The sequence below is a fragment of the Homarus americanus genome, unplaced genomic scaffold, assembly GCF_018991925.1.
Source record: "Homarus americanus isolate GMGI-L3 unplaced genomic scaffold, GMGI_Hamer_2.0 scaffold60559, whole genome shotgun sequence".
Lineage (NCBI taxonomy): Eukaryota > Metazoa > Arthropoda > Malacostraca > Decapoda > Nephropidae > Homarus > Homarus americanus.
In genome coordinates this window covers 20,001-142,500 of record NW_024752976.1, presented here as the reverse complement: position 1 = coordinate 142,500, position 122,500 = coordinate 20,001, and the positions used below count along the sequence as shown (strand labels likewise).

General features: G+C 41.5%; 3 protein-coding genes across 3 annotated transcripts in view; all 3 read right to left on the bottom strand.

Moving 5' to 3' along the window:
• LOC121855235 (trypsin-1-like) overlaps window positions 1-3,513 on the bottom strand; it is a 27,114-nt gene extending 23,601 nt beyond the window's left edge. Inside the window, exon 1 of the mRNA XM_042350115.1 lies at window positions 3,360-3,513. Within this exon, the coding sequence (XP_042206049.1) occupies window positions 3,360-3,513 (154 nt within the window). The remainder of the gene's footprint in view (window positions 1-3,359) is intronic.
• A 28,618-nt stretch (window positions 3,514-32,131) lies between these two features.
• On the bottom strand, window positions 32,132-37,302 carry LOC121855234 (neural-cadherin-like). Its single transcript, XM_042350114.1, has 9 exons — window positions 36,880-37,302; window positions 36,420-36,671; window positions 35,962-36,309; window positions 35,534-35,864; window positions 35,151-35,340; window positions 34,799-35,031; window positions 34,300-34,506; window positions 33,845-34,099; window positions 32,132-33,326 (listed from the first exon to the last, which is right to left on the bottom strand). Exons 1-9 carry the CDS (start codon window positions 37,012-37,014, stop codon window positions 32,992-32,994), a joined length of 2,286 nt encoding a protein of 761 aa, XP_042206048.1. The 5' UTR covers window positions 37,015-37,302; the 3' UTR covers window positions 32,132-32,991.
• Window positions 37,303-38,142: 840 nt separating this feature from the next.
• LOC121855233 (putative neural-cadherin 2) lies at window positions 38,143-115,682 on the bottom strand. The gene is made up of 17 exons (XM_042350113.1): window positions 115,220-115,682; window positions 75,893-76,021; window positions 67,058-67,173; window positions 64,071-64,235; window positions 62,119-62,256; window positions 58,792-60,193; window positions 49,644-49,877; window positions 49,320-49,495; window positions 48,617-48,763; window positions 48,246-48,422; window positions 46,811-47,210; window positions 43,737-43,939; window positions 43,185-43,348; window positions 39,782-39,950; window positions 39,351-39,677; window positions 38,934-39,089; window positions 38,143-38,521 (listed from the first exon to the last, which is right to left on the bottom strand). Exons 1-17 carry the CDS (start codon window positions 115,266-115,268, stop codon window positions 38,378-38,380), a joined length of 4,296 nt encoding a protein of 1,431 aa, XP_042206047.1. The 5' UTR covers window positions 115,269-115,682; the 3' UTR covers window positions 38,143-38,377.
• Window positions 115,683-122,500: the final 6,818 nt, after the last annotated feature.

Below are 122,500 nucleotides of genomic sequence, written 5' to 3'. Positions count from 1 at the left end.
TATGCCACTTTGACCAGTAACCATTTCCTCTTGTCTATACCCGGCTGAGACACACACACACACACACACACACACACACACACACACACACACAGAAAGCATCATTATATTTCCCCGGTAGCGATAATCTGTACTTAAAGATTTATCAATATGACCCAGGCTGCTCCCTCACCCTCCCCTCCCCTCCCCCTCCCCTCACCCCTCCACACACCTTCCCCCCCCCCTCGGGTCTTTACAGGTAGAGTAAATAATTTGCTTTAAACTGTAGGAATATCTTACCTCTCCCTTGTGTTTCTCTGTCTGTCTGTCTGTGTCTGTCTGTCTGTCTGTCTGTGTATGTCTGTCTGTCTGGCTGTCTGTCTGTCTCTCTGTCTGCCCGTCTATCTGTCTGTATTTATGTCTATCTGTCTTAAAATAATGAATATTTACCTACGAGTGTTAATGTCATTGCCGTATAAATAAATAAATAATTCCATAATAAATGAATAATTCCCTAGAAAATTCTAATGCATCTGTTGTGTAAATAAACTAATTCTTCGTCGTCTAGAAACAGAGAGTGAAAAAATTATTAAATATAATCACCTTTAATAATTGGGACAAAAATACCTCACAATAATATAATTTATTAATTTATTTAGCTTGGAAATTTTAAACCTTAATATATAACTAATGATTTACGTTATGTATGAGTGTATGTATGAGTGTATGTATGAGTGTATGCATGAGTGTATGTATGAGTGTATGTCATGTATACTCGGATATTAGTATAGTTTTTAATAGAAAATTTATCTCACTGGTGTAATTCAGGGTTGTGTTATGAATAAATTACTCACAGGATTAGTTGGTGTAATTGAACATTAAAATAGTGTGGAAGTGTCAATGGGACTGGTATTGACTAGCTGGGTTAGGTTAGGTTAGTGTTAGGTCAAGTTAGGTTGGGTTAAGTTAGGTTCTTGACCATACCTGTACCATACCTGTGCCAATCACCGTTTGTTTCAGTACAAAATATATGTCAGGCTTCATTTAATATTCTTACGAGATTAAAAAAATAAACTTCTTTTTCCCCCTACGACCCATAATGACCCCCAACCAGGCCATTAACGAGAGATAATAATGATTACTTGGTCGTTCCTCACCCTCACTTGACCATCCCTGAAGTCTTCCTCATCACCATCACCACCATCATTCACCATCATTCACCAACACCACCATCATTCACCATCATTCACCATCACCACCATCACCACCACTACCACCACCATTACCACTATCACCATCATCATCATCATCATCATTACTACCACTTGACGTCATCATTATCTGCATCTTTGTTTTTGTCGTCATTATCGTCACCATTATTATTATTATTACCATACCACTAACTCCCTTTAACCTCTCACCCCTTCCCCCTTACCTCACCCCTCCCCTTACCTCACCCCTTCCCCCCTTACCTCCTCCCTCCCCCCTTCCCTCACCCCTCCCCTGCCTCACCCCCCTCCCCTTACCTCACCCCTTCCCCCTCCCACCTCACCCCCTCCCCTTACCTCACTCCCTCTCCCTCCCTCACCCCTCCCCCTTACCTCTACACACCCAGCCGTGTTGTCATCAGGTCCTCCTAATGGACCTTTAATGCTCACCTGTGTGTCATTCGGCTTTTACCTTTCAATCACTTACCGTGTTGATTGCTTCTGTCACCACCTGTTGACCTATAACCATCACTAACTACCGTGACCTTTTTTTTTATACGAGTGTTTCTGTGATTGTAGTTGTGATTATACTAGCGATTATACCGATGGTTATATCGATTATTATCCCCTTGACAACCCTCCCTCTCCTCCCTTACACCCTCCCTCTCCTCCCTTACACCTCCCCACTCCCCTCACCCCTGTCTCTCCCACTCTCACCCCTGCTCACCCCCAACTGCTCACCCATTCTCCCCACGCCTCACCTCTCTACACCACCTCTTCACACCCACCTCCTTCACACCTCACCTCCTCTACGCCCTCATTCTCTACACCCCCTCACCCTCCTCTACGCCCTCACCCTCCTCTGGCTTCCGGCACTCCTCTGGCTAGACCCGGGAATTCTCCATGACGCCCCTCAAATTGTTTGGCTGAATGTCATCATCGTCTGTGTATATTCACCCGGAACCACGAGAGAAAACTTTACTATTTTTACTCTTATTCTTTTTCAGGGTGTGTGTGTGTGTGTGTGTGTGTGTGTGTGTGTGTGTGTGTGTGTGTGTGTGTGTGTGTGTGTGTGTGTGTGTGTGTGTGTGTGGTGTGTGTGTGTGTGTGGTGTGTGTGTGTGTGGTGTGTGTGTGTATGTGTGTGTGTGTGTGTGTGTCGTCTCAGCTAACATGAATGACGTCACTAACTGGGTTCCACATTTAGTTAAGAAACCTAAAACAGTGATTCTAACCACCATTTAATCAGGGTTACATAAATAATAACTTATCTTCGTAAAACTCTTGAAATATTATACATTTTAACTAATATAAACAAACCAACATTAAATAATATATACCTATAATATTTCTTATATTTATACATCATATATCTTCTATACTTTTAAGCCTAACTAAAAAACTCATTGAATATAACCAGGTTTTAATTTACCTCGGAGCTAATTTTTTTAATATACAGGAAGCTTTAAACGCTAATCACCATTATGCAGGTTATGGCTTAATGAGATTTGAATTGAATTTATAGCGTGTGTGTGTGTGTGTGTGTGTGTGTGTGTGTGTGTGTGTGTGTACAAAAAGAGAGAGGTGTGCTGTAGACAAAATTACTTACGTGTTATTTTTCGGAGAGAGAGAGAGAGAGAGTAAGATAAAAGGAAAAAAAAAGTGTTTGATGTAGACAAATTATGACATAAATTCTTGTTTGCGGGAGAGGAAACAGACCCAGCGAGTGTGTGTGTTGTAGACAAATTTTATACAACTGTTGTAGCAGGTGTAGGGGGTTGTATCCAGGCTCCTAACTACAACCACCAACATCTTTTTCACTTTTACTTAAAATATGTACTGTATGTATGTATGTATGTATGTATGTATGTATGTATGTATGTATGTATGTATGTGTGTATATTTAGTTATATGACTGTGTATATGTAATTGTGTATATCGTTACTTATTATATGTATGTGTGTATTGTAAATGTGTATATCTATGTGTATATTTGTATGTCTGTATTTCCCCCGACACTGAGTAAGTCGGGTGGGTGGGTTCGGGTCTGTATGTGTCTCTGTCAATACCCCGACAGGCCGACCAATACCCGAGTCTTTATTGCTGCACAAAAACTTCTCCCGACAGCCTCACCCTTCTCTTTCTTCCTCCGTGGCTTTTAAGAGATTTCTACAATATAAGCCTCCAACAAGAGATGAGCCTCCAACAAGAGAAGAACCTCCAACAAGAGAAGAACCTCCAACAAGAGAAGAACCTCCAACAAGAGAAGAACCTCCAATAAGAGGCGACCCTCCAACAAGAGATGTTAGTTGAATATCCACAAACATTTTTCAGAATTACAGAATAAATTTTTTTTTATATATATATAAATAAAAACTCGAGGAAAAATATCACACCTTCCCCTGAAAAAAAAAAATATTCCTATAGAAAATATTAAAATAAAAATATTAATAAAAAAGCCCCCCCCCTTTTACCTTCCTCCTCCTCCCCCCCAAAAAAATTCCCGCCTTAAAAAATATTACAGTTCTCCATAAAAGAAAAAGGGAGGGAAAAAAATGCTCGTAGAGGGAAATACAAATGCTGACAGCGAGAACATTTTCCATCCCTACTCGAATTTCTCTCTTTTGTCAATTTTATTTTCAGCAACTTTCCCGCAAAATATTGAGAGGATCTTACAAACACACAGACGTCAAAACAAAGAATTTAATCTCAATAAAAACTACATAATCTAACTTAATTAATACGTACTTAAAAGACCTTAATTAAGAAAGTATAGCAACTCATTATTATAACATAACATACATCACTTCACGAGGGTCAAATGAGAATAAAATAAATGTTAGTTGCTTGAATACTAGGCAGAGATATGTGTGTGTGCCTGTTTGGATTTCTTTCCGGGTTGTGAAGGTGTGTCCAGGCTGCAGTCGCAAATATTAAACGCATATTTCAACTCGTTCCTCTGCTTCCTACCCCCTGTTGCTGGTGTGGCGGGAATATCTTGTTATTATTGTTATTTTTACTGTTATTCGTAGTGTTATTATCTTTGTTATTGTTATTTTTGTTTTTAGTATTGTTAGTTTTATTATTATTACAATTATTATTATTTGTTGTTGTTATTAAATTGATACTGTGAGCCTGAATTAAAAGTTTGTTGAGTAGTTATCGATATTGTAAGCCTGAAAGAAAGCTAGTGAAGTTTCTAACCCGTGGCTCAGGATTCGTCTTAGCTTTTGTCAGTCACTCTTAGTTAAAGTAATCATAGCATCAAGGCCTAAGCCAGGGACAGAAACCGAACACTCGTAAACAATAGAAAAGAAAATATAATCGAGAAATCGGATATAAATTGCGAATCTTTGTTGAATTATTGGCCATATAATTGGTGGATGTTTTCTCATATTATTGGTGAGTTTGCTGTTTAAATTACTGGCGAATATGTAGTTAGATAATTGGCGAATATGGGGTTAGATTATTGGCAAATCTTTGTTCATATCATTGGCGAAATTTTAACCTCAAGTAACTGGCGAATCTAATTGGCGAATCTATGCTCAAAATTATCTATCACTAGCAAGTCTACGGACATGGCGCACCCACATTCAATTACTCGCCCATCATTGCTTAGACAACTGGCGAATCTTAACTCAAATAACCCCTAAAGACAGGACGCAATTACACTGAGCTAACACTTACCATTTCCTCTTTCATTATATACAACTGATCTTCGCAATTTTTATCAGGACAAGGGACACGACATTGCATTTCTTATTTCCATTTATGTGCTCAAATAATTGTTTCATTTTCATCCTTTGTTAGATATGTATGTGTGTGTGTGTGTGTGTGTGTGTGTGTGTGTGTGTGTGTGTGTCCTGTTCTCTCTCTGTCGTTGTATTTCTCTTTTTTATTGGTATTTCTTTGTGTTTTTCTATTTCTCGGATTTTTTTTCTTCATTGTGTCTGTCTGTTTCTCTTGTTTATTTATTTATCTTTCTTTATGTTTCTGTCTCTCTCTCTTTCTTTAGCTACCTATCACGTTATATTTTATCTCGGGTTTGTTTATTTCCTCTTATGTATTTCTCTTGCTTTCGTTCATGTTCTCTCTTTAACCTACTTTCTCTCGTGTGTCTAATCAAGGAAACTCTGTTCTTTCCGCGTCCTCACAATCACAGTTTGATTTCACTTCGCTGGCAGATTCATCCCAAGTAAACGGAGGAAGATTCACTTTAGGTAAATACAGAAATTGGTTAATATTTACCTGTTTATCAAGGGAGGGAAGGGGGTGAAGTGAGGGAGGGAGGTGGGTGAGGGAGGGAAGGGGGTCAGGGAGGGAGGGAGTGAGGGAAGGGGTGAGGGATTGAAGGAGGAGGGTTGCATTTTCTGTTAAAGGTTAAAAACAAACACCTCCAGATGTCATTATTTTCTCCCCAGTCTCTGTATTAGCCTGAGAGAGAGAGAGAGAGAGAGAGAGAGAGAGAGAGAGAGAGAGAGAGAGAGTGAATGAAACAGCTTGGCCTATTCTTACGACTGAATATAATTGTTGTTTTTATTAGCGTATGTTGGGTTAGGTTAGTTTAGGTTAGTTTAGGTTAGGTTAGGGTAAGGTTAGTTTAGGTTAGGTTAGGTTAGGTTAGGAGTTGAGTGGTGGGGAGATGAATGAGTCGTCATCTGAGCCGTTTGTCTGTTTGATGGGAAAGTAATGATATGTTTTCTGAGTCTCCCAGACCACCGCCAGATGGTGTGTGTGTGTGTGTGTGTGTGTGTGTGTGTGTAACTTTTCTCTAAGCGATCACAAAAGCCTTCAACTTTTCCTTCAACAGATTGTGTTCTTTCATTCTTTTTACCGCTATCTTTATCTCCCTCTTTTATACTTTCTCTCTCTCTCTGTTTCCCATTGGCTCTGTTTCTTTCTCTCTTTTATTCTTTCTATCTCTATCTTTCTTTCTTTCTCTCGCTCTTACTCTTTTCCGTGGCAAAGCCTTTGGAGCTCTTACAAATATTATTCAGGTTAGGTTAGGCCTGGTTTGGTTAGGTTAGGCCTGGTCTGATTTGGTTAGGTTAGGTTAGGATGAAATAGGTTTACTTAAATTAGGCAAAAATAAGTTATCTTAGATTAAATTAACATTAGATTAGATTAGCATAATAGTGTTTTACCTTTTGATAATATAGGGGTGCCTAATCTTTACGTCCTCAGCTGTTGAGAATAAATAGTAATAGGAGTGAAAAGTAATCTGTATTGTATTGCTATATAAAGGTAAGTTATAATCAGGAAGTTACTATTCACACCTGTAATTAAAACTCAGACTTACCTGTATAAAACACAAAGTTAACACCTACAAAAACGTCCTTAATTATCTACTACATTCCACAAACATTCATTATAACATTCAGTACGTACAACATAAACTCATTCACAAAGTTACTAATAAACACAGGTTCATTATATCTCACAGTACATAAAATACGAACTTCTAAAAATCCCATTATAAACGTTTTACTGTGTTAAAATCTATCACAAACACCTATATATATATATTTTAAGGGTATTATATATATAAAACCCAGATTTAGTGGACATATATGTAGCCTAAGTAAATATATATTGGATACGTAAATAAAGACAAGTAACAAACAGCAGCAATATTGGAACAAACATAAACTTGCAACACACAAAAATAAGGACATAGCTCTTCTGTGTGTTGTAATTAAAATAGTTACATGAATACACTGGTTCTCTCTACAAAAATCCTTACGGTGGAGTAAAATATGTAGATTAATGGAGGGGTAAAGATGTGGAAAATGCGGGGAAAATGTGGAAGATGCTGGAAAATAGTGAAAAATGGTGAAAAATGTCGGAATGTGGTGATCAATGTCAAATGCAGACAGACAGACAGAGAGACAGACACACACACACGCACACACACAGACGGACACACACACACACAATCTTTCTCAGACTCGTTCTCTCTCACGGTATTTCTCTCCCTATCTCTTTCTATCTCTCTCACACACACAGAAGGCTTTTATCTCTCAGCCCACGTCTCACCCCCAGCCACTTGTCTCATGTTTCCTGCCTCCTGTCCTATCTCTCTCTGTCACAATTCTTTGATATATCCTCGAACAGAACAATAATGAACCACCTGAAGATTAGCCCCCCTCACACTGTGCTATTGTCAACTTGCTCTCTCCCTCACTCTCCCTCACGCTGCATAATCTCCCCCACACTCCCTCACACTCCCCCACACTCCCTCACACTCCCTCACACTTTACATCAACAAACATGGAATTTTACGTGAGGTATCGGGTTCTATATCAAGGTCATGTCAGGTCACCTTAGGGCTCACTTCCTTGAGCGTCAAGTGACCTAACAAGTCAGACAAACAGCCCGACATAATCACCTAATGGTCGGTTTCTTTTCCTTATGATAAAGATATACTAATGAAAACACTACTGTAGGTTTCTCCCATACTTCCCCAGTAGATAATAATATTTACGGTAGTTTGATACTTACTAAAGTTACTTAAAGATATAGGTAGGTGTTAAGGTGTGCTAAGGTGTGTTAAAGTGTGTTAAGGTGTGTTAAAGTGTGCTAAGGTGTTGTAAAGTGTGTTAAGGTGTAGTAAAGTGTGTTAAGGTGTTGCAGGTGTCGTAAGGTGAACCCTAACACACGAACGACACACATCACGAAATTTGTCACAGATACTAAAGAAAAGAGAATGTAAATTAAGTTGAATAATTCTCGTGTGTGTGTGTGTGTGTGTGTGTGTGTGTCTGCCAGTGGTGGTATGGTGGTGATGGTGTGGTGGCGGTGTGGTGATGGTGTAGTGGTCCTGTGGTGATGCTGTGGTGGCGGTGTGGTGATGGTGTAGTGGTGCTGTGGTGATGGTGTGGTGATAGTAGTCGTGGAGGCAGAGGTGTGATGGCTGCCTCAGGTGGTAAGACTCTTGCAGGCGTTAGAATTCGTCACCATCTTTTAACAGGTGAATATTTCCTTACCTCGAGTATACTGATAGTGACACTGACGCCAAGAAAGACACTGAGAAAGATACTGAGAAAGACACTGAGAAAGACACTGAGAAACACACTGAGAAACACACTGTTTTTAGGTTAATAGTTTCGACCTTCCAGTGAGATTGATGTAAATTGTAAATAAATAATACAATTATAAATCATTAATAAGTAAAAAAAAAAGAATAAAGTTACCTCACATGATCCAATAATAAGCGACAGGTGAGAGGTCTAATTAGCGTCTCTAGTCCTCAGGTAAAACACCTTAATACACATTCTTATAACAGCACCTGAGAGCACCTGATATATTTACATTATAACAAGGTAGGTAGAGTGTTGTTAAGAGTCAGGTGTATTATCCAGGTATGTAATCCAGGTGTCTAATCCAGGTGTCTAATCCAGGTTATCTAATCCAGGTTATCTAATCAAGGTAGCTAATCCATGTATCTTAACCAGTATTCCTCCTTCTACCTTTGGCAGGAGAGTAATGCAATGCTCGGAGATTGACAGGTGATGTATAATTTACCTGCCAGGTGAGTGTTGACAAATTTACCAAGATCGGCTCAGTTCTCACCTGGGCACAGATAAGAGAAGAGTTTAACAGTATATATGTGTGTGTGTGTGTGTGTGTGTGTGAAGGTATTCCTGGACGTGGAGTATAGCATTATCTTCACTACGTGTATACTGAGCAGGTTTGGGAATGTGGCCGCTGGCTTGTGGGTGAGCGGCTCTTGGTATTTGGGTTAGTGCAGCATTGTGGAAGGGTGGGGTGGGGTGGGGTGGGGTGGGGTGGGGTGGGGGTGGGGGTGAGGTTGGAATGGGAACGAGGCTATTATTATTATTATTATTATTACTATTATAATTATTGTTACTATTATTATTACCATTACTATTATTATTATTATCACCATCATTATCATTATCATCACCGGTAGAACAACAAGACACTAATTACTTGTTGGCGGCTAAGGAAGACTCGACGGTGCGGGACTAACACCTTTTGTCACACTGTATACACCCAGGGGCTCCGTGTGTTAGGCCAGGGCAGAAACAAAGGGTGAGGCAAGTAATGAGTGAAGCACAGACAGACACAGAGACGCACAGACAGACGCAGAGACACACAGACAGACAGACACACAGACAGACAGAGACGCACAGACAGACATAGAGACGCACAGACAGACGCAGAGACGCACAGACAGACGCAGAGACGCAGAGACAGACGCAGAGACGCACAGACAGACAGACACACAGACGAACCAGAGACGCACAGACAGACGCAAGACGCACAGACAGATGCAGAGAGACGCACAGACAGACAGACACACAGACAGACAGAGACGCACAGACAGATATAGAGACGCACAGACAGATGCAGAGACGCACAGACAGACATAGAGACGAACAGACAGACACAGAGACGCACAGACAGACGCAAGAGACGCACAGACGGAGCGCAAGAGACACACAGACAGACAGACACACAGACAGACAGAGACGCACAGACGAACGCACTTAGAGACGCACAGACGAACGCAGGAGCACAGACAGACGCAGAGACGCACAGACAGACACAGAGGCGCACAGACAGACAGACACACAGACAGACAGAATCACAGACAGACAGACACACACACCTAAATCTTTATCATAATTAAATAACTTTAAATATGACTTATAAAATGTTTTCTCTCTCTCTCTCTCTCTCTCTCTCTCTCTCTCTCTCTCTCTCTCTCTCTCTTGTGAGTATTATTCTGTACGTAGTTGGGATTGGGATTTAGATTGGGTTTGGTTGGAGTTTAGTTTGGTTAGGTTGGTTAGGTTGGGTTGGTTAGGTTAGGTTGGTTAGGTTGGTTGGAAGGTTAGGGTTGGTTAGGTTTGGTTGGTTAGGTTTTGGTTAGGTTGGTTAAGGTTTGGTTGTATTGGGTTTGATTTTAGTAAGACATATTACATCAAAATGTGAAATAATCTATACACGTCTTGTATTTCCCTGATGTATTTTAACCTTTAATGAACTTATAAGCAGACGTTACCAACACACATAGTTAACAAATTATATAATTAATCTTGCCAGCCGAGGGAGGAAGGAGATGGTGACGTATTTATCTTATTAGGAACAGTGTGTTAGATTTCTTGTTCTGACAGTGTAAATAAAAGTGTGTGTGTGTGTGTGTGTGTGTGTGTGTGTGTGTGTGTGTGTGTGTGTGAGGGCTCCAGTTTCCCTGTAATTATACCAATAAAAATGAAATGTGGCAGAAAGATGTCTTGACAATTTCACGCACACACACACACACACACACACACACACACACACACACACACGCACGACATAAATAATGCAACATTTCGTCATTTTCATTTAACACAACACAACACAACACAACACAACACGTCAAAACTCAAAACAATAATTGCAATATTTGGGATTTTTCGTCAGCCATTCCTTCATAACTTGTCCTAAACACACAAGACATTACATAAAGACACACTTATTTCATGACCCTGAAATATATACGTTTAGAATCCAGGTTATGGTGTTGATATTGGAAGAGTCGAGAGGAGGTAGAAGTAAATAAATAAATAAATTAATTAGAAAAAAATAAAAAAGTAAAAAAAAGTAAAAAAAAAAGTTAAAAAAGTATAAAATAAATAAAAACTTTATATGTTGAATAAGATGTTGTGTTAATATTCCTGATTACTTAGTATATTGTAAAATATGAAAAAGATACAGCCAACATAGTTTTCTTGTCTTTCCAGAGAGATGCTAACAATTGCTCTGACGAAGCCAAAGTTTTAAAAATGTTTACTAACTTTTATAAACTGTGTGAAGATAAACACTCATACAGCCAAAGTCTCGTAATTACACTTAATAGATCACCATTAAAAGTGATTAAAAAAAGTTATTCTATAAAAAAAAACGTGAAAACTCTGTGTGTGTGTGTGTGTGTGTGTGTGTGTGTGTGTGTGTGTGTGTGTGTGTGTGTGTCTGTTTCTGTATGTATGTAGGTATTTATGTATGTATAAAAACTACTACAGTACATCCATTCACAAATAAACATCTATATAATAAAAAATAAATCCATTTATCTCTAACATCAAAATACTATAAAAACAAAACCAATAAACAATATAAGGAGAAACCAAAAGCACATCGGTACTTTTATTGCACGGAAATTAGCGAAAAGTCGACGTAAATATTGCTAGTGCTGTACTGCATTGGGTAGGAAGGATAATGAGTTTAAGCGCTCAAATCTTGTTACCTTCATTTGTTTTAGCATCAGCCGAGTATAATGAGACAAAATGGGATATCATGTGCGGCTCTCGGCTACATTATGAAAGATATAATTTCATGTTATACGAGTTATATATATGAGTCATAATATAAAGAAAAAGTTAGATATATACAGATTATAAAATGAAGATATAGGTCGTTCATATTATAGGCTGTAATGTAAATAATTAATCGCTTATATACAAGTTGTAATGTAGAATTTTTTTTTATTTATAGGTTATATAGCAAAGAATTAACTCTTATATATAGAGGTTATATAGTAGAGAATTAAATCCTATATTTAGAGGTTATACAATACAGAATTTACTCATATTTACAGGTTATAATGTAAAATAATTACAGCGTTTCCCCACAATGAGTGACACGAGGTAAGGCCAAAAACAATTACATTCCAGACTGTTGTAATTACCGATGATATAAAAATATTCAGAAACGTGTTATTTTTCCTCATTTTTATTGTTATTTTGAGGATATACAAATATAAAGTTTATTTTATTGTGTTTGTATTGTTATTATGTTGTTGTTATTAATTATTTATTTGTCTAATTCTTGTTATTTGTCTTCTAGTTCTTCTTTCTCTTGTTGTTGTTATTTTTCTTTGCGTCTCTCTCTCTCTCTGTCTCCTCTTTTGTCTCTTCTCTCTCTTCTTCGTCTTTCTCTTCCTCATCTCTCTCTTTTTTTCGCCTCTCTCTTGGTCTGCTTCCTTATCTCTCTCTTCTTCTACTTCTCTCCTTTTCTTATTCTTTCTCTTATTTTTATCACCATTATTACTATTTTTATCTCTCTTACTCCCCGTCTACTCACCGGCTAACGTGGCTGTCCGACAACAGTTTACCAATTGAGAGAAGTTAGTTCAGTGTGTGTGGGAAGTTACCTGCTCCTACCACCTGCTGACTCCCTTCACTAAAATGTGTTAGTTGACCTCACTTCCTAGGTTGTGGTGAGGGTTGTGATGCCTTTGGGTTGTAACGAGGGTTGTTATGCCTTTTGAGGTTGTCACGAGGGTTGTTATGCCTTTTTGGGTTGTCACGAGGGTTGTTATGCCTTTTGAGGTTGTCACGAGGGTTGTTATGCCTTTTTGGGGGTTAAGGCGATGGTTTTTATGCCTTTGGGTTGTGACGAGGGTTGTGATGCCTTTGGGGTTAGCGATGGTTTTATGCCTTTGCCAGAGGGTTGTGATGCCTTCAGTCTCTTATAATTAACAGGTAATAAAGCCTCATCACCTACAGACTCCTCAGCCTGGTCCATCCTCAGACTCTCACTAACACCTGGTCCATCCTCAGACTCTCACTAACACCTGGTCCATGTGTTCAATTGACTTCCTTCATCTACGTTTATGTGAAGATAATTACCCCCCCACGATTATTTTGTTCATATCTGGTAAAATAACATAATTTTCCTACGGTAATTTATATATTGACTTAAACTTGACAAATATATTAGTAGAATTCTATAGTGATGTAGTATTTTGTGAGTATTTTTAGTATATCTTTTAGCTCTTGTGTATATTACTATTTTTATTGAGTTACATTGGTTTTGGGTCAACGTTGTGTATGTGTCTGCCAGAGGTCAGTGAATCCCTACAAACAATATATCCCAAAAGAGGATTGAGCTTCTGGCATCCCTATGAAACCCAGATAGATTTTTATTTTAATTGGAGGAAGCTACCGACCCTGGCCTGAGCTCTCGATATGTTATACCTGGGGAAAGAATCATACCTGTGTTGTGTGAGGTATAAACGGTTCAGGCAGGTATGGGGTCGATTTGTTCAGTGTGTACCTTTGTAGTGAACAATAGCGTGTGGTACAATACTATATATAAATTACTAGATACGATTCTTTTGTTTAATCTATAGTTACTTTACATAGAGACATTATACACCCGGTTCTTCAGGGGGAGGGTCGGTTACCACACAAAAACAACAACAAACTCCCGACGTTACGATCTTCAAACATTATTACCAACATCAATGACACAACATCTTATAACCTAACATAAAGTTTACAATATTATTCTGAGAGGACCAAGTCATCACGTCAACACCTGAATTGGTAATATTGACCGTCCAAGTTCAGATAACAGCTGGCGGCGTGAAAGGAGGTGGAAGGGGGAGGGTAGGAAGGGTAGGGATAGGGGGGGTGAGGAAGAGGAGGGGTAGTGGATAGGAGAGGGGTAAGAGGGGTGAGAAGGGAGAGGGTGAGGAGAGTTTAGCGACCAGAAGTTGTGTTGTGGTTGGAAGTGTTGAGGAGAACATCTGCATATGACCACTACTTCCCCCAACAGGCAGGTGGTCGCGTCCCAACGACATCAAATGATTTAAACGTAGATGCTGAAGTAAGTGATATGTAATGATGCTTGTTCTCTCCTTCTCTCTCTTTTCTCATTCTTTCCTCTTTTCTATCTCCCTGTTCTCTCCTTCTCTCTACCTCCCTGTTCTCTCCTTCTCTCTCTTTTCTATCTCCCTGTTCTCTCCTTCTCTCTATCTCCCTGTTCTCTCCTTCTCTCCATCTACCAAATACAACATAATACACACACTAAGTCACCCCTTCATTCTTCTTTACTGTATGACATCATTATTATACATCACTTTAGGTTTACATAAGGCAAAGTTATACACGACCTGAGGGTGAATTCCTACCTGGTGGATATACAAATTAATTAAAGCTTCAAGTATCAGAATTACACACACCCACACACACACACACACACACACACACACACACACACACACACACACACACACACACACACACACACATTACACCCTGGGCTAGAAAGATCATTTGCATAAGCCATCCAGTTACCAGCTCTCACAAGTGCAGCTGTTACATGGTGTTATGATGTTGTGGTGGTGGTGGTGTTAATGGTGGTGTTACTGTGGTGGTGTTATGGTGTTGGGGGTGGTCTTGTTTTGGTTGTGTTGGTCTTACTGTGGTTAGGTTAGGTTAAGTTAGGTTAGGTTAGGTAAAGTTAAGTTAGGTTAGGTTAGGATTCTAGTGGATGTGTCGGCGCCTTGCTCGAGTGCAGCTTAGATTATATTCCTTGTAATCTGACCGTAAGTGTGTGTGTGTGTGTGTGTGTGTGTGTGTGTGTGTGTGTGTGTGTGAGCAACCCTACAAAATCAATGTCAAAATTACCATGAAACTACGACATTATTTTATGACCCTAGAGAGAACACACACACACGCACACACACACACACACACGCGCGCGCACACACACACACACACACACACACACACAAGAAATTTAATATTCTCGTCTCGTAACCAAGGAGGAATTTATGAGTCCTTCCCTGGGTCACTTTCCTGTTGTCTCCTGTGAAATATGTCAACACGTGAGGGAGTGAGAGAGTGAGGTAATGTTTTAATCATTTACATAAAGTTTCTTGTGGTTTTTGAGGTAAAAATTATCTTTTGTTTAACATCTCTTTGGTAAGTTCTGTCTATTTACTCGGATTTCTCTATTTTCTGTCGTTTCTCTCCGTCTTTCTCTTCTTCTGTCTCCTTGTATGTTTCTCTCTCTCTCTCTCTCTCTCTCTCTCTCTCTCTCTCTCTCTCTCTCTCTCTCTCTTCATATATAAGGAGAGGCGGATAATGTCTAGGTAATGAATAAGAGGCTGTGGTAGATAGATATAACGAGATATAAAGAGATAAAGTGAAATATAACGAGATATAACGATATATAGTGAGATATAGCGAGATACCGTGATATATAGCGAGGTATAGCGAGAAACAGCGAGACACAACGAGAAACAGCGAGACACAACGAGATACAGCGAGACACAACGAGACCTCAGCAGGGAGATGTATCTGAGGAAGGAAGAAAATTTTGAAGAAACGCATAGATGGAACCGTGTCACCAGAGGCTTGGCGCTGAGAGTTGAACCCCTGCGTGTGTAGGATGATGGTGAGTGATGGTGAGGGCGTGTGGGGAGATGGTGAGGGTGTGTTGGGGAGATGGTGAGGGTGTGTGGGGGATGGTGAGGGCGTGTGGGGAGATGGTGAGGGTGTGTTGGGGAGATGGTGAGGGTGTGTGGGGGATGGTGAGGGCGTGTGGGGAGATGGTGAGGGTGTGTGGGGATGGTGAGGCGTGTGGGGGATGGTGAGGGCGTGTTGGGGGGATGGTGAGGGCGTGTGGGGAGATGGTGAGGGCGTGTTGGGGATGGTGAGGGTGTGTGGGGAGATGGTGAGGGGGTGTGTGGGGGTGGTGAGGGCGTGTTGGGGGATGGTGAGGGCGTGTTGGGGATGGTGAGGGCGTGTGGGAAGATGGTGAGGGCGTGTTGGGGGATGGTGAGGGCGTGTTGGGGGATGGTGAGAGCGTGTGGGAAGATGGTGAGGGTGTGATGGTGGAGGATGATAAGTGTGTGTGTGTGTGGGCAGACGACAGCGAAGATAATCCTAGATAAAAAATACTGAAGGATATCACATCGCCGCCATTTTGAGGGTAATTGTCAACTCGTTCTGAAATATTTAACTCCTAACAGAGAGTTTAAGGTTACCTGAGTATATACGTCATCAAGATAATAAGATCCTTCTCTCAGGTAACAGGTGAGAAGATGATGCAGTGCAGTGATACCAAGTAAAGAGTATATCTGGTACGAACGATAACACTCTCTCCATTGTACGACCTCATGTTTATGACGATACAAGAAACTGTCAACAAAGAGGAGGGGAAATGGCGGTATGAAGCATCTAGTGTGTTTCTTTGCTATTTATTATGCTATTATTATCTATAAATAAATACAATTCTAAGTTAATAACATCCACAAGAATCAATTTAATATTCTAAGATGTAATATTTATGTTTAATGCCTCCGGTTAGGTTTATTTTCTCCACTATTTCAGGGGTTTAACTAGAGGTCGAGTAACAGGAAGAAGGAAAACAGTCTTCTGACGCGAGTAATGACTGGCCTGACAGTGACTGATGATACCAAACTCCCCGACGACTAACTGGTGCTGACAAAACTATGCAAATGAGTCCTCTGGGTACGTTTACTGGCTCAGCTGATGATGTGTGTTGATGGTAATGTTATTTTACTTTCAATTTTCCCTCCCTTACTTACATACATATTAACAAGACATAGAGATAAACATACGTCTACATATACATATATTCATGTATATATTTACTCGTTAATACATATGCATATACAACTATATATACACGCATACACACACATATAAAAGTCCACATGCAACGCAAACACAAAATACATACTTGCATGCACTCATACACACATAAAAACACTCGTACACACACACACACACACACACACACACACACACACACACACACACACACACACCCTTCACACAAACAGGTAAGATACTTCTAAATGGAGACTCAACTCTGCCACGGAGGAAAAACTAGGGTAGAAAAAGAGCAATTTTTTCACAGGCAGCGATGATGACATAGTTAGGATAATGGCGCCAGGATGCTCACAGGTGAGGGGGATAAAACGATATTATCCCATTACCCTAAAAAATCCATTAACCCTTTGAGTACGAGGACTTGAAGGTCATTGTACTCAAGGGGTTAAGATAATTGTACTCAAGGGGTTAAGATAGTTGTACTTAAAGGGTTAGGATTGTCGTATTCAAGAGGTTAGGTAAGGTTAGGTTATGTTGGATTAGGTTAGATTAGGTTAAGTTAGGTAAGATCAGGTCAGTTTAGTTCAGGTCGGGTTACTATTGGTTAGATTAGGTTAAGTTAATGTTAGGTTAGGTTAGGGTTGATTAGGTTAAATTAGGTTTGATTTGGTAATAGTCAGATCAAGTTAAGTTAAATTAGGTTAGCTCAGGTAAGGTAAGGTCAGGTTAAGATATTTCTTTAACCACAACATAACCAAAAAAAAAGAATACCCATTTACTTACTACACACACACACACACACACACACACACACACACACACACACACACACACACACACACCAAAATATTTACGAGAAAAACACAACATCAAATCACCAGTGTTGTAATTCCCTTGACACGAGACACCTGACAAATACCTGAGACTTTTACCTTTTAGCAGACATGCATGACTTAGAGTTTACTAAATATAATAATTATGTTACACTAGAATACAGCACTGGGGGATTCTTGTGTTTTGTATTGAATTTACTGTAATATTGCGCGATTGGTTAGTAATTAATTTATGATCAGGAAAATAAGAGTGATTGAATGATAAGAAAGAAGTAATTATATAATGTTATTTCAAAGGTTTAAAAGTTTGGTTTATTATGAAAGGGGTGGATAGAGTGAGAATATAACATTAAAACAAGTTAAAACAATACGCGTAAGAATCGAGTACAGTGTGTGGGTTAACAAGTACAGTATGTGGGTTAACAAGTACAGTATGTGGGTTAACAAGTACAGTATGTGGGTTAACAAGTACAGTGTGTGGGTTAACAAGTACAGTGTTAACAAACAAGTACAGTATGTGGGCCAGTGTGTGGGTTAACAAATACAATGTGGGTTAACAAGTACAGTTAACAAATATGTGGGTTAACAAGTACAGTGTGTGGGTTAACAAGTACAGTATGTGGGTTAACAAGTACAGTATGTGGGTTAACAAGTACAGTACGTGGGTTAACAAGTACAGTGTGTGGGTTAACAAGTACAGCTGCCACATACCACCAAACATAGTTAACTAAACCAACTCTCCCTTCATCTCTCCTTCAACACAAACTAACAAAAGTGTCCAATAACCAACAAAACTTAAAACAACAACAACAATCACATCAATAACAAGACAATAACTCAAACATGATCACTGGCTGCATGAAATCACACTAAAAATCACACAGAAAAAAAACATTAATCAGTCAAGTCAGGTGTTTTGGGCGGAGATAAAACACCTGTAACTGTAACCATGGAGGCTGTGGAGTCGAGCGTAGGTTAGGTTAGGTTTAAGTTAGGTTTAAGTTAGGTTACGTTAGATATTTTGATCATGGAGGCAGGAAACACGTAGGAAGCAACACTAAGGAACAAAAATTCTAGATCAAAGTGTAGTCAGGCAGAGGTCGGCTCCCCACTGCCTGGCTTCGTGAATGGCCAATCAGGTCACAGGTCACAGGGGCAAAAATAACTACTGCTCCATGTTTCTCTTGTTACTAATTTGGAACTGTGTATCTTAGTGGCTAGACTCCTGACCTAACCTAACCTAACGTAACCTAACGTAACGTAACCTAACCTAAACCTAACCACAGACAAGAGCAACAGGACCTTGAGACAATATTTTTCCTGATATGTACGACTTTACTCTTAGGGGGCACCAGGTTAAATTGGATCGTGTGTGTGTGTGTGTGTGTGTGTGTGTGTGTGTGTGTGTGTGTAAAACAGTATACATATCAATACATTCACACACACACACACACACACACACAAAGCTTAAAATAACATCATTTAATATTAACTTTCTTAACACAAACATCACAAGGGGGTAATCCTCAACTAGGATGACCCACTAGCCAGCTCTCAACACTAAAGGCTGGTAGGAGGAAGGGGGAGGGGGAGGGAGAGAGAGAAAGGAGAGAGGAAGTAGGAAGGGGGAGAAGGAACGAGGAAGAGGGGGTCGAGAGAGGAAGGAGGGGGAGAGTAAAGAGTAAGGAGAATGACGTATGAGAAAATGGGAAGAGGGAGAGGAAGGAGAAGGTAAATATAGGTAGAAGAGAAGGGAAAGAAGAAGGAAGGAGAAAGAAGGAGAGAGAGAGAAGGAAGAAAGGAGAAGCATCTTGTACCTATCTCTCTCCTGTACACAACATAGGAGTCCTTTGATATGAAGCCCCGAGAGCTCTCATCCTCACAGAACTTTAAAGCGACGATATTATTTCTGTATGGCCTTGTGTGCGTGTGTGTGTGTGTGTGTGTGAGAGAGAGAGAGAGAGAGAGAGAGAGAAAGAGAGATAATTGTGGAGTGGGGAGATGGTTCTCACGTCTTCCTAAAGTGGAGGGAACAAGAGCTCACTCCAAGCCACTTTCGACCCCAGTACGACCCTCACGCTACCCTAATACGACTCCCCACTACCATACCAACTACCCTACCATACATTTAGACCAATACCAACCACCCTACCATACATTTAGACCAATACCAACCACCCTACCATACATTTAGACCAATACCAACCACCCTACCATACATTTAGACCAATACCAACTACCCTACCATACATTTAGACCAATACCAACCACCCTACCATACATTTAGACCAATACCAACCACCCTACCATACATTTAGACCAATACCAACCACCCTACCATACATTTAGACCAATACCAACCACCCTACCATACATTTAGACCAATACCAACCACCCTACCATACATTTAGACCAATACCAACCACCCTACCATACATTTAGACCAATACCAACCACCCTACCATACATTTAGACCAATACCAACCACCCTACCATACATTTAGACCAATACCAACCACCCTACCATACATTTAGACCAATACCAACCACCCTACCATACATTTAGACCAATACCAACCACCCTACCATACATTTAGACCAATACCAACCACCCTACCATACATTTCGACCAATACCGACCATACTACCATTCCCCACGACCATTTCCATCCCTCGAGACCTTAGGAAGTTACTTAACATATACAGTACATAATAGCCATTCACACAAAGCCTTTAACCTCTTGAGTACAATGTGGTTACCTTGAGTACAATGTTCCCGTACTCTAGGAGAAATAAGTCAACGTATTTAAAAGGTTATGATACTCAGTTAATTGACCGTATTCAGGGATAGGGCCGTACTGAAGGGGGTTGTTGTTGTTGTTGTTGTTGTTGTTATTAGTTTTGTTAGGAATGTTGTTATTATTGTTATTATTATTATTATTGTTGCTATTATTGTTGTATTATTAGTTTTATTATTATTGTTATTGTTATTGTTATCATTATTTTTAACGAACACCGTTGTTAATATAGTGTTATAGTTAGGCGACCATTACATGTGGACGTTCACTAACTCTTACTGAGTCTCTCTTGTTAAGGAGTTTACTCACGACTCACAAAACTTCTTGTTGTGGGCTGTTGTGTGTGTGTGTGTGTGTGTGTGTGTGTGTGTGTGTGTGTGTGTACAAATATCACTTTTTTTGAAAACCATTGTATGTGACCAATAGCAAGGTATATTTATGACAATACACATTTTGATTGGTCTGAATATAACCGAACAGCAACCTGAAATATACACTTTTTTTATATACTCGCTGCATTACAAAATCCAGAAGACGACCAATCAAAAAAGAGAATCATAAAATGCGTCTGATTATATTGGGCCATTAAACAAAGCCATCACGGTAATATTAAATTAACAGATAATTGAAGGAATGACTATCTGGCAACTGTGTACAAGAAAAACGAACTAAAACAAACAAAAACAATAACAATAACAATATTCCCTCCCCCCCCTTGTAGGACGGATATACAAAGAACAACTCTCACAATGTCTAACTAAACGGTTTCCCTTTTAAGTGGAACAGATTCTTGGTAAGTTTGAAACATTTTATTCTTGTAAAAGTTTGTATGTGTGTGTGTGTGTGTGTGTGTGTGTGTGGGTGGGAGGGGTGTAGGAGGGTAGGAGAGGTGTGGGGGAAAGGGGTGAGAAGTGTGGTGGGGGAGGATGTGAGGGGAAGGGGTGGGTTAAGAGGATGAAGGAATGGTGAGGAAAAGAGGGAGGGAAAGGATGGAAATAGAGGATGGAGAAGAGAATGAGGGAAGGAAGGAGAGAGGAAGAAAAAGGAGGAGGAAAATGGAAGGGGGAGGAAGGGGAAGGGGGAGGAAAGGGAAGGGGGGGGGGAGATACAACACACTCTGGTATCGCACTTTTAAATTTTCACCCCAAGACCCTTCCCTCAACGCACTCAAGTCCTGTTCAAGACTCAAGATAAAGGTCCATAGACTCACTCGATAACCCGGGATGGTTCATACAGTAAAACCCTCTCTTTAACGGACTATATGGAGAGGTAAGTCCGTTATGTGGAGGTTTCATGGTATATATGTTTAATTAACCTGAATGTACAGAAATGTTACTGTTAGCTCCAAGGGTTTTGTGTCCAAGTCAATGAGTGTTTGCTTTGTTTACAGTTCAGACGGTCATGGTAGTGTTCTCGAGTCAGTCAGTGCAGCGTCCTCGAGTCAGTCAGCGTCCTCGAGTCAATGCAGCGTTCTTGAGTCAGTCAGTGTAGCGTCCTCGAGTCAGTCAGTGCAGCGTCCTCGACCCAGTCAATACAGCGCCCTCGAGCCAATACAGCGTCCTCGATGGTAAGCAGAAGGTCAGGAGGTCGTCAGGAGGGACCGTAACACCATCAAGGATTTATGGCTGAGTTCTGGCGGTGGAGGCGACATTCCGCGGGTGGCAGTGTTACGTGTTTTATGGCGGTGTTTAGCGTCTGCCTGGCGTCTAAGAGCTCCCACTGTCCGAGAGTTGTGGCCATAATCAAGATATTATCCTCGGCGACCAAAGACTCCCAAAGTAAGGCTATCAGGAAATCATAAATGCCATAATAAGTCTTGGCTGCCATTTGAGTGACTTTCAAGAATGTTATGGTTGTATTTCAGCGTCCAGGGAATCATGGCAGCGTCCAGATTGTTATAGCGTTGTAGACGATCTCACAGCAGGCGTCCATAGTGTTAAGTGCTCGTAAATATATCCTAGTGATCACCTTAACCCTGGCCTAACCTAATCTAACCTAACCTAACCTAACCTAACCTAACCTAATCTAACCTATACATTGAAAATATGGACAGACAAACGTTTAATTTATCCTGTAAGTACTTAAAAGGTTCTACACACACACACACACACACACACACACACACACACACAGAGGACAGGTTTTTATCAGAGTTTGGTAGTGGGGTCACAGCCACCCTGGGACTCACATCAATATTAAACCCTTATATTTATTCGTCCTTCAGGAGGTGTAAATTTATCTCTCTTAGGACTTGATGCCATCCTGCCACGACACACACACAAACAGACACACACACAGACAGACACACACACATACAGACACACGCAAATACAGCCACAGACAGACACCCACACACAGTTGAACACACAAATAAACACACAGACACATACTAATAAGACACACACACACACACACAGACAGACACACACAGAGACAGACACACACACAGAGACAGACTGCACACACACACACACACACACACAAACAGACACACACACAGACAGACACACACACAGACAGACACACGCAAATACAGCCACAGACAGACACCCACACACAGTTGAACACACAGACATAAACACACAGACACATACTAATAAGACACACACACACACACACACACACAGATATACAAAGAGACAAACAAACACACACGAGGTCATAGTTTAAGTCAGGTTAACTTAATCCTCTATAAAACATAACACCCGTCGCCAGATTAAACACAATGTTGACTATGTTTATCTTACCTCCTCACAACATTGTTTACCTAACCTAACCTAACCAACATCGTTCACCTTTCTGACACTAATTAACGTACCTAATCACGGATCATCGTACGCCCGGGAGAGGAGGTAATATAACATATGTCGAAAACAACAAAAACAACAACAAAAACAACAACAACAACAACAAAAATAACAACAAAAACAACAACAAAAACAACAACAACAACAATAACAACAAAAACAACAACAACAAAAACAACAACAACAAAAACAACAAAAACAAAAACAACAACAACAACAACAACAATAGCAACAACAACAACAACAACAATAACAACAACAACTCGCGTACTTGTCTAGCTCGTTGCAAAATATTATGCAACTTAAAAGTGATGGGGAGATTGCACGTGACTGTGGTGGTTAGTAGTAGCTGTGGTTATTAGTTGCGTTTGTGGTTGATATAAGTAGTTGTGGTTGATAAATGTGGTTGTTACAAGTGGTTGCTGAGAATGTTGCAAGGATGTCACGGAAGTATCAACTGATCAACTGGCCTTAAAAGTTGCAAGAGTGGTACGGAAATTTCTCAAGGGAGTGTAGATATTGCAAGAGCCAGCACAGCATTGGAAGGCAGCGACTGAGTTATTTCCTCCAGAATCATAGCCATGGGGTAGTCGGTGTGGGGGACCTGGCAAACAAACTTTCTGACGGACTGAATATTGACTTCTTTACAGTTCCTTCGTCACTGAGTCCTTCCCTCCTTTAATCCTTCTTTCACCTTGGCTTGGCTTATATCCTTTACAATAGGATGGCGTAGGATGGCTTCGTTCTATCCTACGCTCTCTGTTTGTCTGTCTGTCTGTCTGTCTGTCTGTCTCCTCACTTCTTTTGTTTTATTCTTGTGTTTTGTTGTTTTCTTTCCTCCTACTTTTCTAATATTTTCTTCTGATCTGCGTCTATTCAACATTTATCTCTCTCTCTCTCTATCTCTCTCGTCTAATTTTTTCCTCTGTTATTTTCTTGTCTTGTGTTTCTCATCTTTTCTTTTTCTTCTTCTTCTCTTTCTACATCAAGGGGCTGCAAGATATTGTTTTGGGACTAATGTTTTTATGTATGTCCAGTAATGTGTTTGTATTTCATGTGTGTGTGTGTGTGTGTGTGTGTGTGTGTGTGTGTGTGTGTGTGTGTGTGTGTTTGTGTGTGTGTGTGTGTGTGTCTAAATGTTTCTTTTGATATAACAACACAAGTATAACTCTGACACACACACAACTTAACGCTTCAAGAAATAAGACAATAAGACCACATTACTGTTTGAGAATTTCCTGATAAAACTCCTTCAAAAAATACGTAAAAACAGCCTCCCACCAGTCTCTTTTTATTCTTTTTTCTTTTACTTTCTTTTTTCCTCTTGTTTTCTCACTCTCTTTCTTCCCCTTTTCTTGAGTTCTAACGTTTTGCTCTGTTATCGAGATTACATAATTCTTATTTAGTAATTTTGTTTTCATTTATGTTATTCATTTGTTTATTTCGCCTTAAATATAAACAATTCAATACCCTGTAGAGTCTTCAATCAGTAATATGTATATGGCTGATGAATTGAAATACACAAAGGTCTTCAATACTCTGCGGAAAGGATTCAATAAGCGATGATGTATAAGGGATCGTCTTTCTTTTGTTATTCACCGATGTTCATTTGTTTTCATGTAACATATAGCGTCTATGATATTTAATTCATGTTTACGTAAAATATATTATACCAGTAATTATATAACAGATAAATGATTTAGGGAGACGAATATTATTAATAAATCTTTCAGTGTAAAGACGGGAGGAGAAAGAGAGAAAAAGGCGAAGGAAGTGAAGGAGAGAGATAGAAAAAAGGAAAGAAAGAGTACACGAGGAGAAAATAATAAACAAAACCCACACATCAACCCACACCCACACCCTTAAACCCACACCCACCACCCACACCTACATCCCCACACAGAGACTCCCTAAAGATGTTTCTGCTCCGCCCCGGTACACAAGCTTCCCCTTCGTCGTATTAAAGTGGACTGATTTAAATTACTCTCGGCGTCGCTAATTTCAGGCCGGAGATCATAACCCCAGTGAGCGAATGATGACGTGAGAGGGAGGGGGGGGAGGGAAGGAGAAAGGTAGAGAGGAAGAAAGGAGGGAGGGAGGGAGAGAGGAAGGCAGGGAAGGAGGGAGGGAGAGGTTGAAAGAAAAGCCCCCTTAATGTCACCATTTTTGCAAGTTAAAAATTTACCATTTTTATCAGAATATGTAAATAACAATAAAGGTCTTTGTGTTTGAGCCAGACCTAACCTACCCTAACCTACCCTAACCTACCCAAATGAGATATCTTTTTTAATATAGGAGTTCAAATTCGGTTCCATATTCGGGTCTGGGATTTTAATTTACCCCTTGAAATAAAAATAAAATAAACAACTAAAAATTAAAAGTATGTGTTTACCCCTGCCACCTCCCCCCAAAAAACAAAAACAAACAAATACCACAAACAAAGAACAAACACAACACCAGTAACATTACCCTGACTAAGCCTTTCCAGAGCTCTAAGTATGTTACAAAATTAACGCTAAAACATATTCAGATCAGGAAATATAACTCAGGTAACAGCACTTACATAACGCTTAATAAATACAGAGTAGATTGCTAGGTCACTTTAAGGTATTATTTCAACGTATATTTCCTCGTTACATTATTGGTGAGGGATGGTTAGGTTAGGTTAGGTTAGGTTAGGTTAGGTTAGGTTAGGTTGTTCGGTGGTTAGAACATTCTACTCGTAACATCAAGTACAGGTTTCGTTACCGGGTGAGAGTTGGAGTGCGTTTTATTCCTTGTACTCTAGTAGGTCTTGTGTACTCAGTAGTAAATGAGTACAGTAATAGGTGTTTTTGTATTGATGATGGAACTAGTACTCGTCTACACCCCTTTAGTACCCACCCTACACCCACGTGCACCCTACACCCACGTACACCCCACCCTACCCTACCATGCACCCCTGCACCCTATATACTAGAAAAACACTTCAAAACAAGAAACACAAGAACGAGGAACGCCATCTTAAAAGTAACAGCAGCAACACATCGAAGTAACAGGAACACACCAAGGAAGCAACGGCAAGAACACACTTAAGTAACAACACCCACAGACTTAAGTAACAACACCCACACACCAAGGCAACAACAGCAGAAATATACAAAAGATAACAACAGGAAAGTAACATCAACACACCCAGGAACCACCACACAACACCGCTACAACAAACTATTAAGTCTCGATGCTGGACTGTGTGGTGGTGGGGGAAGGAAGGATTACGGATCTCTGGGCAGTATATAACTTCATTACAGACCAAGATAAACTACACTCTCTCAAGGTCTCCTCCTCTCCTACCCCTCCCCTTCCCCTCTCCCCCCTCCCTTCCCCTCCCCATCCCCTTCCCTCCTCCTCACTGTCCATACCTCGACCACTATGTTCTGTTTTTACTTGTTGTTGGAGTTATTTGTTGTTGTTATTGTTAGTGTTAGTGTTGTTAATAATAATAATAATAATAATAATAATAATATCAACATAATTAGCACCTAACCACACACAGGTGAAGAGTCTGGCCACATGAAGCTTAATTACAGACGATTACACCTGTTAATCACCCTTGACTGACAGATTAAGTTCATTTAAAGGTCAATAACGCATGAAATCACCCGATAATCATTTGTTTTTCGCTGCGGTTCTGATCTGCTTTTGTTTTTCACCTGATGCCACGAAGGTATAAATTATTTTAGTTGTTTGTATATCCGTATTGTCTATGTATATTGTATGTATACCTGTATTGTTCCTATACATGTTGAATCTTAAAGTTAACGTATATGTATGTGTGTCTCCTTGTAGAACGGTGTTAGAATGAACAACTGTGACGGCGTGGCGAGATATTTAGCTAGTAGCGTCTTGCCTCCCACCGACTCTCTTCAACGCGGCAGTAAACAGATTATAGACCTTTAAAAGAGACGGTTCTATCTTCTCAAATGAATCTTGTGAACCATTAAGGGCTCTTGGGATCGTTTATACGTCATTTGATCATTGCTTACTGGTGTTTGGTCAATATTGTGTGAGTAACCAGCACTACCACCCCCCCCCACCACTACCATCCCCCACCACCACTACCATCCCCCACCACCACTACCATCCCCACCACCACTACCATCCCCCACCACTACTACCATCCCCCACCACCACTACCATCCCCACCACCACTACCATCCCCCCCACCACTACCATCCCCACCACCACTACCATCCCCCACCACCACTACTGCATCCCCCACCACCACCTACCATCCCCCCACCACCACTACCATCCCACCACCACTACCATCCCCCACCACCACTACCATCTCCCCCACTACCATCACCCCTACCACTACCATCCCCACCACCACTACCATCCCCCACCACCACTACCATCCCACCACCACTACCATCCCCACCACCACTACCATCCCCCCCACCATACCATCCCCACCACCACTACCATCCCCCCACCACTACCATCCCCACCACTACCATTCCCCCACCACTATCCCCCCCACCACTGCCATCCCCACCACCACTCACCATCCCCCACACCACTACCATCCCCCACCACCATCACCCCCGACCACTACCATCCCCCACCACTACCATCCCCCCCACCACCACTACCATCCCCCACCACCACTACCATCCCCACCACCACTACCATCCCCACCACCACTACCATCCCCACCACCACTACCATCCCCCACCACCATCACCCCGACCACTACCATCCCCCCACCGCCACATCCCCCACCACCACTTTCTGTCCCCCACCACCACTACCATCCCCCCCACCACCACTACCATCCCCACCACCACTACCATCCCCACCACCACTACCATCCCCACCACCATCACTGACCACTACCATCCCCCCACCACTACCATCCCCACCACCACTGCAATCCCCGCCACCACTACCATCCCCCCCACCACCACTACCATCCCCCCACCACGCCACTACCATCCCCCCCCACCACTACCATCCCCCACCACCACTACCATCCCCCACCACCACTACCATCCCCACCACCACCATCCTTCTGACTATTTCCACCATCACCACCTTGTCCATCGCAGCCCGCCAGACCATTTGAGAGAGAGAGAGAGAGAGAGAGAGAGAGAGAGAGAGAGAGAGCAGGTCAGGCAGGATAGGTTGGTCAGTTAGAGCCATTGTTGTGGGTGACGTTATCATTCCTCTGCCTCTACTGCCTCTCACACTCCACCGTAACCTCTATCTCAATTCTCTAAAAGATCGTGTGAATTTTGTTCCTCCTTTACTGTAAATGTAACAAACGCGTCTCTCTGGATAACTTCAACTACGGTTCATTAACTTCAACTACGGTTCAGTAACAAAGTCGTAGTTACTCTGGTACTCTGATGTGTCTACAGTAGGTGTGTTTTTCTTTATTTAAACACACACACACACACACACACACACACAGGGGCACAAGAGATCCCATATACACTTACGTCACCACCCTTAAGGAGGGACCTAAGGGAGCTGAAACACCACCAGTATATCCTCTCCCTTCTCTCCTTTCCTCCCTTATTCTCCATTCGCCTCCTCTCCGATTCCTCTTCTCTCCTTTCCCCTATTCCTCCTCCTTTCCCATTCCCCCTCCCTCCTCTTCCTCAATGACGTCACGTTTTCTCTAGATGTAATGAAGTCTGGAGAGGCCGTTTCTCCCTCACTGCTCCAACACAAACACCATCAGCCAGCCGACGACGCCACTCAACAGAGGAAACATTCGAAGGTAGGGGAAGAGGGGGGAGGGTCGGGGAGGGGTCGGGGAGGGGGAGGGGTGGGAGTGAGGGGAGCGATAGGTCGACCCTTTAATCTCAAACCTCTTCGTTCAACCTTAACCCTTAGATTATAACCCTAACCCCTTAACCTTACAACCTCATACTCTCGACAACCCCTTAATCCAATCCCCTTAACGTCACCCTTTCCACAGCCTGATACTCTTCCATTCCTTATAGATCACTTTTCCACACACACACGTTTTTCACTTTACGTTTAATTCCTACTGGCGGAAACTAGGAGGAGGAGGAGGAGGAGGAGGAGGAGGAGGAATGATAACGAAAAAGGAGGGAGATAGAAGGAGGGAGGGAGGGAGAGGAAGGAAGAAGTGAGGGAAGGAGAAGGAAATAGAGGAATAGGAAGGGAGGGAAGGGGAGGAAGGAGAAAAAGTAAGGAGGAGGAAATGAAGGAAGGGAAGGGAAGGAGGAAAGTAAGGAGGAGGAAATGAAGGAAGGGAAGCGTGGAGGGAAGGATGTGTGTGTGTCCTCACCACTGTCACTGTCCTCGTCACTGTCGCTGTGCTTATTTCACCGCTGCTGTAATGTTGAAATAAATGACCTAATGCTGTTTTGTGGTACAGCTTGATCACCTCTAATGAACAGCAGTTGTTATATTATGCTGTGTGTGTGTGTGTGTGTGTGTGTGAAGGATTAATGGCGCTAATTACTTCGTATGCTCGCCAGACTAATTATGGTGTACATTATTCAACACTTTTCTTCCTACTAATACCACACGGGCAGTCAGCCACCCAGCCTGCCACCCAGCCAGTCAGCCACCCAGCCACCCAGCCTCCTACTCTAGCTCTGTGATGTACTGTAAGGTATAATGTTAATTAACCTCTTGAGTATGATGATAACCTCTTAAGCCATCAAAACCTCACTTAGGTTAGGTGAGGTAAGGTGAGGTGAGGTGAGGTGAGGTGAGGTAAGGTGAGGTAAGGTGAGGTGAGGTTCAGGGTTCGGGGCAGCTGTTGTGTGAAGGACTGGCAGTGTTGACGAGTTTTCTCCTAGCACCCAATTCCCTGCCACCCACTCCCTCACCACCCAGCTGTCCGCCACCCAGCTCCTCTCCACCCACTCCTCACCACCCAAATCCCAACCACTGCTCCCTCACTACTCGCCACCCTCCTTCACCACCCAGCACCTCGCCACCCCTCCCTCACCACCCAGCACCACACCAGCACCTCGCCACCCCTCCTCACCACCCAGCCTCGCCACCCCTCCCTCACCACCCAGCACCTCCACCCCTCCTTCACCACCCAGCACCTCGCCACCCCTCCTTCACCACCCAGTTCCGCCCCCCCCCATCTTCCTGACAAGTGAACAGATGACGCAATTTTAACACACAATGCAAATCACTCGTCAGTGTTTGCAGAATAATTCCCTGTGTTGTGAACGCGGGGTGCTTGTGTTAAGGTTTAGTTTAACAAAGACTATATATCTTTTTTACCTGAAGATTATACACCCCAGTTTATATCACCTGATGATTAATTACTACCCTAACATATGTGTGTGTGTGTGTGTGTGTGTGTGTGCATTTATGTGTGTGTACATGTGTGAGTGTATGTGTCTATATGTTACTGTGATGGAATTATTACTATAATTTCTTCCTCTCTGTACACTAACATTGTCTCTGAACAACACAAACAAGCACCAAGGCCACGAGTTAACAAATATCACCCTAACACAATACTCACATACGCCATTGTTGGAGTCCTTTAACTAAACGACACAACAGCATGGGAAGAAGATTCAGCCAATGGCAAATGAGCATCGGAATAGTCACCCAATCAGAATTCTCCTCCGGAAGAACAGGATCCACCACAATGTAAGTTTCCTAGTGCACTACAGACTTTCGTGATAGACCTTCCCGCGCCATCTGTTGACAGCTTAATGAACCATCCAGTCACTACTCGAAAATTATCAGCCAATCAGCGAGCTACACGGGCAGGTGGGTGAAACAAGCACAACAGTTCCGCTCTCTCAAGGAGTCATTTTTAAGAGCCAATAGAAAAGGTCCCTCTTATGTCTTACTGCCCAAACTTATTTCCCTATTGGCTGATTGAAAGCGATGTTGTCATTAAAGATTCACTCCATAACGAAAGTTTGTGTGTTTTCCCGTGCTGCTCTCTTATTGGCTAAACGTTACCTTGCTGGTTTCTTATTGGTCGATGGGATTAACCTTTTTCATACGTAGATAACAAGTCATATACCAGACCCGTATACCTATCTATCTATGTATTCATTGAGTACAATATCTTAAGTACGATATCTTAACCTCTTGAGTACGATATCTTAACCCATTGAGTACGATAACAACCTTTTGAGTCCTCAGGGGTGTAAGATCATTATTAATTAAAGGTGATCACATTTACGCTTAGCTGGTGTCAGGGTCGGCCATCCACAAGTGAGGGGACCAACCATTTTTTTATGTTATTACCTTACGCTGTCGAGGGTGGCAGGGCGTTGTTGTCAGGGTGTTATTGTTACGGTGTTAGGGTGTTGTTGTCACGGTGTTAGGGTGTTGTTCTCAGGGTGTTGTTGTCAGGGTGGCAGGGCGTTGAGACGTGTGGATGTGTTATTTTTAATTTCCCAGCGTTACTTTTTTTTACCAACTTCTCTCTCGTTTGTTTTGTCTCTTTATTTATCTTTATTTCTCTCTCTAAGGGGACTCTCTCTCTTGAGGTGAGAGGGGGTGGTGGAGGTGAGGAGTGGAGGAGGGGTGGAGGTGAGGAGGATGAGATGAGAGAACAGGGGGGGGGGTACAACATCATCATTCACTCACCACCTGTCAGCTTCTCCTCCTCCTCCTCCTCCTCTCCCTCTTCTTCTTCTTCTTCCCCTTCCTCCTCCTCCTCCCCTTCTTCCTCCTCCTCACCCAACTGGTCACCCGCGGTTGCTAGTAATAATTTTTGTCACCTGTGAGATTTATGGCCTTACTATATTTCATGTGTGTGTGTGTGTGTGTGTGTGTGTGTGTGTGTGTGTAAAGGCTTGTACACTATGCCATATATTTTCTAACACGTCATAATATTGATTTCATTCCTGTCACACAAAACTCCATCATAAACAATAACACAGTGACACGTTATATCACCTGAAGATCAAACACCCTAACACTACCTGAGGGTTAGATAAGGTTAGATAAGGTTAAATAAGGTTAGATAAGGTTAGATAAGGTTAGATAAGGTTAAATTAGGATTACACTATGTTCGGTTACGCTATGTTAATCCCAAGGTGAAATAAACCTTGGGTGTCTAATCTTCAGGTGATCTCTACCATTAAAGGATAATAATAAACACTTCACATGAGCATATAAGTATAATGGAGATATTCTATAAACGTATAAAATAGTCGGAGATACATTTCCTCTGTTGACAAAGGTAGAACGTGTACACAAAAACCAAAAGTTAAAACAGTAATTAGACACAAAACCATTTCACAGCCTCAGTTATCCCCTACACGACTATGTTAAAAATTGACTTTAGTTCGTCATTCTCAGATCTCTATAAAATGGTTCTCTTGTCACCCTTGAAGCCAGTCTGTCGTCACCACTGGAGCGAGGAGGGTGAGGGTCGCTCTAAGATACTTACTGTATAACCCTGTCTCTGTTGTCTAGGCAGTGTTTTAAAACGATTGTCAACTTGGTGTGAGACGACTATCGTTATGTTTAGGTACTGCGGGTAGTAAGAAGCAATTCAAGGCCTTATGGCAGGGAGTTTAAAAGGTGCAGTAATTAAGTGAGTGGGTTAATTGTCTTGCATTAACTCTCAGTGAATAGTGTGATGGCGCTTAATGATCAGTGATGGTAGTTTGATATCCAAGGAAGCAGTTATACATATTTTTTTAATTAGTGAATGTGATGAAGGACCAAATCACGACTCTTACAGGAAGGAAAACACTAATAAATAATTCTCTTACCAGTTTGATTTTGTAGTTAAACTGTTTCCCCAAGAGATGAGAATCGCGTAGATCAGCCCAGATCAATGCTTCCTGTACTTTGAAATTTAATACTCCAGACATATATTTACATCATGGTTACAAAATCAACCAAGTAAGAGTTTGAATCTTTATCGTGCTTCATTTGATTCTATTAAACATCATCAGTGTCTGTCTCTCTTGTCTGTCTGTCTGTCTGTCTGTCTGTCTGTCTGTCTGTCTGTCTGTCTCAACACACTGTTAACTGTTCCTCTTCACCACGAGTTTTTGAGATGCGTCCGGGGGAAGATTTGGGTGTCAGCGTCGTGTCTGGAGGAGATGAACTCAGAGCTTTACTCACTATGGAATAAATTTTGCCTTTCGTACACTGCGGACTTATACTCTGTGCCCGACTCTTAGCTGTTGGGGAGTCTTTAGTCCTCTTGAGGCTCTGATCATCTTGTTTCGTCAGTAGTAAAGGGGACGTCGTCGCCTCTGGTAGGTTCTTGAGTAAGTCCATCACCTCCAGGAACTCAGGAACTATTGGTTTTATGGTTCCTTCGTCAGATTGTTCCTCTCTCAGACCTGCCCGGGAGAAGCCATGGTGGAATATGAACAAAATAATGAAAAAAATATCAAACTAACTTTATGAATGACAAACAGACACGGTAGATAGATGACTATTATATAAACTATTCAATCCAGGTAAAATAATGAAAGTTTACAGATAATAGATGATAGAATAGAACATAAAAAAACCAATATAGTGATAATAACTAACATGATAGACTCCACAATAGGCTTAGTTTGAGCCAAGTGTGTTTACGAGTCACTGTTTGGGTCATTAACAAGATCTCTGATTGACTACCGACACCCACCATCGACATAAATGACCTATAATGACCTCACCTATTACCTTATACCTTACACTCTACAGAGGTGTTCCTAATTACCTTACACATCGTCCTCTGTGGATTATTATCAGTGATGGAGGTTGGATTACTCTCGTATCTCTCTACAAGGACTAAATTTGGCTGCTAATGACTCGCTAATAACTGGTACTTGAGGTTAATGGTTGTTTAAGTGTCTGTCTGGTTACTGACCTGATAAAGCAGACGAGAGAGAGCCGGCGGAGGAACCATCACCCTCATAAGCATAAGCCCTGAGGTCGTCCTTGGCTGGTAGAGGGTCAAGGCCAACCAAACTCACGCCTTTCATTACGCCAGTGGATTTTACCGGTACGCCCACGCCACCCGGTATACTCGAAGTTACCGGTACTACTGTGGCTTTCGGTACACTGGCACTGACTGGGAGACCGGTAGTGTAGGAACTGTCTTGACTGGCGGCAACTTTTTCTCCTAAAGTGAAGTAGAGCGTGAGGCGATGCTGACTGTGTGTGATGATTGCTGCGTTGGGTTAGGTTAGGCTACACATATGTTAGGCTAAGTTCAATTTGGTTACGTTAAGTTAAGTTTAATTTGGTTAGGTTACATTAGGTTATTGTCAAGAAACTAATATAACAACACACTAGAAACATCAACAAACCCAATTAGTTTACCTTTCCCAAGCGGTGAACACTGAGCTTGAGGGAGCTTAAGCTGTAAACACTCGAGAAAAGCTTTGTGTTGGGCATCTCCTTGGTCAGTGTCGTGTGTGGCGCCCTTCACCTCCACCACCGTCTCCTCCTGGCTGCTCTCACCTCCAGCAGCCTCCCGCAGGAACCAGTGTCGCCTCAGTCTCAGTGATATGACCAACCCCATCACCACTGTCAGTAGGATGAACACCACGGTGACTTATTAGGTGTTACCTCATTAGCTAGAGCGTCTGATGGTGTACTCATAGTTATGCTGAGTGTACATGGGTAAGTGTACAGGGGTAAGACGTGTACAATGAGGGAGGCAAGTGCACTATTCAACATTGTGTGTGTGTGTGTGTGTGTGTGTGTGTCTTTGATGGGACTTCTAATACATAATTGTTATTACGTGTTACAAATATCATCTACTGTAGTCAAGGTGCTTAAAGACTTTTAGACAAAGGCTGACTGTAAGATCACTGACCCAGGAGGAGGAGAGAGACGGCGGCAGTAGCGATGGCCACGGGGGCGGTAAGTGGGTGGCCCGCGGTGGCCAGGTTGGTCCACTGGCAGTGGTCACCAGCGTGGCCCGGGCCACACACACACTGGAACCCGGGCCGCAGGTTGTAGCAGGTGCCGCCGTGTAGACATGGCCGCCACACACACTCGTCTAGGTCCTGACAGCTGCGGCCCACCAGCTGTCTCCTTGAACCACAGCTGGAGAACAGTAGTGTTATTACCACACTTATACAGCTGGTGAACAGTAGTGTTATTACCACACTCATACACAGATGGTGTTCGTGTGAATGTTGTACACAGCTGGAGACAAGACCCACCTGCAGGTGGTGGCGCCCCAGGTGGAGACGCAGGAGAGGGGGGCGTCACAGGTGGTGTTGAGGCAGGCGTCCGGGGCATTACAGCCAGATTCTACATTCTGCCAGGTGGTCACCTGCCCCCAGCTGGTACCATTTACGGCAGGCGGCAGCGGCAGGTGGCGACCCGATACTCGCACGTCGTCAATACAACCTGACGCACGGCAGAGGGGGTCGGGGGGGGGGCACCATATTACAGGATATATTTGAGGTGTTTATCACAGTAATATAATATGAGTACAGTTTATAGCGCCTGAGTCTGAACACGTTATATTTATTAAGTGATAAAGAAGTGACAGCAGAATGACCCGACATGTTGTGTGAACACCAGCTGTAGCGCTACTTACTGCCCTTCAGGTCATCCAGCACGTTGACCACCGCCACGCCCACAACTTCCGGCATGCCGCCCACACTCACTCCTTCAGATAAGTCTACGTCAGGAGGTAAGTGTTTGTCCTCGTCACCCTCGTCTTCTTCGTCAGGTTGTTCCAAAGAGACGAGAGACTCGTTACGTCGCCAGCCATCACCGTCGTCCACGCTCACCACCAGGTTGTGTCCGTGACGTTCAGCCCTGACGGTGTGCCAGGCGCCGTCACCCACCGGCCGCCCCTCCACACAGGCCACCCGCGCCGCCCACCTCGCCCCTGACACTGTGGCACACATGACTCCTCCCCGCACCTGTAGAGTATAACACACACACTAATAATAGAGAACAGGATCTTGATATATGGAGCAACATGAGACACCTTGACACAGGTAACGGCGGCCAACATACGTATAGGGTGAAGGTGGAGGCGTCCTGTTGTGTGGCCAGGTGCAGCAGAAGGCCGTGACGGGTGCCGCGGGTCCTCACCCTCAGCTGTGCCGTCACCACCCGCGGCCCCGGCGTGAAGGACAGCGCCAACCTGACGTAGGACGACGACCCTAAAGTGGCGGGCACGGTGGGCGTGGCACAGGAGGGACCCGCCCACCCTGGCTCACACTCACACTCAGGGTGGCTCAGACCGCCCACACACTGGCCCTGGTGTCCACAACTGCCCCGAGTGTCCCGACAGGCCGCCTCCTGTGGCCGACAGCCGCCCTCACTGTTCCTGCTGTAGGCGGGCTCCCCCAGGTCCACCAGCTGCAATAAAGCTGCGTGAGAGTTAGCTGAGGCATCGTCTGCCTCCCCCGTCACCACCACCGCTGGTGTAAGAGTCACAGTGTGTCAAGCGTCATCGGTCATGACCTCACCTGACTGTTGACTGTGAGGTGTGAGACGCAGCCGTCTAGTGGGCGGGGTGTGGGCGCCTCACTCCATCCATGGTGGGCCGGGCTGGGGGCCGTGTGGGCCAGCCCACCGACTTGGAGGGGACCTGGCCCTACCCACGCCCCCACGCCCTCAGGGTTGGGCCAGGACGCCCGCGCCACACAGTCAGAGTCGTCGAGTGTGTCGTTGTCCCACCCGCGGCTGTGACCACACACGTTCACCATCACGGCCACACCCTGTACCAACACCACACCTGAGGCTCCTCTTATTGATGTAATTAATGTTATATCAACACTCTTAATGACTGAACAAATAATTAACTTAGTTTTAATGAAGACTTTCTAAAACAAGTAAACAAATCTGAGGATATAAATATTTCATACATAAACACGAGGGGGAGGGGAGGGGAAGGGGAGGGTGTGACAGTTACAACAGTTAACTCACGTGAGGGTGGAGGTGGAGGTGGATGGTGTGCCAGTCACCGTCGTTGACTGTGGTGTTAACCTCCAGCTTAACCGCCCCCGCGCCTCCCTCCAGCAGCAGCTGAGGCCGCCCACGCCACACTTGCAGAGCCAACATGGGCGTGGGCGGGAGGTTAGGGAGTGGTGGGGCGGGTGCCAGGGGGCCGGAGTAGAGGAGAAGGGCGTGTGGTCGGCGTGTGAGGAGCTTAAGAGATATAGTTGTGGGGAGGCAGGGAGGGAGAGGCCTCACCCACGCCCACCCCGCCCCAGAGAAGGTCCTGCCCAGCACCTTACACCGCGCCCCCCACGACCCCCCAGGACACACACACCTGCACACACACACATCTCCGTCAGGTACACATGTATGTATCCTTAACACATATTATACACAGCGTTAATACAAGTCCATGTTAGTATATCAACACCTGTCCCCACACACACACACAGACACACACACACACACACACACACACACACACACACACACACACACACACACACACACACACACACACACACACACACACACACACACACACACACACACACACACACACACACACACACACACACACACACACCACACACACACACACACACACACACACACACACACACACACACACACACACACACACACACACACACACACACACCCACACACACACACACACACCCACACACACACACACCCACACACACACACACACACACACACACACACCACACACACACACCCACACACACACACACACACACACACACACACACACACACACCCACACACACACACACACACACACACACACACACACCCACACACACCACACACACACACACACACACACACACACACACACACACCACACACACACACACACACACACACACACCACACACACACACACACCCACACACCACACACACACACACACACACACACACACACACACACACACACACACACACACCACCCACACACACACACACACACACACACACACACCCACACACCCACACACTTCCACCAAATGTACAGTTTGCCCTCTGTGTTAAGTGTGTGTTAAGTGTGTGTTAAGTGTGTGCGGTGTAAAGTGTGTTGTTTCTCTTGCTGGTTATTTGTTCTTCTATGTTTGTGTGTCTTCTTTCTTTCTTTCTTTTTTCTTCCTCTCTAACTGTCCGTTTCTTTACCTGTCTGTCTGATTGTATCTCTCTCTCTCTCTCTGTCAATTACTGTCTCTCTCGTTCTGTATCTGTCTCTTTTTCTGTCTCTGTGTGTGTTTCTCGGTCTGTCTCACAGTATCAGGTGGTGGTGGCGTATACAGTAACAACAGTGAAAGGTTAACGAGGAGAAGCCACAGGTAAAATTCCCTCGTTAGTTCCCGGGTTCATAACTTTATCTCCCGTAACTCTCCTGTAACCTAACCTAACCTAACCTGACCTGACTTAACCTAACCTAACACTTGAGTACTTGGGATACATCACCTGTTGCCGCTGGATGAAGGGAGGCAGCGCCCACCGTTGAGGCAGGAGATGGGCGTACACGTCTCAGGTTCGTGGGCGTGACAGTCGCTAGCCCGGGTGAGGAGGGGCGTGACCAGGGAAGTCGTGTTGGTGTCCACTACCTGTTGATGAGGTGAAGTGTGTTGATTACCTGTGTGTGTGTGTGTGTGTGTGTGTGTGTGTGTGTGTGTGTGTGTGTGTGTGTGTGTGTGTGTGTGTGTCATGTACGTGTCTTACATAAACTAGATAAACTTATAGAAACAATTTAAGTTAGTGTGAATCATCCCTATCCAACAGAGTGTCTCATATGATAGTTAACTCATGATCTTATCTTTAACAGAGTCGGCAAAAAAATGATCAAATCTTAATAAACAAAACATTAAACTAATCTTGGTTATTTTTTTTTTGCATCACTGTATATTTTCCCCTTAAAAGTCAATATTTTTAATTACCAACAAACTTTTTAATATTTGGTGATGTAATGTAGTGTTGCCGCCGTCATCTCTGAGTTATATATTTCTTTGTATATATTACCTGGAGAGGGAGGGTGGTGGAGGCACGGGAGGCGGCGGAGGAGGGGTCAGGAGGGCCGCCGTGGTGGAGGGAGGGATGTGGAGGGCCTCGTACCCCTCCATTAGACCCACTCGTCGGGGCCTCCACCACCACCGTCAGGTTGGTGGCTTCCTCCAGCTGTATACGGCAGGGAAAAGACAGACAGACAGACAGAGAGACAGTTTCAGATATAACATAACCAACAAACATAAATTCATATAACCATAGCAACAGCAACATAATCTTACATCATATACATTTAATTTATAGGATCTCTATTTAATCCTGTGACTGAGGAGACTAGACCTTCTACTGGAGCTTGTGATTATTACTTCAGGAGGGTTAAGAGAACTACTGAAGGAGGAGGAGGATAAAGACGATTGACTCTCTGTGCCTGACCTGCTGTGCGTGTAGTGCCAGAAGACCTTGTAGCTTGACGGGGTCCATAAAACCTGCTGGCGTCTCCCTCACGCTGACCCACACACAGGCTGAAGGGGCGTGCTGGGGGTCACTTAACCAACCTTCAGGAGTATCACGGGGAACTTGTGGGTGTTGTCTGGTGGGTGTCGTCGAGGCGGGGATATATGGGGGATGTTGTGGACGAGGGTGGTCTAGGTGGGCGGGATCTGGGTGGGTGTAGACACTGACCACTTCTACTGTATGGGCGGTCTCTCCCACCACCCTCAACACGCCCTGTATCACCCGTCCCAGGCCGCCCCCGCCGTGCTGCTCACCACCACAACAAACACAGAGCCACAGCGTAAGAGACAAATCATATAATCAACAACTTTCATTTAATTATCATAAGTAAACAAAGTCTTTACAATCACCTCTGGCGTCCATCCCCGGGTGAGGTGGGCGGGCGTAGTGGGCGTGAGAGTGACGGGGGAGGCGTGGGCTAGGGCGTCAGGAGTCAGCACCTTCACCGTTACCGTCACATTGGCTGCTACGTCTCGCTGCCCCCACAGATGGTCGCTCACCGTGAACTGAAGCTCATACCTGTAAGAGGGACACTCACCTGGCTTATGGGTCCTGACACACACACACACACACACACACACACACACACACACACACACACACACACACACACACACACACACACACACACACACACACACACACGGGAGAAAAATAATCACAATCCTCACCTTTAAAAACAAAAGAGCAACACAAGAAACTCTACGAAGATCTTTACTAATGCAGGTCAAAGGTCATCACATTTCGAGGGTCAGACGCATGAGAAGATTATGAGGTCATTGAGGAATTCCTGAATGGCATTATGAGAGCTGAGAGTGTGAGGGAGGTGATGATGGATGGTTCTGCTGAGGAGGAGGAGGAGGAGGAGGAGGAGGAGGAGGAGGAGGAGGAGAGGAGGAGTAGGAAGAAGAGGAAGAATAAGTTTGGTATGCACTCCTTATGTATCTCACCTCACCACATTAAGAAGACTGAACGAGATTCCTACAACCTAAAGAAATCGTTCGTTGTCACTGGCCGGGTCTTCATTACCATATATCTCGATAACATAAAAAAAATAACATCTCTCAAAATCTCTTCCCACAAACACCTCTACCACTATCTATCATCGCCTCATAACAACAACAATAATATAGTTACCAATATATATTTTCCTTATAAGTGTTAAATAACTATAATATAACACTAATTAATTATATATACGTGTGTGTTTAAGCCTTACTGAGCCCTGAAGTATTGTGTTGTTAAATAGGTATAATTTTTTGGGGGTTTGTGTTAAAATTCCTTCTAAGATTATGTAAATATGGTAGAGGTGATTTGAGTAAGACGTCCTGCACCTCCTCTAAGATAACCAAACTTTACCTTAATTAGATTTGGTAAAGTTCAGGTAAAGGAAGGACTCAGGTGTGTATGTGTCTGTGTGTGTGTGTGTGTGTGTGGTGTGTTTTAATCATTCTTTTTACTTGTCTATTCCACTATTTTATCTCTCTTCATCTAATTTCTACCTCCCCCCCCTCTCTCTCTCTCTCTCTCTCTCCCCAGCAGCGCCTCCTTCACGGTGTCACCTCAAGTCCCGTGATTAATGTACCAAGCCCTCATCACACACCCTCACCACACCTGTTCGTATCAAAAGATCTCGTTCGCTCAATTAATCACAGATCACTTAAATTTACCCTTCCTTCCATTAGCGAGGTCACTTTTTTTTCTTCTCGTTAAACTCGTAATGTTTCAGTTCGTTTTCCCCCTCGTTAAAGATAAGTGTGTGTGTGTGTGAGTGTGTCTGTCGTTAAGAGAGTGCGTTTGGTTATTAAGTGTGTGTGTGTGTGTGTGTGTGTGTGTGTGTGTGTGTGTCTCCTTTCTTCTATGTCATTACCAACACTACCACCATTACCAACATTACCAACACTACCAACATTACCAACACTACCAACACTACCAACACTACCACCATTACCACCACACCATAACGAGCCCCTCAGTAAGTAGTTCCGTCTAACACTGCCTTTAACCTACAGAAGATATGATATGGTTGACTCCTTGCTCAGTGTTGTTCTGAGTGTGTGGCGGGAGGAGGTGCGGGAGGAGGTACGGGGGGAGAGGCGGGAGGAGTAGAATCTAATATATGTGGGCAACACCAGCTGACTGACATAATACTTTAGATGGTAATAATTTGATTTTCAGGAGACGATAAATTTAGTTTAATAGATTACCCATGTCAGTGTGTGTGTGTGTGTGTGTGTGTGTGTGTGTGTGTGTGTACCACCTTCCTCCTACACCTGCCTGATTGACCTCCCGTATTGGTCAGGTCACAATAGATCACAGGTCACGAGTCATCACCACCAGGCAGATTTCTCAAGCATCAGGGGAAAGTTGGATCCTGATGTCTTGAGAAAATGAGGTTTGTTGATGATAACTTTCGCCTAATGAAAGGTTCTGAGAGAAAGTTAAACGAGGAAGGGGCGGAAAGTCATGGTGTAGAAAGTGAGGTTCATTACTTCAGGTGCGAATGTTATCAGGAGATATCTAATTAGAAAGGCTGTGTGAAGGTGAGGTATTTATCACTCTACCTGCAAGGGCCCGGGGAGGGAACTTCAGGTGTGTGTGTGTTATTACCAGGTATTTAATTATCAAGGTGTGTGCAACCAAGATACATATCACTCCAGGTGTAAAAGGGACACTGTATATAAATTAATATTGGCAACGATAATTAAATTAGCAAGTAAAATTGGTTAAATATATTAATTCTTGAAAGATTCTTGAATTAATTTGCGACACGAGAGATAAAATTTAATATTTTTTATCATATTCAGTTAAAAAATTTCGAATGTAAATATTATATATTAAAAAAACCCGCAAGGGTTCGGTTCTTGAAAGTATTCCTTCAAATTTAAGTACATACATACATACATACATACATACATACATACATATATAGAGCAATAATAACATACAATCTAAAACAGCAGAAACAATTACAAATGTCCAGCGGAAAATTACAACCAAACCCAAGATACAGATTTTCCGCGTTTGTGTGTGTGTGTGTGTGTGTGTGTGTCAGAGGGCGTGACAGGTCGTGGTGGTGAGTCTGTCAGTAGCTCTCCCGTGTCTCAGAGGTGATTAGTCAAAGCCCTTCTCAATCCTTAACAGCTCAGACGTTCATCGACAAGAAAGAGATCCGATCCTTTGTTTCAGATAGCCTTTTGTTTTATATCTTCTTCTTTCGTCTATGATCCGTGGGAGTAATACGATAGATAGTCTTTTGTTTTACTCTTATTTCGTTTATGATCCGCGGGAGTGATGCGATAGATATTCTTTTGTTTTACTCTTATTTCGTCTATGATCCGTGGGAGTAATATGAAAGATAGTCTTTTGTTTTACTTTTCTTTCGTCTATGATCCAAGAGAGTGATGTGATACAGATAGTCTTTTGTTTTATTCTTCTTTCGTCTGTGATCCGTGGGGCTCCAGACCTAAAAGGCTTAATTTTCTTCCACCTTAAAGCTAGGGATAATACCTATTAGGTTTAGTGCTCAATAAAACAGAGGTTCAAAGGGACTACAGACCATTCCGAAGCGGACAGTCATGTTTTATTCTGTTTATATAAGGAGACGAGAGCAGTGGCGGGGTAGAGGTGGAGGTGAGGGAGACCTGAGGGAGGGAGGGGTAGAGATGATGGTGGAGGATAGAGATGGGTGGAGGTGATGGTGGGGAGGGATGGAGGGAAAGGTGGAGATGAGGGAGGGTCGGGGAGACTTACCTGCCGGCTCTGACTTGGCTGGAGGCGAAGATGTCACCAGTACGAGTGTTGAGGGAGAAGAGCGGGTGAGGAGAACCTTGCCAGCGGAAGGTCTTGTCAGCCAGGTCCCAGTCGTCCGGGTCCTCCACGTACACCCGACCCAGGGGCGCCTCCGACCCCCCGCCCTGAGGCACACAACACCATTGGCTCATGTACTGTACCCTCTATACATAGCTCCAGTCGCCTACACTTACACCTGGTACAGTGGCTGGTGCGCTTTGTGAGATGTGGCAACTCTGTCATTGATTACATGGAACTAAAACTCCCAGAATACCCAAAGGAACCTCACAATATTACCTAGACTAAGATTGCTAGATAAACAAACACAGAGTTGCTACATCTCTCAAAAATGCATCAGATACTGTACCAGGTGTAAGTGCAGGCGACTGTACATATAAATATAGTTATATATAAAAGTAAAAATTCAAGTAAATATTGTGAGACCTTGGAACTAATAACATACCTGTGACACACCTGACTCCCTCCACCTGTTGGTAAAGTTAATTAACACACCTGAGTCTTCCAGAGGTAGACGGTCTTGGCCGCGGGCTTCATGGGGTTGTCGTTGATGTCGTCGACGATGATGGTGACGGTGTGGGTGGCGGCCATCCCCCCAGCGTCAGCCACCAACACCCCCACCAGCAGCTGACGGTGTTCCTCCCTGTCCACGGCGCCTACTGTCCACACCTCCGCCCCTCCCCGTCCACTGTCCAGGTCTGCCACATGACAAGTTAAGAGGTGAGGTTAGTTAATTAGAGAGAGAGAGAGAGAGAGAGAGAGAGAGAGAGAGAGAGAGAGAAACACCCACACACCACAAACAACCATTTAAGACCAACAAGAAAATTCTCATCTCAACCATCGTCTGAAATACCTCCAGAAATTACATGTAGAATATCATAGTCAAATTAAATACAAAAAAATACAACAAAAAACACCACCTTTACCACTCTTGGCTCCTCCCGTCTGCAGGAAGCCATGAACTTTTAACATTTACCAATATTACGAATCATTTTTTTTCTCCTGTCGAGGGAAGTGGGCGGAAACTAAAGGGATTGAATCACGAAAATATCCAATAAACACGAGAGATTCCTTTTATCACTCACCCCCCCCACAGGATGTAACACTCACCCCCCACAGGATGTAACACTCACCCCCACAGGATGTCACAGGATGTAACACACACCCCCCACAGATGTAACACTCACCCCCACAGGATGTAACACCACCCCCCCACAGGATGTAACCTCCACCCTCAGGATGGATGTAACACCACCCCTCAGGATGTACCACCCCCACAGGATGTAACACTCACCCCACAGGATGCACACACACCCCCACAGGATGTAACACTCACCCCCAGATGTAACACAGGATGTCACCCCACAGGATGTAACACACACCCCCACAGGATGTAACACTCACCCCCACAGGATGTAACACACACCCCCACAGGATGTACACACCACCCCACAGGATGTAACACCCCCACAGGATGTAACACTCACCCCTTATGTAACACACACTCTACCCCACAGGATGTAACACACACCCCTACAGGATGTAAATACACCCCACAGGATGTAACACTCACCCCACAGGATGTAACACTCACCCCTCACCCCCCTACAGGATGTAACACACACCATCACCAATACACCTAAAAGCGTCTGATAATTAAGACTGTGTTCATCATGTGTTTCATAACCTGGACTCGCGTGGTAAGAATGTGAGTCAATCTGTTTCATCATTGTAAGAGTATGTCAGGCTGCCAGGCTCTTGTGATGTGTGGTGTATATCTACCTGAACAGAATAACTATCAAAGGAATAGCTGTCTAGTGCTGTGAGTTGGGTATACATAACTGTCTAGTGCTGTGAGTTGGGTATACATAGCTGTCTAGTGATGTGAGTTGGGTATACATAGCTGTCTAGTGCTGTGAGTTGGGTATACATAGCTGTCTAGTGCTGTGAGTTGGGTATACATAACTGTCTAGTGCTGTGAGTTGGGTATACATAGCTGTCTAGTGATGTGAGTTGGGTATACATAACTGTCTAGTGCTGTGAGTTGGGTATACATAGCTGTCTAGTGATGTGAGTTGGGTATACATAGCTGTCTAGTGCTGTGAGTTGGGTATACATAGCTGTCTAGTGCCGGCGGTACTCACAAACCTCCTCAGTACTCGTTCTCTCACCCTAGTGCTGAGAGAACGTTTCTAGTATAACTTGTCTCTGTGTAGTTTGGGTATATTTTGTAGTTTTATATTATGTTAGCCAGTTTGGTTAGGTTAGGTTAGGTACTTTTTTATAGTCATGAGAAATTTTTAATGGTCGGACCTTTGAGACTATGGCCTCAGGCATTACTGGACGAATACTCCAGATATAGTGAAACCTCCCAATAACGGATTTCTAGCTATATATAATCCGTTAGATGGGGATTTCATATATAACGGACCTTCGATATTAACGGATTTCCATCTCTATATAATCCGTTAAATGGAGGTTTTTACATCTAACGGACCCTTGATATAGAGGTTTTACGGCAGCTAGCCATCATATGAGTTCTTTTAGGGGAAGGGAAGGGAAGGGGAGGGAGGGAAGGGAGGGGGGAAGGAGGGGAAAGGAAGGAGGAGGGAAAGGGAAGGGGAGGGAGGGAAGGGAAGGGAAGGGGAGGGAGGGAAAGGGAAGGAGAGGGAGGGAAGGGAAGGGAAGGGAAGGGTTTGGTAGGACTTCACTGAAGGACTCCACAGCATCCCCGCATCTCCTCCATTGATCGCAGTCCTTTGGTTAGCGGCAGAGCTGAGTCAAGCTTCCCGCCGGCTAGAGATCCGGGAGAAATGATGCGAGTGTGTTGTGAGGAAAAGTTATCGATGAAGTTTGAGTTAGTGAGAGTGTCGCGAGATGATGAACGTTGATGTTATTTAACTTATCTTTTTATTTTTAGTTATGAAGGAATTACTATTTGAATTGTTATTGTGTTTTATTACTTTTAGGAAATTGCCCTGATTTTAATTGAGCGAGGGTAGGGTAGGTTAGGGGAGGTTAAGTTAAGTTAGGGTAGGTTAGGGTAGGTTAGGGTAGGTTAGGGTAGGTTAAGTTAGGTTAGGGTAGGTTAGGGTAGGTTAAGTTAGGGTAGGTTAGGGTAGGTTAAGTTAGGGTAGGTTAGGGTAGGTTAAAACAAGTCCTACTTTGTCTACTTCTTATTGTTACAGCATTGGTACCAAGATTTTATTTAATTATTGTATTTATTTTGCTTCTGAAAACTGGATGAAATTTGTTGAAAGTCCGTCAGTCTTTATTTCTAATTACGTCAACAATTATCGTCAGTTTTTGTTGAATTATAGACAATTATCATTAGGTCTTATTGGCTCATTATATAATGTTTTGATAATATTTGTGCCTAGAAACTAAAATGTGAGCGGCAGGTGATGTGTGTGTGTGTGTGTGTGTGTGTGTGTGTGTGTGTGTGTGTGCGCGTGTGTGTGTGTGGCCAGAGGCTAGGGTGGAGCACTGTAAGAGGCGGCAGCAATATTAAGTTATGCTGTATAACAACAACAACGTGACAACATTAATAACAAACTTTATGTACTCACGAGGATCAAACTTGAGGTTGATGTGGGCGAGGACGTGGGCGGGGTTGGTGGGCGCCAGGGAGAGGTTGAAGGGCGGACCGTGGCCCAGCGCCCACACGTCGTGGTCGGTGGCGGTGAGGGAGCCGAGCAGTGTGGGGGCGGCGTCCTCCGTCACGTGGAACACTGTGGGCGGCAGGAGGACGGGCGGACTGTCGTTGACGTCGGTAACGGTGATGGTGAGGGTGGCGGTGGCAGAGAGGGGCGGCCGCCCACGGTCCACGCCCACGACCTTAGCCACACCTATGGCGCCGTCAGGAGCCTCACGGTCCAGCGCTCGACGCAGGCTGACTCCTCCCTCAGAGTCGACAGTGAGGGCGCCCCAGCCGCCCTCCACCCGGTACAGCACCTCCCCCACCCCGCCCTGGGCCGGGACACACACCATACTGGGTGTTAACTTGTGGTACACAGATGACAGGTCAACAGGTCACATACTGGTGTTTATTATAACTAGTGGTGGACAAGACGTCACTAACGGTACTGTGGGCAGCGCCTCGTGACGGGTGGGGGGGACAACCATGTCTCAGTCTGTGAGTCAGTGTCAGTACCTACCTGACGGAGGGAGCACAAGCTGTCTCCTGTACACACTATGCCCCAGTGACCGGTAAGTCTTATGGAGTTATGTCATCGTCTTCAAACAATTAATAACCCGCCAGAATAAACAACAGTAAATAAACAAACAAATAAACAAACACACACACACACACACAACAACAGGAGTGGATGAATGACCAGGAGTAACTAACACAGTCATGGCAGTGCTCTGGCTACGTCACCACAGGTAAAATTCTCTTGTGTTTCTTTTGGAGTGTGAAACAATTGGGAAATTTTCGTCGGCCATTGAGTTAAGCTTGTTAGCGAGGTCAGTTAGGTCTTACGGTGCTCTGTTAGGTATTGTGTGTGTGTGTGTGTGTGTGTGTGTGTGTGTGTGTGTGTAAAAAAGACTCTGCCATCATACGACTGTTCCCACGAGCTTTATTTAAGAACCTCCCAAAGAAGATTAACAATATATTAAAAAACAAATTAACCATAGAGGACAAATACCATCCCAACCATCGTCTCTAAATGCTTCGTATGTCATTCACTTCGTTCAGTATTCATTAATAATTTTTCCCTTCACTAGTTGAATAAAAGTGAATAGAATTGATCGTTACTGAGATTCATTCACTAATTCCACGTCAGAGTTGTAAACAAATATTACTTTTTATGGCATTTCGGATTTTTTTTTTTTACCTTTGCTTAATAAGTTGATGCTGTTGACAAAACTAATTTCAGTGATGAATGACGGGATGCTTAGGTGATGGCTGCCGTGTAGGGGATCAAAGTTGTGTGTGTGTGTGTGTGTGTGTGTGTGTCCGTGTAAGCCATGTCAAAGTTATGGGCGTGTGGGCGTACTCACCATATCAGGATCATGGGCGGGTAGGGCAGCCAGGAGGGTACCAGGGGCGGCGTCCTCCTTCACAGTAACGTGGGCGTGTGGGCGGTGGAATTTGGGTGGGTTGTCGTTGACGTCCCTCAGGCGGATGGACACCCAGGCGGCGTCCATGTGGCGAGCGTCCCTCCATCCCCCGCGACCCTGGAGAGGAGGAGGAGGGGGGAGGGAGAAACGGGGAGGGTTAGCTGAGAGTGAGGCCTTTTGTCTCACTCACTCACTCACTCACTCACACACAATTTAAGTCAAGATCGTTGGTTTTAGTGTGTGTGTGTGTGTGTGTGTGTGTGTGTGTGTGTGTGTGTGTGTGTGTGTGTGTGTGTGTGTGTAAGACTCACCCTGTCCGTCACTTGCACCATAAACTTGAAGCCTCGCCGGTGGGTGTCGTCCTCGTAGTCAAGTGTCTGGAGGGCGAACAGTTGACCCTCGGCTCCCACAGACCTGATGCCGAAGTGCTCCCAGCCCCACCCGCTGGCCTCCACCACCTGCAGCAGACACAACACCTGTAACACCTGCCTCAGCACCTGTAACGCCTGCCTCAACACCTGTAATACCTGTCCGACACATGTAACACCTGCCTTAACATCTGTAACACCTGCTTCAACATCTGTAACACCTGCCTCAACACCTGTAATATCTGTCTCCACCACAGCTTAGGTCATCGTACTCAAGGGGTAATAGGACCCCATTAAAAATAAGTCCCTCATTAAGCAGACAGTCGCCGCTGATTTAATTAAAGGTGTCTTTCTCTCACTAAAAGTTTCTCACTGATAGAAATGTCTTCCTCTGTAGTACGAGTGTCTCACTATGTAGAAGAACTCCTTACCCTGTAGAAGAACCCCTCACCCTGTAGAAGAACCCCCTGTAGAAGAAGTCCTCACCCTGTAGAAGAACCCCTCACCCTGTAGAAGAACCCCTCACCCTGTAGAAGAAGTCCTTACTCTGTAGAAGAAGTCCTCACCCTGTAGAAGAACCCCTCACCCTGTAGAAGAACCCCTCACCCTGTAGAAGAACCCCTCACCCTGCAGAAGAAGTCCTTACTCTGTAGAAGAAGTAGTTGGAGGTGTCGGCGTCGAGGGCGGTGATCTGAAGGAGGGTGGAGTCATCAGGAGGTCCAGGGCCCCAGGTCTCGTCTATCTCCACGTCCCACTGTGATTGTTCCAGGCGGGGCGAGTTGTCGTTCACATCCACCAGCCTCACCACCACCACGCCCGTGCCTGAGGTGAGACACGGACACTCAGACACACACACACATACATACATGGACGTACATAGAGACACACAGACACACATGGACACACAAACATTCATACGGACACACACACACACACACACAGAATGGACCATACCTCTCACAGTACTCACCTTGAAGACCTCCACCATCTGTGGCCACTACCTGGACCTCGTATTCAGGTGTTGTCTCTCGGTCCAGGCAACAGATGGAGGTACGGACGAGGCCGGTCTCGGGTTGGACGGAGAAGATGGCCTCCCCCGTCGGCTCGTACACCACGTTCTTCTGGATGGTGTAAGTTATCCTGGCGTTGGTGCCCTCTGAGACGTCATCGGCGTCCCAGGCGGCTATCACCACTACCGACAGATCTGACACACACACCAGGGTATAGTATTAATGTTGTTAGGATTACCACGGACAGTCTGACACACACCAGGGTATAGTATTAATGTTGTTAGAATTACCACGGACAGACTGACACACCACACACTAATAATAATAATAATAATAATAATAATAATAAATAATAATAATAATAATAATAATAATAATAATAATAATAATAATAATAATAATAATAATAACAATAACAATAACAACAACACTAAAACAGGCCATTAAATCACCACACAAAAACGAACCATCTTTTTGTTTTCATAATTACCACAATAATTGTATTTTGCTCTTCCCAGTATTAATATATTAGTCATTAGTTGGATGTGAGTGATATGTCATAAATGTAAAAAAAATAAAATAAAAATACATCCAAATTGAATGCAATGTTTTTTTTTTTTTTCAATTCGATTTTACGGATTTTTTTTACCAACATCAGCGAAAATAAATGATGTTTTTTTGGTCATGTGTTTTGATGTAAATTAGACAGGATTTTCCATGTCATTTTTTCTTCTTCTTGATTTGATAGATATGAGGTGAGGGTGAGTGTGTTAATGGGTAGGGGGTGTAATGGGTAAATGGGTAAGTGGATTAATGGGTAAAGGGGGCAATAGATTGACGGGGAAAATGGGTAAAGATTTAATGGGTAAATGAGGAAATATTTTAATGGTGAAATGACTTAATATACTAATGGGTAAAATGAGTAGATAACGTAATGGATTGATGGATAAAAAAAAGTAATGGGTGTATATTCGTTAATGGGGTAACTGGATTAATGGGTAATAGAATATATGCCTGAACTAATTAGACTTTTATTACATTTTATCTACATTATTATTATTATTATTATCATTATCATTATCATTATTATTATTATTATTATTATTATTATTATTATTATTATTATTATTATTACAAACACACCACCTCTAATATTGTCAATTCTTTACACTAAAACAATTAAACCCGTATTAAAAATTTATGGCACAATAAAAACCCCAAAAAATTCAATTCTATCTGGAAATTCTGTAATCATAAAACATAACTATTGAATGGACGAATAACGATTAAAGATTCAATAGGCAATTAACTATATATTGTCTAAGTTACGTTACTGGCTATATAGAGAGGGTAGGTCAGTGTGGGTTGTGGGTTGTGGGTTGTGGGGTTGTGTTAGTCAGTACTCGTGTTTATGTCGTGAATTAGACACACACACACACACATACATACATACATACATACATACATACATACATACATACATACATACATACATACATGCATACATACATAAGAGACAGACAAACAAAGAGATAAAGAGAGAGAAAGAGAAATGGAAGAGAAGATAAAGCTATGGACGCCACAACATGTTCCCTATCAGCCAGGACCTCTCGTGTACACATGAATCTCTCTCGTGTACACATGAATCTCTCTCGTGTACACATGAATCTCTCTCGTGTACACATGAATCTCTCTCGTGTACACATGAATCTCTCTCGTGTACACATGAATCTCTCTAGTGTACATATGAATCTCTCTCGTGTATACATGAATCTCTCTCGTGTATACATGAATCTCTCTCGTGTATACATGAATCTCTCTCGTGTACACATGAATCTCTCTTGTGTACACATGAATCTCTATCGTGTGCACATAAATCTCTCTCGTGTACACCTATTGCATTTTATGAGTATTTTTTTATATATTGATATGAGTGCGTGTGCGTGTGTGTGTGTGTGCGTGTGTGTGTGTGTGCGTGTGTGTGTGTGTGTATCCGTAACATACATCTCATCCCAGTAACTGTCTCACTTTACCAGTGGAATATTTTCTACTCTATATGTCGCCTCTGAAAGCTGTCTCCTCTTACCTCCATTTTATTGCTATATTTTTGAGTATTTTTAAGGTGTTTTTAAAGTGTGTTTTTAAGGTGTGTTTTTAAGGTGTGTTTGTAAAGGTGTGTTTGTAAAGTTAGAAGAAACGTAAGGAAAAAATAAATATGAAGAAAGATGAGAGAGAGAGAGAGAGAGAGAGAGAGAAATTAACAAAGAAAAAGAGAGAAAATCAAAGAAAATACGAGAAAAATTGAAAACAAAATATTGGTTGAAAGAGAAAATGAAGAAAGAACAAGAAAGAAAGAAGACAAATAAAAGAAAGGAAATAAAAGAGGTACTGAGAGAGAAAATGTAATTATACTTGTCAACTTTCTACTACCGGGAGAGAGAATTGAGGTGACAGAGAGAACGGGAGAAATGGCCTGAAGACAAGGGGAGAGAAGGGAGAAGGTGAGATTTAATTATTCTGGTCTACTTATCGATGAAGAGAGAGAGAGAGAGAGAGAGAGAGAGAGAGAGAGAGAGAGAGAGAGAGAGATTATTATATCATCAATAATTACATCTTTTAAAATCAGTTCCAATAATATATTTCTATATTTATTTTACTCTGAATTAAATAAATGTAACTTTGATGTTTACATTTTAATATTCTCGTTGACAATATTTTATTTATGTTTTTTTAATATTTTACGATAGATATATTTTGTTTCTTTGATAATTGCTTTTAAAATAATTCCCTTTCTGGTCTTTATCAATTATACGATTAGCTTCGATTTCTGTTCAGTTTACTTAGCTAATTAGTTGGCATTTTTTAATTACTGGCTTTAGTTATTTTGTTCTTTTGTTTTCGTTGGTGTTTCATTAGAATTATTTTTTTTTTTGGGGGGTACTATGTTACGTATGTTAAGAGGGAGGGAGAAGGGAGGGAGGGGGGAAAAGGAAGGGGAGGGAGGGGAGAAAAGGTGGGAGAGAGGAGAGGGAAACGGGAGACAGGGGAAGGTGGGGAGGAGAGGGAAGATTTTTCTTAAATTTACAACTACGGTTCAACATGTTAGTAGATAATAACTCTTAAGGGACCGTAAATATAGAAGCTAAGGGACCGTAAATATAGAAGCTAAGGGACCGTAAATATAAACAGCAAAGTGAAATAAAAATAATACCCCAGTAACTTATATTAATCTTAGTGTTATATTTCTTCTTTCTCGATACGTTTATTTATTTAAAACTTCTTAATTTAACTTCAAGATAAAACAGAGTTGGAACCTGGAGACTCTGCTGTGATGAAACGAGGCAACACCCCCCTTCCTCCCTCATATTCCCTGTTCCCCTTCCTCCTCATTCCCTCACCCCTTCCTCACCTCCCACTCCCCCTCACTCCTCTCCTCACCTCCTACCCCTCACACTCCCACCCATCCTCCCCCCAAACACCCAGCATCTTCTTTGTTTACATTCGCTTTTGTTCAACTTGTTTACACCTTTCACGGTCTTCACTCCAACTTTCCTCACCTCACCTTTACCCCGGAGGAAGAGTGTGTCAAACTACCGTCACACTTTTCTCAACGCTGTTACAACTTTTATTTTTCCTGTCGTGGAAATGTTGTCGTAGATATGTTTGTTATGTTTTCTTTACTAACATTTAACTGTCTTATGTTAGTATAAATATATTCTCATTTTTATTCAGTATTTAAGTAGATATTATCATTATTATTATTATTCTTACGTGAACGTTTTTTTTTTACGAGTTTCTTAATGTACTTTCAAAATATTTTCTTTAAGTTACAAAATTATGATATTAATAATGTTAATAGTTTGTTTTGTTTGAAGTTCATTTGATTTGTTGGTATTATAAGAAACAGGTGATAACAGGTGGTGTCAGGTGATAATTAAGTTAAAACAGATAATAACAGGTGAGAGCAATGTGAATCAGGTAACAAATTAATAACAGGTGTCGACAGGAGAGAAATCTATTAACAAATGATGACAGGTGAAGATAGATAATAAGCAAAAATGGATAATGAAATGAAGAGAAGATGGAGGGCAAGAGAAGGAAGAAGAAGGAAGAGGAGAAGAAAAAGATAATGAGGAAAGGCGGATTATGTAAATGACTTGGTGGTGGAAGAAGAGGAGGAGAGAAGATAAAAGAAGAGAAATACAAACAACACGAAAAGAAAAAAAATGTGAAATGAAAATAAACTTGTAGAAGATAAAGGCAATGTGGAGAGAGAGAGAGAGAGAGAGAGAGAGAGAGAGAGAGAGACTTTGAATATTGGAAGAAGGAATAAGCAAACATGTTAATAACAGTGGGAAGAGCAGAGAGGGAAACAAGTAGGAACATTAGCACGAAAAAAAACGAAAGAGGGAATTACATAGGATAAGAAGATAAGGAAACAAGTGAAGGGGAAATAACTGGAGAATTAATGAAGAGAAAGAAGAAGAGAAAGTGCAGTGAGAGAAGGAAACGAAGGAGAAGAAGATGGAGGAGGAGGAGGAGGAGAACAGCTGGGGACGAAAAATTATGTGGAGGGGAAAAAGGAAAGAAAGAAGAAGATTGACGGAGATTAGAGAGAGAGAGAGAGAGAGAGAGAGAGAGAGAGAGAGGAGAGAGAGAGAGAGAGAGATAGAGAGAGAGAGAGAGAGAGAGAGAGAGAGAGAGAGAGAGAGAGAGAGAAGCTGTTATATTATGTTATGTTATGTTGGGTTATGTTATGTTAGGTTAGGTCAGCACAGCATAGGTCAGATCAGGTCAGGTCAGGTCAGGTCAGATTAAGTTAGGAAAATTTCTCTTCAGCTTTCCATTAACAACATGCACCATCAGGCAACATAAACATACCAACATAACACACACATACAACTAGCCTTTCAACCTACACACACACTGGAGCGTTGAGAAGCATATAACGATGATAAGTCACACGTCATGAGATATGCTGCATGTAATTACTGGGTGTGTCTGGGAGCTCACATTATGACATGACAGAGAGGAACGATATGTCATGTTGGGAAACTTGGTGAATTAGTGAGAGAAAATGTAGGAGGGGAGGGATTGATAAATGAAAGGAGACAGGGGATAGGGTGGGTAGATAGATAGATAGATAGATAGATAGATAGATAGATAGATAGATAGAGAGAGAGAGAGATAGATAGATAGAGAGATAGATAGATAGCTGCTTTGGCGGTCTACTGTCGTCCACGCGGGTAACATGGCCAATCCAACGTAGTTGTTCTTGGATAATTGTAGCCTCGATGCTCCTACAGTTGGTGTCAGCGAGAATACTGGCATTTGTTCTCTTGTTTTCCCAGCGAATTCGGAGGATGGAGCAGAGAACGTTAGTGAAAGTTTTCAAGTGCCTTGAGGTGTCTCCTGTATGTGACCCATGTCTCGCTGCCATATAGCAGGGTGGGGAGGACCACTGCTCGATATACGTGTAATTTTGTAGATAATTTCAGTTCCCTACAGCTGAAGACACGGTTTCGGAGTCTGCCAAAGGCTTGAGATGCACATTTTATCCAATGCTGAATCTCCTAATCGATGTCCTTGGTGGTGGACAGGTGGGAGCCGAGATACCGAAAGTGGGTAACATTAGAGAGGGTAGTACCGTTAAGCTGGATGGATGATGGAGGTGTGTCTGAACCAGGGGCAGGCTGAAAAAGAATCTGAGTCTTACGTACAGTCACCTCAAGGCCGAAGTGTGCATACGCATCTGCGGAGGTGTTCAGGATCTCCTGTAGGTCGCGTTCAGTGTGAGCAACAAGGGTGAGGTCGTCTACATACTGAAGTTCAGTAATGGAAGCTGCTGACACCTTTGTTCTTGCCCGGAGTCGTCTATGTTGAAAAAGCCCTTCATCCGGTACTCGATGTCCACCCCGCTGGCTAAATTGGTAATGGCACGAGTAAGGAAGGCAGCCAAGAAATTGGAAAAGAGAGGTGGCGCCAGTACACACCCTCGTTTAACCCCCGTTTGGATGGGGAAGAACTCAGACTGGGTGCCATTGTGCAGGACACTGACGTTCATGCCTCACAATGGCGATGAATTTTGGTGGGCAGCCAAAACGGCTGAGGGTCCACCAGAGGGCTTCCCTGTTGACCGAGTCGAAGGCCTTGGTGAGGTCGATGAAATCCCAGATCCACACACACACACACACACACACACACACACACACACACACACACACACACACACACACCTTGATAGAGCCAGTTACCTCCTCACTGTGTTGCTATTCGTCTTCATCATTATTTCTCGTAGTCAACCTTACACCTTTACCTGTGATCATTAGAAGAGCCTTTTAACCTGTAGCTAATGTCACACACCTTGTGTCTACTACAGTTACTAATACTCTTAAATGTTCTCTGTCTATCTGTCTGTCTGTCTCATTGTCTGTCTGCCTTTCTGTTTTTCTTTTGCTCATTCTCTGTCTATCCGTTTGCTTACTATCTCACCGTTTCGCTCACCTTATCATCTTATACACCTTGATCCTTCCTCGCAGTTTTTACCCCTTCAAGTTTTTCCTCTGCAAGACCCAAGAGGCTATAACTTTCAATCCTCCCCTCCCCCACCCCCCACCCCGCATGACCCCTCTGCACCTTCCCACTCAGACCCCCCCACTCCTCCCTCACCCCTCTCACACTCCCAACACACCACCTTCCCCCACCCAACCCTCCCCAAACACTTCCAAGGACTCTCCCCACCATCCCTAATTACCTCCCACATCCCACTTGTACCATTACCGTTCACCAAATCTAAAAAATAAGGCCACCCATACATCTCTAGCACCACCAAGAGGGTCTGGGGAGCCATGGTGTCACTTTGACTTATTTTCCAATGAATTTTTACGCCCTTAATATTTTTTTCTCCATGTAATCTGTTGGAGGAGTGAGATATTTCCCTTATATATCGCTTACATACGTAATAAAACATTTCTTCAATTTATTTTCTTCATTTTTTCCATGACGTATGAATAATATGTATAATTTTGTAAGGTATATTTTATTGTTTATTACTAATGTTGTTAAAATGTATTGAGTTAATTTTTTTTCTCACGATTTCTTGATAACATAAACAGTAATTAGTCAAGCTTTTTCTTTATAAATATAATCGTTACACGCTGAAATAATTCCTATTCTTCGTATTTCTGCAACAACCACAAAATAATTAAAAAAATGTTTGAGGTGATATAATTACTTCTAAATCCCGCCTCTTCTCTACGTTAATTGGAATAGCGTTTTACTTAAAGAGTTTGTCGATAAATTCTAGCGCGAAAATTTCCCCCACACACCTGGTAGAAGACTCTGGCGTGCCCTGGTTTATTATGGTCTTTGTTAATCTTGTCTTTACTCGATGTATTGTTCCAACATTCTGTCATAGTTTTTTGTTTACTAAAATTTGTTAACGTAACTAAACTATTATTAAAGATCCCCTGAGCTTTATAATATCTGTTAATATCTAGTGATGAGGATAATGTTAACATACAGAATAACGTTTTAAAAATATATTCATCTTCGTTAGAAAATATTACCTTAAATAAACTTACTTTCATATCAGAGAAAATAATGAAATAAATCAATTTAAATTTGTGAAAAAAAATTAACAATATACTAATATTTTTAAAAGGTCTTGAATAAATTTGATTTTTTTATAGAATATTTCAGGTAATAATATTTTCTAATAGTTGAATAAATGTTAGATGTTTGTGTATAAAATATTAAAAAAAAGAATAAATCAACTAAAAATAAATAAACCAACGTGTAAAAGCATCACCCCAGACTACAAAACTCACTCAAAAGTACATAATTTATATAGCTGTCACTTTCCACCTAACTGTACCAACTGTACTTGCCTTACAGTGCGTGACCAGTGGCAGGATGACAGCAGAAGGTACAGTACATACACACATACATACACACATACATACATAAATACATACATAAATACATACAGCCAATACAAAAAAAACACAAGTTGATATTCCACAAGAGCCTCACAATTTCCTGTTCCAGCGCAAAACACACCATTTACGGAACATAACCCCGAGACATTAGGAGCGTATACCTGTCTCACGGTCTCAATGGTAAACTGACACCTATTGTTCCTTACGATAAGATCTAATATTATTGGGGGAAAGTTTGTTTTGTTTACTGTTTATTCTTTTTTGTTTATGATTATTATTGTATTTATTATTCAGTGTTGTTGTTTCCTTCCATGCGTTGGGATTTGTTTGTGTTCGTTTTGTAAATATTTGTAATTTTTTTTCGTTTTTGTTGTTGGTGTTTTTGTCGTATAGTTGAGAGATCTTACTTGTGTCTCGATACAGTAACAAGAAAAAAACAAAGGAAAATAAGTAAATTCAATAAACTTTGTCCCTAGGAAATACTCGGTTGAGAATTCTCACTTGTTACACGAAATCTAATCTGAAACTCGATCGACAGTCCCATAAAAGAGGGTGAATGACCTTTGACCTGTTAGTCTTGACCTTTACTGTGTCTCTACGGAATACAATAGGTGACTCAAGGTTTAATATTTCCGGGTAAAGTCTTGTGTTGAAAGGCGGAATGTAATTTAAAAATTGAAGTTAATATTTGAAGGGGCGGCGCCATTAAGTGCAGCATGAGTGACTTATTTTCTAAGTATTTATTATGTTTATATTATACTTAACGATATTCTCCCTTAGGCCGCCTCACTGCATCTTAAATCGTCATCTTGGACACTAACCGATCTCCAACCAATATGGCTGCCCGGGAGTGTGCTTCATGGTCTATACTTACTGACGATAATTAAAGGTGTTTAGGACGTAGAACGATACTATGAGGTCATCAACTATTAGCCTAATGACCAGGAATCACATTTTATATGAGTCTGTACTGACCCTTGACCCATTAATGTCATAAACGATGATTTGAATGTTTGGTGGCGATAGCTGTCAACGCTCACCAGTCTGAACACCACCAGACATGTAACAAACACAATGGCGAGTTCAAACACCAACACATTAGGTTATTATTGAGAAGAAAGGTTAAGGAATCTATCTACTACAACATGAGACAAGTCAGTGTACTCACCTATAGGGCCGTTCTCCTGCACCTCCCCGTACATGGTGGCGTTGGGGAAGACGGGAGGGTTATCGTTGATGTCCTTCACCAGCACCGTGACCACCGTCTCCGCCACGTGTACTCGCGACCCTCCCAGACCGTTTAAGCTGCCACCACCCAGGCGACGCCCCGCTGCCTGAGTCTTGTTGCCGCTCGCTGAGTCCTGACCCTCATCACAGCCGCTGTCAGTACTGAAGCTGCCCAGATGGTAGTGGTCCTCCTCCCCCGCTGCTCTCCTGCCTCTTGGGGTGACCAGGGAGGGTTGAGGACCTATAGATTCTGGTAAGGTCTTCCATCTGATCCCGGAGTCACGGGAACGTCCAGAATTACGAGATAAATTTTCTGGATGTGTGGTTTTACTGCCGCTGCCAGGGTTTATGGTTGGTTCCGTGCCATTAGGTGGATATGCAGATGTTTGGATGTTATTTACACTGTCGCTTTTATCTGCCAATGATTCAGCGATGTGTGTGGCCTTGATGCCGTTTTTAGAAACCAAAGGAATTGTTTTCTCTGTTGTTGAACGCGAGTCTGATGACAGCAATTTGTCATCATAACTACGACTTTTGTGAGCGTGGTTACTACTATTAGACTCTAGATGGAGAAACAAAGACCTGGGGGACTGTTCGTTTGTCTTTAGCTTGAGGCTGGGCTCTGGTGTGGTCCTCAGGTCCAGGTCATCGTGGGTAGTCTTGCTGCTGGGCATTAAGTCACCATCACCGTCACCATCACCATCACCATAATGTGACGTTACCGCTGCTCCACTGTCTCCTCTATACCTGGTCTGTGAATCATCATGAATCTTACTTCCTCCTGAGTCATGATTCATTCTCATTCTCTCACCTTTAAAGTTCTCAGGTACTACTTCTTGCTGACGTCCACACATTGTTGTTTTTCTCTCTCGAGGTTCGTAATTCTTCCGTGAATCCAGAACGGTATGTAATGAATATCTTCTAGGATATTTCCCTCCATTTTCAAGATTAATATCATCATTTACGTTCGAGTTTCTGCTTAATTCATCACCATCAATCCTGGTATACTTCTCTCTGTGTTCAGGAAGATGGCTGCCTTCCCTCATGTCAGGTATTTCTTCAATAAACTTCTCAACTCCAGCAGCAATATCTCCCTTATCATGTCCTTGGGTGATTAATGGTTCCTGTGATATATTTCCCCTTTTTATTCTTCTCTTGTTGGATTTATCATTGGTATTTCTTCGTCTTCTGTTTACTTTATCGTTGTGGTCCTTGTTCTTCTTCTTGGAGTTGGAGGCTAGGAGGCGATCCATAGCCTGGCGACTCCATAGTGCTTGTCCGTCCCTCACCTGTACCCTTACCTTCCACACCTCCTTTCCTCTAGGCGGGTCACGGTCCAGTGCCTGTAGAAGAGAGTTGTCATCATCATCATCATCATCATCATCATCATCATCATCATCATCATCTCCTAAGAACTCCTTCACCACCTCTTTCTCCTACTTCATCATATCCTTTAGTTCCTTCATTATCTCCTTCACCTCCTCCTTCACTTCCTTCATTATCTCCTTCACTCCCTCCTTCATCAACTCTCACAACTCCTCCTTTCTGGCTGAGTTACCTGTCCAGTGCCTAATTAGAAACAGACACAGGTAATCTTAACACAACCAAAGGCATGATTATCTTGTTTTAATAATCTGAAGAGAGACAGACAGACACGATAGACAGACAGGGAGACAGACAGATAGAGAGACAGACAGACATACAGAGAGACAGAGACACAGACAGACACACAGACAGACAGACACCCTCAATTCATTTTTGGTACAGCATGCAACAGATCACCGTAACACCATTTTCATAAACCTAATCCGTCCCGGCCTAAAGTACCTTAGCCCGTGTGTGTGTGTATGCTATTGGGTAAACGTGAGTAGATTAACCATATTATGTGAGGGGGGGAGGGGGTCGGGGGTGAGGGGGGTGAGGGTAGGGGAAAGGGGAAGGGGGTCAATATCACCATGTAGTATATTTCAACTGTGTGTGTGTGTGTGTGTGTGTGTGTGTGTGTGTGTGTGTGTGTGTGATCCAATGTAAAAAAAATGTAAAAAATATCTCTCATTTGCATTTACTCTCGGGAAATTAAACAAAATTAAATTGTAAAATCATAAGTAATAATAATATTTAGGTGTGTAATTTAGGTTGGCTTTTTTCAATACCTGTTTTTGTTGATTTACCTAATGGATGTTTTATGAAGTGAGGGATATATAAATAATTGGTTTATTCTTTGTTTACTTTTTTGTTTTGTTTATATTCGAGTTTTCATTGTTTGTAAGGTATGGATTAGATTTTATACTCCTTAATTAGGGATAAAGGAAGGTATTTAAATTAAGGTAGAGTCTCAGTGTAATTTTGAAACCATCTAGGAAGTTATCTATAACATTGCTTTTTGTAACCTTTTTATATATTACCCTAAGAACCTAATATAATTCCGGGTTATATTATTGAATTAATACATTAAGGCGATAATATCCAAAGAGGAAAACAGAAAACGAACATTATAACTAAATTGTTTTACTTTGTTGTAATCGAAAATGTAAACCTGAAATATTTCCTTCCCAATCTGGATTTCAATCTCGTTTTACTTTCCGGTTGATTCTCGTGTCATGTGTGTTAGTTAGCTCAGTGACACACTCAGGGACGCTCTAGTCACCTGTGTTTTATAGAAGAAAGTTAATTAAGTGCTGAGACAGGTAAATACACACCTACCTATATTAATCTATGGACAAAATTACCTGGACATTTTAGGTAATATCCTATATAATAGTTTATTTACGATACAGGGAGAGTGTTTTGAATATTATTATTATTTATATATTGTATTAAACTTTTCTCATACTGTCATTTTAATTATATTTATAATGCAGGTATCGTTGGCCAGGTGTCGTTGACCAGGTATTCTTGACCAGGTATCGTTGACCAGGTATCATTCACCAGGTATAAGCCAATTACTATACACACACACACCTGCACGACTCACAGGTAATTTTCCAGATATTACCTCGTGTTAAAAGCCTTGTGTCTGCGTATACATACATTTCATTTAACCCGATTACAAATTTATTTAGTCAGGATAGGATTATATATTATCATACATCCATCATGGTAGTGTTAGCTTTGATAAATTTGTTTCTCTCGTGTTAAAATAAATGTACTTGATATAAATATTAGGTTAGGTTAGGTTAGGTTAGGAAAGAGTTATGAAGAGTTATCCTGGTGATTTAACGTGATAGGTTTAGTGAGAAAGATAATGGTGAAACTAACAGTGACGTACCCTGAGCTGGATGAGTTCCCCGGTAAGAGAGTTGACAGAGAAGAAAGCGTCGGTGGGGTGGAAGCCGTCAACACCATCCCCCCTCACCGTGTACAGCAGCCCGTGGTGGTCCAGCCAGTCTGGGTCCGTCGCCTCCACCTGTACACCACAACACAACCATTACTATTATTACTACCATTACTGACATTACTACCATTATTATTTTTATTACCATTACTATTATTACTACCATTACTACCATTATTACCATTACTATTATTACTACCATTACTACCATTATTACCATTGCTATTATTACTACCATTTCTACCATTGTTACCATTACTATTATTACTACCATTACTACCATTATTACCATTACTATTATTACTACCATTTCTACCATTATTACCATTACTATTATTACTACCATTACTACCATTATTACCATTACTATTATTACTACCATTATTACCACTGAATTTTATTGCCTTGAATCACCTGAAGATTAACTACCCTAACGCAAACCATAACCAAACCTAACCTAACCTAACCTACCCCCCTCCCAGGTAGCGATAGGGTGTTTAAACGGTAGATGTAATAAGACTGGGGGTGCTAATCTTCAGGTAACACACTCAACTAATACAAACAAACTTTATTACTACCAGATGCTGTGAGAGAGTCTGATAATTTTAATAATCTCCTTTAACTTTTTCAATATTGCAGGTATTTTCTTTTAATATTGCAAGGTGACAAGAGTCAATATTAATAGTACACAGATTTTTCTTTCATTCATTCTAACTGTTGTTGTCTTCTGCTTAAGTGTTCCTTACTTATAAAAAATCCCTTTAAAAAATCCTTACATTAAAAAAAAATCCCATAAATATCCCTACATTAAAAACATTCCCTTAAAAAATCCCCATATTAAAAAATTCCCTTAAAAAAATCCCCTACACTAAAAAAAAAACCTAAAAAATCCCCAACTCCCAAAGAAAAATCCCAGACTTATTCCCACTAACCCCAAAAGAGGCGGAGGACAAATGGAATATATGGAGCGAGGAGCCTATGGGGGGGACACACACGTAAATTGAAACTTTTACTGTTGAATTGGAAAAAAAAACCTACCTGAGGGGATGGTCACGGCAGGAGGTACCTAATGGTGAGCTGGGGAAGGTGAAGGAGGGAGGGTTAGGGAGGTGGAGAGTTTAGAGGGTGAAGGGTGGTAGAGAAGGAATGGGAGAGGACAATGAGGGGAAGGAGATGGGGGGAAATGGGGGAGGAGGGAGGGGGAAGGAGGTTTAAGGAGGTGAACGAATGAGGGAGGGGGAAGGAGGATGGAAGGAGGAAGAGGTGAGAGAATAAAAGGTGGGAATTGAAGATGGTGGTAATGATAATGAGTTAAGAATGGAGAGAGAGAGAGGGGAGATAAGAGGGGAGAAGAGGAGAAGAGAGAATGAGAGGGGAGGGAGTGGTGACATTGGTACAGTGGTGAGGGGAGGGAGTGGTAAAAAAATAAGTACAGTGGTGTGGTGACTATACAGGTAGAAGCCAAGGTAATTAAGGTGAGTAGCGTTAATGAGACTTTTGCCCAGGTGAGTTGTTTAATGTACCTTGGAATAAGGTCAAAGGGGGGAAACAACAACAACAATGGCAACAAAAAAAGTCATGCAAAAAAGAATCAGAAATAATATTTATAAAGTCTGAAAAGTTCTTACGTTCATTAAAAACAAATAAATTTCTTTGTTTTTATTTACGGTTTGCAAATGGCTACTACTACAACTACTACCACTACTACTTCTACTATCACTACTACTACTACAACTACTCCCACTAATACCACTACTAAGACTATCACTACAACTACAATCACAACTACTTACATTACCACTACCACTACCACTACCACTACCACTACTACTACTACCACTACCACTACCACTACTACTACTACTACTACTACTACCACTACTAACCGTGGCGATGGTAGCTGGTAGATGGCGGTCGTCTTCCTCCACGACAGTTACTTGAGGCTTAGGGTTGAGGAAGTAGGGGGCATTGTCATTGACGTCAAGAACTGTCACTTGTACCATAGCATGTGCTGCCTGACCCTCCACCTCTGCCGCCACCACTAGCTCGTGCTGCGACACACACACGGGGGAAGAGAGAAATAACGAATGATGTTATTTTTCCTATCCACCTTTTATCACCCTTTCTCTTTTACCCTCTACAGAGAAACAAGAATAAAAACAATAAATAAATAGTATCTGTATCACAAAAACACCAACAAATACACTAAACAAATATAATCTTCAAGTTACGTAATATGTGTCAATTAACAAGAGGTAAAAATTCAATTAACCTTTTGTTGTTACCTGGACCAGAAATTACCTGCTCAATATTGTATGATTTTTTTTTTGCTGTAATCTGAACTGTAAAAAAAAAGTATTTGAATTTTAATATCTGAATGTGGATTTTTTCTGTCTGTCTGTCTGTGTGTCTGTCTGTCTGTGTGTCTGTCTGTCTGTAGTTACTGTTGATATATTTGGGATTAAGAATAAACTATAGTGTTTTTAAATAGAATAATTGAGAAAGTAATCTAATTTATCATCAGTTACACACATATATATATACACTCGCTTTAATTGTCTATGGTATTAACTGCAAACAACTGTATTATAAATTATTTGTTTACATTACCACGTGATGAGGTATAGGGATGTGTTTGTTTGTTTATTTGTTTATTATCTTCCTCTTCTTCTTTTAATCCTATCCTAACCTAACCTAACCTAACCCAACCCTGAACATCAAAATAACAAGATAATAAAAAATTAATAAAAAATAATACTAAAAAAAATTCTCACCACACCTCAGAGTACAAAATCATTTCCTCCTCCCACAAGCACCTGTGTCAGCTGAAGAAGGCGAGGCAGGAGTGGTCTTACATCCAGACATTTCTCCTCAAATCACATCCCAGCAACGAAAAAAAAAAACCTCAACTCCGTCAGGAAGGAAATACCGGAACTGTAGGACAGGCTGAAGTTCCTAAGACACTACAGTCATCTTGTCTTGATTTATCACGTCAGGTATCTTTACTTTTTGTTTACCTTTTTTTTTTTTTTTTTTTTTTTTGTTCCTTTTGGTCTGTAGAGGACCTGGTAGAGTTCTGTGGGGGTGTTGTTTGATGTACCAATGATGGTTCGTAATTATGAATTGGAGGTTGGAACAATCACGGACAATCGTTTCCCATCACGAACCATCACACCATCAGGAAAGTTAAGGACGTGGTATTTTTTCCTCGAATATCTGAAGAACTAAGCCTTACACACACACACACACACACACACACACACACACACACACACACACACACACACACACACACACACAGACGGAAAAGCCACAATCACTCCGGTCATTTATTTATATGACAACCGTAACCAGAGCCAGGCGGCCTATGGGTGTTCGGACGATAGGAGTAATGTTAGGTGAAAGTGTCCCACCCTGTCGTCTCTCTCTCGACTATGACTTGGACTTGACAGTAAATGCCACAGGACCCTGAATTAAGAGCTCACTGTACACGACATTCACAGGGCCACGGGCCATTGGATATGAGTCATAAGGCCATGAACCACTGGATATGAGTCATAGGGCCATGAACCACTGGATATAAGAATCACAGGGCCATGGACCACTAAATATAAGAATCACAGGGCCATGGACCTGAGAAAGTAAAGATCCCAGCGGCTGAAACCATGTGACACCTACGTCTTTCATCAGGTGTTCACTCCCACGGCCCTCCGGTGACACGAAAAACTTCTCACAACTCACAACAGGGAGAGAGAGAGAGAGAGAGAGAGAGATTCACCTCCTCCTCCTCAGAAAATATCACCCGAGAGCTTACGCCTGAAAGACAAACTAACTAATGAATACCACCTCTCGTTCCCCCACACTGACTCTCCTCACGTCACGTAATCCCACTCGACAACACAATCAACAAACATAACAAGAGATCCTAAGAACACACCACCGATGGGACACTCAGCCAACCAGAAACAAAAGAACATCAACATTGACAAAAGAAACCTGCTCCTCCCCCAGAATAACGACAATGGCTGGCTATCTGGGTGACGACTTCTGGTGATGGTCTTGTGGGCGAGGAAGTTTTGGTAACGATTTGAGGATCAGGTTTACATTACAGATATGGGGGGTGGGATGGGGGGATGGGGGGGGGATCGTAAGAAAGACATAGTAAGAGTATCGTTCCTGTTGTTGATGTGAATGATGGTTAGGTTAGCGTTCACTGTAATGTACTTTGAAAACTTTTTTTTACTTTTTGTTGAGAGCTTTTGATGTTTTACGATTTTAAGCCTTGAGTTAGATTTTTTTAAGTTTTCATGGGAATGTATAGTTATTATTCTCAAGGGGTTAAGTCATTATTCTCAAGGGGTTAAGTCATTAAACTCAAGGGGTTAAGTCATTATACTCAAGGGGTTAAGTCATTATACTCAAGGGGTTAAGTCATAGTCCTCAAGGGGTTAAGTGATCATCCTCAAAGGGTTAAATATTAAATGATCATAATTCTCTATAATATTTTTTCTTGGTCATTAGGTGAAGATATACATGACTAATACACGTGTCTGAGGGAATTGACCTGACCTGGCTGTAATTGTCTTCGTTTAGAGTCAATGGGTAAATCTATCGAGGCTCTCACCTCATCTACTTGGGAGGATAAGAAGCATTATGTAAGTGTTTGGTCACGTCTGTTTAGTGAGTTATAGGGAGTTATCATCGTCACCATCGTCATTTTGTGGTGAGTCTCGTTGTGGAAGGTGTTGGCATCGTCACAGTGGACAGTATTATTTGTTTTCAGAATCACATCATCACAGCGTCACACCATCCCAGCGTCACATCATCCTAGCGTCACACCATCCCAGCATCCTAGCGTCACAGCGTCACATACCTTATGGTGAGCTTCATAGTCGAGGGCGGCCGCCAGGGTGATGACTCCCGAGTGTTGGTCAATGGTGAAGAGCCCGTCCTTGTTGCCTCCCGTGATAGTGTACCTTACTGATGTACCTGTAGGAGGAGACACAAGTTACAACAGCTGTGATGGTGTACCTTACTGATGTACCTGTAGAGTGAGACGCAAGTTACAGCAGTACATTACAGCTGTACAAGAAGAAGAAGAAAATCCACATGTTAATAAATACTGTTGTTTACCTCAGCCTCTAAACAATATTATCCTAACATAGACTTAATACACTCTACAACACTACACAACACTATACAACACTATACAACACTACACAACACTATACAACACTATACAACACTACACAACACTATACAACACTATACAACACTACACAACAAACCTTCAAGACTTTTAATGAAATTCCTTAACTTTATATTTTCTTTTATACAACATATTGATTAAATTCCTCTTCAATCTAATATTCTTCCATTCTTGGCAATAAATTCCCCGATTATAATGCCTCAGTTCTCATTCACCCTCGCTGCCACACCTCACATCACGCTATATATCTCCCAAATGATCTATATTCTCTCCCCTGTACCATTCATCTTGACATAACATCAGTACACGTTTAATTTATGAGTTTTGGGTTATGGTTGCATGGTCTGGGTGGTCCTTAGGTGGTTTTGGATGGTCCTTCGGTGGTCTTTGGATGGTCTTTGGGTGGTCTTTATATTCCTACCACCTAAGATAGTCTTTATTAGTGTATGGTGTTGAGGTCTTTATGTCATAGCGGGGGTTTTAAGATACGTGAAGTAATGTCTATGTTGTGCTTGTTTATCATTCTGTGTGCATTGGTTCGTTGTTTTGTATATTTTTGTTCGTCAGTGTAAGGATATAGTTGGTGTAAATGAACCTAACCTAACCTAACCTAACCTAACCTAACCTAGTGTAGTAGAGGAAGGTGTGTCTGTCTGGGTCTTTGTCACCTAGTCTGTCTCTAGCTATCTGTCTGTGTGTACGGGTGTCTGTCTGTCTGTCTGTCTGTCTGTCTGTCTGTCTGTCTGTCTGTCTGTCTGTCTGTCTGTCTGTCTGTCTGTCTGTCTGTCTGTCTGTCTGTCTGTCTGTCTCTCTCTCTCTCTCTCTCTCTCTCTCTATCTCTCTATCAAGTACTCGTCTTTGTGGGTCATTTATCTCTATTATTGATGTATATTGTAAAGTCTTATCCCAAACAGATCTTCCTCTTCCTCTTCCCCTTATTCCATCATTTATCATCCTCTCTTTTCTCTTCTCGTGTTATTAGTTATCTGGGGTATTTAGTTATACATGAATATTCTGTTTAACATCATTACGTCTGTTTTAATTGAGGTAAAAATATCTTGTTAGCTTTATTGAGAGGTGTGTGATTATTACCTGTCTATCTATCTATCTATCTATCTATCTATCTATCTATCTATCTATCTATTCATTTACACATACAAACACAGCAACACTCACTAAAAATGAATACAAAAAGAAATATACCGATATATGTAAAAAAAAATGAAAAAGAAAACACAGGAGAATGAAAGAGGTTCCGGCGAGCACACACACAAAAGTCTACGGACATAGCTATTCACGTTTCACTTACTCCCGCTCTCGTCTCCGTCTCCTCCCGCTTTCCTCCCTACCAGTGCCTTTCATCCACAGAATCATATTAAATTACTAAACTATATCAATAATCTGTAAATACTATCAATGAGGTCAAATAATCATATTAATTTAATATTGAAGAGAATTTGATATTGATAATTTATTCTCATTCTGGATAAATTGTATATATTTATAGAATTATCCATCTATTTATCTATCTATTTATTTACTAATTAATATAGATATTTATATAAATACTCATAAAAAACAGAAATAAAAATAATCACATAATTTTACAATGAAATGAAAATGCAAAAGACAATTTATTAATTTATATATCAATCTATTTATATATCTAATAATTTATTAATTTACATATATAAACACATCAACACTAACATAAAAACAATAAAAATAAAATAACAATATCACTAGAATTTAATAAAAAAAACGCGGGAAAGAATTTAGTAAACAATTGGCGGACGGAGCACAAAAGTCTACGGTCATTGCTACCCACGTTTCACTTACTCCGTCTCTCTCTCTCTCTCTCTCTCTCTCTCTCTCTCAACCGCCAGAATCATACAACTCTTTTCCCTCCTCGTACGATTACCTGTCTAGTGCCATTAACACCTGTTCTTTATTACTTTTGACTAATTGTGATTAATGGTTTGGCTATAAGGTGATATTGTCGATGTAATTATAACGAGTGTCGTCATTATTATTCCTTTATCAGACAGACATAATAAAGTACAAATAACAGACATAAACATACAGACACAAAGATGCACACAAAGACAGACAGACAGACAGACAGACAGACAGACAGATAATAATAAGTACTTTTCTCCGTTAAGAACTTTTAACCAAACTGTCTTTTTTCTACTCTGAATGGGAGAAAAATGGTTGTGTTGATCCCTACTTGAGAGAGGGAGAGAGAGAGAGGGAGAGAGAGAGAGACATCATCTCGTTATCACAAATTGTAAGGCTGAAAAAATATTGGCGAGTGTCAAATATTGTCCTTGACCTGTCTGTGTGACGGGTGAGGGAGGTGAGGGGGTGAAGGTGAGGGTGAGGGAGATGAGGGTGAGGGAGGTAAGGGAGATGGTGAATATGAGGGAGATGAGGGTGAGGGTAATAATGGAGGTGAAGGAGAGGTGGAAATGAGGTGAGTGTGGTGGTGGAAGTGAGGGAGGTGAGGGTGAGGTGAGGGAGAGATGAGGGAGATGAGGGTCTTATATGATATTAAAGTTCTCATGGTCTTCCCCAACTGCCGCTAGAGGGCCAAGAAGAGGGTCCGTATGCCTGAAGAATATACGAGACGAAAATCAGAAGTTCCATCACAACCAGCTGAGCAAAAAACACGAGAACTAGAGCTTAAATTCTTAAAACTAAAGACGTGTTATATAATTTTTTACCTCCAAGACACAGATACGTGAGAATGCATTTAACAGACACTTATTAAAGGGAGAGACGGTAGAAAATGTGCCTATAATATTTTTATTGTGTTCCAGTATAAGAATGATATTATCAGAGTATAGTTTTAGCTTTATGAGTATAATAATGGAGGCTAATAACATGATAAGGTATATAAATAAAAATAAAGGTATGATGGAAATTAGTGAAGGTAAGAGTAAAGCTGTGTGTGTCAGGTTATCGAGGTCAGGATGGCAACAATAATGAGCCTCTATTGTGTACCTAGAGCGCGGCGCTAGAGGGGCTACGACGCTAAAACATTTATTACTTTAAACGACACAAACACGACAAGCAAACTAAACCAGCTTAATATAACTTAAAAATAAATTATATTACTTATTTTAGGTTATAATTAAATCCTTAAATTATATTAAATTTATTCATGTATTTGTCCTCATAATTTATTTTTAGCGCCGTTGTCTCCAGTGCTGGGGAAACAACATTGTTATTACGTTATGTTGATCGTGTGAGATGGCGGACGGAAGGGAAAACAGAGAGAATAATATTTTGCATCACCTCAAAAATGACACGTAGTTTATGGGGCATATAGCAAGGGTAGTGTTGATGTTGGGGGGGGGGGATGAGGGGGAAGAGGAAGGGGGGTGAGGAGGAGGGTTGAGGGGGTGAGAGAGGGAGGGGATGAGAGAGGGAGGGGGTGAGAGAGACACACATTATAAGAATGCAGATATGCTCCTAGAAAGACGAGAGAATGAGAGAGAATGAGAAAAGTTTTGAGATATCATATAAAGATAAAGATAACCAAGTGAAGAACAGAACAAGGAATTAAAATAGTATAAAATAAACAAAAGAAACACAGGAGAATTATAAATAAAAATAAAAGAAGAAAAAATACTCCCCCCCCAAAAAAATTAAATGTCACAAAAAATCCATTAAAACAGATTAAATTCCTCTCAATAACAGTATAAAAAATTCCAATCAATTCCCGTTGTAAAATAATTCCCAATAACTCCTTAATTTTCTCCACTAAAATTTGTCAACACTTTGAGAGGGTTTCCGCAAAAGTTACTCACACACACACACACACACACACACACACACACACACACACACACACACACACACACTCACAGGAAAATCTGGTACTGAGGTGAATTTATTTCTTAATTACATAAGTTCTCTCTTCTTAATAGATCACTATGCTATTAATTATCAGAATGGTAGCTAATTAGTTAGATATAAAAGTAGTATTAGTAGTTAACTATCCGGCTGGGAGTTAATTAATAGTTAACTCCGCACACACTACTGCCAGGTCTTGTACAGTGACTGCGTTAATATAAGTTAGTTTAACAGTTCATGTATAATTAACGGCATTAACATAAATTAACCTCATGGTCCTCTGTACCCGGTGTTGTTATATAATGGTAGTAAAGTGTGTAGTGATGGTCGTGTGGTAGTAGTGGTCGTGTGGTACCTTACTGGTCGTGTGGTACCTTAATGGTCGTGTGGTACCTTACTGGTCGTGTGGTACCTTAATGGTCGTGTGGTACCTTACTGGTCGTGTGGTACCTTAATGGTCGTGTAGTACCTTAATGGTCGTGTGGTACCTTAATGGTCGTGTGGTACCATAGTAATAGGAGTCATGAAGCACCACCAAAGTACCACCATCATTACCCACTAGTACCGTAACCATACCGTATGTGATGGTGCTGTTGTCTCATCCCATTAAGGACATTATAGTGGACATCATTTACACGGATCATTATCATCCTGGCGAGGCTAATTAAGGTAATTTTGTAGCTTCAGTAAAGAGACGATTTATAAATTAATACCGTGATAATCCTAAGTAAAAATAATGCTGTGGAATTATTGGATATTTAATAATTTTACTCAGTTTATGGGTTTGGTTATTGTTATATACGAAAGCCATACATAGACAGACAGACATACAGACTACATTCCCTTCATACATAAATACATACGGTGTGTGCATATGTATATACTTCTACTATATACTAACAAGGTATATATACTAATAAGGTCTTTACTAATACTATTTTAACAAGGTATCATTTTGTTGTAATTTTAAATAATCTGATGAAATTATATTAAAATTTGATTATAAAACAGGTAAGTAATCTCAGGTGGACATTTTGATAAGAGGATGAAGAATTGACACAGTTCCCAAGGATACCTAAGGTAGTGTTAACGTGAGGGTCTAGCCACACTCCCTGCCTCACACACACACACACTGGATGACTGAAATAAACAATGACACCTTCACTTGTTCTGGGTCTATATTACTGCACCATCACCACCATCAATATCACCACCACATCACACCACTACCACCACCACTATCACCACCATTGGCTAACAAGTTATTGGTGGTCTATTCAGTAAAACCCTGACGACTTGTACCCGCGTTTGGTGAAAGACTCTGAGCGTTCTGGATCAATTTTCACCAGTGTTCGGCAAGACTTTAGCAGCCCAAGTTGACACTGTGAGAAGACGAAGGAACTCTTTGTGAAATTTAGTGAGACTCAGAGATGAGATAGAGGCGATGGTGGACACTTACTTTACCCGAATGGTGGAGGTAAGAGAGAGAGAGAGAGAGTAAGAGAGAGAGAGAGAGAGAGTAAAGAAAGTGATAATGGGAAGGAAGTCTGGTAAAGTTTGGCTCAAGGTGAAGTGTGCAGTCAGTCGTTCAGGAAGGGATTGAAAAGAGAAAAAAAAATATTAATAGAAATGTGATAATAAAAGAGGGAAGGAAGAAGGAGATTCGAATAATTTTTACACAATATACGTAGAAGGAAAGAGGGGAGGAGAGGACAATAAAAGATGTGATATATCAGAGAAAGAAAAAAAATAAGAGAGAGGAAAGTTACAAAAATATTGAGAGAAGCAGAGGCGTGAAGTACAAGTTAACGTGTGTGTGTGTGTGTGTGTGTGTAGTGAGGATGGTGTGTGGCGAAGGTGGTGTGTGGAGAAGGTGCTGCAACCAAGGATAGTGTGTGTGTGTGTGTGTGTGTGTGTGTGTGTGTGTGCGTGCGAGGGAGCCAGCTAGCGTGAGCAGTGGTGTGTGGTCCCGCGCTCTGGATTAATGAGGTCGCTATTGCACATGCAAGCATCACAGAGACACATATATTGAACGACTTCATGGTGTGAGAAAATTGCCAGGACCGCATTGGCTTGAACACGACTTGTTAATAGGACTGGAAGCTGAGTATATATTCACCCGCTGTCGTCTGGGGGAGGAGATGGATACTTGCTGAGAACACAAACCAAGAATGTCTCTTACCTACGATGAGCTAGAGACTGTGTGGGACTAGACTATAAACTTACGTGAGAAATAGATTTTTTTGTGACATTTTTCTATTCTCTGTTTACGTGAGGATAGATACGTGAGGTTAGTTGATGGTAGAGACATCATACGAGAAATTATTAGTCCTCTCAGTGACCTAATTATAAAATACAAGGACTTATTAGCCTTATTATTGGCCTAATTTGACCATACTAGGAATCATTAGTCTTCTCAGTGACCAAATTATACAACACAAGGCATTATCAATCATCCCCAGTGGCCTAATTATACAAGGGCATATTAATCTCCCCAATAGCTTAATTACATAACAACGGGGAATTACTAACTAAAATATTCTCATAGCTAAATATCCCTAACACTGTACACAACACAATATCAAACATAGACACGTATTCAGGTCACATAAGGAGACCTCTTGATGATAACCCACTTGACTCATCTCCCCTCTCACCCCTCTCACCCCTCACCCCACTCACCACTCGCCCCTCACCCTCTATATATGATTGACATGTTGTAGCTTTGATGTGTACAGATCGTCAAACAGCTAACCAGCGAACCAACCAAGGTACTCAATCCCTCTTGTAATTAACACAGGGAATGGGATAGCGTCATAATGGTGTATATATATATAATGTTACGGATAGGTGTTAACTGTGTGATGGTGATAATGGTGTTAACGAGGTATTAGGTGAGAGAGAGATAGGTTTGTGTGTATGTAGGGTGTTATTGTGGGGTTTGGATTGTATTAGTTCTGTCCAATTCTGTCCAATTCTGTCCATTCTGTCTATTCTACTTTTGTTATTTTTATCAACACGGAGATAAATACTGTCCTTTTTTCTGTTTCTTCTTCATATCAACCATAAATACATAATCGTCTCACTTTTTTTTTCTAATTAGAGTTGAATATCATTATCCTCCTCAAAATCCTCCTTTGATTATTATACCCAGAATCCAACACTTTCTAGAGATGAAAAATTCCAATTCTACGAGTATCCCAAACCTGATAAAGAATTAATTGATCTCTTTATTTTAATTCCAGTAACATCATTGTAGTAACAGCTCATTGTAGTTTATTCTTTAGTTAAATTAGTATATATTTTTTGGTTAGGGATTATGTATCATTGTTTTATAGAGATTTTCGTTTGAATAGATACATAAACACATATACATATATCTATAAACATACATAAACATACACATAAATATACATATACACATACATATAAACACATACATAAACACACACATACACACACACATATACACACAAGGTCAACAAACAGGGTAATACTTCAAGGTGACTCATTCATTTGGTACAAACTTCACTTAAGGCTAATGATGGTGACGTAAAAAAAAAAAATATTTAGTCATTTTTTCTCAACTTTTTTCCTCATTATTTGCTCATACTACTTAACCCAAATATCCCCCACGTACAGGGTTATGTTATTTATGACCTGATTTTAGCTTCATAAGGGAAAATAGTTCAAGAATATTAAAAACAAAAAAGGTGTTCGAAATATATTGGAAACAGTATTTTTTTTTTTACTTTTTAGAAATTTTTAGAATTTTGTAGATGTAGTTTTGTCTAATTTTAAGGGTGTTAAGGGGTGATAAAGGGTGATAAAGGGTGAATAAGGGTGATAAAAGGATGTGTGTTTATAAGAAAAATAACAACGGGTAAAGGTTAGGTTAGGTTAGGTTTAATATATCTTTTTACAATCTCTCTTTAAAGGTTTTCTCTATTAATTGCTTAGTTAACGTAAGACCCAAACTCATGATTGATTTATAGGAAAGGAAGTCGCTGATGGAGCTAGGAGGGAGGGAGGGAGGGAGAGAGGGAGAGAGGAGAGAGGAGGGAGGGGAGGGAGGGAGGGAGGAGGGAGGAGGGAGGGAGGGAGGGAGGGAGGAGGGGGAGGGAGGGAGGAGGGAGGGAGGGAGGGAGGAGGGAGGAGGGAGGAGGGAGGAGGAGGAGGAGGAGGAGGAGGGAGGGAGGGAGGAGGGAGGTGAGAGAGGGAGGGAGGGAGGGAGGAGAGAGAGAGAGAGAGAGAATAGTTGAATAAAGTAGTGAAACAAGAGTGTGAGTTGTGTCAGGTAGTGTGGTCGCCTATATTATTCATCAATGGCAAATCTGTGGCAAAAAGATAAAATTTCGGCTTAACACAAATAATGTCATCGGATACTAGGGTTACCGTAATCCCGAATTTCATTTGAATCGGATATCAGGAAGACTGTTTTCATTTGGGGTGCAGGAGGAGGGAGGGAGGGAGGGAGGAGGGAGGAAATGGGTGAGGGAGAGAGAAAGAGAGATGTGACACAGCGTTACAAATAAAGAAGAAAGTAACAGAGAAGACAGCTATTAAGGGTCTGAGATCTGACAAGGAAGAGTAGTTTACGCCACAGAGTTAAGAAGGGGGGGGGAGGGTGTGACTGACCTTGTTTATGTGTGGCAGTGACAGCCAGGACGGTGGCCGCCAGCTGGGCATCTTCAGAGAGGACGGCGCAGTAGCGTGGCTCAGAGAACTCCAGAGGCCCAGACCCCGACCCTGACAGTAGCCGCGTCGCTGTAAACACAAGAAAAATAAAACGTGAATAATTAAAAAAAAACACACATTCCTCTCTTGTGTCTCAAACATCCAAACACAACGTCTCTCCATATTATGAACTTTCCTTTGAGTCCGCCTAACACACTGACAGTAGCATCAAGGACCAGAATAATTCCCTGTACTTATTAAATTCCTTGTTCTGTGCGGCGGCCTCATGAATATTTGGGTGATGGCCGCCACACACTGTAAAATCTTTTTCGTCAGTACAAAAGGAAACTCCAACTCGTCGACTTTAATAACTTCACATTCCGTCGGTGCTGAGACTCATGCCCCTCAGAGGACTAGTCTACAGTGCCACTTGTTTACCGGAGAGCAGTGCCAAGCTAGCATACCACCGAGTGCCATGATCCAAATTCTCAAAGGTTCGTCTGTTACATTTACCTCTTAAGTGGAAGTGTAAGATGACACTTAAGTGACTGAGTTAAGGTGAAACACAAAACATTAAAATCCCCCAAAATAACATAAAAATTACAAGAATTTAAAACCAGTTAAGATATAAAACTACAATGAGACTCTTAACTAGATAAATAACAAACAATGGGGTTAAAATTACACTGAACCTACCATAACTACACAATAACCATAACACAAAAAACCAAAATTATCCCGACAACCTAACTTAACCCAAACAACAAGTCAGATAATATACATAGACCTCTAAACGTTACAGACACCCATGGGAGCTAGGCACATGAACACTGAACCATTCTTCCTCACTACTGAACAACACCATCGACTGAGCTAGAGTCGAATACCTCCCACGGTCCCACCTTAATGTGTCACAGGAGAGTCAAAAAGATTATATAACATTCGTGCAACAGGAGAGGACTGGAAGCCAATTAAACACACATGGTACACCTCAGAGGGACACACACACACACACCCCATTCATCTTACAGCTCATTTTCTCCTTCAGTGAGGCGCCTCTGTGTTGCTGCGGGGTTAAGTGAGCTCCAAGGTGAGGTTACATTTCAGTGAGACAATTCAAGGTGAGATATAATATAAAATGGTGGGGTTTTGAGGGGTTTTGGGGGGTGGAGGTGGGGTTTTGAGGGGTTTTGGGGTGGAGGTGGGGTTTTGAGGGGTTTTGGGGGTGGAGGTGGGGTTTTGAGGGGTTTTGGGGTGGAGGGTGGGGTTTGAGGGTTTGGGATTGGGGGTTTTGAGGGTTTTGGGGGGGGTGGAGGTGGGTTTTGAGGGGTTTTGGGGGTGGAGGTGGGTTTTGAGGGTTTTGGGGTGGAGATGGGGTTTGAGGGTTTGGGGGGTGGAGGTGAGGGTTGGGGTGGAGGTGGGTTTTGGGGTTTTGGGGGTGGAGGTGGGGTTTTGAGGGGTTTGGGGGGTGGAGGTGAGATTTGGGGGGTGGAGGTGAGGTGGGGGAGGTGGGAAGGGGAAGAGGAGGGGGGATTTACAGCTAATGTTTAGTTATTCAGAGTGATGGTTGATTCTTGTGTAGAAGGAACTGATTGAAGGGATCTGGTGAGGTAGTTATCTGTTGTTGTTAATGTTGTTAAGACTATTTTAGGGTCGCGTTATGGTGGTAGTAAATAATACAGTGTAGCATCTTTATTACAGCAGTTACAGAGGAATCAATGACATACATACATACACACAGGTACAGAATATACCAACAGGTTAATTAACGAGTTTACCTGTACTGTATTTACCTGTATCCCTGTAACGTAACTCATCACTAGGTATCTTTGCGACCATCCATCAATGTTGTTTTATAAAGTAAGTTAATAAACGAAATTGACAGCTAGACTAAGTCCTGGTATACAGTGCAATATATTCCATTCGTAAATTGGGTTTTGTTCTGTAATGCAATTTGTGTTTAGCGATCAGTTGTCCTTACTATTCCAGGTTAGGTTAGGTTAGGTTAGGTTAGGTTAGGTTAGGTTAGGTTAGGTTAGGTTAGGTTATATGGGTTCTAACATTGGCTGTTTGTCTCTTGATGCTGGGTGTATTATGCTGCACTACCACACTATGCTGTTACCACACTACCATTCTATCATACTACCATGCTACCTACCTACCTCTCTCTCTCTCTCACTCTCTCTCACTCTCTCTCTCTCTCTCTCTCCTCATCTATCTATACATCTATCTTTCATTGAATATAGATGCGGGTATGTCCGTGTTTGTATGTGCATTAGAGCAGTAGAGAAGTTAAATAAACTCAAATACACTTTAACACTGTACTGTAGCGCCACTGTAGTCAATATTACCACTAGCACGATATCCTCAACAAATTCTGGACGTTCTCTACAAATTCTGGACATTTTTATATATATTGTGAAAAAATAAACGTACTGCAATAAGTTCACCATGAATGAGCATACGTTGTTCATTTATCATATCAACCAAAGTAATGGTATTCTGCAAACAGTAAAAGTGCAATATATACTGTATATACTTTTCCATTTACTTCTGTTCATAAAATTGACAATTTATTTGTTATTAATCGACAAACTGGGGAAATAAATGCAAAAACAATATTTATATATGATTAAAAGCAATATGGCGGGATACATGGATAGTATGTCAGGGTAATTTAGTAACCTTAATTCTTTTTATACACATTTATGATACGTTTATGCAAAGAGCAAGCGATGCTCCTTTGTCTTTTAGTAAGCGATGTTCTTTCGTTTATACATTAATAAACACTATGGCACAAAGAGCAAGCGATGTTTTTTTGTCTTTTAGTAAGTGATATTATTTCGTTTATACATTATGAAACACTATAGGACAAAAAAATAAAAAAGTCCGTCTCTATAAATCCCAATCGAAGTCGTCTGTTATCACAATATATACTCCAATATGACAACACCAACATGGCAACGCCTCCCAAACACAGACAGAAGAAAGTCTATACGTCCGGGAGAATATCTGGAGTATGAGTTCTGGAGTATAAGGTCTAGAGTATAAGTTCTTCAGCATAAGTAAGTTCTGGAGTATAAGTAGTGGAGTATAAGAAGGACGAGGCTCCCTAAAGACTTAACACACACACACAAACTAATATTAGCTCTGGCGGGGAAACTTTGCGACAAGATGACAAGACACTTCATCTATTGTTACCCCGTGTCGCCAACAGTGTTCCCGCTAACAACAACAACAACAACAACAACAACTAAACACAAGAGGAGAGAGAGAGAGAGGGGGGGAGAGAAAGAGAGAGAGGGGAAATAGAGAACGACAGACAGACAGACAGACGAGAGAAGAAGAGAGGAGAGAAGAAGACAAGACAAAACTAGACAACAACAGAAGAGAGAGAGAGAGAGAGAGAGAGAGAGTGTGTGTCTATACGGTGCTTTCTCCTCACCTACTTTCACTATGAGGGACCTGTGTTGTTGTTTTTGTTGAGGGACCTGTGTTGTTGTTTTTGTTATGATATTGTCCTTGGGTCAGCCATTGTTATTATTTACAGGACCTGCAGCTCTACACGTCACGAGGATGTTAATAAAAGATTGCATTTGTTTTTAACTTGTTACATACGCTCAGGTTAATTTAACAGTGTATGATGTTTTTGTTCTATTATGCTTCCTTCATACATTTGGGATGACTCTTATGAAAATTACCTCTTGATTATGAAGCAGGTTGACCTCTTTAGTAATTACCCTGAGGCCAAGTTTAATAACAGGAGGAATATTAGGTCAACCTCCAGATTTAGTGAGTTGCTCTCGGTGTGAGTCTGCAGAATAGTCGGACTAGCCGAGAATTTGCGAGTATTTCTCCAACACAACGTCAGCTATTGAATTCAACACCTGACAGAGGAATCCACGAAGAGATTTGTGGTCGTCATTCCTGGTGGAGGGAGATATATCCTGGTGGGGGAGATATATCCTGGTGGGGGAGATATATCCTGGTGGAGGGAGATATATCCTGGTGGGGGAGATATATCCTGGTGGGGGAGATATAGCCTGGTGTGGGGAGATATATCCTGGTGGAGGGAGATATATCCTGGTGGGGGAGATATATCCTGGTGGGGGAGATATAGCCTGGTGTGGGGAGATATATCCTGGTGGGGGAGAAATATATCCTGGTGGGGGAGATATATCCTGGTGGGGGTAATAAATCCTGCCGGTGTTACCCACGTAAATAAAATTTGATTAAAGATTTCATAAAACTCATTTAAATATTTGATTTCTGAACTATTTAAATATGGATAAATAAATACCTATCCTAGACTTCATCAGGATTAATTAACCAATCTTAATCCCTTATCCTAATATACTTTGTGCTAATGGAATAAATTGTAGTTATGATATTTTTTTTTGGTCAAAGTAGATTTATTTTTTTTTAGATATATGATTAATTTCAACTATAGGAAGGCCAAGTTTTATAAGTGTCAGGTTATCGATTCGTAGCAGTTTCTCTATGACATAGGAGCACTATATGACGTAAGGGCTATGAGGAGGAGGAGGAGGAGGAGGAGGGGGAGGGAGAAGAGGAGGAGGAGGAGGAGAAAGAAGAAGAGGAGGAGGAGGAAGAAGAGGAGGAGGAGGAGGAAGAAGAAGAAGAGGAGGAGGAAGAAGAGACCTAAGGACTATGTTAAGAGAATCGGAATTATGCAGGACCGTGCCCACGTCACCAGACACTATGCGGGTTTTCACAAGAGACTAAACTTAAACCTTACGTTCAGTTTAAACCCTCACCTTAATTCCTACCTATAAAACGAATTAAACCAAAACCTTAAACCACACTAAAACAAAACAAAAACCCATTGTTTATCTACCTTGTTACGTATTCATTTAAGATTAATTGAACAGTTACAAAGAAATAAACCTGACGATCGTGTTCTGAAGAGGTTGAGTGTAGTGGAGGTAATCTATATTCTGAATCGGAGAGTGAGCTGAACTGGAGGCTGATACTACTTCACCCTTGAGAACTAACAAGACTCGAGGATTTGTTGTTGAGGGTTACCTGTAATCATCGAGGACCTTTAAGAAATCAGGTAAAAGTGTAGCATCAATATGTATCTTAATTAGTTTTAATAGAGTGAAAGTATAGAGTTGATTTACCTGTATTGGATATAACCTTAAGCAATTTATTAAAATCTATCTCCTACGAGTATACCACATTATCTCCCCCCTCCCCTCTCCTCTCCCCTCCTCCTCTCCCCTCTCCTCTCCCCTCTCCCCTCTCCCCTCCCCTCCCCATCTCAACAGTCCAAAACATTCAGGTATATACATATTCAGCCTCCGACAACACGAACGCTTCTGGGAATAGACTCTGACAATGACACCCTGTCTGGCACTATCTTTCTCCACCATTTATTAAATACAACACGATAGCGACACACCTGGAGGAAGACAAACGAAGAAATCAAAACATACTGATAAAAACTGAGTGTTTGTCTGGTCTGAGGAGTAAGAGGGGTGTTTTGTGTGTTTTATTTGCCATTGTAAACACGAGTGAGTGATATTACCTTTTGTTTGGGGTGTTTTAGTTCATTTAAAGGTATATTGTATTAGATTGCAATGTGGACAGGGTAGGATTTTGAACAAGGTAGAAGTTTGAACATAATATACATGAACTATTTGGAACTGTGCAGTGTGTGTGTGTGTGTGTGTGTGTGTGTGTGTGTGTGTGTGTGTGTGTCAGTGTGTGTGTGTGTGTGTCAGTGTGTGTGTGTGTGTCAGTGTGTGTGTGTGTGTGTCCAGTGTGTGTGTGTGTGTGTGTGTGTGTCAGTGTGTGTGTGTGTGTGTGTGTGTAATCAATAAACTTTACCCATTTATCTCAGACGTAAGTGTAAGGTGAACTCTGACTAACTTTACACTACATCATCCCAGTGAGAATATATATCACACAAACACCTGTTGCACCTGACGTTAATTAAGTCCCAGAATACACGATATGATTCTTAATTATTGTTTATCTCTCTCTCTCTCTCTCTCTCTCTCTCTCTCTCTCTCTCTCTATATATATATATATATATATATATATTTCCTTTCTTTCTTTCCTCGTCTTTTTTTCAAATTATCTCCCCTTTTATTCTCCTTTTTCTGCCTTATCTCTCTCTCTGTCTCTATCACTATCTCCTCTTCAACTCTCCTCTCTTTCCTCTCCTCCCTCTCTCTCTCTCTTCTTCCACTCACACACACTCACCATAAAACTACCACCACACAACATGCTACACTGAGGCGTCTCTTGGCCACACAGGTGTCGACATGGTAACTTCCTCCAGGTATATTGATGCTCAGTATCACCCCCACTACCCTACCCTCAGCGCCTCCCACGACACCACCCCCACTGCCCCACCCTCCCAATCACTGCTCGTCCCTACCACACCAACACAGCTTCCACTACTGCCCACCTCACTGCACACAAGTTAACCTCCCACTACACAGAGTTAACCCTACCACTACCCCACACAGTTAACCCACCACTACCCACACAGTTAACCCTACCACTACCCACACAGTTAACCCTACACTACCCACACAGTTAACCCCTACCACTACCCACACACACCTACCACTACCCACAGTTAACCCTACCACTACCCACACAGTTAACCCTACCACTACCACAAAGTTAACCCTACCACTACCCACACAGTTAACCCACACTATCCCCACACAGTTAACCCTACCACTACCTACACAGTTAACCCTACCACTACCCACACAGTTAACCCCACCACTACCCTACACAGTTAACCCTACCACTACCTACACAGTTAACCTCCACTACACACACAGTTAACCCTCCTCCCATCTACCAAACTTTAACCATCCATCTCTTAGTTACTCCTCCACTAACCTTTACCTGTCTCCTGGGTTACACATGAGGGATCTCGGGTCACTGTACCTGAGTGTTCGGGTTTTATTTTCCCTTTTTCGTGTTTTTTTTTCGCGTTTCAATGGTTTTCGTGTTTCAGTGGTTTTCATGTTTCAGTGTTTTTTGTGTTTCAGTGGGATTTTGTGTTTCGTTGTTTTTTTCGTGTTTCAATGTTTTTTTTTTTTAGGCTTTTGTTGGTTTAGGTATGTGTTTGTGGGTTCTGGTGTGTATGTGTGTGTTTGGGGATGTGTTTGTGGGTTCTGTGTGTATGTGTGTGTTTGGGATGTGTTTGTGGGTTCTGGTGTGTATGTGTGTTTGGGATGTGTTTGTGGGTTCTGTGTGTATGTGTGTGTTTGGGGATGTGTTTGGGTTCTGGTGTGTGTATGTGTGTGTTTGGGGATGTGTTTGTGGGTTCTGTGTGTATGTGTGTGTTTGGATGTGTTTGTGGTTCTGGTGTGTGTATGTGTGTTTGGGGATGTGTTTGTGGGTTCTGGTGTGTGTATGTGTGTGTTTGGGATGTGTTTGTGGGTTCTGTGTGTGTATGTGTGTGTTTGGGGATGTGTTTGTGGGTTCTGGTGTGTGTATGTGTTTGGGATGTGTTTTGTGGGTTCTGTGTGTGTATGTGTGTGTTTGGGGATGTGTTTGTGGGTTCTTGTGTATGTGTGTGTTTGGGGATGTGTTTGTGGGTTCTGGTGTGTATGTGTGTTTGGGGATGTGTTTGTGGGTTTCGTGTGTATGTGTGTGTTTGGGGATGTGTTTGTGGTTCTGGTGTGTATGTGTGTTTGGGGATGTGTTTGTGGGTTCTGGGATGTGTATGTGTGTGTTTGGGATGTGTTTGTGGTTCTGGTGTGTATGTGTGTGTTTGGGGATGTGTTTTTGGGTTCGTGTGTGTATGTGTGTGTTTGGGGATGTTTGTGGGTTCTGGTGTGTGTATGTGTGTGTTTGGGGATGGTTTGTGGTTCTGGTGTGTATGTGTGTGTTTGGGATGTGTTTGTGGGTTCTGGTGTATATGTGTGTGTTTGGGATGTGTTTGTGGGTTCTGTGTGTGTGTGTGTGTTTGGATGTGTTTGTGGGTTCTGGTGTATGTGTGTGTTTGGGGATGTGTTTGTGTTCTGTGTGTGTATGTGTGTTTGGGGATGTGTTTGGGTTCTGGTGTGTGTGTGTGTGTTTGGGGATGTGTTTGTGGTTCTGGTGTGTATATGTGTGTGTTTGGGGATGTGTTTGTGGGTTCTGGTGTGTGTATGTGTGTGTTTGGGGATGTGTTTGTGGGTTCTGGTGTGTATGTGTGTTTGGGATGTGTTTGTGGGTTCTGTGTGTGTATGTGTGTGTTTGGGGATGTGTTTTGGGTTCTGGTGTGTGTATGTGTGTGTTTGGGGATGTGTTTGTGGGTTCTGGTGTGTGTATGTGTGGAGGGGTTCTTGTGTTTGGGATGTGTTTGTGGGTGTGTGTATGTGTGTGTTTGGGATGTGTTTGTGGGTTCTGGTGTGTATATGTGTGTGTTTGGGGATGTGTTTGGGTTCTGGTGTGTGTATGTGTGTGTTTGGGGATGTGTTTGTGGGTTCTGGTGTGTGTATGTGTGTGTTTGGGGATGTTTTGTGGGTTCTGTGTGTGTATGTGTGTGTTTGGGGATGTGTTTGTGGGTTCTGGTGTGTATATGTGTGTGTTTGGGGATGTGTTTGTGGGTTCTGGTGTGTGTATGTGTGTGTTTGGATGTTGTGGGTTCTGTGTGTGTGTGTGTGTTTGGGGATGTGGGTTCTGTGTGTGTATGTGTGTGTTTGGGGTGTTTGTGGGTTCTGTGTGTGTGTGTGTGTGTTTGGGGATGTGTTTGTGGGTTCTGGTGTGTATATGTGTGTGGGGATGTGTTTGTGGGTTCTGGTGTGTGTATGTGTGTGTTTGGGGATGTGTTTGTGGGTTCTGGTGTGTGTATGTGTGTGTTTGGGGATGTGTTTGTGGGTTCTGGTGTGTGTGTATGTGTGTGTTTGGGGATGTGTTTGTGGGTTCTGGTGTGTATATGTGTGTGTTTGGGGATGTGTTTGTGGGTTCTGGTGTGTGTATGTGTGTGTTTGGGGATGTGTTTGTGGGTTCTGGTGTGTGTATGTGTGTGTTTGGGGATATGTTTAGAGTCTTTGGGGTTCTAATTTCACTTTTTAGGGTTCTGTTTTGAGTTTGTAGGTTCTAATATGCATTTATTTATACATATATTCATTTATTCTGAACCTAAACTCCAGTCTCTCTCAAGGTAGGAAAATAAGAACTCTATTTTGACTATGCCAGTGTCTTACCAAGGGCCACTCACCTCACCTCACATCCACAACACTGACCTGACTCCAGTAAAATGTAAGGCACGCTGACCTGACTCCACGATGCACGAGGGGATAATCTACATAAATAAGCCAGGTCGACTAAATCTTCCCTCTCCTAAAATATTTCACTATAATATCGAAGCTACAGTGATGAAAACCTTTTACAAAGTAGAATGTTAAAAAAAAATAATAGTCACTGTATTACTTGATCATTTAAGTGTTAATAAAGTCTGAATTTTATGATATTATTTTTGTATGTAAAGGAAAATGTAACCTAATCTATTTAATGACTTTAGTGGCGGGAAGTAGCTTTTATTATTTTATTTGGCGATTGGTAGGTGGTATCATTCAGCTCAGAGAGAGAGAGAGAGAGACGTAAATAAAAGCAAAATCCGAAATAAATTCTCTGTAAATATATAAATCAAATTAATTTCTTGACGGTCAGGACGCGACAGGTAAAACATTCCCTCCCTCGGGCTAATTAGCGTTTGTTGACTAGGCGTGAGGTATTTGGGGGGGGAGGGGGAGTTAGCAGGTAGGGAGTAAGGGATGGGGAGTTAACGAGGAAGAGGGAGGGAGGAAAAGTAAGTAGGAAAAGAAAAGAAAGAAAGAAAGAAAAGACACACACACACACACACACACACACACACACACACACACACACACACACACACTACTTGAGGGGGTCGACCACAATACCTCGCCCTTCACCTTCGTTAGGCAGGTGTCGACTACCTCAGTCTCGTGTTGTCTCGTTAAGTCAGTAATATTCTCCACAGTTGTCAGAAAGTTAAAGAGCTTGAGTGACACTTAGCGAGAAACTCCAAGAATAAACAAATAATGTACCTCAAGCTCTGAGTCTCTCCCCAAGCTCTGAGTCTCTCCCCAAGCTCAGAGTCTCTCCCCAAGCTCTGAGTCCCTTCCCAAGCTCTGAGTCCCTTCCCAAGCCCTGAGTCCCTTCCCAAGCTCTGAGTCCCTTCCCAAGCTCTGAGTCCCTCCCTGCTTCCTGAGTCCCTTCCCAAGCTCCGAGTCCCTTTCCCAAGCTCTGAGTCTCTAAAAAAAAAAAAATATTCACCTCCAAGAAATTATTACACTTTCTTATTGGTCTGACTCAACACAATTTCCCAAGACCAACATAAATGGTCTAGATTTATCATGTATTCAGACCAAAATACTCGTAATAACATTCTTAATATTTACTTCCACTGCATTACCCCCTTCCACAGACCAGGGTAACTGCACAGGAGAGGAAACCAGAGAACTTCAAGTGGGTGGACGTGAATGGTACCCAAGGGGGATTACCGTTCCTCTATATCTTCCACGCCTCGCAGTAACACTTCTCGCTGAATAAAAATATCATTCATATATATTTTTCAATGCTGGAGGTCACGGTGAGCGCTATAGGGGGGGCCTCTACTTCCTTCCACGTTTCATAGTTGGTGGTGGTGTTGGTGGTGAAGTGTGTGTGTAGGAGAGCCTTGTTGGAGATAGTGAGGGAGGAAGAGAGGAGATATTGAGAGAGAAAAAGGGAGGTCATTGAGGGAGAAAGGAAGGTCATGAGGAGAAAAGAGGAAGGTCATTGAGAGAGAAAGGTCATTGAGGGAGAGAGAGAAAGGTCATTGAGGTAGAAGAGGAGAGTCGTTGAGGAGAGAGGGAAAGGTCATTGAGGGAGAAAGAGGAAGGTCTTTGAGGGAGAGAGAGGAAGGTCATTGAGGGAGAAAGAGGAAGGTCATTGAGGGAGAAAGAGGAAGGTCATTGAGGGAGAAAGAGGAAGGTCATTGAGGGAGAAAGAGGAAGGTCATTGAGGGAGAGAGAGGAAGGTCATTGAGGAGAGTCATTGGGGAAGAGAATCATTAGGAGAGAGGAAGGTCATTGGGAGAGGATCATTGGGGAGAGGTCATTTGGGGAAGGTCATTGGGGAGAGAGATCATTGGGAGAGAGATCATTGAGGAGAGAGAGGAAGGTCTGTTGGGGTAGAAAGAGGTCATTGGGGAGAGAGGAAGGTCATTGAGGGAGAAAGAGGAAGGTCATTGAGGGAGAAAGAGGAAGGTCATCAAGGGCTTAACCTCAACTAACTCAACACACAACTAAAACACAAACACACACAGAACAACAACAACACGATACAAAAAAAATATTCCAACAATAAAAACAAAAAAAACAAACACTCAGAAGTAAACACCATTAAAACATAAAACGTTTTCTTTCCGTCTAGAAACGTTCCCAAGAGCCAAACGTTTACTGTATATGGGTCGTCGTTTTCTCCGTGGGTAATACAGCTTCTCACACGGAAGAGCTGAGTGGGCGTGTGTGTGTGTGTGTGTGTCACTAGGAGCTTGGGAGAGTGAGAGATGCACACACACACACACACACACACATTTACTACTGGTGAGGAATATCTTTGTGGGCTGTGAGAGAGAGAGAGAGAGAGAGAGATTCCTTCACCTCCTAATTAAACCCTACTACACTTCACACACCATAATACGAAAAACAATTATCTTAAGTGAAATTACAATAACGAAGAAGAAGAGGAAGAGGAGGAGGGAAGAAGAAAGAGAAGAAGAAGAGAAGGAGGTAGAGAGTCAGTGTCAGGACCCAGTGTGTTGTGGGCAAGAATAGTGAAGTTTTTGGCCATACTCCAGGTACTAAATCTGAGCACGCTAAGGGCAGTGGGCAAGGGGAAGTGTTTAAGATAATGGGCAAGATAGGGTGGTTAAGATAATGGTCAAGATAGGGTGGTTAAGATAATGGTCAAGATAGGGTGGTTAAGATAATGGGCAAGATAGGGTGGTTAAGATAATGGGCAAGATAGGGTGGTTAAGATAATGGTCAATTTCTTCACTCAAAATCTCATAGCAATAAAGTCATCAGCACCAAAAATGATCGCTACACCATCCTCTTTCACATCGTGTATCGAGACGTGGTCATAAATTGTGATAATGGTCAAAACTGTAACTTGCTATCCTTGAATTTATGTGTATTTACAGTATCACCTTTGCTCACCTGACTGTCTTGCTTTTATTGGTGGTGAGAGAGAGAGAGAGAGAGAGAGAGAGAGAGAGAGAGAGAGAGAGAGAGGGGACACAGAGGGAATACCGAGAGACAAAAGAGAGAGAGAAGGGAAAAAGAGAGAGAGAGAAAACGCAAGAGGGAGGAACGAGAGATAAAAGAGAGAGAGAGAGAGATAAAAGAAAGAGAGATATAAAAGAGAGAGAAGGGAGAGAGAGAGAGAGAGAAAGAGAGAGACGTGGTTAGTTCCTCTTCCTGATAAATTCGACCACTACTGAATCACACTTTTCCACCAGCTGACCACTATTACCTTAAAGGGAATTCCTACAACATTTGCTACAGTTATGTCCAAGAGCTCTTATAAATAGTGTGCTAGACCATAGTGGGAAGTTATATTAGGAGGAACAGTTATATTAGAGGGTTTATGAGGAGTAAGAGTGCCAATAGTGAACAAGAATTTGGTGTTATATTGCAAAGACTTGATTGGAATGGTCTCTTGTTCATTGTTGATTGGATTTGAATCTTTTCCTATCGAATTGTTTCTATATTTCGGTGAGCTGAGGTGAGTGAGTGAGTGAGTGAGTGAGTGAGTGAGTGAGTGTCTCTTCCAGTCTAACCCAATCTCCATAGTCTCCACCCTCCCCCACCAATCTCCACCTGTTAAAGACCTCCACATTTACAGCTCCCAGACGTGAGTAGTGAAGCGGACAGCTCTTACAAAGGCTCAACTTAAGCTGTGATTAAGCTGGGGTTGAGACGAAGCAAAAAACTACAGTGAAAGACTATTAATTCTTCGTCTATGTATTTTGTAGACCTGTACTGTGTATATACATGCTGAATCAGTGTATATTTGTATGGCAACTTTATTGTATGTATGTATGTGTGTATGTATATATGTATGTATGTATGTATGTATGTATGCGTATTGTATGTATGTACAGTATGTATGTATGTATGTATGTATGTATGTATGTATGTATGTATGTAATGAATCCATGTATGTATGTATGTATGTATGTATGTATGTATGTATGTATGTATGTAATGAATCCATGTATGTATGTATGTATGTATGTATGTATATATATATGTATGTATGTATGAATGTATGTCCCTATAACACAAATATAATGAGAATACAAAAATAAAAAATAAAAAATAAATTACCCCAAAATTTACAATATTATTTTCCTCGTTAACTCATTAGAAATTACAATATAAAACATCGATTATGGCAACATATTGGAACCATTTAATTAACCTAACATATTGTCTGATATATTGTTGTTGTTGGAACCTATTTAAGCGAATAATGAGCATCGGCTAGGTTAGGTTCTTGTAATATATTTGTTGTGGCACTTTCCTCTCTCTCTCTCTCTCTCTCTCTCTCTCTCTCTCTCTCTCTCTCTCTCTCTCTCTCTCTCTCTCTCTCTCTCTCTCTCTCTCTCTCTCTCTCTCACCATTATTTCCTACTTTCTATAAATCTTTCCCCCCAAATAAAAAACAAATAAATAAAATAAAAACACCCCAAGAGAAACAACTATTCTCAACTTTAAAAATAATAATAAAAAAATTAAAAATAAATAAAGTAAAAAAAAAAAAAATTGTCTCAGGTGAAGCGGCTGTGTTAGTTGTAAAATCAGTCACTCTGTTCATTACCATATATTAGAATGAGTTAAACTACGCCATTCTACCAGACACTGTTGCCACTACTACTACCACTACAGAGTTTAGGCTTGTATTTTGTTACTTATTCCTGTTCTTTGTTATTTTGTTCATGTTCTTTGTTATTTTTATTTGTTATTTGTGTTCTTTATTATTCTATTTGTTATTTTTGTTCTTTGTTATTTTATTTGTTCTTTGTTATTTTATTTGTTCTTTGTTATGTTATTTAATCTTTGTTATGTTCTTTGTTCTTATTATTTATTTGTTCATGTTCCTTGTTATATGTTATTTATGTTCTGTTATGTTTTTAAATAATTTGTCATCTCTTTTAAGAATTATATTTACATTCAACTTCGATTTGTTTGTCAGATTACCATTAATAATTTGTCCTTCCATTAAGAACTCCATTAGATCCCCAACGCACCATTAACACCTTCCCTCCCTTTAAAAACTAACACCACTACCCCTTCACCATTAGATCCTCACTACACCAAAGCCAACATGTAGCTCCTCCATTAAAAAAGCTCCATTAAAACATCTCAGCCTCCATCACACGGTAATAGTCGAGGCGTAGCGGACAGGATATACCAAGAAGCTGTCGATTATGTAATGAAAAACATGAAAGTTGACGTCAAAGTTACCGTAGAGTTTAGTGAACATTATTCAGGCATCATCTCCTCGAGTAATGATATAAAAAGCATAGAGAATTAGTGATAAAAGAAAGTCCATTATATCGAGGGTCTGTTTGATATAAAACCTCTATCAAATGAACTATATAGAGATGAAAGTCCTTTATACAGAGGGTCCGCTATTTAACGGATTATATGGAGAGAGAAGTCCGCTATATGGAGGTTTTATTGTATTATTTTCTGTATCAAGGTAATAAATCAAGTGTCAGAGATTACCTGTAATTACACACAGCGGACAGGTAAGACGCAGGTAAGACCTCAGGTAAGACCTCAGGTAAGACCTCAGGTAAGACCTCAGGTAAGACACAGGTAAGAGTAACAGGATACGAGACCAGAAAGGATTATAAAGTCAAGCGAAGAGAAATCAAGTTATTTATACCTATTTTAACCTAAACAACAACAAAACAAAAATAATAAAAATAATACCAATGTTGTCTTTCCTCACCTCAACAAAAACAAGAACAAAAACAAAAGCAAGTGGTAGTGTGAGATAGTATTGACAAAAGTGTACAGTATGTTGTTGTGTGGTAGAGGGGGAGCAGCACAGAGGTCACCTGGGAGTGTTGGTACAAGTTGGTTATAACCTGAATGATTTATGGCCACCACTTAGGGAGGAGAGTAATTTTATTTTTAGTTTTAGTTTATAAGTGTGAATTAATTATACAGGTGATGTTTTTAGTTTTTAGTTGATTATTTAAGTGTGTGTGTGTGTGTGTATGTGTGTGTGTGTGTGTGTGTCTGTCTGTCTGGCTCGCCTCTTAGCCCTTCTCTTTACCACACTATACTATTTACAGTAATCCCAGACTGGTCCGGACAGCATTCTTCACCCCTCTTGATTACATTCTTTCAGGGCAAGACGATCTCTTTACTTCTTCCACCTACGATAGCTTCTACAGGTAGGTCTCCATCACCTGTCTCTCTCCCCCTCCCCCACACACACACACATACACACACACACACACACACACTCTTAGGCACGTGTAATGTGTGGATGAAAAAAAATCTCGAGTGTCTGTCCAATTCTTTTTCCCACGTCACTCCCTATTAGACACACTCTTGTACCCAATAAAATTTCTTCTTTTTATATATCACCTTTCTGATTGGCTGCTCACCCATTACCCTTTCTAATAATTATTCATAAGCAATCAGACTCCCTTAATAGGCAATATTCACCTAAATGTAAAAAAAATATGTATGATGTATTATGTATAGACACCAAGAATGTATATTTTTTTTCTAGCCGTATATAGAGTTGTGAATATATTACGACCCCCAGGAGAGATGGTATGACCCTAGACCGACCGTAAGGGATAACTACGTCAGGAAATAAACCCACGCAACACAATATACTTCCCAACACACTTCTTACAATACATCACATACCCATTTTCTCAGATCATCTACGAAAATACGAAAAAGAAAAAAAAAACATTGTGACCCTTTGTGACCTTTTTTGACCTTTTGTGACCCTTTGTGACCTTTTTTGACCTTTTGTGACCTTTTCTGACCTCTTGTGACATTTTCTGACCCTTTTTACCCCTTTTGACCTTTTGTGACCTTTTGTAACCTTCTCTGACCTTTTGTGACCCCTTGTTCATTCTTGTTCAGCAGTTTCCACTGGAGTGTGACACATTGGAGGCCTTCCTTATCACCTACTGCTTCTCACCCGAGTTATGAGGATAAAACAAAGAGGAAAAGAAAAAAAATATATGAGAAAAGTGTCATGGTGTTCCAGGTGTCGATATTATACGACCTTGTACACACCTGGAGGGATATACACAGGTATCAGGTGTATATATACATAAAATTCAGAGTTCCATGCATATCTATATACATATGAATACACGTGTTTATTCCCTCACTTCTTTCTTTCTTTCTTTTTGTTCTATAAAATTTCTCTCACCAAGTTATCGTAATCCCTCACCTCTCCTTCTCTCCTTCTCTCCCTCCTTCTTCAGTGTTATTTCTCCCTCCACTGCCCTTCATCACTTGGTTCCTCCTCTAGCATCACTCCTCACTACCCTCCCCTAGCACCCCTTACCCTCCCTCCCCTCTTCCTTCCACCCCTTCCTTCCCCAACCCCCTTCCCCTCCCCTACCCCTCCCCCTACCTTCTCAAGCACCACACCACCTCACTGCCCTCCCCTACCCTCCCCTACCCCTCCCCCTACACCTCTTCACTGGGTCAGCTCACCATGGTCATAAGGTAAAGGAGTGTAATGCCTGGGAAGACACTGATGGTATGGAACCCTCTAGTAAACATGTCTTCTATGTCTTGTGTGTGAGAGAGAGAGATAAATAACGTATGTCTGTATATAATATGTATGTGTGAGTATGAATCTAAAATAACAAACAATTTATTTATATGTATGTATAATATGCAAACACGTGTATATATGTATTCTATCCATGTATACAGTAGCAAGTTCTATGTATTTTCAGACACCGTAAACACGTGAGAGTGTCGGAGAGGGAGAAGAGAGGGGAACACGCACTGGAATGACCCCATCGAGACCTAAACTGTATATCGGAAAGAGGGAGGAGTGGTGGAGAGTGATGGAGAGGAGAGGGAAAGGGGACATGAGTGGATGGGAGGGGCAGGAGGTGTGAGAGAGAACGGAAGAAGAAGAAAGAGTGGTTAGAGGGAAGGAAGATAAGAAGTGAGTGGGGTGGGGTGGGGGGGAGAGGAATAGAGAGAGAGGAAGAATAAGTGGTTTGAGGTGACGAGGAGAAGGGGAGGTAAGTGAGTGGGTGAGGAAAGGTGGACAGGAGGAAACAGGAGGAAGAAACGAAGGTAGAAAGGAGAAGGAGAATGAAAGATGAATAAGGAAGAAATACGGAGACGTAGAAAAGAGCCACCAGCCGGAATGTGGAGAGAGAGAGAGAGAGAGCCTCCTTCAGTAGATGGGTTTAATTGGTAGCTTATGTGAGACCGTCGGGAACTATTAGGTTATTAGGAAACAGATTTTTACAGCAGTCTGAATTTTTTACTTTTATCTCTCACTCTCTCTCTCTCTCTCTCTCTCTCTCTCTCTCTCTCTCTCACCCTTTCTCTCTCTCTCACCCTTTCTCTCAATCTCCCCATCAACCTCATTATCTCTCCCTATCACACAATCTCTCTGTCTGTCTCTCACACACATCCTTCGTCCATTTCATATTAACCTAACTCTAACCTAACCCTAACGTAACCTAAACCTACTCTAACCTAACCTAACCCTAACCTACACAACTCGCATCTAACTGCTGACGTGGATGTATGGCACAGTTCATTACCCCAGTAGCACACAAGACACCTATTACAGTTCTAGCCATCTAGTTACCCATCTGTTGTGGAGGATCATCTGTTGTCTCCTCTACTACTGTCTCTCCCGTCTCTTAGTTAGATCACTGTCTCCTCCTCTACTGTCTCTCCCGTCTCTTAGTTAGATCACTGTCTCCTCCTCTACTGTCTCCCGTCTCTTTTAGTTTGGTCACTGTCTCAGAGGTTCTTACGTTACATTATCCTCGTAACTGGTGACAGACGGAGGTATTTGATGTGGTGACGTATGTTATAGATTGACAGTAACATCCTGATTGACAGTAACTTTCCAGATTGATAGTAACTTCTAAAATGACAGTAACTTTAAGGATGACAGTAACTTCCCAGGATGACAGTAACTTCCTCATTGACAGTAAGTTTCGAGAATGACATTGTAGTTACACTGATACGTTACCTTACCAAACTGTTCACTAATCTATATTCAAAGAGACGGATCACCAGAATATTAGACACCCCAACTTATTTTACCTTAAGATTAACCTAACCCAATCTAACCTAACCTAACCTAACCCTAACCTAGCCTAACCTAACCTAACTTCTTCTAACCTAACCCTAACCTAACCTAACCTAACCTAAGCACCTAACCTAACCTGGCAACTACAACCTAACCTAACCTAACCTAACCTAACCCAATCTAACCTAACCTAACCTAATCTAATCTAACCTCACGCTAACCTAACCTTGAATGTGAGAGGTAAAGAGGTTGAACTTTCCACGTAGTTACCGTAAGAACACATTTACCTGGCGCACCTGAGATACGACACAGATATGGACGCTTAAATTACATCAGAATTACACCTGAGATTATACCTGAGATTACACCTGATTGAGATTACACCTGAGATTATACCTGATTGAGATTACACCTGTGATTATACCTGAGATTACACCTGAGATTACACTTGTGATTATACCTGATTGAGATTATCCTTGACTGAAATTACACCCTAGATTATACCTGGTTGAAATCACACCTGAAATTATACCTGGGAATTACACCTGAAATTATAATCATGAATAATATATAATCCAAACCTCTATCAAGTCTGTAAAAAGATAAAATTCCTTTGTGTTTATTATTGATGAAAGAGTTTGAACCATAAGAAGCTTTTGATTATCACTTCTTCTCGCTCCAAGTCTCATTATCGTCACAACTTTTAATCAAGGTAATGTATCACCTGTATGGCTTGTTCAGGTAAGGTCGACGTCCTATGATGATTCGTTTTTTTTTTCGTTTTTCTTCCTTAAATTATTCAGACACACACACACACACACACACACACACACACACACACACACACACACACACACACCCAATTAGCTCAGGTCATACAAATACCAAATAGACCCCAGGTTATGTTCTCATTCCTGGTAGAGATCTGAAGAAACGATAGCTGGGGAGGCGGTGATGACGGTCATATCCTGCTGGGGGGGGACGACGTTGGCTCCCCCTTTCCCCCCTGCCCCCCCTCACGACCTCTCTACGCCTCCGCCCCCTCCCCTCCTACCCTTATTCCCTACCCGCTATCCCCTTCCCTTCCTCCCAGATTTTCTCCTCCACCCCATGATCTGCCCCTTCCCTCACCCACCTGCCCCTACATTCTACTATGCTCATCCCTCCTCCACCACCTAGGCCACACACCCTGAACCCCTGCTCCTGAACCCTAGACCCCTGCTCCCTGAACCCCCTTCCTCCTCCTCCTCCCTGCAGTGCTGCCAGCGTGATTATTTCTCTATTGTGACATTTTTGATACTGTATTGTAGGTTAGGTTAGGTTAGGTTTGGCATGTATATCCTCTGTTACATATACATATATACTATACACAGTTATACATGAAGGCACATACATGCACACACATATACAGTACATTCTCTCTCTCTCTCTCTCTCTCTCTCTCTCTCTCTCTCTCACTCACTCACACACACACACACACACGATTAAAAACTTCAACAAATTTCTTCTCCCTCTGAGATTTACCCACACCTTTGACCTCACCACTACTGTCCTCACCAGAGAAACACGATCAAGAGGTTACACGAGGTTGGTTGTGGGTTCATAGTAGGGGAGTGGGGTAGAATGGGTCATAAAATGTGAGTGTGGGCCAAAGCGGGTTGGTAAGTGCCTCCTTCCGACACACTTTACCGTGGTTTATATTCTTTAGGCTACACCATGTGGTTTAACCTTCCTACATTGTGGTTTAACCTTCCTCCAGGGTCCGGTGAGCTAATTCTACAAGGCCAAGAACATCGTCTATTACTTTCTTAACTGTAAGCTAAGTTCAGGGAGATTTAAGACGGTGTTTGGATGAAATGTATGTGTGTGTGTGTGTGTGTGTGTGTGTGTGTGTGTGTTGTGTGTGTGTGTTGTGTGGTGGTTGGTGGTGGGTGTTGGTATATGGGTGTTGGTGAGTGTTGGTGAAGTGTCTGTGAGTGTTGGTGGGTGTTGGTGGTGTTAATTGGAGTGTTGGTTGGTGTTGGTAGTGTGTCTGTGTGAGTGTTGGTGAGTGTTGGTGAGTGTTGGTGAGTGTTGATTTGGTGTTGGTGGGTGTTGGTGAGTGTCTGTGGGTGTTGGTGGAGTGTTGTGAGTGTTGAGCAGAGTGTTGTTGGTAGAGTGTTAGTGTGAGTGTCTGTGAGTGTTGGTGAGTGTTGGTGAGTGTCTGTGAGTGTTAGTGAGTGTTGGTGAGTGTCTGTGAGTGTTGGTTAGTGTTGGTGAGTGTGTGAGTGTTGGTGAGTGTTGGTGAGTGTGAGTGTTGGTGAGTGTTGGTAGGTGTTGGTGAGTGTTGGTGAGTGTCTGTGGGTGTTGGTGAGTGTCTGTGTGTGTTGGTGAGTGTTGGTGAGTGTCTGTGAGTGTTGGTTGGTGTTGGTGAGTGTCTGTGAGTGTTGGTGAGTGTTGGTGAGTGTCTGTGGGTGTTGGTGGGCAGGAGAGGCAACACCCCATCTGGTCACTCCTACGTTTAAACCTTTTATAACCGGCTAATTGGACACCGGCTCTTTTTCCTTCCTCTTTCTTTTTTTATGAAGCTGTGCATTAAAACCACACTCCTACATTCTTCCATACATTTATCATACATCTTTACAAGGTTTTTCATAAGAGCTTTAGTTTATATTTCTCTTCAATCCTTTTAAAAATATATTATAGGATCCTTCGTCTTCTCCTACGAACAAACTAAAAGAAATTTACTGCTACAGCTTCAAATATTTGTCTTTATACAGCAAACTAAAGTCAATTTCAGTTATAGTTCCCGTGGGAGCTGCCTTAACCCGCCCTGAATTCAATATTTTCTAAGTTGATTTTATGATATACGGTACATGTATAAACCCAAGGGGACATTAACTCACCTATATGGTAATTGTGGGCCCTGTAGTTATATATAATGGTTTTTAATATAATGTAACGTGTTGGCTTTTTGGAATTGTTTTTTAAGTGAGTTATTTTAGTTTTTCATTTGATTGTTATGACGTCATGGTATTTACCTCTGTGACGTCATAGAGTTTACCCTCTCGCCTCAATAGTTACACTGATTTTTTTTTGCAGTCTAGATTGTTGATTTTTTCTAGTCTCTTTACACACACACACACACACATACTGTAGATATGTATATATATATATATATATATATATATATATATATATATATATATATATATATATATATATATATATATATATATATATATATATATATATATATATATATATAGACTACACTGTATATGTGACTATAAACAAATATGTGCATATGTGAGAATAATATTACCCAATTTGCAAAATTTCAGGTGGGGCACAAGTCAGTAATACTACTCTGGCCTGATGCAAACAAAGCACAAGGCTCCACACACCCTGCGTGGCCACACTATACTTGCTGAAATTAATACTCGCTGTAAACTCTAAACACTGAAGTAGCCTTAATAATATCACTTTTTTCCTCTCTATTGTTTTCATAAAGTTATATTCCTATTAAAATGTCTACTGAATATACCTGTTGAAAATATAACAATAAATTATATTCTCTAAACGAATCCGTACTTGATATACCTTGATAATTTTCAGAGGTTTTAATGGTTATTCTTTCAATGTATGACCTTAATTACACGAGTTATTTCAGGGGATATGTTGGAGTTGGTATGATGGTGGTAGTGATGCTAGACGCAGTGGGTGGACCAGTGTTGGGGAGTGTTGGTGGAGGGTGAGGTAGGTGGAGGAGGAGGAGGAGGAGGAGGACACGACGATGAAGAAGAAGAATAAAAAGAAGAAGACCTCGATGAAAATGAAGATGAATAACAATAATAATAATAATAATAATAATAATAATAATAATAATAATAATAATAACAACAATACTAATAATAATAGCAACAGAAACAAGAAAATTATGACCAATTCAGTATTATTATTTTTTCCAGATTAAAATTAATGATTTAATTACAAAGTTTAATGAGATCCAATTATTAATGATAATCAGAGAACAGTTAATTGAACGTGTCTGAGTTACTACATTGTTCAACACTACGGTCGTCTGCATTATTCACTGGGTCGTACACGGTTCACTACGGTCGTCTGCATTATTCACTGGGTCGTACACGGTTCACTACGGTCGTCTGCATTATTCACTGGGTCGTACACGGTTCACTACGGTCGTCTGCACTATTCACTGGGTCGTATTGTTGTTTTTTATTCATTAGCTACAGTGAGAGTGCTTCTGTGTAGCTGTCAGGAGTTTTATTTACAGATCTATATTGGATTAAATCTAAAAACAGAATGGCATTATTTTTAATATAGAGATGACTATATGTTTTTGTTTTTGTGATGCCATGGTTATTTAGTATGCGTATGGGAACAAAATTAATCTAATCTAATCTAACTTACAGTAACCTAACCCAACCCAACCCAAGCCAAGCTAACCCTAAAACAGAGACTTCCTCCAGAACGTGTGTAAATAACCTACCTTTTTTTCATCACATATTAATCAGCTCGAGTAAACATAAATATTACTAGTTCAGAAATATAAAATTTGCATAGGAAATTAGTTCAAATACTCCTCACACGGGATCAATATTTGTCTTCCCGTGTTATTAATATATTTTCTCTAATGGTCCCTTCACTACTGGGACGCCATTTTCAATATTTTTTATTTTTTACGAGCACTAGACGATCTTACTCAGCTCAAAGGGGACCCCGTATATAAGGGGTTAATAGACTATCTAAACTAATAAACTATCTCCATTAATAAACTATCTCCACTATTAGACTATCTCCACTATTAGACTATCTCCACTATTAGACTATCTCCACTATTAGACTATCTCCACTATTAGACTATCTCCACTATTAGACTATCTCCACTATTAGACTATCTCCACTATTAGACTATCTCCACAAACCCCTTCACTATTTTACCTGGCCAGCACTAGACGATGTTTCTCAGCTCAGAGGGGAGCCCATACACAAGGCTTCAATATATCACATAACGATGGAAAATACTTCACTACATCGTTATACAATTTCCTGAGCAACTAGATAGAATTTAACTCAATACAACACTAGAAAATAAATACATAGATGTATAAATAGAAAGTTTATAAGATAATTTATAACTAGACTGCGTGATTACATTGTGAAAAGAGAGAGAGAGAGAGAGAGAGAGAGAGAGAAATGTAAATAGAAAATACTTTACAAAAATTTACAACTAACCTGTAAATACGTTCAGAAAAGATCAAATATACAGAGCTGTAAATCGAACAGGTAAAGAAATTGGACAGACAACCAGACTTACTTAGTAACGTCCCCAAAGCAAGCAGGTGTAGCTGTGTTGTTCTTGGGAGTACAGTAATCTTAGCTTGCATACCTTAGCTTGCAGTTCCTTTAGCTTGCAGTACCTTTAGTTTGCAGTACCTTTAGCTTGCAGTACCTTTAGTTTGCAGTACCTTAGCTTGCAGAACCTTCGCTTCCACTACCTTTAGCTTTCAGTACCTTTAGCTTTCAGTACCTTAGCTTGCAGTACCTTAGCTTGCAGTACCTTTAGCTTTCAGTACCTTTAGCTTTCAGTACCTTAGCTTGCAGTACCTTAGCTTGTAGTGCCTTAGCTTTCAGTACCTTAGCTTGCAGAACAGTAATCTTAGCTTGCATACCTTAGCTTGCAGTTCCTTTAGCTTGCAGTACCTTTAGTTTGCAGTACCTTTAGCTTGCAGTACCTTTAGTTTGCAGTACCTTAGCTTGCAGAACTTTCGCTTCCACTACCTTTAGCTTTCAGTACCTTTAGCTTTCAGTACCTTAGCTTGCAGTACCTTAGCTTGCAGTACCTTTAGCTTTCAGTACCTTAGCTTGCAGTACCTTAGCTTGTAGTACCTTAGCTTTCAGTACCTTAGCTTGCAGAACCTTAGCTTGCAGAACCTTAGCTTGCAGAACCTTAGCTTGCAGAACCTTAGCTTGCAGAACCTTAGCTTGCAGAACCTTAGCTTGCAGAACCTTAGCTTGCAGAACCTTAGCTTTCAGTACCTTTAGCTTTCAGTACCTTTAGCTTTCAGTACCTTTAGCTTTCAGTACCTTTAGCTTTCAGTACCTTAGTTTACAGGCTCTTGGGTAGAAAATGTTGAGTCGGTCCAACAAGACAAAGGTGGAGCTTATTGCAAGGTGGACGACACACGCTGAGCCAGAATGACAAATGTAACTCCATCAACACGGGACTTCAGGAACAAAGCTGAAAGATTTTGGAACTGGAAAATATTTGCAAAGTACAGTACTGAATTTGAGGATTTCTGAGAAGGATGGTTTAATTTTCGATATACGACGGTTTAATTCTCAGTGGATAGTGGTTTAATTCTCAGTATATGACGGTTTAATTCTCAGTGGATGGTGGTTTAATTCTCAGCATATGACGGTTTAATTCTCAGTGGATGGTGGTTTAATTCTCAGCATATGACGGTTTAATTCTCAGTGGATGGTGGTTTAATTCTCAGCATATGACGGTTTAATTCTCAGTGGATGATGGTTTAACCTTCTGTGGGGGTAGTTTTAAATATTATTCTCAAGGGGATAAAACACATTTCTCAAAAAGGTTAAACCATCGTCTTTTCAGGGCTAAACTATAGCTCTTAAAAGCGTTAAACCATTATCGAAGAAGGATTAAACTATCATCCTTACAAAAAAAAAATCCTCAAAAAAATTTAAACTATCATTCTCCAAAAGACTAAACCATCATCCTTCAAAGATTAAACCACCATCACCTCCAATACACACAATACCTACAATACATCTATCAGCCTATAAACCTTTCACACTACACTTGTCAACCATCTGACATAAACCCAAGGAATGAACTTTATATCTCACCATAACACATCGTCTTGGGAATATTTTTGAGGGGCTCGTGGTGACCCTTCCTCACCACCCCCCACCAATCCCACCCCCTCCCCTACCACAACCCTACCCGCCCATCCCCTCACCCCCCTACCCCTCCTCTCCCCCCACCGCTGCATAATTCATGGTTTCTCCCTCTTATTGGTCCTGTCATCTCAGGGAATCTCAAAGTTGAAGGAGAAATTTGCATGATGTGAGAAACAAACTTGGACGGGGGAGGCAGATTTGACCAAGTAATGTGCTTGTTGTTATATCCGGGTGAGTGCTGTGAGACAGAGAGAGAGAGAGAGAGAGAGAGGCAGATAGACAGAAAAAGACAGAGGCAGACAGACAGAAATTGAGATAGATAAACAGAGAGAAAGACAGACAAACGTAGAGTTACTTGGAGTAGAGTTACCTGGCGTAGAGTTACCTGACGACCAAAATGAAGAAACACAAAGATGGGGGGAAAAAACCCTAAAATGATTCAATTCTTACTGAAAAAAAATTAATCAGCGGGTAAAAAAAATGACGGAGAAACAGTGAATAATTAGGATCCAATATCGAGATTCTTTGTTTTAATCAACGTGTTTGTTTGTTTGTTTGTGTGTTGTGAGTGTATTTTTGGTGTGTGTGAGTGTGTGTGTTTAATTTATGATACTCAATAGCCCAAATCATCGTATGAAAGAGCCCCCCAAAAAATAGCCCTACCCCAAAAATAACCTTCCTAAAGATAGACCCTCAAAAATGGGGGACCCCCCAATAAAATAGGACCCCCAATATTGCCCCCAAAACAAAAACAATAACAAAAAACTATCAATTCTCGTCCATATTAACTAGAAAATGATAAGTAAAATCAAATAAAAAATTCCTTATAAATAGCTCCATATATCAACACACTATTGCTGATTCCTTGCCATAATGTTTAGTTTTTCCCCACATTTTTTAGTTTTTTCCCCACACCTTTTAGTTTTTTCCTACATTTTTTTATTTTCCCCACATTTTTTTTTTTTTTCCCACATTTTTTTATTTTTATTTTTTTCTCTCCCATTTTTATAATATTTCCCCACATTTTATTTTGTCCTCATTCTTTCTTTTTTAGTTTTTCCCCCATTTGTTAGTTTTTCCCCATTTTTCATTTTTTCCAGCACCGGACATTTGGGGACCTCAGTTATAAGTTCACCTGGTAATTACAGCATTTGAGGAAGCATAGAACACCTTTATGGATATGATTTTTTTCCTATAAACTATATTTTGGGGAGGGGAGAAGAGGGGGAAGGGGGGAGAGGGAGGGGGAGGGTGATATATATATTGGATAGTGGGAAATTGTTGTACACCTGTGTTTAATTTATAGGGGTGATAGTTTGTGGTGAAGTGGTGAGGTGGTTGGTGAGTGATGGTTGGTGGTGATAGTTGTGGTGATGGTGATTACTTGGTTCCACAGGTGATGATGATGATGATGATGATCCAGTAACATGATCATCTAGTATAATTAAAGTTGTATTAATATTTTTATTTGGGGGGGGGGGACCATGGCCATATGTCAGCCAAATTTCTGTGTTAATATTTTTTTTTTTATTATCTGGGTCGATAAAGCTGCAGCAACGGTAACAGTATCCCCAACAACAGTAGCGTCACCACAACATTTGTAACGGGGCAGTACAACAGGAATTGCCCAGGTGTAACCAACAGTAAGAGTACAGCTGCATCAACAGTAATTGATCAGCTTCATAAACCACAACAGGAACAGGAGTATCAACGGTAACACATCAGCTGCACAAAGAACAGGAGCAGCAGCAGCAGCATCAACAATAACCCATCAGCTGCACAAACCACAACAGAAACAACAGTATCAGCTGCACCGGGTCAGCTGCACCACTCTCAGCAACAGCTTCGGGTCAGGAAATACTGGATTGGCTATTTCCTGTGAGGCTTCCAGCAGCGTCCACCACTGGCTGAAGAGTTACCAGTGTTGTTGAGTTACAGAGGTACCAGTGATGTTGAATTACAGAGGTACCAGTGATGTTTTTATTGAGTTACAGAGGTACCAGCGTTGTTGTTGTTGTCATTGAGTTACCAGTTCTTCTTCTTGTTGAGTTACCAGTGTTATTAAGTTACAGAAGTACCAATGTTGTTGAGTTACGGAAGTACCACTGTAACAGGCTGAGTTACAGAGCCAGACAAACACAAAGCCTTCAACATATTGCTGTAATATAAAAACCAACACGTGAATGGAAAACTGTGTTGGAGAGAGAGAGAGAGAGAGAGAGAGAGAGAGAGAGAGAGAGAGAGGTGAACTATCCTCCCTCAACATCTGTCAACAAGTGAGGAATGAAAGAGAACACCAATAATACTGCCACAGTTTGACAATGATTTAACATGGCTTTTATATTTCTTTCACAGACATTACTTTTCCATGGCAAATGTTGGTATTTCTATCTCTTGTATCTCCCGGCGATTTGTGTGGGATGGGGGAGGGTGGGAGGGGGAGGGAGAGAGGGCAGGGAGAGAGAGGGGGAGAGAGGGGAGTGTCAGGGATTTCTAGTATTCTATCTACTACATTATTCTGCCTCTCTCTCTCTCTCTCTCTCTCTCTCTCTCTGTCTCCTCTATTAAATGTATACACGAGACAAATTATTTAAATGTTCCAACAAGACAGTGTTTTATTTATGTATGTCTGCCTCCCACGTGTGTGTGTGTGTGTGTGTGTGTGTGTGTGTGTGTGTGTGTGTGTGTGTGTGTGTGTGTGTGTGTGTGTGTGTGTGTGTGTGTGTGTGTGTGTATTTTTCTGCCTGCCTTACTGCCTGTTTGTCTCTTTGCCTCTATCTATCTTTTTGTCTATCTACACACACACACACACACACACACACACACACACACACACAAACACACACACAAACACACACCTGTAATTAACCTTTATATTTTCGACTTAAATAAATTTCTAATTGTAAAAACACAGCAAAATAAGTTAGAGTAAATCATAAAAAAAAATATACAAGGTTCGTATATACAATTTATTCTCTGGTTTATTTCAATCCTGATTCAAGTCGCATTAAATAATTTTTCCTTTAGTTACATAATTTCCACGTGTGAGGTATTAAGTGAAGCTGACCTGGCGTGTTTTTTTACCTGTCTGCACCTGACCTGGAATGAGTGATTTGGCGTGTGTTACCTGTGTATACCTGACCTGGAGTGACCTGGAGTGTGTGTTACCTGTGTATACCTGACATGGAGTGACCTGGAGTGTGTGTTAACTGTGTATACCTGACCTGGAGTGACCTGGAATGTGTGTTAACTGTGTATACCTGACCTGGAGTGACCTGTAATGTGTGTTAACTGTGTATACCTGACCTGGAGTGACCTGGAATGTGTGTTAACTGTGTATACCTGACCTGGAGTGACCTGGAATGTGTGTTAACTGTGTATACCTGACCTGGAGTGACCTGGAATGTGTGTTAACTGTGTATACCTGACCTGGAGTGTATATTACCTGTATACACCTGACCTGGAGTGTATATTGCCTGTATACACCTGACCTAGACACGACCTGTATTTTCTGTCAGCAGGAAGTTTACTCTAAACTGAATTTCTCTCTTCTTTGTGTAGCTGTTGCAATAAATAAATAAATAACAGTTTCAAATGTTTGCTCAAAACATTTTCTAAGGCTTTGTTTGTTTACTGGTCAAGCCATGTTTAGATTGTGTTTGTTTTTGTGTTTACTGATGTGAATATGACAGTCATAAATATGTAGTTTAATTTTTTTTCTACACAACAGGGGGAATAATTATCTCTGTGTGTGTGTGTGTGTGTGTGTGTCTCAAAATCACGAAATAGGAAATTCAACATTACTGCCTCGGATATTAACGCCATTGTAATATTGGAAATTTAATTTAAAACTTTTGTTTTCAATGTTTACCGTATAGGAAACGAATTCAAAACATATATCGAAACACAGACAACGAACTCAAGACATTTATAAAAACACAGACAATGAACTCAAAACATTTAAACACAAACAACGTACTTAAAACCGGATATACAAACACACGGATTATCTGACAGAGAGAGAGAGAGAGAGAGCTTCGTGCTGTTGTTGTTTACTGCAGGTACTCCTTTAGTCGAATGTAAACAACACTTAAATCATCTACTAATTGGTGTTGACTTTGAATAGTATGCGTCATTAAAATCTCTGGTGTAATTAACTACCTGTGGAGAGAGAGAGAGTATATCCCCAAATAAAAAAAAATTAACAACAACAACACCAACAACCGTATTACCACCACCATCACCATCACCACCACCTCCAACACCACCCTCCAACACCACCCTCCAACACCATCACCATCACCACCACCTCCAACACCACCCTCCAACACACTCCCCCTACCTATATCTCTCACATACTCTCAGCACCAATGATAAAACACCAACAAACTCTAACACTACACATTAACTTTCTCACTATAACTCACTATAACTCGCTATAGTGCACCATAACTCGCTATAACTCACCATAACTTATTATAATTCACCCTAACACTATAACTCACCATAACTCGCTATAACTCATCATAACTCGCCATAACTCACAATAACTCGCCATAACTCGCTATAACTCATTTTAACTCGCTAACAATACCCGCTCTAGCGTCTTATATCACTGGACTGAAAGCAATATTAAGTGTGCAATTATCAAGCGCATTATGAAGCTTAATTACCCAATACATCGTTAATTGCCCTGTGTAAATAGAGAGGCAGGTAGTTAAGGTCTGATTATTCGGCTGTTGAGTCTGATGTGGCGTCTTCATTATTGTCTTTACATACATACATACATACATACATACATACACACACACATACATACATACATACATACATACATACATACATACATACATACATACATACAAGAGTAATACAGCCACATCTTTTATCTGACAGAACCGGCTGTTAGATACCAAATTCTGCAGAAATACATTTTTTTCTTTTATTTTCCATTTTTTTTATGAAATGGCAGGACCTCCGGGCGGCTCTAACCTGAGGACGAGGGGTTAAAAAAACAGACGTAAAGGGAAGAATGAAAATAGTAGAATGTAAATAAACCGGATATTGAATGTTGTTGGTTTATTTGGTGGTTGTTGGGTCTGGTTTATTGAGCTTCTGTAAACCATAGATAAGAGGTGAGGGGTGGGGGGGGGATGAGTGACAGAGGGAGAGGGAAATTGAGAAGGTAAAGGGGAGGTGGGAGTAGAATGAAGGAAGGGGGTAGGAAGGAGGAAGAAGAGGGGAGAAGGAAAGGAAGAGGAAATAAGTGAAGGGGTGAAGACTTAGTTACAGGAAATGAACACCATCTAGTAACCATGGCATGAAAGAGAAACCACAACAGCCCCACAACACAGCTGGTCTCTTTCTCTCTCTTTCTCTCTCTCTCTCTTTCTCTCCTTCTCTCTCTCTACGATTTTGGTCAGAGTTTGTGAATAGTGATATGTGATGATATTATTAGTATTGTGATTATACATACATACATACATACATACATACATACATACATACATACACCTACCTACCTTAGCATGACATAAACCTGAAACATAAACCTCGTCTCTCAAAACCAATTTCCCAGCATATGACTTTCTCTACACAAACTTTTCCCCTGACTCCACCACAAAACTCTAAGTCAATTATTTTCCCGTTTTTTCCTTCCTTTCATAACTTCTAAAATCTCTTCTCTCAACCAATTATTCAACAGAAGAAACATTAGCTAAACTTTTTAAGAGGTTAAGCATGTATTGGAAAAATAAGTTGAAATAGAAATCTTTAGTTTTTCCGTCTTTTTCATCATCGACTTTTTTCCCGACAATGATGAAGAATCTTTAAAAGTAAATTAAATTTTTATCCCGAGGTCCAGTAGTCTTGGCAGGTCTCAGAGGCAATGACGCTCAAGGTTTCCCAGGCCACAAATTGCGTCTTATCTCAGAGAGCTGGAGAAAGAATGGACTTGTATTCCAAACATGGATTCAAGAGTCACTGTTCGCCTCGCCTCCTTCCTCCTCCTTCTGCGCCTCCTCAGGGAACATAGGAAAGAGGTGTATTTAAGGGCCTGTAGTCACGATATTATGTACCCCGTGTTAAATGGACCCCTGAGTGAGACAACAACAATAACAACAACAATAAAAACAATAGCAACTTATGAACCCCACGTGAAATGAACCCCTCGAGATACAACAACAACAACAACAACAACAAAAACACCAACAAAACAACAAAAAACAATAAAAACAACAACAAAATCATTAAGGGATCAGACCGATAAACACTAAGGAGACCCATCCAAAGGTGAAACTCTAAAGACACACTCAACAGATTCACTCTAAAGACACACTCAACAGATTCACTCTAAAGACACACTCAACAGATTCACTCTAAAGACACACTCAACAGATTCACTCTAAAGTGCACTCAACCCAGACACATCAACTAAGACAATTTTACAGATTAAATTCAGAGATATACTAAAAATACTCACGAAATCTTAACTTAAGAGATTTAATTAAGAAATTCATGCAGTTTATTTTCCTCAGTAGGGTCTCAGTGGGAATAAACTTGGGAGATTAAATGTGAGAATAAACTTGACAACACACACACACACACACACACACACACACACACACACACACACACACCTGAATATTAAGCTACAGAAACAAGCCTTTATACATCTATCTAGTTATTCTTTTGTTTTTCATTTACTGGTTTATACAGTACACAAGGCTTGGTTCCGTACTCTCATAACCAGGTATCTTACTATTAAATAATCCTTTGATCAATAGGAAGTGTACGTATGTATGTATGTATGTATGTATGTATGTAAGTATGTATGTATGTATGTATGTATGTATCGTAAACTAAAGAGGGAAAAGGAAGATAAATGAAATAAATACAAAAAAACAATTATAAAGTCTGGCAATCAGGTGAGGTGAACAGGTGAGGGAAACAGGTAAGGCAAACAGGTGAGGGGAACAGGTGAGGGGAACGGGTGAGAACAGGGAACTGGGTGGGGGAACAGGTGGGGGGGGGAACAGGTGACAGGTGGGGAACGGGTGGGGAACAGGTGGGGGAACAGGTGAAACAGGTGGGGGAACAGGGTGAAACAGATGGGGAACAGGTGGGGGACCAGGTGGGGGGCCAGGTGGGGGGGAAGATTGAGAGACGGGTGGGGGAACAGGGGGGAACAGGTGGGGGGAAACAGGGGGGGATGGGGGAACGGGTGGGGGACCAGGTGGGGGACCAGGTGGGGGGACCAGGTGGGGGGACAGGTGGGGGGGTAACGGGTGGGGGGTGGGGAACGGGTGGGGGGGACCAGGGGGGGGACCAGGTGGGGGGAACAGGTGGGGAAACAGGAGGAACAATGTGAGAATAGATGAGGGGACCAGGTGGGGAAACAAGGTTGGGGAACAGAAACAGGTGGGGAACGGGTGAGGGGAACAGGGTGGGGGGACCAGGTGGGGGGGGCAACAGGTGGGTGGAACAGGTTGAGGAACATAAGGGGACCAGGTGAGGAGAAAACAATGTAATAGAAACAGTGAAAAGGTCTGTCCTTCCCTTGTTGGAAACCTTAATGAATGACTGCTTGAGAGGTTAAAGCTTCACCAATACTAACTACCTCTGGTGGCTACTTGGGGTAATGTAAGGTTGGCTTGAATTTAATGTCTGTCTGTATTCTGGTCTTGAATCTAACTAATCTGACTTAACAGGCTGATGTGACAACAACTTGGCCCAATCTAACTAAATTTAATCTAACCTAACCTAACCTAACTAAATCTGACTTAACTTGACCTGATGTGACGTAACTGCTTAATCTAACTAAATTTAATCTAACCTAACCTAACCTAACATAACCTAACCATACCATGAGAATTAGGACCTATTAGAACTGGGGCCCAATCAGACAGAGACCCATCTAGACTAGGGGCCCATTAGGACTGACAAGGGGTCTATCTTACCCAGCCACCAGAAGGATACAGTAGGGGTGTGGGCGTGGGTGTGATGGATGGGCGGCTCCTCAGTGGCTGGCCTCGTGTGGTAAAAGAAACAACACTGTAACCTGGCAGCCCTGTTTACATCACGACCCCAGACCGGAAATGTTGGTCTGGCGAGGAAAGGTTTTAGCTTGTGAGGGTTGAACTACTCAGTTGACCCTTAGATAAGAGCATGTGGGGGGGGTGGTAGGGGGAGTTAATGGGGGAAGGAGGGGGTTTGTGTGGTAGGGGCTGGGATGGATGAATGTAGGGGAAGAAGAGGGAAGGGAGGAAATGGCAGAACAGTAGGATGAAGAGGGAGGGAGAGAGAGAGAGAGAGAGAGAGAGAGAGAGAGAGAGAGAGTCAAGTGAAGCTGGTAATTACAGTAACTCGGTACAGTGTAATATGTTGAGGTTGTGGGAGCTTTGAGGGCGAGTAATTCTTCTTGGTGGTGTAGCTGTCATGGTGATGTAGCTGTGGTGGTAGTATAGCTGTGGTGGTAGTATAGCTGTGGTGGTGGTATAGCTGTGGTGGTGGTATAGCTGTGGTGGTAGTATAGCTGTGGTGGTGGTATAGCTGTGGTGGTAGTATAGCTGTGGTGGTGGTATAGCTGTGGTGGTAGTATAGCTGTGGTGGTAGTATAGCTGTGGTGGTAGTATAGCTGTGGTGGTAGTATAGCTGTGGTGGTGGTATAGCTGTGGTGGTAGTATAGCTGTGGTGGTGGTGTGGTGTAGCTGTCATGGTGGTGGTGTAGCTGTCATGGTGGTGGTGTAGCTGTCATGGTGGTGGTGTAGCTGTCATGGTGGTGGTGTAGCTGTCATGGTGGTGGTGTAGCTGTCATGGTGGTGGTGTAGCTGTCATGGTGGTGGTATAGCTGTCATGGTGGTGGTGTAGCTGTCATGGTGGTGGTGTAGCTGTCAGTGGTGGTGGTGTAGCTGTCATGGTGGTGGTGTAGCTGTCATGGTGGTGGTGTAGCTGTCATGGTGGTGGTGTAGCTGTCATGGTGGTGGTGTAGCTGTCATGGTGGTGGTATAGCTGTCATGGTACATTCTCCCATAAACTAAGACCATTTCCCCTTCTCTACCATCACCATCATCACATATTTCCATCTACCATCTACGTCATATACTGCTACTACTGCTACTACTGCTGCTACTACTGCTACTGCTGCTACTACTGCTGCTACTACTGCTGCTACTACTGCTACTACTGCTGTGAGGTGTTAAGTGATACCCGCCTGGATAACACTGGATTATAATCAGATTTAAGGTCGATTCATCTCCCTGGTGGTGGGATTATATTAAGATTAGGGCGGAGAGAGAGAGAGAGAGAGAGAGAGAGAGAGAGAGAGAGAGATCTTACAATTTGGGTGATTATTAACTCCCCGGTAAGCGTTACGAATACAATTAGTGGAACTCCCTACAGGTGTACAGGTGAGAGGGGTGAGGACAGGTACAATAGACCTCCCTATCCCTCTTGGCTAACAGGTTGAGGCTCTGAAACAGGTAACTAAGATGCCCTGGACCCCCTGATGGCTTACATACATACATACATACATACATACATACATACATACATATACTGAATATACCATGCTTGAAGATGCATGTATGTATGTATGTATGTATGTATGTATGTATGTATGTATGTATGTATGTCACGCTAAACACATCTACCTGTCGTGCAGTAAGAGTGAGACAGGTAAAATAAATGGTAATAAGAGCTCTAGTGGACGATGATGTACTGTTACAAACTTTTCTACTCTCCTCCCCACAAATCCCTCCCCCCCTCACAACTTGAGATACCCATTAAAAGTTTGGCCTCTCCTTAACCTCTTCTCCGAGGTACGTAAGTGTAAGAATAACCTCCAAGTATAAAGTCATAAGTCTTACCTCCAGACCACACACACACACACACACACACACACACACACATCGCCTTCCAATACTTTTTCATTAAATTTTCACATAAATGTTTTGTTTTAGGTGAAGGATTATTTATTTATTTATTTATTAACTATTTTGGGGGGCAGGGGGGGTGGTGGGGGGTAGTCCTGGAATAATATATATACAGTAGACTGACAGTGTTACCAACTCGAGATATATTTCAGTGTTACCATACCACACAGTACAACTAACCTACTTAACTCCCAGTGTTGCCAGAACTACCACACCTACCATACCTACCACAACTACCACACCGTCACTAACATCCTTAGTTGACCAGAATACAGCTGACAATACCGGCCAACTTTAGTTACATTAAACTAAGAAAAATAACGAAAAGTAGAGAATGAATATATCTCACCTGTCACTACGATACACCTCACCTCTCACTACGATACACCTCACCTGTCACTACGATACACCTCACCTGTCACTACGATACACCTCACCTCTCACTACGATACACCTCACCTGTCACCACGATACACCCCACCCGTCACTACGATACACCCTCACCCGTCACTACGATACACCCCACCCTCGCCAACGATACACCTCACCTCTCACTACGATACACCTCACCTGTCACTACGATACACCTCACCTCTCACTACGATACACCTCACCTGTCACTACGATACACCTCACCTGTCACTACGATACACCTCACCTGTCACTACGATACACCTCACCTCTCACTACGATACACCTCACCTCTCACAACGCCCCGAGACGAGCTGAGGTTACCCTCCTCCTCCCTAAGTCGTCATAACCATTCCTTAAATCACCCATTGTATTTTTCTTTACTTTGAATCACAACTTTTATATAAACTTTTATACAGAAAATATCCACAAACTATCGATTTAGTCCTTTTTTTTGTCCCATATTGCATGAGATAAATAAAAAAAAGTGAAAAATTACTCCGTTTTACATAATTATCGTGAATGAGGTCTAGGAGTGGGAGTTTTACATCAGGTAAGGAGTTAGTGAAGAGATACGTTAAGATACGAGGTTAATATTACTCCTATGATATTCTAGGAGAGTTATAAAGGAGGTAAAATTATCATAGGAGTGGGTGGTGGAGTGGGTGGAGTGGGTGGAGGGGTGGAAGGGCGAGCAGGTGGATAGACAAGTGGATACAATTATACCCTCAGAGTAAACAACCTTCTCGCAGTTTGTTTATGTTTGGCTACACATCAGGACGCAGTTAAATGTTGTTATGAAAAGTATGTTAACAAAAGATGAAAAAATATATATATATAAAATTGGCGCGAAAGTTGTTAATTATATTGGTCAGGTTTGGATGAAATAAATAAAAATAATAAGAAGAATATTCCCCAAACGCATATCATTCAAGTTCCTTTACGTTAAACTGTGTCTTAGGGAGTTACAAAAAATTACACAATACGAAAAAATATATATATATAAAAATACGAAAAATAGTAAAATACAATAATGCAAAAAAAAAATACAAAAACACTTTAAAATTAACTTAACTCATTAGTCAGTATTTAATATTTCTGAAACACAAAGTGAAAATTAATTAAAAAATACTACAGTAATTACCACTTGAGTTATGTACTTTATAAAACAATGTTACTCTGAACGTTGCAAAAAAATAAAAAAGATAATGAAAATGAAAATGACCTGAATGAGAGAAATTGTGTTTTAGTAAAGGATGTTATTTTGTCGGGCAGGATTCAGTGTTTTTAATTACGGTAAAAATGGTCGGGGGAAAAATTTAGATACGAGATGATACAATCGCTGATGATGCCTCTGGGGTGTAGCTAATATACCAGCTACTTGAGAGACAGACAGACAGACAGAGACTAAAATCCCCCACAAGAAAAAATCCCCAAAGACAAAAAAATTATCGGATATATTTTCTTGCCACCAGCCTAAACCACACCCCCAACAAGAAAAAAATAGGGAGAAAAATTGTACCCAGGAAGCTCTCAGTAGTGTGGCAACTCTTACGTGGGGAGAATTTGCTGACATGATTTACATTTTTAAGTAAATCTCTTTCATGTTCAAAATAAATTAACTAAAGTTATATTAAGTGAAAAAAAATTCATATGGTGGAAGAAATACTTAAATTCTACTTTTACTTTACACCATAACACGACACATAGCCAGACACTCTACACCATAACACGACACATAGCCAGACATTCCACACCATAACACGACACATAGCCAGACACTCTACACCATAACACGACACATAGCCAGACATTCTACACCATAACACGACACATAGCCAGACACTCTACACCATAACACGACACATAGCTAGACATTCTACACCATAACACGACACATAGCCAGACATTCTACACCATAACACGACACATAGCTAGACATTCTACACCATAACACGACACACAGCTAGACATTCTACACCATAACACGACACATAGCAAGACATTCTACACCATAACACGACACAACACAGATCTACAGACATTCCATAACACATACAGACATAGCCAGACATTCTACACCATAACACGACACATAGCTAAGACATTCTACCCATAACACGACACACAGCTAGACATTTCTACACCATAACACGACACATAGCTAGATTCTACACACACACACATACACGCAGACATCTACACCATAACACGACACACAGCTAGACATTCTACACCATAACACGACACATAATAGACATTCTACACCATAACACGACACATAGCCAGACATTCCACACTATAACACGACACACAGCTAGATACCCTACACCATAACATGACACAGCATAACAGACATTCTACACCATAACACGACACATAGCAAGACATTCTACACCATAACACGACACATAGCCAGACATTCTACACCATAACACGACACATAGCTAGACATTCTACACCATAACACGACACATAGCCAGACATTCTACACCATAACACGACACACAGCTAGACATTCTACACCATAACACGACACACAGCCAGACATTCTACACCATAACACGACACATAGCTAGACATTCTACACCATAACACGACACACAGCCAGACATTCTACACCATAACACGACACATAGCTAGACATTCTACACCATAACACGACACATAGCCAGACATTCTACACCATAACACGACACATAGCTAGACATTCTACACCATAACAAACTCCTACAAAATACACCCTAGGAGAAGCTGTGTAGATTTAACAATGAAATAAATACGATTAATCTAACAGTGGAGCTAATCTGTAATTAATTAAATTATACACCTGGATTATCGCATATCAACACCTGTCCTGTAAAAGAGGATTATACTCGCTATCTTATTTTTTTTATTTTTTTATTCTAACGATAACAGTCGCGTAATATTCAGAATTAGTCGTATGTTATTTGAATATGTATGATAATACTAGTACTGTGTTCCAGGTAATGAAGCGGATTATGTTGTGATATATTTTACGTCACGGTATACGGACATGAACAAAGGTATTTATATTTGTGAGACTCTGATGAATCTCCGAACTGCTGGCCGAACCATTTATAGCACGGGATTGTTTCATTTGGGTTCGGTACTGTTTCGAATGTGCATGTGAATTAACTTTTTGTCCGTGGGTATGTATCATAATATGTCATGAATATAGCGTATAAATTGATAATATAATGACTATATTAAACGTACTACATATAATAATAATAATAATAATAATAATAATAATGGTTGCCCCTCGTGTACGGGGATGGCCGACCCAAGGGCCACCTAGGCGTGAATTTGTTTAAGGTGTAGAAGCTGTCGCCAACACAACAGCCACACCCTGAGTTAACGAGCTGCATGACCCGGTGTCAAGGAATAGTCCGAGAAGACCGGACAACTCGCCAACTGCACTGGCTAACCATTACCCGGGAACACGATCCACAAATCGATTAACATCCAGGTTCCCAATTACTGCTGGGTAGACAGAGGCAAATGGCGTAAAGAAACTTGCCCATAGTTTCACCCCGCCCGGAGATCGAACCCGGGACCACACACTTGTGAGGCGAGCACGTTGACCATTACACCACAGGTCGCCACTATACACAACATGGAGACAGAGAGGCAGGCTGTGTACTCACCCAGCAGCGTACTGTTGGTAATAATTTGGAAGATCTTGCCGGGGTCCATGGTAAGGGCGTCCCTGTAGTACTTCTCTGACACCACCAATGTTCACCACTTGTCCAGACACCTCAAGTCACTACTGACGAAGGAGGATCACACCCACCACCTCACCTTCGTCAGGTGAGGGCGAGAAAAGTATCGAGATTGAGTTAACTCGGTGAATGACCTCTCACACTTAAGATCGTTTAGGTAATTCGCCAAAAAACACCAACAGCCACAACACACATCACTTCCTTCGTCAGGTAACGAGGTGAAGGAGACGTATATCACCTTGTTAGAGGAGCAACATCGAGTAAACTGTTCCCTGTGTCGTTGTGTTATACAGCAGACGGACAACTCTCAGTGGGGTGTGGGTCCCGGCGTGCTGGGGGGAGGGGGCTGACTAGTGCTGTGGGAGCCTTGTGCGCTTGAAAATATTCTGTCTATTTTTTTACATTTTTATTCTAATGATCTATCAAGTCTTTTATACTATTTAACATAGACCGTTAATGAACTAATACAGTATGTAAAGCAGTTCACACACACACACACACACACACACACAGTTGTGAATGATAAATATTTCATATCACGAAGTTTAATGTAATGGTATATCAATTTTTGTGGGATCATATGTATATTTTGATGAAAAGCTGAGATTAAAGTTTTGAATTGTGTGTCAGTGTGTCAGTGTGTGAGAGAGAGAATGATAAAAAAGATAGATGGATAAATTAATGAATAAGATAACGCATACAAATAGTAGTAGTAATAATAATAGTAGCAGCAGTAGTAATAATAGTAGTAGAGGTAGTATATCGTCAAAATAGATCAGAATCACCATAAATCAATCAAAAACAGAACCATTTACACCCCCGTCACTCGTGAAAGCATTAGTCAGATACAACACAGGTCCTGACACACACACACACGGACACTACTAAATGTGATCCCCGATGGCACTATATTACACCACCATTGTTACTATTAGTTCATGTCAACCAAGGGATTGACTAGTAGCTATTAAATTGCTATTAAATTGAGTGTTTATTTGTCTTATATGTCACCTAGAATACAACATAACTACTGGATGTGTAGTTAGTAAACATACAAACATACATACATACATACATACATACATACATACATACATACATACATACATACATACATACATACATACATACATACATACATACATACCATCGAATATAATGACAATTTTACGTCATCAAAGGATTAGTTTTCTGTTTGTCTATCTGTCTGACCTGTCTGTCTGTCTGTCTGTCTGTCTCTCCCTCCCTCTCTGTGTGTCTGTCTGTCTGTCTGTCTCTCCCTCCCTCTCTGTCTGTCTGACCTGTCTGTCTGTCTGTCTGTCTCTCCCTCCCTCTCTGTCTGTCTGACCTGTCTGTCTGTCTGTCTGTCTCTCCCTCCCTCTCTGTGTGTCTGTCTGTCTGTCTGTCTCTCCCTCCCTCTCTGTCTGTCTGTCATATTACACTTGGCTTTATCACAGGATATTAAGTGTCTTAGATGACAGTAATACCGGAAATAAATAAAAAATCCTGAAATAAAACAGCGGGATATTACCGGTCTGAAAACACAGATTAACTTGACAACTCTATATATGTCCTGTCTGTCTGTCTGTGTCTCTTTTTCTGTCTGTCTGTCTGTCTGTCTGTTTACCAACCTACCAACCAGCCTACCTATGTATGTATGTATGTATGTATGTATGTATGTATGTATGTATGTATGTATGTATGTTAACAAGAAAATAGAATAAAAGTGAGAAATTAAGATAAAAAAATAAAGAAATGAGAAAAAATGTAATAAACAAAAGGAAGAGAATAAAGGTAAGATAATGGAATAAAACCAAGGAAATAAAATAAAGAAGAGTAGAATAAATGTAAATAAATTGAATAACAGAAACGGGGCTTGGAGAAGAGAAGAACCAAGCTTTGTCAATAGAGAACCAAGCTTTGTCAATAGAGAACCAAGCTTTGTTAATAGAGAACCAAGCTTTTGTCAATAGAGAACCAAGCTTTGTTAGAGAACCGCTTAGTCAATAGAGTACCAACCTTTGTAAATAGAGAACCGAACTTAAAACACAAACAAACAAACAATCATACTTTGGCCCCATATAAACACAAAACACCCCAAGTGTATGCAAATTAGCACACCTGTATATTAATTACCGCATAAACACCTTTTAAACGCTAATATATACCTGGGTTAATTTTTATTCACTATTTCTCTATATTAATTTGTATATAATGTTAAATATAAATTATTATTGGTTCATTTGTTTTATTTTCTACGTTATAAATGTAATTGGGTCTTCATATGTGTGTCAGATCTGAGTTGAAAATTATGAAGTGAAATGTAGATATTTTTGTTGTCATTATGAACCATTAAAAATTATGCATAACGACTAGGTAATCATTACGGAGAGTTAAATACTTAGAGGATGGCTAATTTGACTAATCTAACCTAATCTAGACTAATTCATTCTACTCTAACCTAACCTAACAAAACCAAACCTAACCTAACCCCCAAAAACTAACTACAAATACCAATTTATATCCCAACCAAACCCATCACACACACACACACACACACACACACACACACACACACACACACACACACACACACACACACACACACACACACACACACACACACACACACAAAATCTACAAAAAACTAAAAAAAAAGACTGTTGTCCTGTCACGCCTAAAATACAGTCATTTAATGGGGATGTACCGGTAATACAGTGGACATGACATATTGCTAATCTAATCTTATTTTTCACAGTGATTAGGGGAGGCTTGAGTCTTCATCACGCACTAACTCTTAAAATGAGTTAAAGTTGGTAGAGGGAGGGGAGGGAAGGGGGAGGGGGAAGGGGAGGGGGAGGTGGAGGGTAGGTGTTATATGATGATAATATTTTGTTGGGGATGAATTTGGGGTAGATGTGTGTGTGTGTTTGTGTGTTTTGTTTAACTATTTAATTCATCATGGGAGAAATAACTAATACATACGGACACATATTCAGTGATACATATACTTAAATGGACACACACACACTCACCACTCACCACACATACACACACACACACACACACACACCACACACACACACACACACACACACACACACACACACACACCACACACACACACAAACACACACACACACACACAAACACACACACCACACACACACACCAAACACACACACACACACACCACACACACACACACACACACACACACACACACACACACACACACACACACACACCACACACACACACACACACACACACACACACCAACATCACTATGACAACAAACACAAACTTTCCACACACCCCAAATACTCAAACCTCCCCAAACGTCTGTATAACTTCACCGGTAACTTCACACAAGTCTCCACACCAGTAACTTGTCCTTGATAACTTAATAATAACTAAATCATCTATACAGTTCACTTAATAAACTTCCACTAATGAGCGATTTCCAGTTCAACTCATTCAGGTTTTACATTATTTACCAAACTATCATAATATCGGTAATAAATAGTTTGAAAATTTCTTCACCGGATAAATTATTATTAAAAAAAAAGTATCAACAATTATTAATCACATAGTTCTTACTTAAATAATACTTTGAGAGTTTATAAAGTTTCAAGGGTAAAGTTTACGAGAGGGGAGTACTGTCTGAGAGGCGTGTAGCAGAGAGAGAGTGTTACTGCGTCTGTGTCAGGGTGACTGAGGGAGGCTGTCTCACGCTCAACCCGGGTCCTCCTCTTGTCGTGGTGGTGGGACTATGCCTACACCTCCTCTTAGCCTTCCTCTTACTCTTCCTATTATTCTTACTTTTTCCTCCCATTTCTTTCTCCTCCTCCCTCTCCTACTTTCCTCCTCCTCCTACTCTTCCTCCTACCCTCTCCTCCCTTACACCTTTCAGTTACCTGCATCCAGGATAAGAAAAAACGGAAAAGAAATCGACAGAAGAAATCGTTACTGCCAGATTTTTTCGTTGTTGATTAATCCTTTAAGAGAACGATGGTTTAGGCTTAGAAGACGATGGTTTAAGGTTTAGAAGACGATGGTTTTAGGCTTAGAAGACGATGGTTTAGGGTTTAGAGGACGGTGGTTTAAGGTTTAGAAGACGATGGTTTTAGGCTTAGAAGACGATGGTTTAAGGTTTAGAGGACGATGGTTTAAGGTTTAGAGAACGGTGGTTTAAGGTTTAGAGAACAGGGTTTAAGGTTTTAGAGGACGATGGTTTACGATTAGAGGAGGATGGTATAAGGTTTAGAAGACGATGGTTTAATGTTTAGAAGACGATGGTTTAAGGTTTAGAAGACGATGGTTTTAGGCTTAGAAGACGATGGTTTAAGTTTAGAGGACGATGGTATAAGGTTTAGAAGACGATGGTTTAAGGTTTAGAAGACGATGGTTAACGGTTTAGAGACGATGGTTTAAGGTTTTAGAGAACATGGTTTAAGGTTTTAGAGGACGATGGTTTAAGGTTTTAGAGAACGATGGTTTAAGGTTTTAGAGAACGATGGTTTAAGGTTTAGAGGACGATGGTTTAAGGTTTAGAGGACGATGGTTTGCTTTAGAAGACGATGGTTTAAGGTTTTAGAGAACGATGGTTTAAGGTTTAAGAGGACGATTATCAACAGTTACTCACACAAACAAAGACAAAATAAACTAAAGACCATAAATTAACATTGTAAATAATACTAAATTATCTCTAAAAAAGTTCAGAGACAAAAGATTAAAAGTTCTGATAAAATTTCTTCCTGTCTTTACGGCGTGTCATAAACAGGTTTCAAGAGGCAATTTAGATAAAATCATCACTACCACAATAAGAAATTTCTACCGTTTACCTCCTAAGTTATCGACCTAATATCTGTTTTTGTGTTTGAAAAATATTGTTAGTAATGGTGAGAAATATTGTTAGTAATGTGAGAAATATTGTTTGTATTGGTGAGAAATATTGTTAATAGAGAAATATAGTATGGTGAAATATTGTTGGTATGGTGAGAAATATTGTTGTAATGGTGAGAAATATTGTTGGTAATGGTGAGAAATATTGTTGGTAATGGTAGAAGTTATTGTTGGTACTGAGAAATATACCCTGACTATTAATTGGACTGACTGAATAACTGGCTGACTGACTGACTGATTGACCGATTAACTAACTAACTGACTGACTGACTTCCTGACCTAATCCTCCATATAACATTATCTCACCTCCTCACCACCAACCTCACCCACCTCCCCACCTCACCCCCCACCTCACCCACCTCTCACCCTCACCCCATCCTCACCCACCTCACTCTATCCTCACCCCCACCTCACCCCACCTCACCACTCACCTCACCCACCTCACCCCACCTCACCCACCTCACCTCAATATAAACCGCGTTTAAACTCTTCAATAAATAAATAAAATATGAGCTAAGACGAAAAATAAAAAATCCTTCGAAAACTATAATATTTTTTATAATTTTCTTCACTTAGGAAATTTAATCACAGTTAATTCTTGCTGAGTTCATTAAAAAAAATTTATATCGAAAAAAAAAAGATTAGAAATTACCTGTAAGACCAACGAGCTTTGAGATGAGGAGGAGGAGGAGGAGGAAGAGGAGGAGGAGGAGGAGGAGGAGGTAGAAGAAGGAGAGGGGTAGGAGGAAAAAGAGGAGGAGACATTTTTCCCTGACCTACCTCATCTAAACCTACTTCCCACTCCCCGACCTTCCTCCCATCCTGAACTTCCACCCAACCTAACCTAACCTAACCTCTCACTTAACCTACACCTCGCCCCCTAACCCCTTAATCCAGGCTGGGCTTCCATCTCAATAAATCCTACACAAACGAAACCAGAGATTACGTCTCTCTCTCTCTCTCTCTCTCTCTCACTCTCTCTCTCTCTCTCTCTCTCTCCTCTCTGTCTCTCTCTCTCTGTGCATACACATTTTCACCCCAAATCTGACAAAAAACTAGAAAAAATAATAATTATCACAAACTTCAATCTGACTTCTCCAGGTATGACAGGTAGAAACAATTAACAGAGAACAGGCCTTTCCTAAATACAATGTTGTTGCTATTTTCGACCTTGATGAAGGTGTAGCATAAAGAGACTCATTAACACGGTGACTGCAAGAGCCTCATTAACATATAGACTAGCGAGTGAATGAAAGAGCAATGTGTGAGGCGGTGCTGAATCTGATGTTATCATTAACTAAACCTGGAAATGAACTGAGGATTTACCTGGATTTACCTGTTCATTGTTTCTATCTCATCTATCTGTTACACGTATCGCTTATATGAACTGTTCTGGAGTCATTATCATCATCATTATCACACACACACACATAATAATGGTTGCCCCTCGTGTAACGAGGATGGTCGGCCCAAGGGCCACCAAGGCGTGAATTTGTTTAAGGTGTAGAAGCTGTCACCAACACAACAACCACATCCTAAGTTAACGAGCTGCATGACCCAGTGTCAAGGCCGAGAAGACCGGACAACTCGCCAACTGCACTGGCTAACCATTACCCCGGAACACGATCCGCAAATAGATTAACATCCAGGTCCCCAATTACTACTGGGTAGACAGAGGCAAATGGCGTAAAGAAACTTGCCCATAGTTTCACCCTGCCGGGGATCGAACCCGGGTCCGCTCGCTTGCGAAGCGAGCATGCTGACCACACACACACACACACAGACGGACAGAAAAAGAGAGATATACAAAGACAAAACAACACAAACAAACACACAAAACACAAAACAAATAAACAAAAGAGAAAAAATAAATAAAAACTCCACCATCAGCACACACACACACACACACACACACACACACACACACACACACACACACACACACGCACACACACACACACACACACACACACACACACAGACACACACACACACACACACACACATTGTCAGTACATTGACACATTGACACACACACACACACACACACACCATCTAGAATATAAAATGTAAACACACAAAACAATATCTCCTCCGCCATCTTGAGCCAAACAATTGAATCTCTCGTCACTTGGGAGAAACACGAGTAAAAAAAAGATGTCCTGTGTGTGTGTGTGTGTGTGTGTGTGTGTGTGTGTGTGTGTGTGTGTGCGTGTGTGTGTGTAGAGATCCTTGTTGCTTACTCAGCTGTCGGGTTTGACAAGGAGCCACACACCGTGAAACTCTCCCCTGAGGAGT

Coding starts and splice junctions, on each gene's coding strand:
- LOC121855233 (XM_042350113.1), bottom strand. CDS start 115,268: ATGGACCCCGGCAAGATCTTCCAAATTATTACCAACAGTACGCTGCTG. Junction 39,951..43,184: donor AGCCAAGTCAGAGCCGGCAG/GTAAGTCTCCCC, acceptor TCCCTCTTACAG/GTATGAGCTTCAGTTCACGG. Junction 38,522..38,933: donor CCACCACCCTCCCTCTCCAG/GTAATATATACA, acceptor CCTCATCAACAG/GTAGTGGACACCAACACGAC.
- LOC121855234 (XM_042350114.1), bottom strand. CDS start 37,014: ATGTTGGCTCTGCAAGTGTGGCGTGGGCGGCCTCAGCTGCTGCTGGAG. Junction 36,310..36,419: donor ACCTCACAGTCAACAGTCAG/GTGAGGTCATGA, acceptor GCTTTATTGCAG/CTGGTGGACCTGGGGGAGCC. Junction 34,100..34,299: donor GTGTTCACCGCTTGGGAAAG/GTAAACTAATTG, acceptor ACTTCACTTTAG/GAGAAAAAGTTGCCGCCAGT.